General features: G+C 42.5%; 5 long non-coding RNA genes across 7 annotated transcripts; 2 read left to right on the top strand and 3 right to left on the bottom strand.

The window, feature by feature from the left end:
• Positions 1–14795: 14795 nt before the first annotated feature.
• Positions 14796–29673, bottom strand: LOC118164667. Its single transcript, XR_004749597.1, has 5 exons — positions 29623–29673; positions 28847–28975; positions 26818–26894; positions 26012–26100; positions 14796–14947 (listed from the first exon to the last, which is right to left on the bottom strand). It is a non-coding gene; the product is annotated as an uncharacterized LOC118164667 (long non-coding RNA).
• A 6521-nt stretch (positions 29674–36194) lies between these two features.
• LOC118164556 lies at positions 36195–50849 on the bottom strand. Its single transcript, XR_004749544.1, has 4 exons — positions 49141–50849; positions 43702–45446; positions 37974–38084; positions 36195–36539 (listed from the first exon to the last, which is right to left on the bottom strand). It is a non-coding gene; the product is annotated as an uncharacterized LOC118164556 (long non-coding RNA).
• Positions 50850–61814: 10965 nt separating this feature from the next.
• LOC118164553 lies at positions 61815–76830 on the bottom strand. 3 transcript variants are annotated; one of them, XR_004749539.1, is made up of 6 exons: positions 73401–76830; positions 70235–71839; positions 68026–69300; positions 67077–67307; positions 62834–62989; positions 61815–62170 (listed from the first exon to the last, which is right to left on the bottom strand). It is a non-coding gene; the product is annotated as an uncharacterized LOC118164553 (long non-coding RNA). The 3 variants fall into 3 exon arrangements; XR_004749540.1 differs by having other exon boundaries at positions 67087–67307; XR_004749541.1 differs by lacking the exon at positions 67077–67307 and having other exon boundaries at positions 69192–69300; positions 73401–76807.
• LOC118164554 lies at positions 68977–82381 on the top strand. Its single transcript, XR_004749542.1, has 3 exons — positions 68977–69122; positions 69778–69919; positions 82251–82381. It is a non-coding gene; the product is annotated as an uncharacterized LOC118164554 (long non-coding RNA).
• Positions 82382–82388: 7 nt separating this feature from the next.
• Positions 82389–82914, top strand: LOC118164555. The gene is made up of 2 exons (XR_004749543.1): positions 82389–82530; positions 82792–82914. It is a non-coding gene; the product is annotated as an uncharacterized LOC118164555 (long non-coding RNA).
• The last annotated feature ends 49866 nt before the right edge of the window (positions 82915–132780 follow it).

Below are 132780 nucleotides of genomic sequence, written 5' to 3'. Positions count from 1 at the left end.
TCCATGCAGGGGCTGGTATTTGCTGCCACAAACAGTGCTGTTTTTTTGTGCAAGGCTGAGCTATCAGGGAAGGTATCGGTGCAGGCTGTTGCTACTGATACCGTAAAAGAAGACGGGAACAGTGGATCTTTTGTTTATCAGCTCCCCACAGTGTACAGCCCCTTTGTGAATAATAAGCCACCTTTCCGCAGCTCTTGTATAGTGCAGTGCAATGTTTTCAGCTCAGCTCAGCTAAACTGAACCTGCAATCACCTGGTATCAGTCAGTTAAAACAGTGCTGATAAGAAAATGTCAGGACAAGAAAATTCTAAGGAGCACGGTGCAAGAATAAGTTAAACCAGAGAGGACATGTTCCTTCTAATAAATGCAACTGACTTTTGGCAGGTCTTTGCATCTCAGATTTACCGCTCGTACTATGGGAACCACTGTATTGCCTCATCACAGGGCTCATGTGGAGCTGTGCTTACTCATGCTTGCAAAGCTCTTCAAGATCAGAGACGGCAGGGTCGGTAAAACCATAAAGGATGATTCGTTACCATTATTACTTGACCACAGCAATGGGAAAATATCCTTTTAAAATGCTTCAGTTTATGACTACCTTTTAGCAGCTACAAATTTAGCTGAGAACCTTAAAGTAAAAACCAGCAAGATGCAAGGTAGCAGGTTCAGACTTCATACACCTCAATACAGGCCTATTTTTTTTGCCTTGCTGTAGCTGCTGCTTACTTTTAATACTATCTTTAATCCAAAGGTAACACGTAGATGCAGAGGTAAAGTAAATGCAAATGAATTCTGGACTCACCCTAAAACATCTGTCTCAAAATGTTACCCTCTGGCCCATATCCCAAGTTGTTATTCTTCTCCCTGCATAAACTTTTGGGGTCTCATTAACACACCGGGCAAGTCTACACAGCAAAGGGCTGTTAGAGATCCCGAGGTAGCTTTGAGGAAACTGGCTTGCCTACACGGCACATTGCAATGCCATGCACTGATGCTAGCTTAGATCCCAGAGGCAATATAGCTGTGTCTGTATAGCAAAGCACCCACGCTAATTAGCCCAGCCCCTGAGGATGCTGCAGAAATGGGGCTAATTAGGTATGCTGAGAGGCACCCCTGTTAATTATCCCAGGGAGAACACAACAACATTTACAGAGCTTCCGATCGCGGTGTTAGTGCTGTAGTGTGCACGGCTGTGTAGCATAGCTGAGCCCACACGCCTTTTTTGAACATCGTCCTAAGAACTTAACGATCTCCTCTCAGTCCAGTCTCACTATCTGACTCTGCTTTTGCAAGTATTCATATTCTTCACAGTAGGAAAAATGCGTAAATAAATAGATTCAAAAGAATGAAGAAAAAATTCAGCGTAAACCGCACTGCAATAATCTAGTAATATACATATTATTAAATACAGCTACAGGTAGCAACACGCCTGTAGGGAAGCACTGGATATTCCTAACCCATCTTGATAAAAGGCATGCTTTGGCTAGTGGGGAGCATTTTGCAAGCAGTGTATCTCTACAGGTACTGTTAACTCAAGCCAACTCAGCCATAAATACAGATCGTGGTATATTAAATTGTAATCTTGCAAGATTTTCCATTACGAGCTCAGGGCTGAATGTAATCACTTAAGCACAGGCCGGCACCTAGGAAGGATGGAGCTCCCGAGAGAGCAGCGTTGTCCCATTCCTTCTCCTCCTGTTGCTCCATGGAAGAGAGCGCGGCCACTCTGGCTGCTCCTTCTGCCCCCACAAAGGTCTCTTGCCCATAGCTTTGCACAGAATACAGGAGGCTCTCCTCGCCGCTGCCATTATCTGGCCTGGAGAAGCTGCCAACACAAAGCAATGTAGGCAGTTGTGCCTCTAACTTCCCTGGCTGCTGCAGGAGGACACGTGGGCAAATAGCAACCTGCCTCCACTGCAGTGGGCACAGGCACGAGGATGGCGATGGGCCTGCTGCTGAGCAGCATTTCCAAATTCCACCCCAACCACCAGATCTCAGATACACGTAAAAACACAGAGCTAATGCCTTTCAAATGGAAAATGTGTATGCTTCGTGTCATTCCAGGACTTTTTTTTTTTTAAAAAAAAAAAAAAAAAAAAAAAAAAGGAGCACAGTGATTTCAAATTATCTCCCAGTCATGTGCCGAAGAGCACCCAGTTCTTTCCCATATGATTCAGAAAAAATGTTTTTACACGTGGGTAACCTCTGAATAGGACCTAAGCCCTTAAGTCCAGGCTTCAGTTCTCTGCTAAAATACACAGTGAATTTTTAAATCAGCCTTAAGAGCTTATAACATGGAACTGCTGGAACGTTTGAGATAATCAAAAATTTTAGAGTGGATATATGAAATTATAAATATCAGAGGAGACAGATTTCTTCTGGAATTAATGTAGTTCCAGTAGATATAATACTTCTTGTTCAAGATGTCTATATTTTAGGTTTATAAAAGCAAAAATAAAATCAGGCTCCATTATCTTTTAGGTACCCAAGAATTTACTATGTAGAATATGGAGGCTGGGGAAGGGGGAAGAGGTAATATATCTGAAAAATCAAAGTCCACTATTTAATCTTTACTTCGTATCTTTTAGGAAAAAAAAAAAATCTTAAAAGCATGGTTTCTGTTTATGTAGTTTTATGACACTTGTCAAAATAAAATAGTGTGCTATAGCAGTTATTAATGCAAACTGGGATATCTCACACAATTTTGACTTTACAACATGGGTTCTGGATGTATACCAGATGCACAAAATAGTCATTAACCTGATATGATATGAGAAAGGTGTTGAAGTGAATAACTTATATAGTAGTAATAGTGGTTCTGCCTATGGACATTTTATCTTGCTCTTGAACTAGGAAAAGAAAAAAGAAAAAAGAAAAAAGAAAAAGAAAAAAAGAAAAAAGAAAAAAAACTTTAACAGGCCTTGTCTCCAAGCAAGTTTAGAGCGACCTAAAGACTTTTCAGTTTCAGTTTGACATATGCCTCTTCAGTTACACTTGGCCAGTGCTCAGACCAAATCTGCAATACATCATGTCATCTCACAGAGACCTAAAAAATAGGAGACAAATTCTAGGCAGGAGCATCTCCTGGCTCTATAAATGTCAATACTGTGCGCCAAAGTAATGAAAATGCCCCAACTCTCTTTCCAACTGTATAAATAGCTCAGATTTTCAGCTTTACAGCTTTACTTGGCTAACGCTCTTTACTTTGTCCATCGACTTTCACATCTACCAATAACTCTTTTCCCCTCTTCTGTCTATACAGAACGAAACCTGACGCACAAAGGTTATCAACTACCAGAACCTCTTCAGCACAGGCCGGCCCATAAGGTCCCCGTCAGTGAACAGCAGCTCATCGTTCATTCTCGTTATACTGGCACATAAATCTTCTGAGTGACCAGGGAAACGGGAAGCTTGCTACCCTCATAACATTCCTCGCGTGCCTGCTGAAGGCACAGTGTCTATACATTGCCCACGATTCCCAGAAACAGAGTTAAGAATAATTCAGGATATGGAACAAGGAACGGGAGGGAAAGATGAGCTGGATGTAAACCCCAGCAAAAAGTCTTCAGAACCAAGTGCTTGAGGTGACTAGGAAGATAAGACTGACAACCATGGCAATATTTTTTCCCAATTCTCAAAGACTGATTGGGCTTAGAATAGTTTTGCACACCTTCTGCAGAAAAAAAAAATGTGGTTAACAGTAGAACAGAGGCTTACAGCTTGTTTCAATTTGGAAGCCCTTAAAATTTTTCTGTAGAGGTGCTACATGGAAAACTGAAGTCTATGGACAACACCTTTACATTTCTTGAGTCACCCTGGACAGACCTCTTCCAAGAACCCACAGAAAACAGCAGTCCAGTGTGCAACAGGCTGAAAACCATTAAGCTACAAAGTCATTTGTGGGACAAGGAGGTTAACGGGGCGAGCAGCAGTGCAGCTACAGTGAAAATATGGCATTTCCTGAAAACAGCGTCCTTAAAATCTCCCTGGCACATCCATACAGAGATAGCCTTTTTTTTTTTTTTTGTACAAAGGAAGAGCTGGTATTTCATATAAAAAAAAATAAACATATGTCTGCCCTCCAAACTCCTAGAATTATAAATAGTTTGAGTGACAAATATTTCTGTCACAGTACTCGGGATACCTTCAGAAGATATCCCTAGCACTGTATGCGATTAACCATAGCATGGCAGAGTTCATTCTTATAAATAAATTCTAGATAAGCTTGCTGATTTGAACACAAATTGTGTCTGTTTGTCTCTCTCTGCAGCAGGCAGGTAGGTTCTGGCAGCCACTTGCACACTTTTCAAGCTGACTGGTATAGTTTGATATCTGTGCTTTGACATTAATAAGAGCATTAAATTCCTAAATGTTGTGTACTACGTTGCTCAACAGGTTTTATCACAGAAAAACTGAGTAGTCTTGATGAATGAAGTTTCACATAGGAAAATGTTAAAAAAAAAAAAAAACTTAGACATTATTTGCATAGATTGCACCAAGTCACTTGTTTCCCACCCCTCCCAAGCACCTGAGTACCTTCGAAATAAATTATAGTCAGAAGGTTATTAAAATCTAAAAAAAAAAAAAGTCAATCTCAAACCACAAAACAAAGCAAACACTGTTGTAGCCTTTTTTTCAGAGCTCCCCAAAGGTATTCATACTTCAGTTGTCAGACAAACTACCATATACCTCCCAGCCATCTTCTATCCTGAAATATTGCTATGGTGTGCTCCACAGACACATTATTTTCTCTTCAATATGTTCAGAAAAAGTCAAATGTGTTTCTCTTTAAGAAACAGTTCAAATAAATAAGGAGAATATTCCTTCATTAACAAAGTCATGCTGCAATTTCAGAACTACCTATCTTGGGAAAGCAGTAGTATTGGTAGCAATGTCACTGTTACAGAAGGTAGAAATAGTATTTCTAACCCTTTTTTAATCCTAGACTTCCTGGGACAGTGTCTCAACCTATATATAAAGCAGTTTTTTTGCTAAATTCATAACTGCATTCAGAAACATGTCACTTCAGGGAAGCAAAAAAAAGCTGTTCAAATGCTCCTTCAAAAATATTTATTGTCATTCTGACCCAACTGGAAGAAAAAGGGAGATGAAAAGTTTGCAACAGCAGCTTGCCTCAGTTGGTAGAGGCTGAATGTGGGATTTTGCCTGGTTTATTTTAAGTCTGAGCAGCTAGCAGCTGGAGCATGTCCCACATGCTAACACTTGGAATTCCCCCAGGAGAAGGTTTGTTTCAAATGCAGCGTTGGCCCTCCAAATCTGGTCCTCTTTCAGCTTCGTTAAATTTACGTTCTCCATCATTGCTTCAAGTTTGGTTGATAACGCACCTATTCTGAGCAATCAAACCTCCTCACCTACTCAACATGAATTGGCTTTTGATTTGAACACAATCTATTAACAATATCTGCTTGCACACACATACACACCCCGGCCAGATACTGAACAGACGCAGACTTGCAGACTTGCATAGCAGCTGTGACAACAACTGATGTCACCTCCTTTGCAGAAATTTCCACAAACATCTTCCAAAGGCCAAGTTAAACGAGATAGAGCTTATCAGTTTCTTTAAAGTGCTCTGGATGAGCCCCAACCACGTGAGCCCCGGCGCGGCCGTGGGGGTGTGGTATGTCACAGCTCCCGTATCAGCTGGCACATGTCGCGGGAGATATGAGACAGCAGAAAAGTCGTAGTAACAACATCACCCTGACCGCCGAAGACGAAACGAATACGCTGAGTAACTTCAGGCTGCGCGCACGCACTTTCCGAAAACAGGTGGAGGGCTTTTCAGCCCTGGCTTCTGCCTGCACATCCCACTCAGCACAGATGGGTGCTAGCACTGCCAGCTACTCCTTAGAAAGGCCACTGCTCAGTAGTATCGTGTTTACGCCTTTACAGCGAGACACAGTTCTGCTGTTTGTTTCCACACACACACAGAGTTTCCCCTCTTCTGGGTATTCCTTGAATAAAAAAGGAAATGAGTAGCAAAGATGTTTTTCCAAAAGCAATTTCTTAAAATAAAAGCCCTTGCCTCAATTCTTGCATCAGAAAGAGTTTCAGTAGATAGCTTCTTCAGCTTTTCGGGTGAAACTACCAAATGTTTCAGGTTTCCTTTGCTGCCTTTTCATTATGATTAAATTATCAGTTGCAAAGAGTTAAGTTTTAAAGCTTTCACAGTGATTAATTTTATTCAAAATATTAACTGGCCAATAATATATTAACAAAAGCACATGTTTAAACATTTGCAAAGGATATCATTTAATGCTTTATCCTTGCTAGGACAAAAAGGCATCTTTCTTATGGTACTTTAAAAACATAGCCGTAGTATTAAGCACCGCATTCAGGCAGCTTGCAATTTCACCCCAGGGCTCTCCCAGTTTCCCCACATGGGCCTGTTAGCACAGAGGACAGCCTTAAACTCTTACCTCCAACTCGTTACCATATTTCAGTTAACAGATGTTGGTAATGCACCTTTCTTCCTAGTGAATATGCCTGTTCAATTCCTGAATTTATATGCACTTACCCCTCCTGTCACCATTCCACTGGGCTTCATTAATAGTTTCCCATAGTAAACATTCCTGATTTTCAAATGCTGGAAAAATGTTGGGGAACCAAAAAAAAAAAATCCTCTGAGCAAAGACAGGCACCTTTCAGACCTTGTTATATTTCAGAAGCTAGTGGATTGCCTTCCTCACTGCAGAACAGCCATTTGCTTTTTGCTGCACTGTACCTCTGGATATATTACCTCAATTTATTCTTTTTTTTTTTTTTTTTTTTTTCCTTCTCTTCAGGTCGTGATGACAACCTGCTCCTACAGATCCATACTCTGCATGACTCAGAACTCACCTTACACGGGGACTTCTTGCACCAGCACAGTACAGTTACTCTATTACACTTGTGCTTGTCCCTTGTCAATTGTGCTACCAGTGCAAGATTTACAGATTCTGGCACGCAGAAGCACAACATGTAAATTCTGGCTCTAACACAGCAGAGAAAGGTTTTGTATATTGGTACACAAGAATTTGGTGGCAAAGATAGTAAGAAAAACTGAAATTCAGTCTTACCCTTTGTTCCTGAGGTCCTTCTCTTAGCCCAGCTACTGAGTGTGAATTGACAACACTTTTTTTTTTTTTTTTAATCAAATTTTCCTTTTTAATCATATTTTCCTGTAGCTCTGCCAGACTCTTCCAATCTTATTTCAATCTCACACCTGTTAAGGATATCGCTGGTCTAGCCGGCTCATGTGGGATGAAAAATGCTAGATTACCTTTACCCATTTCCTCTTTCAAAGTTAAGTATCTGCAGACAGAAAAAAAGCTTTCTAGGATGTGGGCTCTCATCTCCACTGTAGCGTTCCCTGCAAAAAACAGTGGCTGGAGCCTAGCTGCTAATGGCATCTTAAATAGTATTTCTTCAGGTGCTGCACAGTGTTTTAAGAGATAGTTCCAGCAATGAACATATTTTGGAGTAGCCACGACACGGCTGCTCAAACCAGTGGCATACAGCAGTTACATATGCAATGAAAAAAGACCTTATTCAAGAAGATTACTGAGGATAACTGCAGACCAGTCCTCTTCGGGTTTCATTAGCTTTTTTTCATCTTTCTGCAAGCCAACCCTGGCTAAATCTTTAGAAAATTATTAGACCAGAGATCTGTGTGTCACTATACCCTCTCCAACTCTAGCTGCAACTTTTTATCCATGAAAGCCCAAGGATTCATAATCCAGGATAGAAGCCTTCCTATCTCTGATATTTCTTTGGCATGCTGGTTATAACCACTTCTCCCACCATCACCAATTTCTGAACCACCTTAGGGTTCATAATCCTTGCTGGAACAGAATAAACAGCAGCATGGATCACCAGACCTAAAATCACTTGTGAGCCCTAGGCTATGGCAGACAAAAAGCCTTTCAATATTCTTGCCAACAAGTCTTCCTCTCTTCCACAGAGGCATAATAAGTTCTGTGCCCAAGTTCACTTTACCTTTATGCCCTAGTGATGCTCTAAATGGTCCTGTTATGTACAGGTCATCTGTACTTATATGTAATCCTTCCCTTACAGACCGCAAGATGCCAGCTATGAATCAACAGAATTTGTAAAGCTTTGCCATAGCTGTGAGTTGCACACATGGGTGCTTTAAATACTAAAAAGGGCTCTGCTTTCTTCACACCTGAAATACAGGCTCCTGTAGCCCCTGCACCTACAGAATCTGCAGGCCAGTGCTTGATATCCCACGCAAAGTGAATTTTAAATGCAGACACATGACTTCAGACTCCACTCATAAAGGGCAATCTGTACTGCAATGTTTGAGACTTACAAGTGCAAACACAGCAGAGGCACTACAGGGCTTATGTGAAAAAATAATTATTCCATGTAGAAAGGAAGTTGGCTTGCTTTGAGCAGAGGTGTTAATAGACTAACCTTTTTCCCCAACACCAGCCAGCTTACCTGAAAATATGAAAACATCTCCTGACGCAGCGTTGAATGTATTTGAGATGGGTATCATATCCCACACATGTTAAATGTCTTGCTGCATTTCAGGCTAAGATGGTAGTTAATCTGAATGCCAGTTATAAGAGTCATTTACTGAAAAATAAACCTCGGACAACTGCGCTGCAATTTTACTAATTTGGGGGCAGAGAGACGTGCACATCATAGCATACAAATAGGGCTGAATTTTAAAAAGAGCAACTTCAGAACAGATACCTTCCCCCCTCCACCAGGTTCAGGATAGTTAATGAGAGCTGGATCCCGAATGACAGCAACAAGATGGGGTAGGCAGAGAGCAGAGCTGCTACACCACAAAGATCCACCAGAGTGAGGCTAAAACCTGCAGCAACTGGAGCGAGGCAAAAGGAGGAAAGACCACAAAGACCTACAGAAGAAAAGGTATTCGGGTCCCTCTCAAAGGCAGCATATTTTTTCCCTGAACAAGCTTTGGTCTCCTCCCACTGTCTGCAAGATGTTTCAATTGCACTTTATGGTAATTCCCTAGCAGTGGCAAAAGTGAGAGCAGTTATGTAGACATAGCGTTAGCAATTTAAGCACTGGGCTATCGGCTGATCTGGCTGTACCTGAGCAATGTCCTCCTAGCCTCTTGTCTTCCTCTATCAGCAGCAAATTAGTTTCTTCTGCCAGCATAAGCACACATGAAGTAGGCCTCTAAGCCTATCAAAATGAGTCAGGCCCGAAAATGAGGAATAAAAGAACCCATGGAAAGTGTTTAGCCTAAGCCCTACTGAGAGATCCAAGCACTTGTGCAGCCATGCCAGCAGGCTGGGTGGGATCCCAGTGACATGAGGGCATGGGACAACCTCTCCACCTGGTTTCTTTCCAGCCTGAACTGCAACAGGCATGAGCCAGAGCACAGTCGAAAAGTATACATAAGCTGCTAGGCCATTCAGTGGAAACTGGAAGATGCTGCTGGTCAGCTGCTAATCTGTGAGGCAAGGGTTTCCTGGGCATCCACACTTCAGAGGAAGTCCTCCCATAACTGCTTCCTCTGTAGGAGGAAGTTTGTGTCAGCATCTCTGCAATAACTCTGTGACACAAGATCTAGAAAAGAAAAGCAGAAAAATAAATGGAGGATTTACATCACATACTCCTGTCTAAGTAACTCTTACATCTGCTTTGATAAATTGGTCCATCTCCTTTGCTCCTCCCAGAACTGAAACTGTCCATACCTGAGGGAGACTTTGCTTTTGCTCTGGCTGTAGAAATAAGTGTGGGTATTTGGGTGTGTTTGTTTTTTTATTATTGGTTTTATGCACTCTAAAATAAGCAAGTTGCAAGTCTGCTTGCTTTATGAAAATATGTAACATAAAGAATAATTTCTCATCAATAGCCCAAGGCAGATCATGCGAGGCCATTTACTAAGATGTTAGACTGCTAATATAAAGTATGCATGGGCACCTTTTACATGTATCACACACACCTACTTGCCTGGAAGCAAATCAATAACTCCCTACACCAAAGCTTGCATTTATCTGCTCTTATTAGACATGGGATGGTGCCCTGGGGAGGGCCACAGGCATTCCATTACCGAGGATCAGTGCCTGAGCAAAATGGAAAGGCTGCTAAAAATAAGCAACATTTGCTCATTGGTATAAATAACAAAAGTGAGAGAGAAAGAAAAACAGAAAGAGAACAAGACGAAAATGAAAACTGGCCCCAGACCAGGGCTCGCAGAATGACTAGTCACCTCCTCATTGCCAATTCTGTCACTATCTCCAGTATGGGCAAGGTACTTTCCACTGCCAAGTGCCCCCAGCTTCTCTGCCGGGAGGACCATTACTTGCAGATTTGCAGTGGGCCTGAGCACAGGATGGAGCTCCCACAGCACACGTGATTGTCCCTAGGAGTTTCAGGGCTTGGGTGCATTGAAACAAGGATGCGGCATTTCACATGTCAGCACATGACACGAAAGGGATCCCTGCAGTAACTTTTGAAGCGAGTATTTGGTTTATCTCTGTTTTGTTTATAAAGGGAGCTATGGGGGAGGAGGGAGGAAAGGAAGGGTCTCCGTTTCCATGAACCTATAATCATTAAAAACTTTATCCTCTCTTTATTAAAGTAAAACTGTCTTCTGGATTCCCATTTTTCTAACAGACTTCCCCAGCAAATAGCTTCCAGGGCACACTTGGCTGCCTCTTCTCAAGAACTAAAGCTGAGAAGTGCCTATCTATATTTGGAGGAAAATAAGAAGACTAAGCTAATAAAAAACTCACCCTTGCCCTGTATTCCTAAAAGCACTGTGCACCCCTGTGGCACCAGACCTTTCAGGGTGGGCTGCCTTGTTACAGAACTGCAAAATTTGAAGCCAAATATGCTTCTGGTTACTTTTCATTGTAGGGTCTGGTTAACAAAGAGGAATAATAATTGAGAACCAGCTCCCAAGTAGCACACTCAATTTTACCTCTGTTTCCACTTCATGCATTTTATTGTAATAAAACACACAAAAATTCTATCAGCCCTACAATTAAACAAATAGTGGTATTAACAACTCCCACTCACCGCCTTAAGCAGGTTTAGCTAGGAGAGCTGAAGCAGCTGTCTCTGTCCTGTGTCTCTGCCAGAGGTCACCATCCTGTAGCAGGATCAGCTGATCCTGCTGGATAAACTCCTGAGCAAGTGCAGTCTGCAGGCTGCAGCATTAACATAAACCACCTCCAATTTCAGTTTACTCTGGCAGTAACCTCCTAGAAAAATAAAAGGGAGGAAACCTAAGGCTGGTAACTGTTTCATCTCCTAGTATCAGATAAATCCACCTCTGATTACATTTCAAAGCCCTAAAAAACGGAACAGTCAAGAGGTTTATAATAATGTTCTGGCTTGCCATGAATTAACATGAATTCTTGTAATGGAAAAGGTCACTAGCATAACCATTGAAACACACAGCTCAAATAAGGGCTAAAAAAGGTCCTCTAAAGTTTATCCAGGTACATGCAGACTTTAAACATTTTCAAAAATAGCTACAGCTGCTAAGTCTACGAAATTAAGCCCCTTCCAGACCTAGAACTAGGACAAATTTGGGTATCTATCTCTACCAACAACGGTGTGATTTACAAACTGTCATAGCTACAATATGAATTCTTGATACAGTAGAAAGACAAGAGGGCAGGGTTCCTACATCAATGCGGCTTTTTTCATGCTAGAATAGCAGAGGATTGGCTCAGAAAGGATCAATGTCTCCTTGGCACCCAAAGCAGAGATACAAATACTTGTAATGGGTTTGCTTACACGTAACTATGGAGAAAATGGCAGGTGGTTACAGTTAGGTTTCTGGGGCACACATTTCACACTTTGTCAAATTCACACGAAATAGAGAAAGATGCAGTTTTCGAGTAACTATATGAATGAGGGGAGTGCTAAACAGCGGCCACACCTTGAAACCAGGAAAATGGTACAAAAGGAGTGCCACAGCCTCTGTAGCATGGGACGTGTGCAATAAGAGTAAAAATGAGGGCAAGATTTATCGTGCTTATTCTCAAGTTTGATGCTAAGGAGTTTGAGGCTCGGAGGTGGGGGAAGACTGAAGCGACGAACTTTTAAAAGGAGGATGATCTGTGATATCTGAAAGGGTTTTGCTTCACGATGCTTGAACCACACTTACGTAGCTGCAATACCACAAAGCCCTGGTATAGGTGCCTCATGTTGAGATGAGAGGGATCCTCTGTTGTGGCTTTCACCACACTTGTCCTAGCCTCCTACACACAGCTTGCGCTGACACAGCTCCAGCAAGCCCAAAGAGACCAAACCCTGACACAGCCACCTCCTGCACCCTTCTCATGCACCCGTCCCACCAGCACGGGTGAGTCCTTCGGGAGAGCAGTACCTGGCACCTGACCGCGCTACATTTTCAGGACTATCCCACCTAAATGACTCACAACTACGGCAAGCACAGGCGAGGAGGAGTGGCAGCTCCATGCATGCTGCAGCCCTGCTGGGCCAGCAGCTTTCTCAGGCCAGCACCACATGCTCAGAGATGACTGTGAATGGGCAGGGAGAGCATTTGTCTTATTTTCCCCTCTTCCGTCTGCAAAGCGAGGTGGAATGCACAATGATGATGGGAGAACTGCCTTTTTCTGCTCTTGAAAAGCAATCCAGGGACAGGGCGTCCACTGGTTTGTTACCATGCGACCATGTTTCTACCACAAAATACTCTGTGGGTGACCAAAGAGCAAATACGATGACATCACCACAAGAATCAAGAAAGAAAAAAAAAAAAAAAAAAAAAAAAAAAAAAAAAAAAAAAAAAAAAAAAAAAAAAAGATTTTTCGAAAGTAAATTTTTTAATCAAATGAAGGGGGAAAAATACATCTTGTTGATTGCATTCTGCTAAGAATTGAGGAAGATCTGAAAATACATTCAGAAACAAAGGTTGCCAAATCTGACCTTCTGTATTGTTCAGCCAGAGAAACTCCCTCCACTTACACTTTTGTGTATGGCTCTCACTTGCTGTAACATTTTTATTAAATATTTCAGCCAACAGAAGGAAATAGCAAAACCAGAAGGGAGACAAGACATTCTTTTTCAGGGAAGCTGGAAACTGATTCAGCAAAGTGGGACAAAGGAAATGCTGGGAAGTACAAATCCATCCTGAAGTTTACCTTAAGCCAGTAAGTACTAGTCTTCACACAGTTTTATAGCACTTAATAGATGGCTCAAATTTGGTTTAGAAATCAATAGACAGAAAGCAGAACGGTCACCTAATGTGGATAAATAGGCCAGCATTTAGGACTCAAGAAAAAGCTATGCTAATACAATAATATAGTGACAAACACTTCTATTTACCAAAGATCATAATAGGTCCGTTTCCAGCAAGAAAGACCTGTTTTGAGAAATGCAGGAGCCCCTTTTCTGTTTGTCCACTAAAGGTGCAGGTTAAAGAGAGGTGACTGACAGCATGCAGGGCGAGCTCAGGCTGGAGACTAGGAGAAGCTCTAAGCCACCTCCTTCCTTCAGATGATGCTGATGGTGGCTTTAGTTGCAGTACTAGGGAGCAAAGAAGTCCTCACACACAGCTGGATTAACAGATTGTAAGCAAGATGCAATCATGCATCTGTTTAGTGCTCAGACAGGAGGGAATAGCTAACCCAGGAGAAAATTAGAATAAAAGAGAGGTACCAGAAGCAAGCAGGGGACGGGTGTCTGCTGGCTCTGGCACCCCCACCACCCTGCAGTGTCTTTTCAGAGCCAAGCTCCCTTGGGGAGCACTGCGAGCAGCTGTAGGTGCATTAGACAGGTGGGGAGCTTTCATCACAGGACATTTTGTCGGACTTTGTGATGCTCCATGGCCACATCTTATGCCAGGTTTCTCCCTTACAGCAAATTTCAAGAGTTTACAGTAAGTAAAATCTTTGAAGGAAAAGCGCAAGTATCGAGAAGGATTGTTTGCAGCCATCAGACTTGTGTCCTTTTTTATGACTGTAAATGTAATGTAAATTAGAGGTGATTTGGCAATGGTGTGAAGAGCCTGTCTCTCTGAAACTCCAACCTTTCCCTCAGTTTCAGGCCATGCCATGCCTCCTATTTTACTTTTGAACAGCTAACTGGCAGAGAAACCCATGATGTAAGCTAGTAACTACACAAAATTAGCCCCTGCCAACTGTGAATTCATTTGTTCTTTTCTATCTGCAGTCTCTCCTTTGCTGAAACATAAAACTTTGTAGAGTCAGCATATTTCATCACATTTAAAATTATAACAACAAGGGCAAAAGCACAAAGAAAAATATCACTAATGCTAAAGATGAACAAAAATCCAGCCTAGGGACGATCACGGCAGCAGAGCAATTCAGTATGCCTGAACTACTTTACTGCCACCTTTCATTTTCTAGTTCCAGTGTAGCCTTTTTCCAAAAAGAAAATGAAAATAAATAAATAAATGTAATCTCTTCCAATGGATGATAACAACAACAACAAAAAAATGTAACCATGCTCATTTGCAGAAAAAAAGACTTTTTTTCTGTAAGCTTTAAGTACCTCTACATGATTAATAGCAAAATAAATAGCACTTTCTAAATAAATCTGCCCTAATCTAATCTAACAACACCTAACCACTCTCTGTTTCCCTATTGTTATACCCCCATTGAATGATTTTCCTAGCCCTCCCTTAAACCCATCACTTCCTGTACCTCCTGCATCTCAAAGGTATGCAAATGTATGCTTGACAGCTTTTCCCCCTTCTTTGACACACACTTTTTTTTTTTTTTTTTTTTTTTTTTAAGCAGGCTAGAAACAAACACACGTATTTATTTACATTGTGATAGTCTCCAAAGGCTCCATTCAGCGCTGTGGTTAAAGCAAACAACCAATGAGAAAGGCAAGTCCAGAGTTCAAGCGGCAGCAATCAATGTGCCGAGTTCATATGCCGGCGAACGTCGGTGTGTGGGTACCCACAAAACAGAGAAGTGCTCTCCGGACTCCAGCAGCACTGCGAGGTATAGTTGCTTCCTCCATTAATTTGCTTGGTATTTGACATATGGAAACGTATTTGCTCTTGAATAGGGTTTCTACCCTTTACATTGTCATTAAAACTTGCTTCTGTCACCTTTGTCAATGCATATGAGTTACAGCGATGACTAGGCACAACCCTTATGCCCAGTCAGTTAAATTACGTGGGCAGGTCAAGCGTTATTAGAACACAGCCGGAAAACGCACAGCCAAATGCAAGTATGGTTTCTGTACTTGGATAAGATAAAAAAGTAAAGGGCATCATTTTCAAACAAAAGGGCAAACAGGCCCCTAAATCTGTATTTGGACACACTAATTAAAGCCCAGTCTCTCATTAGGAATCTATTTCAGTTAGAAGGTCATTCTGGTTTCAGAAGATCTATTTTGCTTAAATCCCAGGAACATAACTATGAAGCAGTTCGCTAACCCCCAAGAGAAGAGCACACCACATAGTTACACCAGGACTGCGTACCGCAGTAAGCTACAGGGCTCTCACTGTTGGCTGAGCTATATAACTGGGTCCCATTGCAACACAGTCACCTTGTGAAAAGGGCTCATTCTTTGCCACTCTTGCCAGGGCTGCCTTTGGCAAATCTTACTGCAATAATCAGCCTACACTGCCTACTTGGCTGCGTAAATTGGACTTCTACATCTGTCTGAATAACCATGGAGTCACTTTTTCTTCCCATTTGTGTGATACAGCTTCTGAAAATACATCACTTCAGGACAGGAACAAAAAACAAAACAGAACAAAACAAAAATAAATAAATAAATAAAATGTTTTTAAAAATAATAAAAAAAAAAAAGCAGCAAGGCTGGCTCCAGCACAAACAAGAGAACTGCCCCTCCTAGTCTCCACACTATCACACTTTGCTGTAAAAGGTGATGATGGCCAAACAGCAATAGCTGTCAAGGGTTGTTTTTTCCGTGGGGTTTACCTAGTGGGAGTCTTTAAAAAAACAAATCCAGGCTTCATGTCAGGATGCCAAACTGTGTCAGTGGTGTTAGGCATAGGTCATCGAGATGCTCCTTCCATGCTCAGAAGAATTTAAGTTTGTATTTGCATTGGAGGAGGAAGAAGGCTCCCAGAAGGTAGTAATCTTACAGCTGAAAACAGATTGATCCTGAATTTTGAGGCCAGGAGATGTCTACCATCTGAAAACGAAAGACTTCTCCCCCCCTTCCTTAAACAATCAAATCAAGCATTCCAGGAAAAGTGGGCACCTCCAGATGTTCTCCTGAACAACCTGCAAATATCCTAGCATGTTTAGGCCGAGCTTTAACCACGTGGCTGGCAGAATCACCCTGCAAGCAATTCACTGTGTGGCCTTAAATAAATCACTTACATGTGATCAGCACTAGAGGGGAAAAGGGTTTTCTGTTCCTTTTCTTTTCATGTATAGAGGCATTATATGAAAACAGGCAGAAGTATTGGCTGCTAGCCAGGGGGAAGGAAAAAAGAAAAAGTTGGTATGTCTTTATTTATAGAGAATCTTCATTTTCCTACTTTTGAAAGAGAGAGTTTTAAATAAGATCACTGTATCACAGAAGGCCACTACAAGTAAATGTGAAAGGGGAATTTTCACTTGGACCTATAGTGACAGGTATTAGGGTGTTATACCAAAATAACACAAATAAAAATAAAAATATCAGAAAAAGCATTCATTACAGAATATAAGGGATTGCCATAGCTCAGAAAGAAGAGAAGCAGCCATCTAAGGGTTAGACAGAAGATATAATGTTCCTCCCTTCCCTTTGAAGGTCACCTTTCTATTTGGTGAGGTTCTCCCACTGCAGAAGGCACAAACGACGAAAAACACATCACATACATCTGTTGAACTCCTGTACGGAACTAACTCTTCCATACGGTTTCCCTGTTTTCCTCCCACCTATCAAACAGCTATTGGTACTTTTCTTCATGTCTGGAAGCCAACTGATTTGTATCAGTAGAGTGGGTCCATGTCAGTAACCTGGTCTAACTAGTAAAAGAGGGCTCTGTCTACCAAGGATAGATAAAAAGAGAAGGAGAGAAAAAACCTGGGTGAAGCACAAGGATAGCTGGATAAAGTGAAACTGCATTTTGTGTGGCCCCTTTCCCCTTACACCCAGGGCTGTGCCCCCCGGTTGCATCTGTAACTCATGCCCTATAGATCCTCTGGAGCTGCAGCACAAAGCACAGCTGGCAGCTAATTTGGACTTAACCATTTCACACTTGCAAGCCAGGGATTCAAAGACAAAACCCGGGCCCCCTCCTACTTTCCAACACAGAAACAATTTAAAACAGATCTAACACCTATGTAGTACTGATTTGGTTATCTTCAAAATCCCCATTGTTCTGTTTAAAGAGCATATCCTCCTAGAATAGCCTCCTTTTGATAAACAACTCCTTCTGCATGTCAGCTAAACAACAGTTTTGGTCTTTATCACAAGTGGACCAGCAGCAGAAACAGCGTGTGGTGAAGCAGGGGAGGAGGGGATTTTAGCTGAAAATAGAGTTCATTGTCAGCTGGACTTTGGGCTCAGGTTTTTAAATAGGTTTAGGAATGTGGATATGAAGCAGTTAAAAGAACCTCACCTCCAGCCCTTAAAGAAGAAATGTCTATTCATGCTTTTAACAGCATAGTAGTACCTCAGGTAGTGGGGCTGTTTGTGTGGTGTACACAAAAGTTCCTTGTATGGGAAGGGCAAAATACATAGGAACTGAAATATGAATTCCTCAGAAAATGAAAACTTTCTTAAAAAGAAATACAGAACTTTTTTTAAAAAAGTTTTGTTTTGTTTTGTTTAAAAAAAAGTTTGTGAAGTTTAATTGCGTATTTAAAATAAATAAATAAATAAGCATTTATACAATTTTTAAAAGTTGCCTAGGCCAGAAATTCCTGTAGCTTTTACACAGTTTGTGGGAAATGTATGGAGGTGCTACAAAAGATTCATATTTTTCACATTCCAGATGTGTGCTTGGTGGAACATGATCACTTTTGAAGTGTTTATTTCATGAAAAATAGTATTTATTTTCAGTAACATATCTTGGATGTGATTCTATAATGAGACTACAGAATGTGATTGTATACTTTATCTCAAATATTCCCTAAGCACGGCCGAAAAAGATATTACTTCCTCAGTTCTTTGGATCAGTGGGTATGGGTGTGTGCCATAGGCGCCAAAAAAGCTGTCACAAGAAAATGTTACTTACCGTGTTTCTCCAGTGCAAGCTACCCTAAAAAAAGCTGTGTACATTTCTCAGAAATTGACATACCCTCAAAAAGCTGACATGAGGGGTTTCAATAATTGTCAGCTTGTGTGTCAAACATTAAAAAGGAAAAAAAAAAAAGTATGCCAAAACACTAAGTGATGACCAAAGTAAAATACAGGCAAAATCCCATTTATATTCCAGCTCCTGGAAACCACGTTGCTCTTGTAATATCACTACAGTTTGCTGGTAACTGCATAAAACACTGCTGTAGTTTGAGGCAGTAGTCCTATTGCATTCTTACATTAAAAATTCTTAGGTACACAAGCCACCAGCAAAACCACATCACTTTGTTCTAAAACTCTTGATGAAAAGCCGTAAGTGGCCTAAACAAGAGGAACATCACCATCTCCAGCAGCGCTATCTGCCGTCGGGCTAACTGGCAGCACAGCCGGGCTGCGGGGTGACCCCGGCCTGCACAGGCAGGCTAGGCCTCGGATAAGACAGTTGAATTTGGAAAACACGGGCGGTCACTGATGCCTGGTCTCTGGGTTTCCCACAGATAGAGCATCTGGGCAACGTTAACTGTGGCATTCTGTAAACACTGGCTGGACGATAACGGAGTGTAACGCCAGCTACAAAGTGGCGGTGGAAGGCTGTTTTCCTCTGTTTTGGTGGTAATCAGATGGCATGGCCAAATGTTATGCCTGTGGAAGCAAGCTCTGGAAGTAGTTAAAGAAGTGTTTACAGTGCAGTCTGCCACAGATAAGGAGACAAGATGCTCTTCAAAAGTCAGAGAAACCCATCCAAGCATAAGTTTTCTCTCCTGTTCAACACCAAGAGCCTCAGATACCTCAAACACAACTTCAGCCAGGAAACAAGGCTGTCTTTTTGGAAGATTTGCAGTGCTAGGAGCTCGCGACACAAGACAAAGTCTCAGTCCATTAGCACCAATGGCAAAGCTCTCCACTGCGCAGAGAGGTGACAGCATTTCTCCAAAAATCTGACACATTGTGCCATCAACTCTTCAGGTTTCACCATTACAACGTACATAGGTCAAGCAGACTATATGCATGTACATATATTCAAATCATCAAAAGAGAAGGGAAAAACATCAATATAACTGTTTTGTAATTGACAGGAAGGAACCATCGGTGATTTTACTAACAAGTTTTGCTGCGGCTTGGTAGCAAATGTAAAATATTGCCCCAAATTTCTTTTCTGAAGAAATACAAGTGAATTCCATTCATGCAAGTCTCCACACTGAGAAATGATTGACAGCAAATATTCTCCGTTGCTGAATTTATCTTCTCCCCATTTGTGACCATATAACTTTCTTTGCAACAACTTCAGCAATTGCTCCTGCAGAGAAAAACTGTTTTGCATCCGTTTTGGCTAACCTTTGCCACAGTTCAGTGGCTGAATGGAGGAGGATGACTTCTTCATGTTACCAGACTCCAGACGCCCTACCTGGTCTGCCACTGAGCACTTGCCCACAGTACGACAGGCTGGTCTGTGCAGCTCATTAAATATTTCACAAATGAGAAAAAAATGTATCAAAGGAAAAATAAGTAACTCATACAAATAAAGCAACTGTTCGCGCCTGTAAAAACCTAGAAATCTGCTGTTATAATAAGAAGAGTTGGTATTTTATGCTCATCTCAGGTTGAACTGTATAAAAAGATACAAATGCTCTTGTGGAGACTTTGTTTTCAAGAGTTTGGTTTTGGGGCAGGGTTTTTTTTATTGTTATTGTTGTTGTTTTTACCAAAATAAGCTACATACAAATTAAGCACGTGATTGTTTTCCATGTAAAGAAAAAGAAATGCTTTCCATCTCTAAAAGTCAGCTAAAATGGAAAGGAGCTTAGAGACCAAAAAAGGAGAAAAGCAATGGATTTCTTTTTAAGGAAAAATAATGGCTTTACCTAGTAAATGAATGATTAAAATTTAAGGACTTCGAGCAGTTATTTCCAGAAAATAAAACATCCACCTGTTCAGTCCATCATACTACAGACAGATAAACAACATGCATGTAGCAGTTCTGTGCAGCTATGTCACTGAGAAAAACTGTTGTAGAATTAAACAGAGAAATGAAAATTAGCCACCAACCAAAGGGGGGGAGGAACTGAAGCCAGTTTTGTATGTAAAGCTCCGACAGCATGCTTTCAATACTCAGAATACAAACTCAGGATCATCAAGATTGCTGTGAAGGGAATCTAGGATTGCTTCAACAGCATGGAACAACTCTGTTAAGGAAGTGAAATCATATTGCAGAAACGTGGAGGCCCTTCAGATAGCAGTGAGAGTTACAGAAAAAACAGGGTCCCCTGTTTTAAATGCAGCTTCTACAAAATAAACATTTTCCTCCCACTTTCCTTTTCTTTTCTTTTAAACATATTTTCAAATGTTTATGAAAAGAAAACAGAGATGAGATTGCATCTGGCTTGTCTATGGCGCCATTTGTTGCTATAGGGAGACTACTTGGAAAAGGTGATGAGTGGTAAGTTGGTGAATGATATTAATAGAGAAACAATAGACAAATTGCCATCAATGTTGTGGTTAACCCTTCAGAGTTCACATTTTGGTTTCTCCCTCTTCTTTTTAAGCCCCAAGGAGAGGATAATGATTAATTACATTTCCCTCCCTGCACAAGCAGCTAATTGCTTTCCCAACCAAAATGTTAGTATTTTTCTCCATTTCATTTCCACAAGCACAGAGTATGTAAAAGTAGTTTTAGAAACAGGGGGGAAGCGATCCACTGAAATGTAATTTTTTCCTGATTCAGGTTCTCAGGCAGAACTGATCAACATTTCAGACTTCAATAAGGATGATTTATACCTAGAGCACAAGCCAAACACCACCTGTATTTTTCCTGAAAGTATGGAGAATGCAGAGAATTAAGAGTAAAGCACCACCTTTGATACCACTGAGCAGAAAGCTGAGGCATTCATATCACTAAGTACTTACTGTGAAGATACAACTTTGTTGAATGCAAAGAACATCTCTTCAAGAGCCTTAATAAAGAAAAAAAAAGGCCACATAAAAATGATTTGCAGTTTCCCAATGGGCACATCAATTTACTTAATTAAATATTACTTTCAAAGTTTCAGTCACAATAGCTCTTGTTCCTTGCCAGTTGCAGTGAGAAAGATACATTGAACAAGGATGTCAGCTGAATACTAGCATTGATGTTAATGCCAACTGTCCTCAGCCTTGCCAAGTCACTGACGTTTAGAGCGAGGACTCCCTCATTTTCAGCTCTTTTTAAGGCTTTGTCAAAGTAGTGAAATTCTGAGAGCCCATTTTTGTGCATTTTGCAGAGGCATATAAAAGCCTACCCTTCCAAACAAGAGAAGATCCATCTACTATGCTTAGATCTTTCAACAGAGGGTACTTGTGTCACAAATTGTTGCTCTTTCCATTGTTGACTACCAGATTTTGGTTCCCACATTTTGTTTCATTATATTTAAGATTACTTTGCAATATGAGTGTGCTTATATTGCAATTCAGGTTAAAAAATAATATAAAACCCCTCTTCCTTCCCCCAAAATGCCAGTCCTTCTCTGGAATCAATTTCCCGTATTCAAATCACTATAGCTTGACATCCACTTTTTTTTGTTTGTTTTTGTTTGTTTGGTTGGTTGGTTTCTCATTTCTGAATGGGACGTAGAAACTCAGATACATTCCATTAATTAGATTTCTGTTTTTCTGTTTTGCCTGCATCATCAATTAACTCCATCCTACTAAATTTTAGTGGAAGTTGTTTTCTTCTTCATCTGGAAGCTGTTTCCAAGTAGGGGAATAATCCAAGAAGAAAATCAGTTTGAGAAATGGTGTCTTAGTGTCTTTCTGGAGCTTTCTGAGCATCCGGATTGAAAGGTAATGTAGTACAAAGAGCAGTGAGACACAAAAAACGTTCCACAACCTCCACCCCACCCCCCACCTCCCCACCCCCCCACCCGTTTTCTTCTTTCAGTGCTAAACGCATAAAAAGGAGTAAAGAGGTGCCTCCAGTGACACTATTGTTCAGTTAGCACCAGGCTCACCTTCCATTCCTCTTTAAAAGAAATTGCATTAATGACGTGTCTTGTAAGAGGGTGCCTCAGACCAGACTCTTGGTGGGGCTATCTTGCTCCTTATGGACTTTTCAGGTGAGATGCATAAAGAATTGGCCACTGATACTGCCTAAGTGCTCTCTTTGTTGTCAACTTCATTCCAGAGCCAATTGCATTCTAATTTTAACATACTGAAGACACCCGACTAAGACTTGCATCTTCTCAAAATTAAGTGAACAGAATTTTAACATTTTCCTCTGAACATTCTCAAAATCTGCTCTTGCACTGTCACTTATCTAAAGTCCAATCTATAGAAATCATGCACAAGATATAAAACCTTGTCCCTCTGAAGTTATATTCAAGAACTTCTTTTTCTATTTTTTTTCCTTTTTTTTAAAGACACATGAAGTTAATCCTACATTAATGCCTAGTATTAGGCAAGTGAACTTCTTATTTGCTTGAGCAAAAACCAAAATATTTTATAACATAAAGTCTGATCCATACTTGGTAATTTATATTTTAGGACACATCATTTGTAACTTACTGAATAATGTTTTTCTTTAAAGAGGAGTGACCTCCTAAAAAGAATGATGTGTCAAAATTCATTTACAGTCCATTATATTTAAGTGTAACACAAAGACCGACCATGCCTAATAAACCCAGCAATAGAAAACTAGAGTTAAAAAAGCTCCAAATCTAGTCCTGATTCCCCGTGACACACATAAAGGTCTTTAAAACAACATATCCACTCATTTGAAGCACCAACTTATCCTCATACCCTTATTAACTTTCCTGGAGTTAGTCTTTTAAGCAGAGTTAGAGTCTTCAATCCCAAATGTTTAATCTAAATGCAACCTCAGGCTTGGAACAAATGTCACTGTGATATAAAGTCATGGGAGGGGAGGAAAAAAAATCTGAACTGCCATTCTTTAGACCTACTGCTGTCAGAAGGAGAAGAGGGTGCTGAACACCTCATAAGCCCCAGTTCTGCAGTCTAATTTAATTACAATCGTATTTTTACTCAGAAAACAAAAAACAATAACTGAATGTCTTCTTCATGATTCCCTAGTGCGTAAGTTGCATGTTGCATTTTCTCTCCATTGCTTTGTCCAGGCCTAAAGCCATAGAGAGGCTATTGCACCATTTCTTGGGGCATTTGTCCCAAAGTTTCAATGGCAAACTAAATGAGAGGCAGAGAATTAAAGGGACTATAACAGCAGAGGGTGATTCTTTCTGTTGTGAAACATCACAGCTTGAAATTATAATGAAGTTGTCATACAGCAAAAAGCAAACTTATAAATCATATTACATGCAAAAATGTTTTGTATTCTTAACAAACTCCTGATATCCTAATCAATTCATGAGGCAGTTTTAAGTGACTAACACCGCAAAACTTTGCCCACAGAACCAGAGGCTGTATGAACAGTGTGGGAAAGAAGGACTAAGTGATACGCTCTTGAATTTACAGATGTGAGCATGGTGCCTTTCACATTTTAAGCATCACCTGGTAGGTAGACTGTGGTCTCTTGTCTTCCCTACCACATTCTTGCCACTATTCTGCAATGCTGACTAACATCTGAGTGACTTCTGTTTCTGCTTGTAAAAGAATATAACATTTTCAACCTGATGGCCCAGCTAACATACACAGTGTTCAAATCATCCTACAGTTCCTTCTATTTGTTCTGCCAAAAACTATGAGACTATAAAACCATTTCTGTTTTTCTTTTATGAGCAAAAGTATTCACATAAATCAGAAATTCTGCTATTTCCTGAGATCTACCTACAACCCAAACAGATCCTAAAGTCTGGCATTTCAGGAATTGATTAAATGGTGCAAACTGACCCTTATTGAACCCTGAAACAGAGAAAGCCTCACAGCACTTATGCAATATAGTGCCAATGGTCACTGTTACTTAAAGAGTCTTTCATGTGCCCCGAACACTGTTCATATGCAGTGCAACTGTGCTGTGTAATGTGCTGGAAGGCAGCAGCTAACTCCACAGTTGTGGAGAAGGAAGAATGTAGTGACCCAGTGCAAAAACCCAGCTCATCCAGAAAATGCTATATGATCCTGAGTGTTTACATAGAGAGCAGGCAGATCTTTTCTATTTTTATTTTTGTTCTCAGGGACTCATCAGAATGCCCCATGCCACAGCAGAGCCCAGAACTTTGTTTCTCTTCTTCCAAAGAATAAAGGGCTGAATCAACCATTGCTACACAAGACCTGCAATCCCAAAGAGGTTTTCAAGTAACAGCAGTGTCTTTCCCCCTCAACACACTTTAAAAAAACAAAACAAAAAAAAGGTCTAAAGGTCTTCCAATATAAGCTGCTCTTGAGAGCACTACATTGTGCTATGCTTTTTCATTCATACTTCTTGTTTTTATCAAGCAAGGATGACTAATGTGCTATTGTAATGCACTTTTCGCAAAAATGTGTCCAACTGAGGCTGCTTCCACCGTAGTTGCATGGGTGTTTAACATTAAAAAAGAGCCCTCAGCTGAGCAATGAGCGACTCATTACCCTGTGCTTTAAAACAACAGGCATCATACATAAACCATGCTCTCATGCAAATTTGACCTACATAATGTTGAAATCTTCCAATGACAGGAAGATTTCACAATTAATCCCATGTGTCCCATAGCTGTAAAAGTGGTGTTACTTTAGCACCACAGGAAGCACCACATTTGCCACAAAGAGCTTATCATGGCATGTTTCTTGCAGTTTGGCCAGGAAATCTAGATGGCACTTCATCCCATGCCAAGAAATGCTTTTCCAGCTCAGTTTATAGACATTTTAACCACCCTGGAAAGAGTGTAGCAATTCTTTATGCCACCCATACATATGGATTGTATATATGATGTATAACCTTTGACTTCAGCTTGGCCAGGATTTTGCTCCTTACCCCTACAGAACCACTGAATATTCATTTTAGGTCCTATCATACATTTGGTGATACTGATAGGCAAAACCAAATGGCATCCCCAGAGCACAAGTGATAAGAAAGAGACTGGTGTTTGTTATGAGAATATTTCAAATGATTCAAATGAAACCTGGACTCTCAAGCATAACTATAACGCATTGCTGACCTCATACACAGTGGCCAGAGTTTTTTAGAGTGACTGCTTCAAAAACTTTTACTGAATTTAAATGCTTCAGTTTGAACGAGACCTTGATTTCTCTAGAATGAAACCTGCCAACTGCCTTGACAGGTTTCGCTAGTACTAGCACTGAGTAAATTCAATCTAATTTCACATTTTTATTTCACTTTTTAAACCATTTTTCAGCCCAGAACAATGGCTTCTCTGGAATACAAGGACATGAAAGTATACATTCTTAAGATGGGCATCTATCACAAATCCATCCAGACTTGTCAACTGAGCATGTAGGTCAGTAAATTTTGTTGTAACGCAAGCCTTTAATTCACATTTCACATTTAAAGAACTACACTTCTTCACTTCTCTGCCAAATAAACCCTTGTCTTCCCTTTCTTTTCCAGAAAATTTGCAGTTAAAACCTGGTTATAACAACAGGCACTTCTATGCAGAAAAGGACTCCTTACTTTTGACTGTGATATTCACATGGGCCTCAGGTCACCAGCACAAAAAGCTTATTAAAAGATCACTTTTGAACAGCAGTACTAGATATTAATAAGTAGTGTTCAGCCACAGTAAATACAATCACTTATTCATTTCATCATGGAAAACTTACACTTACTAATGCCTCATTAACCTAAAAATCCTACCAGCATACTTATCATCATTCACTGTGTTTGTGCTTTAAAGGAAAGTTTTCTTACCCTAATCAAAGTGATGAAATGCTCCTCTGAATCATTTTATTACATGATACATGCCTCCACCTTATAAGGATGCCTTAAAAGTCTTCTTCCTTATTAGAAGCAGAAAAAAATAATAATAATAATAAAACTCAAGTTGGATTGACTAGTCTCTTGGGCACAAATCAGCCTTATCTAAGACTTTAAAATGTTACTACTCTGTCACAAGATAAATGCCTTAGAAGTTGACACTCTTCGAAACATTTGGCAACTAGGCACGTTGCTCTGAAAATTACTATTGCTCTTGAAGCATCTTTTAAACTAAAACAGAAGCTTAGACTTGATTCCAAGCTCAGAGTTAATTATTTCATCCATATTAGGGATTTCCATGCAATATTTCACACTTGCCCTAAACAATACCTTCTATGCCCTCAGTGAAAATTCCTTGAATTGGAAAAAAGATTGTGAATAACAAAATCCACCAGACACATGAATGGAGAAACCTTTACAGCAGAGAGATCTTCATATCAACTATCCAGGCTTGAGGAAAACAAATTTAAGTAAGATTCTTCCTACTAGTATGCAACCATGTAATGCACTCCCCTGACATACATTCTGTACTAAATGTTGCAAATAAATATACCCAGAAATACTCAGATTTTCTTTTTTCCTTGCTCAGATTTTCACCTGAGAATCTCAATATGAAATATAAAATATGCTGAGGCAATGAGAAACTAGCTACTTACCTGGTTCTAAATTTGACTGTATTTCACTGACACATAAATAATCATCTTAGCCAATGGGACTAAAAGGTTTGAAAAAGTCCTTACCCTGCTTACTGAGCAAGCAAGCATACAACTGCTCCCTTCATCATTGGCTTACACTGGTCTGAAAGATAATGTCATTGCTGAGAAAAAAAAAAAAAAAAAATCTAAACGTGTTTGCTTTATTTCACCATATAATTCCATTGAAGATAATGAAATGACCCTTCTCATGAAGATTATTTGACATAATTCATATCACAAATACTCCTATTTACAGCAGGGGAAAAGGTATGTATTGCATTCAGCTATGAAAAAAAAGCAAATCGTCTCACTTTTTCTCCTTTATGACTGACTTGCTGCACGGCAATTTTCTAATGTTCTTGCTAACAATAGCAGGCAGGAAGAATGCAGTTCAACCTAGTTTATGTTTAGGAAGAGGAGCACTGATTTCCTACAATTACTCCTTGAATACAGCATCACGCCAAAGGAGCAGCAGGGGAAACAATGGAAGTCTTCCATGTGCGTAAGAAATTGTGTCTCTCCTTTGAAGAGCTTGTCATTAGACAATCCCACAACATAAAGGAGACTTCAGGAGACAAGTAAAACAGTGATCTGTATCTAGTGAATAGCAGCAACATTATAAAACATTTGTGCCATGTTTATCACCATGGAATGATTTCTCACAAACTGTTCCTGGTTGTTTCCAGAGACAAATTTAGGCAGCAAATCAGAAAAGTGGATCAGAAAGGAAATTCCCTAGGCTTGTCTTGGCACTTGTAAACCCCATCATCTTAATGGTTTGGGTCAGTAATCTGCCAAAGAAAAGTGCAGGACTCATCTTCTGCAATACCAGTTAACTGAATGGCTGTAAGACAGTGTCCTGTGTACACCAGAGCCAGCAGCAGGGAAAGGGAGGGATGGGACCAGTTTCTCAAAGGTAGATCCACTCAGCTGCACTCCTGAGCCAAAGTCCCCAGCAGCTTCTGCCCCTCTGCCACCATACAGACTGCTGGCAGAACAAGAACAAGAGTTTACATTTTCTCACCAGATATTCCACATATTAACTTGATGCCATGCATTTCTGGGGGGACTATCACAATAAAGCTTATATCCAAGAAGAGGAAGAGCCAGAGAGATGGAAGAACAGAGGAAAGATGTTCTTTAATTAAAATACTGATTGGTATTTGGGAGATCTGGGCTATTCTCTGTGTTTCTTACATCCTGCATGACTGCAGATCACATGTGATCCAGTATTTTATTTCTTTTCTACATAATTGGCTTGTCTAGGGAGAATATGAGCTCTTGTACATTAACATAAGCTTTTTTTTTGGCCAGAGTTTGCTTATCAGTAGAAGTATATGGGGAGTGGGCTCATCTGTAGTGCATAAAAATAATAATAGTTGGGCTAGGAGGAAACATCAGAATGGAAGAAGAGGAAAGTATGTTTTAACTCCATCGCTTTATGTGGAGCCATACTTCTAAAATAGTTCTCCCATGTTTTACACATGAAATCAGATCTTATTTTAGCAAAAAAAAAAAAAACAAAAAAGGCATGCAGTCCAATATACACCTATGTTAAATTATACCTATCCACAAAATAAAAACATTGTCCCTCTAAAGCAACACATCTGTTCTTTTGATATATTTCCCATCCAAAGAAAGAATTAATTTCATGGAACCACAGCACTAACAAAAACCAATATATTGACTTGTAAGATGCAAGCCCAAACAAATTGCACAACACACATATTAGAGTTAAGCAGCGATGACGCACAGACTGTACTACACAAAAGGGAAGGGTCATAGCATACAAATATACAAAGGGGCTGGAAATTAATTGTCAGACATTTAGATATTTGTTCCTTCTTTACATCATTCTTGGACCTTGGACCTAAGACTTTGATGTTTATTAGTTTATTGTTTTTATCAGTTACAAAATTAACTAATCTGTCTGCAACAGTGAGTATCTGTTATTTTAAGCAATCCTCATGAGAAGTGCAGAACAGAAAATTCAAACTCCAAAGTCAAAGTATAATGACATTGCATATAAATAAACACCGAGACTCATCCATGCCACAAAACACAATGTTCATACCAAAGAATGCCCGTAGGCCAAGTTGTCCATCCTTACAGCACATAACAACTGGGGACTACTGAGATTCCTCCCAGCTTCATAATTCTCCAGCAGCATGACTGAGTGAACACATTTGAAGGAGAAGGGATCCTGATGGAGAGATAGGCACGTGTAAGTTGATCAATGGTGAATAACCAATATGGTTGATACACTCCAGACTCTCTGGCCTTTTGATGTTGATTGTAAGAATGAAGGCATCTATTTGTGTGTTTAAAATTGCAATAAAAGCCCTAATTTAGAGTTGCTTCTTTCAACACTTTTAACAGCAGAAGGCTGAAAGGTTCAAAGTAACGAGCTTCTCTCCCAGAGATCCAAGGTTAAGCAAATAAAGTTCCTTAAGTCTCAATAAGCTATTATCAGCAATAAAAAACAACCATGTAATGATAGATATGGCCACATAAAAGCAACCAGAGTGAAGAAACTCGAACAGCTTATCAAAGTGAGGGGACGAAAGCAATTCCTGGTCAATATCAGCCCTAATCCAGGACAGAAACCTTCATCCGTTGCTTTTATTTGTTGTTCTTCAGCCTATGAAAGGTAAAAATAACCATTAGGTAACTGGTATACAGAGAGCCCCAGTGATAATATTAGAAGTGATTCCACTTCTGAGGTTCAGAAAACTTAAAAGGCTTGTGTTTAGATAATGGAAGATTCAGACATGATTATAATATCACACCATTATAATATCATCACCACCAATAGCACCTTACTTTCTAAAGACACTCTCCTCCAAGTACCTCAAAAGCTGTTGTGAACACCAACACATGTACCAGTGAGGCAGCCAAATGTTATCACTCAAAAGGAATACTACTTAGGTCTCCTGAATCCCAAGGCCTTCACTGTCCTTCCCCAGTAATGAAGATCTGAATCTGAGAGGAAAAGTGTTGAGACCTACCCATAATAGGCTGTGCTGAGGGAAGCAGCTGAAGCAGAATGGGAAAATTGCCCAGGAGATGCCAGCGTAAACAGAGCTGGCAAGGCCCCTGCCTTACGTGATGGAGAGGAAGAGCTGCACCACGCTTCAGACCCACGACTCTCCCGGCAGAGCAAGGCTGGCTGGGCAGCTCAGCAGACCTGAGCCACTTCTGCAGAAATGCACAGCGCCCAAAACGCTGACAGAGCGAGAGACACGACTGCTGCACAGCTCATCTGTGTGAGCGTGGGTAGCAACTGCCTCAGATGACCCTGCCGCAGCCAGGGAAGGAAAAGAAAAAAACAAACAAACAAAAAAATACACACACAACTCAACTCATCTTTTTTGTGTTGGGAGGACTTTGCAAGTAACGCAGGGCTTCAGCAAAGTGAGGTTCATTCTCAGGCCTAATCTCACTGTATTTTGGAGACCACTCTCATAGATGGTTTTATCCTTTTAAGTTATTACTTAATTTGGAGAATAATCATTTTTAGGCATCTCTAAAAACCATATCTGTAATTTACTCAGTCTTGCAGACATTTCCTGTGGGGAGTTGCATGCAGACCTCTATCCACTGAGGATTTTAGGATTCTCTAATTGCCAAGGGAGTTGCAAACAGCAAAGAGGAATCTATAACCCTTAATATTGACTGAAACGTAAAACAAATCACATTATCCAGTTACAAAACATGTCATTCTGCAAACTTCCAGAGGCTTCTTTCTTTCAGGAGCTGGCAGAATTCAGTATATTGGGGTGATGGCATACACTCGCTTCCCCATTGCTCCAAGAGTTAATCATTAGACCATTACCAGGAATGGTCAAAATACCAAGAAGAGAGCTAGTATTTTCTGTCAAAGGTCTGGGAAAATAACATAGATGCAAAGTCCAAGCCCCATTAACAGAGGGAGATGAAAAATGCTAGTTCATTCCTACTGAGATGGCCTCAAAACATACAAAGCAGTTTCTAATTTGTTTGAGAATGCACTTTAGGTTTCATTTTAATAGGTGCTAAGTACATGCAAACAGATATACCATAATTAAGGTGATCAATCTGCAAGAAGGAAAGCACATAAAAAGAACATCATACTTAAAAGAGTTAAGTAATCATAACAGTAATTATTAATTGCATTATAATTAATAATTATAATGTAATAGATTCCTGGCTGTTCTTTTGCAAGGAGCTTAAAATCATTGCCAGGTACTACATTAAGTTGTGCAACTGAAAGGCATGCTTGAAACAGCTTTTCAGCAGCAAATCCCATTTCAGCAAAACCTTTTTTTTTTTTTTTATTTCATAGAATGGCAAAAGCCCAAATGAAGCATTTTACATAATGCATAAGATGTGTTATGACTGATCTTTAACAGATCTGTAGAAGAGGAAATATTCTGTTATGAAAATTTTAATTATTTGGGTTTTCATTATGATTAAATTGGAGGCTAAAATTACATATTTACATACATCTGTAATGTTATGTTCTATATTAAATAATTATATTCACATATGTATAACATTTTAATCTCTACAGGTTTTATGGGACAAAAATCGTTTTTCCCACCAGTTCTACTCTCAGACACTCCCAGAGACAGGCACTGCAGTTGTTAATTTACGGATGGGTAAACCGAGACCCAGATTTAAGCACTTGTCCGAGAGTCAGTGACAGCACAGACAGCAAAGCCTGACTGGCTCTCCAGCTTGCTTTGCTTCAAAAGGGCAGGAACTCATAACGAGGTCTGCTGCGAAGTGTCAGAGGTGGTGCATTCATGTCATGCTGACCTGGCATTGTGCAGAGCCGCCTGCATGCACAGGCTGTTTGAGCAAACACTGCTGCTTCGTCCCCCGTGGCTGGCAGACGTGGATTTGTGCAGGAGTAGTAAGAAGGGGGGAGACGTGTGGACTGGCTCTCACAGACAGCACCCTAACATGGATTTTATAAGATGAATGCAAGTATAAGATGAAGGCAAGTACCTTATCGTGCTTATTTGTCCCAATTAAAATCTATCATGCCAGAAAGTTGTGCATCCATTCTTTTTAAATGACCAAACAAAACATGATTTTGGAAAGTATAGAAGAAAAAAGTACCTTTACTAGCATGGGCCTCATATTTTGCATTTACCCACTGCCAAACAGTGAAACCCCTCTGTACAGTTTGTTTAATTAGCATTTGAGCCTGCTCATGTTTGAATCCACTGTAAAATAGCATCAGTAGCTCAAGGACATGGGCAGTTTCTTTGCTGGGACCCTGGGGCAGTCCCCTGAGAACACACCAACTACACCCAGGAGAAACAGCTTCAGAAGTATTCTCTCCATCTTGTGTATTAGAGAATTAAAAAGGAAAATGACACTTTTACATATTCATCTGCAACTCCATTTTTTTTCTCTCATGAAGTCATACAACCACATAACACACTTCCATCACTGCCAAAATTCAAAATCTATAAATAGGGCTATAACCTTTTGGTTTAAATTGAAATATGGGATTCTTTTGAAAAGACAGAGAGGAAAATGGAAAATTTATTACTCAAAAAAATAAACAATGTCTCTTCTATACAGGCATTGTAGCACATATGTTAAACAGTAACCAAATGTGATGTTAAAAACAAAACAAAAAAAGAAAAGAAACAAGAGAATTATGATTTTTGGGTGAGAATATAAACGGCAGGAACAGACGAGCAGTTAAAAATAAAGAGCCCATTATATTCAAATGAAACAAAGAATGAGGAGAGAAAATAATAGGCTATAAAAATATATCTGTCAGCGAAGCTGTTTTGGGACTGAACGTTTCCCCTGTGAGATTCTCAGGAAGCACCAGGCACCCTCCAGGTTTAAAGCTTTCATCCCTGGGCTCCCAGCTATATTGGTTTCCTGTATAAAAGGAATTGAGACGAGAAGAAAACATTTGAGCGACTGCCCCAGCAATGTTTTATACTTTGTGGAGCCCTGCCTAACACAACAAAACTGAGTATTGTTACAGAGGACTCAAAGAGTCCAACCAATTATGTCCCTTCATGGGTTCGGCTATACTAGCCTTTGATCACCAGCTCTAACTACCAGCAGTAAAGCAAACACAAATCTGCAGACAGCATCAATAAACCTTGCAGTGGGAGGGAACAGAGATACTCTGTGCCCTGTTGGCTTTTTTATTTTTTTTTCCTAAATCCCCAACAAAAATATCTACCATTTGTCTTTTCTAATTCACAGGCAGATTCAAAGTGAGGGAAGGATAACTGCTCACTTTTTAAAGCCAATCACGTGGCAATGAGCAGAAAATTTAGCACATACCTTCAGAAGAATTCTCTAACCCTGGCAAAATCTGGTCTGCTAGTTACCTAGAATTCATCCTTGCCCTTATTAAACTCTGATTTTACACACACACACAATATATGCATATGTAATACATACACGTATTCATGATGGAACACTTTGTAGAAACACTTCTCTCTTTACTTCAGTGTTTGTTTAATGTGTCAGTCCTTTCCTGAAGATCTTCCTGCTAAACACCTCCTGAAAATGCCACGTTTGCTGGGTATTTGTGCTATTGACACGGTGATCCCACAGCGCAGTATTTAGGCGGTGAAGTGGCTTGGGGTTGCTGTGTGCTGAATATTGCTCACCTAGCACTGTAACTCAGGCTTCACGTTCCCACAAGGCAGAAGTTCAACAAGGCAGACCTCCCGTACCCAAGGAGCACTGAGTCTTTTCAAGCTTGGAGGCACTGCTTCAGCGTAAAACCACAGTGGTTTTCATCCTGTGGAACAGACAGGTTGGAAGCAGAGATCTGAACAAAAGATTAGGAAAGGCAGCCTGGTCCAGCGGTTACTCCACCAGCCTGGGCCCAGCAATCCCTGCACTGCCTGTGACAGTCTACACAGCCGGTGTCAACGCACAAGCTCACCTCGGCCTTGAGCCGCAGAAATATGCTGGGCCTGCATGACCTTGAAACCATTTAGAGTCAGGCATCAAAGTACCTTGGAGGCTTTGGCGCTTGTTTACTCTGTGCTGCAATAACTGTCTATAAAATGCAAGATAATAACATTTGCCTATCTCACCAAGTGCACCAAACCCGCTGTGACAAGGACACCCTGCACACCTGCTAAAGCTAGGTGCTGTACTGCTTTGGAGAGGCACAAAAACAGAGCTGAGGCTTCCCATCAGCCTCGTGCCACTCGTCTAGCCTGAGCAGGGCATGGTCTAAGTAAGAGCAGGCAGCTGCAACCTCACAGACCTGGAAAGAATGAAATGAAACCCAACTCTGACCCCCTCGTATCTGCGGGCAGATATTTCTTAATAACCAGTGGGTGCTAACTGCGTTCTGCGCCTGCTGTCTGCTTTGCCTGGCACGATTCAAGTCCCGCCACAGCACAAAGCACTCAGTTTATTTAGCCGCCTCTCCCTGACTGGCAGAGCCAGTCCTCCCTGCCTTCTCTCCCAGCTCTGCTGCTTCACACACCTCACTGGGCACTGCGTTGCGAGAAGCGCTGCTCCCATGGCGGGCTGGCAGGAGCCCTGTCTCCCATGTGTAAATAAAGGCAAGACAATGCTTTTCTAACCACATTGCCCAGAAAATAAGGATCTATTTCAAATTTTCCACGATCTCTTCAGGTAAAAATTAACATGCTATTATTTAAAGTAGTCTGCAGCAACCCTGCCAATACAAAATGGAGGGTGGGGGAACCTGAAGGAACATACCTGCCATGGCAATGGGAGGTAATTCTGACTTGTAATGCGCTGAAACGGGAACGAGGTGACTTGGGTTCAGTTTCCAACTCACTATAAACTTTACACATGTTATCACCTCATCTTCCCAATACCCATGCTCCCCTTGCACATGATCCAGATCATCTTTACTCTCATAATTTGTCTTATCTACTCTGAATATAATCTGGAAAATAATAGTTTCTTTTTGCTGAGAGGATCTACAGCCCCTACCGCAAGAATTTAATGAGTGAACACCTGAAGCATTACTATTAACACGCAGCCACAGCCTTTTCACTTCAGTAGTGCTGCTTACATCTGAATGAAAAAGTAGTGCATGCCAAACAGGTAGTAAAAGCCAAAACACATGGGTGATAGCCAAAAAGGCAACTCAAGCTTTGTAATTTACAATCTGATAAATTCATGTCTTTACATTGTTTAAGAGTCTGCATAACTTCTAAGCAAACCCCCATGAGAAAAAAAGAAACAAAGCACCAAGGAGAGAAAAGTTAAAGAAAAATCAAGCATAGAATGAGGACAGAGCAGAAATGAAAACCAAGCCAAACCCTTATGTAGAAATGGGATAGGTAATACAGTATCTATAGCAAGCAAAGATGTTTTTAAATAATTACAGCTCTATAATAAATTGGAAACACAGTAGATTCATGAGTGAGTAACAAGGTGAAATTACATCTAATCTGGTGATTCATACTAACTCAGAAAACCTGGTTGTTACAATACTAGTTGATGCCAGGCTGCATTTTATTCAAACCAATAAAATCTTTTGTGTGGTCTCTTGACCTCACTAATTAACTAATTTACATTTAAGACAATAATGCTGATTAGTAATTTAAAAAGGAAGTGTTCCCACCCCGGCCGTGTTATCCCTGCATCTCCTCTGAAGAAATTTTAGGCTGGAGAATGCTGCAAGTGAATAGGATTTCACTATAACCCAGTTTGTAATTATTGCTCTTAATTGGTTGAGCTCCAGAGTGTTTAAGGTTTTACATATCAATTCTAACCAGCATGCTCAAAAGAGACAAAATCTGGAGTTATCCTGAGTTACGTGATCCTGTTGAGCTTAGAAGAAAAGTAAAAGTCTCTCCAAGCAGGCCCAGGGTACCAGGATGCAAACCAGCAATGTGCAGACACTTGGCATCTTTTCATGGCCTTGCATTTAAAACCCCAAACCCACCTCGACAGTCTGGTGGTCAAATGTCGGTACAGAATTCAAACAGAGGCTGGGACCAGTGTGCAGTGTTACAGCTTCTCATCTTCAGCCAAACCTTACTGTACTGGACACAGAAACCACACAGCCTGGGAGAAAAAGCATTATGTCTTTACAATCATTCCATCTTTCCTATACTAGTAAGCAAAAGGCAGGAAAACACTTCAGAAGAAGCTGCCTCTATCTTATAATAGTATTCCATATCATGTGGTGTCTTTTACCTGCAGAGCCTATAGTCCTTTCCCAAATCTAAATTGGCATTACTACTGTGGCACAAGTGGATAACTCAGTCAACTAGATACAAAGAAATGGAGCTGAAGTCAGTAGCCTATTTTTAACTTCACATTTCCCTTCCAGTCACTGTAAAGTGTTGCACTGCATATATATATATATATATATTTTAATGTATAATACAATTGCTTCCATTTTAAAAGTCTGTGAGAGACTACAAATGTTTTTTTGCTAAATATAAAACAGGTATAAAAACATCTCAAAATGACGTTGATCTCATAAATGCCATGTTTGGTGAGCGTTACCATACTGACAGGTAGTCGTTCAACAGCTAAGGCCACTTCGATGTGGAGTCACTGTGGGTGTATATGAACTAAAAGCAGAAGCTGGCTCAGGGCACAGAGTGCATCAGGAATTACCAGTATCACTGGTTAACACACTTCTTCTGTTCAGTCTCCTGTTCTGCCACTCAGTTTCCCCAGGTGCAAGGCCACCCACCTCTACTCCGTGCCATGGTCCAGTGCTGCCTCTCTTATATCAGTGCATCTTCATGTGTATCAATAAAACAGATTGGATTTGCAGATCTCAGCTGATAAGAAAACAAAAGTTTTGCTGCTGGATTTTCTGTGCTTGATGTTTAACCTGGATCATTTCAGCACAGCCCCGCAAATGGCTGCATCAGCACAACCAGAGTAGTGCAGGAACAGCACCAAGCATCAGGGATGGAAAGTGGGAACTTCTTAGAATTTGTCTCACGTCAGATCCAGTTTATTTAATGTCTCATTACATCCTCAAAGTTACTAAAGAATGGGGGAAGGAAATAATAATTAGTCTTCAAGAAAAGATTTAAGGTAAATTATTCTATATTGCTCATACTTACACAGGAAACATGACCTGGACATACATAAACTTTCTAATTCTGCTCTGTACAGAAATAAAGGAATTGTTCCTTAAACGATTCCTGGGAGCCAGCTGATCATAAGAGATTAAACCTTCTCAAACTTGCCAGTTCCTGAAACACTTCCTGTTTTTTTCTCACGTGATGCTGCATTCCTCCACAGTCATACAGCTAAACCAACAGCACCATGCAGAGGAATGCTTCCTTCAGCTTGAAGTGTACAACTGCAAACATAACTCTCAGAGCTGCTAAAAGCAGCTCATACCACAGGAGTGAAGAGGACTCAGCCCTTTTATAAAGGAGGGTATGCAGTTCCCACTCCTACAGCTGCAGTCTTCCCCTACTAACAGCCCAGGCTGGGTCCTCTCTCACTTGAAAAATTTAATATGGCTAAGCACTGGTTCACAAACTTATAAAGGCTACAGAGAAGATGAATGAGAAGCAACTGTTCACTTTATCTTCGATACAAGGAATAAGGTACACCTAATGAACTTTTAAAAGAGCACATTTAGAATAACACTAGATAAGACCAAAACCCTGTTGCAGAGACATTCAAGATGGGACTTTGTCAGTTCAGATAATCCCCTTGTAGGATAAGTCCCCTGGTAACCACTACCATCTGGATGCAACCCACAGCACAGAAGTCCTGTTTTCCTGCAGCTATGAGGGTCTACCGCATAAGAGCAGCACTGAGCACACAACTTCTGCACCCTCACCAAAGCTGTTGCCCCCATTAAGAAAAAATACAGGGTAAGAGCAGTGAGATGGACTTTTGGTCAGGAATAGCATGACTTTTCTGACTGAAGCACATTTCTGTTGTCGTTGGTTGTGTTTGGCTGTCACATCTATGGAGACTGCAAACACTGGGCAATTTTCCTCCGGTGTGTACACAGAGGTAGGCACAGCAGTGCTCCTATCATTATTGCAGCCTCCTGATATTACTGCAGGGCAAACATGGTAATATTAACAATTAGTCAGTGACTCAGATAAAGCTCTCACAGATATAAATTCCCCATCCAAATCACTGAGGTTGTGTGGTAGTATAATTCTTCCGGCGGAAAACTATAGCACTCTTCCTCACTCTGGCATGTGTGTTCTCACCCTCTCCCACGGGCCAGCACTAACACTTATGTGATCCTAGGGAACAGGTTCACAGAGCTCAGCAATTCTTTTTCAGGTTACTTTTTGGCTGGATCATCTCCCTGAAACAGTGCAATAGTCACAAGAGCATTGGTGCTGGTGCAAAAGAAGTGATAATCGTGAATTACTGCAGAGGGGAAGTAAAGAAAGGATGAGACCTGACATGAAGCATGTCCTAAATCTTGATTAAAAGAGAAGGCTGTGGTCATTGTGAATCAAAGGGGGTTTTCTAAGCCATAGAATTGCACACACCAGCCTCAGAGACTCCCATACTGAATTCTCTGCAAAAATTCACAGAAAAAAAATGCAGAACCAGGCTGTAGAGAGACAAGCAGATCAGAGACCTCCAGTGGGCATATTCTTGGCAGACTGTGACAACCCCCGGCAATTACAAAACAACAAAACTGACAGAAATTAACTGCTATGCACAAGAGGAGTCCTTCCTAACACCCATGTTTGGCCTCTAAAAACAAAATATAGTTGAGAGGTCTCTGACAACCCCTCCATCTTCAGACGTTCCCGTTGCATACAAAACTGATCAGCAAGAAACCAAGGGAAACAGATTTATCTCAGACATCTTCAGCCACTCATTTTGCTGCTACTCCAGGCTCCAAGTACAACTCTCTTGTCTGCAAAGCCTTCACATGGCCCAAGCACACCAGCTGCTCAGAAAGAAAATTGCATATAATCTTACTGGTAGGCTTCTCTGCTCAGAGAAGCTTTTCACTTTTCAGATATACCTAAAACCCTTTTGTTCTCAAAATGTACCTCTCAACAGAAATGGCCATCAAGAGTAGACAGTAATTAAAAGCCGTAAGTAATACCAGGCTACAATTTATATTCACCAAAGCACTTGGAGCTATTTAAGGAAAAGCTCAAGCACAAGTAATTCCTCCTCTGCACAGAGCTGGGCCTAACTAGCACTTCAAGAGATTAGAAAATTTGCCCAAAACGTTTCCAAAGTCCCACAGCCAGAACAAGAGGGAATAAGTCTCTCTGGACAAGTGGCTTGTCTCCTTGCTCCAGGTATTCTGAGCACCTTCCATCAATGCAAGGCAGAAAGCCCAAGGTTCAACAGGAACGCTCTGGAGATAGAGAACCAACTCAAGTCTGTGCCAAAGGACTGTGATGGCTTTCTCCCGGGTGCCTCTGGAACTACCTTAAACCTTAACCTAGCTTTCTATTTAAACTGATTTACATTTTTTCTACTTGATAATGAACTTAGCCAAAGCTGTTTATAAACCCTGGGAGGATTCCCCAGCTGGCTTTGGCTCAGATCCTTTTCTGAGCACAGGGATATGAGGCCCGGAGTCTGGCCGCCAGTCATATTTGAACAGCTATCGATCACATGATTTTTGTATTACAGAGACTGTTCCAAATAGTTAAAAAATTCCCCCTCTAACCCCTCAAGTTTAATTTCTCCCATAAAAAAAAAAAAAAAAATAGAATCAAAGAAACACTGACATGTTTCTTCAAATCAAAACATTGTCAGATCAGACACTGGCACAAGTTCAGACCTCACATTTGTGGGGCTGGATCAAAGCAGAGCCCCAGACCTAAAACCCAAGGAATGAACAAGTCTGCATCTCTGTGCTGTGTTTTTTTGGAAACCACCGTCTTTCCTACCATGTACATTTCTTGAAGGTAAGGGCTTAGGCATTTCCTAACGTAGCAGGATGATGCAGCAGCACAGGGCTGACACAGAACAACAAACAGCAGGACTTGGGGGAACCGGGAAGGCAAAGAAAGAAGAAGCCTAAAGAACCAGAGAGGGCAGATAGCTGGAGGGAGAACTGCTTGTATGGGGATTGCAATGCATCAAAGGGGTGTTGGGAGCCTTCGGCAGGTGGCTACTTTATCGGCCAGTAAGCAACAAACACCCTCTTTAACCACTTAAAATGATGATATGAAGGGAGCTCCTGCTCCTGTGGCCCCGAGGCCCTGCTCAATACCTGCTCTGAAAGTCGCCCTTCTCCACACCCTGCCTCCTGTGTATAACACCAGTAAAGCACTGCGAAATGCGGCACAGGGACAGCGCTTGTGGAGACCTGCCCAGGCATTTTTAATCACAGCGCTGTCTGAAGCTGCTCAGAGCAGATTACGTACACAGATGCAAAAGTGCCCGGGGTGAAATCGCGGCTCTGTCACATTAACAGCACCCATGCTCAAAGGCCTGCCAGGGCTTTTCACAAAAACAGGACTGTGCACACAATTTTGGCTCTATAAAGAGAAGCAGGGAAAACTATTTCAGCCTGGCCTAGACTAACATAAATAATACCCAGTAAAATGCAACAAGGCTGAGACATTTAGGTCTATAGGCTCTGCAAGGGCCTGCACCTCGTCGGACTCTGCAAAAGGTTGACAACTGATGATACTGTTGACACTTAGCTCTTGTCAAGAATTTACTTCTTGTATCAGGAAAAGCAGTGAAAGATCTCTTATTCTTTGTGGACTGTTAACACACATGCACATATATGGTTTTCTTTCTTGTGCTTCAGTCAGTCACAATTTGCTCTCCTCCTGTAGAAACCCAAGGGTGACAGCCTAGACAGTGTCACAGAAAGCATACAGGACCAGGGGAAGGTGACTCTAAGTAACTAAAATGCTCTCTATTTAGTTTCCCTGAGCTCAAATGAAACAAAAAATGGGAAGAAACATGTAAAACAGAAAAGGAGAACAGATCATTTTGGCATCTGCAAAGAGGGAAATGCTAAACAGTCCCCATCTAGACTGTCACACTGAAGTCCGCTCTAGCAAAGCTGAGGAAAAACATCATCAGGGCATTTGGCAAAGAGTATCAGCCTACACCATACATTTTATAGCAATTCTTGGTTAAAACTGATCAGCTAGACTTAGTCCCACTGGGCTCCAAGTTCAGATTTTGTGGATATTTCCAATTTAATACAGATTTACCTAATTTCCAGTTTTAGAGCACACCCATCTTTTGGGAGGGCTTAATTGCAGAGACCAGGTGGCCTATGCCTGTGTATTTTAGCTAGGCTAGTCATCAATCCCTTTGCAAAGATGCAAACATACCACAATTCTGCAGCACATTTGCCTTACCCTGTAACATTAGCAAACAAGGATGACCACAGAAAACATGCCACACATTTCCATTCAGCTGCTAAATCTGAAACATTTCGCTTATAAAAATCTGCCAGTTATAAAAATAACTTCATTCCAGGTGGTTAGCGGTGGGTTGGGGGCGGTCAACAGGACATCGGTAGTGCTGTCCACACACAAACATCGTATTTTTGCCAAGAACATTAAAAAAAAATCTGGATGACATATGAGGAACACCTACAATTTTCTGTGCATGACCCACTGAATGTATAGCTCCAGCTGATCTGAATTATATACTACATTTGCAGATTTATTTCAAAGGGCATTTATAACTAAAAGAGGAAAAACCTGAAATAAGAGTCTTACAATTTCCATAGATTCCTCCTTCTGTGAGTAGAGGGTATTGCTTCTTTTGAAGACAGAAGAGATCAAAATGCTAATACCAACAACATGTGAAAACTAACATCCAGCTCAGGTCAGAGCAGAATACTTTCTAAGGCTTGATGAACTTTTAAAATGCTTGGCAAAGCTTTTCAACTTTAGCAAAGCCAAAGGTTTCCTAAAGCCGCAGCAGTATCTGATGAGACACTTAAATCCTGAAGTTGCCACAAATGACTATATCAGGACAACTGTATGGTATCTGGCTCTTTCTGATGTCTTTACCCTAATTGCTCCTGTTACTCAGTCTAACAATAAAAGTTACAACCAAATCGAAAGAGTAATGAAGATGGGCTGGGTTATTACAATGAACAAAAGTGCACATTTAATTTTTGAAGTTTAAGGGCTATCCCTTGTCATGTGACCAATGTAAAGATGTGGGGTTCATACCTTTCCTGATCCATCCCAGGCTGAGAGTCCTTTGTGTGATGTCCCTTTCAGCTGCTTGAAGTGTGACACTGCAACTTGTATTGTCTTCATCTGCCATTTCACAGTCTTAGATGGCAAGTTCGTGCAAGGCACAGTTTATCCAGCTAGAGCTTTCCCCAGCCCACAGACTATCCCATCATATTCATGTCTTGTGGTACCAGAACCTTTTCAAGGCAGGGTAGCATGAGTACTGCACTTCTCTGTGCAGCGAGCCCAGAATTGAAGCACTTGTATCTGGTCTGCCAAAGACCAGAGTTGTAAATGACGCATCTGAATTTGCACAATTCACAATCTACAGAGTTTACTACTTGGAAAATGGTTTACTACTTTATGTTGCAAGCAAAGAAAACCTTCTATCATTCATTCTCTGATAATTTTACCTACATCTTTTGAACAAAAGAGGACATCAAGAAAAAAGCATGCAAGATGGGGATGAAAAGACATGAGAAAAAGATGCAGAAAGGTCCGAAAAATTAATGGTGAAAACCTCTGACCTTTTTTTCTTTCCTTTACTACTGGTATTAATCAGAGATTGTTCATACTCACTGAAGCTGTGAACACACCATGAAATGCAAACTTTCCCCTTCGCACTTTAAAGAAATTAGAACTGAATTCTCTGCCCAGATTCCTGGGAGACACCAAGGCAAAGGTCTCAGTCCTGACCTCCAGCACAACACAACTAAATTGAACTTGGCTAGCTGACGTGAAACAGAGCTTCCAAAATGTTTGTCACATGAGCTTTAATAAAGCCAGGATAAATGCTTCACAGAACTGAAACAAATGAGAATCCTGGAGTACCCTGAACGTCCAGCCTAAGGAAATTAATCTATCATTGACACATTTTCATCATACTCTACAGGCACAAAGTTTCTTCTTTGTGAGGATGGTGCCTTCATAATGTTTTTTGGGAGACTGGGAATAAATCTCCCTTCATCTCGATTACTTATTGCCCCCTCACCCAGTAAGTTCCGATATGCCCTTCACCATTACAGTGCCAGAGTGACTTGCAGCAGTGCATTGTGGCGTGGTCAAACTCTACCATGTGTGCTTTGCTCTTCCTGTGAATGAATTTGGAGTCCTGTGTGTGTACTGTAAGCTCTTGTTTTACATATGACTGGTTATTTATGATAATGACAGGCAATGGTGCAGCTTGTGCTAAAAGCAGTTCCTGTTTCATGGTGCAGCATTAAGACCCTTCTGGGGAAGCTGCATGTCAGGGTTGAATCACTCTCGCAGTTTATCACCGCCAAAAGTAGCGTGTCCTGCACTCCAGCCCTGCCCTTTCCTCTCCGCCCCAGTCATGCTAACGCACCCTTTCTCTTACATCAGACTTTAGTGTTCATCAGAGCCTTCAATGAGCTGATTCAGTTCATTAACTCAGGAGCAAACAATTCACTTTTTTTGTCACGTTAGTTTTCTTCCAGGCCAGTGAGTTGAATCCGTCTTGCTCAGGGCTTGACAGGCACTAGACTTGCAGCAGGCCAGGGGGAGCTGGCAGCCAGGAACAGAGAAGAGGAGCAATGAGGATGGGGTGCAGGATGTCCCCAGTGCAGATAGGACCAGCTGTTACACGTTGCTTTACCTTCAGCAATCTGACCCTGTCTGAAGAAGGTTTCCTGGCAGCTGAGGAGCGAAACCACCAGCTGCTCCTCCTCCAGCTCTCAGCAGCCTTCCACAAGCCCTTGCTCCAGGCAGTTATGGACTCTGACAACCAATAGGGAGACTTTGAACCTAATTTAATATCCTGTGGAAAGCCAGGGCAAGGTAAAGTTGATGCACTCACAACAGACACAGTTGATCATGAAATGCACATCACAGCTTTCTGACTGTTTCCTAATGGCTAACAGTTTAAAGCCATTTCATCACCTGCAACCAACTTGGGAAAAACAAACAAACAAACAAACAAAAAACAGGTCTGTGCAAAGTGATGGACAAAGGAGATACCAGAAGGGCACAAAGTTTGCCGTATTCTTAATCCTAAAGGTCTTCCCCTTTTTATGCCTATTGCAGATTGCCTGCCCCTCCATAACTACTCCTGCTCCTTGCCAGCCTTCTACACAACTTCTTCCTATCTGCCTACCTCCTCATCCCTAAATATCTCTACAGCTGCTACAGCCTATTCTTTTAATAAAGCCTCCAAGAGCATTCTTCTGCCATGCATGTTTACAAGAAATCAACTACTAATTAATGGCGGAGAAGCAAAAAGCTAACACATATAATTATGTTTGTATTTGCACATGAACATGTATCAAATGCATACTTACTTAAATATGTATAGTATATTCAATATCACTGTTTTATTCCTCCCCCATTCATTGCATGCCAGGGCATCAATCTAAACTGCACTGGAGCTTAATTCCTTTGAATTGTTTGGAAATCTCATTTTAAGGTGCAATGCTTTAATACACTGGAGGTTTGCCTAACTCCATCCAGTTTATTCACATATAAAATAACACACATCACTTAACCTGACTTTGTGTGAGCCAACACTCCCTTCCAACAATGAAAGCGATTTGTTACTTTTTCTCCAACAATAGCTAAGAGGGAAAGGTTCCTTTTCCACAGCTGTTTCTTGAAAACCTACCGGTATACTACAATGACTGACAGAGCTTTCAATAGAGTAGGTTGGACGCTTATTCATCATGAATTGATCCAAACCCTTGATAACCTGATAAAAGATGCAGTCGACTGCTTTGTAAAACAGCCAGGATTTCAAAGACTGTGTAAAACAGTGGATAGCATAGTATTTAACCAATTTTCTCAAAGGCAGAGTTAATCTGCATAACTCATTTGTTCAGTGATACTCATCTACATATTAGCCTTACACACAAAATCTGACCTCCATTACACGTAAGGTTTCAGTTTAATTTTTGGCTTCTCTTCTTACTGTGTTTTGCCTCCGAAACGCATTGCTTGTGAATTCCTAGCTGAAGTAAATGGGTTCAGTTCAGATATAGCATTTAAAGCTTGTGCACGACTCCCTTTAAACCTTTCTCTGCCACCACCACAGGATCTGTGATACCATCAGGCCTGGGTAGAGTTACCATCCATAGCAGAAACGTTTCCAAAAGCCACTCTTGCCGCCTTTCAACTCTGCAATGAATTGAAGCACCGCTGCTACGCAGGGAAAACCCCTGCTGGAAAAGCAGCTCTGAAGTTACAGAGGAGGAAAGCAGACAGGTCCCTTTAGGTGGTAAAAGAGGTTACAGTTTCCTTCCAATAACAGTTACCGTAGCCTTTGATATTCTATATACTTTATCATTTTCCCCCGCTTTTGTGGAATAGCAGCTGTGATAACACAGAGCTCATCTTCGGCACTGCCCATTGCTGCATGGAGGGAAACCGGTGAGGATGGGGAGAACACTTGTTGGGAACCCTCAGCTTGCTTCAGTCAGGAGGCACGAGATGAGTCGCCATCTGACCCGGGAGTCAGAGGTCACCCCACCGGGGAGCCACCAAGTTGTTCGGTCCACTCACAGCTAATCCCCGGTGAGTGCCGCTCGCTAAAGGATTTCTTTATTCTGCTGGCTGAAAAAAAATAACAACAGAGTTAACAAGCCCAGTAAAAATCCATGACTCAGGCAAATCCTTAAGGATCAAGTGGGGAGGGGGAGGGAACATAAACTAATCCGAGAGTCCAAAACATCTTTTGCCAAAGCCTTTTAAAACACAAAAACTTCACTGGGGTCTCCTCGTTAGTGGCGATTACAGAGGAGGCATTTCTTTCTTTCTGAACTAAGAATCTCTCCTCAAGAACACAAACAAGGGTGCCCATTGACGTGGTGCAGTGCTTTCTAATCCATCTGACCAGCTGGCTTTGTATATCCTTTATGCATACTGTGGGAGGAGAAAGAAAGGCTTCTCGGGGAGGAGAGCCTCCGTCTCCACGGCGGAAATACTGGTTTTGCTGCTAGATGGCCTGCAGTGCTCCAGGGGAACAGATATAAACTTTTCTTAAATAGAAACACTTACAGGACATGGTTTAGAATATCATCAGTGACTCACCTCAGTTATAAATGATCTTTTCCTTTTTTTCCCCACCCTAGAGAAAATTACAAATGTCTGCCCCTAGTTTCCAAATCTCAAAACACCAGCCATTAGCTGGCACCATGGACTCGCTGTAACACTGAGCTTCCCTGGGGTTAAAGTAAAAACATTAGAAGTCACTAAATTCTGGCAGATGCCTCACAAGCGAGCATGAGGACAAGACAGGACAGAGCGTACACTGCAGAGAGAAGCAGAGGTACATGGCAGAGGCCTGGATGACCTGTGACCACCAGTTCCCAGACCTTGTATTCTGGATCCATTTCTGCAGCTGGATGTGGGAGAAGTGCAACCCCAGCTGCTGTCACCTCTTCTGGTGGTTTCTAGCTTGGGGCAGCACCAAAGTAAGAGCTCAGTGCTGCAGAAAGCACACGCCGACCTCCATCCCGTCCCAGCCATGGGCCACGGCCCCTTCCCCAGGGCACCATCTCCAGCATTTACTCCTCCTTTCACAGAGCCAATTTCATTTATTGCAGTAGCAATATTGCACCTGGTTTATGTCACTTTAGTGAGCTGAACCTTGGCACAGAGCAATCCAACACGTGCAGAAACCAGTACAAGGTGACTGCCAGCACCACAACAGCTGGGAACGAACACGGGTGTGGGGGCAGGATCTTCCCCTTTTTGTAGCACCAATATTCAGCTTTGGCTGATTCTGCCTTATGACACTATGCCCCAGGATATATCTTTACCTTCCCACTTCAAGTCCCTAGTCCAAGATCTTCAAAGCAGTGTCTCTAGAAAGCACTTTGACTGTTGACTTTCCTGTCCTACCACCCACGCACGTTCTCTCTTTTTTCCTTTTTTTTCAAATACCAACAACAAACTATAGCAAGTGTTGCACCCAGCACAGCTCTTTTCACTGAAAATTAATTCTTGCAGGAACAAAATTCAGATTTGTTTTCCAAGGTTTATTTATGGATTCGTAAGTCATGAGTTTGCATGAAACACATTTCCAATTCAGGAGCATTCACTGAAGGCTTGTACAGAACCCTGAGCACTCCTGAAGCAAAATACTCTGAAATTTTGCACTGGGACACATAGCTTTTTCCCAAATACCTTCTCCCCATATAGCCTCTACTCAGTCAGCTCCAATTGCCCGATTTTATTCTGGACATCAGTATTCTTGTTTTTGTGTATCATTCACATCAAATAACACGGCTGTTGTCTCCCTTGCTGTCTCACACCTCATTCTATTTCACAGCTCATGTCTTTAACCAAAGAAGTCATCTCCATTTTGCTTCACATCTGGGAGCAGAAAATTGGCAAAACCATTGTTTCCCTAGCCAAACTCTGACCCCTAACCCTACTATGAGGGGCACAGGTGTAAGTGCTGTTGGGGGCAGCATCAGGAGGTGCTGCAGCAGCACTGAGCTGGGTCAGAGCAGGTGCAGGATGAGGCTTGGAGTCAACAGTTCAGTGTTTTTTTGAAAGCAGTTAGAACTCACAGCTGTGTTTTGACCACCTTCCATAACGTGATGCCTACGTGGGAGCCCTTCACAGGCACCACTGCCACTGAGCCCCCAGCAGAACCAGAAGCACAGCAAAGCCTTCGACAGTACACACTTGGCAGGGATAATGCAAACACAGCCTTTACGAGCTCTGGAGATGTGAGTCAGAGCTCACCTCTTTCTGCAACCTCTTTTCCCCTCCCTTCACATCAGAATTATTTCCATCTGCCTGCTGGTGAAAGATGTCTTCTTAAGCAATGTACATTCAGATGCTTGGGTTATATCTGTAAGGACTATCCTTCCCTAACATTAAAAACAGTGCAGAAAGGTTCTTTTGAATGGTGCCAGCAGAGGAAATTCTGCTCATGAGCAATTAACAGCTCATGTGGTTACTCCATTCTGTGTTTCCAAAGAACAAATGTGCATTATCTATAATAAAACAATCGGAAGGCATGACTGAGAACTTGTTTTTAATTCTAGAAATGTTAAAGAACAATTTAATCATTACTATGATGGTCCCAATCCTGTCCAGAGTTGACAGCTCTAAGGATAAAGTCATTTAACCTTGTGCAATTCAGGAGTGAAACAACACAGGGAAGTACTGCATGAGACAGCCTGGGTGAAGATACGCATCTACAAGGAGCAGCCTAGCTATTCTTTTCCTCTTAAGCCAGTTTCCCCTCAAAGCTGTGAGTAAAAGAAACAAAAGGCTGGATACTTAAGACTTTTTAAACATAACTAGTCTGCTTCATTTTTCATGTCTTTCATTTGCTGGGGCTTTGCAATTTGCCTCCAACCTCCCCTCTGTGAAGTCCTCAGTCAAGTCAAACCTGTTTGCCATTTGTGTGTGTGAGTGCCCTTAGACCCAAACCCAGCCAAGAGTTTAGAGTAAACAGACCTACCCAGGGAGGAGCTGGAATTTGAACAGCAAATCATGTATGTCCCAAACAATTACTCCCTCTCCAGGTGAGGGAATGCAGCAGCATTTCTGGTGCTTAAGCAAATTTCTCTGCAGCAGTTGGAAAGATGGGAGATTGGTCTTTTTTCATCACGGGTAGGGCAGTGCCTTAGGGAGACTCATCAACAACAACAAAAAAAATGCTTAGATAACTAGCCTGCTCCTTTTGCTTGCCTACTGCTGATTTGTTGAGCTAATATTTTAAGAACAGTGGTTATGTAGGTACATCCTGGAACCACCCTCTTACCTCTTACCTCAACAGTCGTGTCCAAATTGTTCTGCTGAGTATCTTACACAAGACGTGCATAAGTAATGCATTCTGCTTCTGGTGAGTTTGGTTGCTCTAGCTAACGAGGAGCACCACATGGTGAGCTTCCCATACTGCAGAGTGCCTCAAACTGCAGTGCTCAACATAGGGCTCATCCTTCTTTTGCACAAAACTGACCTTTCAAAGAAGATTAAACCTAAGCAAGCAATTGAAAAGTCTGAGCAAGCTGAGACCTGGCAACAAAGCCAAACACTAGCACAAAGGAATCACAAAGGGGAAAGAAAAGGGTAGGAATAAATAGAGAAGAGCAGTAAACACTCTCCATCTGAGAGAGCAGGGACCAGAGAGAGCCTTCAGTGTGGATAGGTGACAATATGGAGCACTAAAATCACCCCTCTCCATTTCCCTTTCCCACCACCACCACCAGTTTAGGGATGTTCTGCTATATATGCATGTGCTGCTACATATGCATGATGTAATTACACTGGGTAGTCCACTCACCTTTTGATCATTTGAAATGTAAATGACAAGTCTACCTCTGCGGGTAGGGTACGTCCCATGCAAGACCTGCACATCCCACTCCCCACAGGAAAACATGTCCCTTCTAGATTGTCACAGAAGATTTCTCTGAAGACAGGTCAAGGTGAGCCACAGAATCAGTATGGAGGGGTATCAATGCCAGGCTGTAAACCAGAAGAGTAACTTCAAAGAGATCTGTTGAAACACTGAGTATTGCTCATGATATTATCTTTTCTGTCTCTTTTCCCAAAGCCCAAGGATTCAGGATTTGTATGCACAGAAATGGAAGAAGATACCAAGATAACATGCACAAACTACATGGCCCACATTTGTCACACACATCCTGTTACTCACAAACACGAACCCATCACAAATTAAGACAGATACAATATTGATACTAGCCAACAATACTTTGATAATCATATAGATAATATGTATGGTTTTCTGTTTTAGAGAGTAAGTAAAGTATTAGCTGAAAACTTACATGAAAGATGTAAGGAAAGATGGAAGATGTCCAATGGGACTACAAGTTAAAAAAACACACCCAACACCCAACACAAAACTCACAGAGGTTGGGAAATACACTAATGAAGGTGGATGGTGCAACCATCATTTGCCTCCCTTGTCATTATGAAGCCGTCCTTATTACATGATCACACATTGTTTTTGCCTGGGCTCCTGCCTCATTCTGTGCATAATTGTAATGAAAATGAAGGTAAATGTTTTAATGCTAAATGTCTTGGAAGCTTAATGTAGGTGTCACTACAGCTTTGCTTATGAGACATGTAGCATATGTTTCTGCCTACACTGAAACACAGTTAAAGCTGAAAAGCATATGTTAAGCACCAAGAATTTTATTCAGTGTGATCGGTCTGGTTATATAATCTCAATCTAGCCTGAGTGACGAGCGAACTTTGGATCTCCGATTAGCTTTGTTGTCAGCAGGTGTTACGCTCTGTTGTGACCTGTTTTAACCACACCTATAATCACACAGTGAGCTAAAGGTAACTCCTGAGATTGTCTTTTATCTTTAATCACTTCCTGTTCACACTTCATTCTGCCAACACCTCCTGTCAGGATTATTGCTGTTTACTTCCCATGAATATCTAAGAATATCATTCATCCTGGCAATAAAGGTTTCCATGCAGTGAGGTATGCTACAGAAGTGACCTGTAGTATTTCCTAAAAGGTTACTTGACTGACTTGTTAGTTGGGAAAATAAACAGGAAGACCTACATTGTCTGTCTTAAAAAGCAATAGTATTAGGCGGTCGGAGATCATTGAGACAGTCGTTCTCTAGAAATGAGAAGGTCTCGTACATAGATTTAATCATCTACTAGTAGCACCAGTATTATGGGTCTGATCTTGAAAGTTCTTACTCATGTTGAGTTGTTTCCTCTTGCAAATACTCAGATGAGCCCCAGTTGCAGATTTTAGATAAACTGTGTTGGTCATTTACTACTCAGATCCAAGATTTCTACGAGGTGCTGGTTTTATCTAGTCTACAGGTCCTAACTGCACATACAACAACTGAGTCATACCACCACAGCCTCTTGGAAGTCCACGTCTTCCTCCCTCAGGTACACATAATGATACCTAACCTAAAAATACTTAAGTGGTCAGCCTAACCGCTTTAAAGACAGACCTGAGGAGCCTAGTAAGTAAATTTTCTATCATGAGGACCTGCAGATGTCAGCTACATCTTACAACACAACTGATGGAACTCACTTCCTAGAATCTCTTACAGAGGCCACATGGCAATCCCACATTAGGTTATTTATCTGAAAGCAATCTGTTTTTTATTGCAGAGAGAAATAATACAAAAATGAGGGCACACTATAAAAATTATCAGAAGGTTGGTCTGAAACAGAGAAAAGGACCATTTCTTGCACTATTTGCTATTGAGCATGGAGACCATTGTCAAAGGATCCTGCAAACATCAGTACTGAAACAATCCAAAAGCAATTGCACAAAGCCATGTAAAGGGCTACTAACCTTAAGGATACCACCTCTGGCTCAGGAGTGCAACAGGCTACAGACAACTGGGAAAAGATACTAAAAAAGCATCACTGTAAGTCTGTCCCGATCTTTTAGCTCACTACTATCCACTATCATGACAACAGGAGCTGTTTTTGGATTGGTATTATCAGGCACAGATTTCCATGCAAAGCTCAGCTTTCCACCTTTTTTCATATGTCTCCTGTCTCTGTTGGGGCAGATACAGCTGTGACAGCCCCAATTCAGATGTGCTGTCCCTGTGAAGGACTGCTAACAAGCAGCAGCAAAATGATGGCCACTGAATGCACTAGAGTTTGCAAGTCTCCACCTTCCGCTCCTGCTCAACATCTCTGTTGGCTCCACAGTCTGACCACTGAGAATTATTCCGCACCTTCCACTTCATGCACCGTTTCTCTCTCATTCTCTCTCTCATGTCAGTCTTGCCTTTGACCAGACTCATCTGCTCCCTAGGGTAACAAAAGTAACACTTCAGCCTTCCAGTGGTCTTCAGCACTTCCCAGTGTTGTTTTTTCTTTTTCTATTTTTTTTTCCCTTCTGTTTAAAAACATCCTACATTATGTCCATTGTTAGCTGGAGTGTTATTCACTGCTGTATGGAGCCTCCCATACTGCCGTTACACACTTTCATAATTAAAGACTTCTCTGCCTGAGTCAACCAAAAACTACTGAAAATGACAAGTATTTCAAAACTACTGCCAGAAATAGTCACACTACTTTCAGACAATCTTACCTCTGGCAAGCGCCTCTTGAATGCAGAAGGTAAAGCTTGTTTGAAATCTCCATCTATCTTACATGCTCCTTAGTATTTGATAACACTGGTTTCTGCATAACTCCATAATCAGTTGCAATTACACTGTTCAGAGGCTCATAAAGAGCCAGCCCTCTCTCCCTATGACAATTTTGTATATACTACATTCTGCCTTATCCATTGCAAAAATGTACTCAGCATTTACTTTCTCAATGACTCTGTCTTTCTTGCACCCTTACATTATGCACACTAACCCATGCGTTTGTCTAAGAGGTTCCCACACTGGCCTTACAAAACAGGAAAAAATCTCATCATCAAGGAGAAGGAGCTTGCCCCTGCTTGAGCAGAGAGTTGGATCCTCCAGAGGTTCATTCTGTGATTCTGAGAAGTTTCTTGGGGGCTTGTAGGGAATGACAGATAGCGAACAACAGATACACCAACAGGTCAGAGCCTCTGTAACTCCGTGGGTACAATCTCATGCACAGATAGCACTTCAGCCATGACAGAAATGCACATGGACAGAAAACAATGTTGTTTGGAAGGACCAAAGCGATACTATGCCATAGTTCAAAGGAAAAAAAAAAAAAAAAAAAAAAAAAAGTTTCCAGTTTTAGCATGCTGGGAGATCTACTGGGCTAGAATCTGAGACTCTTTAACCCACCCAGTTCACTCTGCATTGACCAGACAGAAAAGCAAACCCCACCAAATCAAAAACCCTGAATCTGTTAAGCATAGCAGAAAACATTTGACAATTATTATCCATATACTTTTTGATCAACAGCTACGGGTGGAATTACAGATATTCTGGGTATGTGTTTATTAAGTTCATGTGAAAAACGAAAACCAGAACCCCTTATGTTCCTTCCACTTCGACATTCCATATATGCAAGAAATAAGAAGAGCCACATGAAAGGATGAAATGAAAGTCCTGTTCTGTTAGTTGAATGGATTCACCACAGGCCTCAGGGACCTTCAGGCTCCACTCTACCCAATTTATTATGTCTTCTGTGCTTAGCACTATTGATCTTCCTACCTTTGCACCTAAAAATTATGACAACTTTCCTTGCAGATGAACAATCAAGTGTTCTCAGCCTCTCCTTCTTAAGAGAAATCTTAGACAACAGTTAATGGCTGAAAGTAAAAAAAAAAAAAATAATAATAATAATAAAAAAAATTATAACAAGTTAAACCACAGTCTAAAGATAGCACATTCCTTGTTTACCCTTATTTCACTCATGTCACATGAGTGACATGTTAGCATTTTCATTATCACTACACCATGAACCAAAGACACAAAGTTTTCAATATCCTGTAAATTATGAAACCTTGTTCTGCACTCAAACCATTTATCTAGTTGAGGAGCTGCTTCCTACAGCTGCTTTGCTTTGTATAAGACAGAGATATCAGACCTTGCTAGAACTTGGAGAAGCATCAGAAAAAAGAAGACCAACTACTTTAGAAAAGCAACACTGGTTAATCAGTGAGTGTTTCGTCTTCTTCTGCACTGCTACTGAAGTTATCTGCAGACCAAATATGGAGAACCTGGATGATTCACAGTAAAACAATCAGTTATTCTTGGTCAGCCAGCCAACAGGACTCTGAAATTAAGGTTTTTTTTTTTTTTTTTTTCCCCTTAAACTACCCTCAAAGGAAGATCTTACAAAATGGTGGGAACTCAGTAAGGCTTGTACATTTCTCTAACATCTCATGGTGCAAGACACCTACAGAGTTTTTAAAGATCACAAGTATTTGAACCTCTAGGGGAAAAAAATACTGTCAGCAGTAATACTGTCAGCTTCTACCAGGATGGTTGGTCCAATATTTCAATAGACTTTCAATAGAGTGTATTCCCTACCTTGCCTCTTGCAATGGGAGCATGAAAACCCAAATGGTTTAATGGTTTCTTTTATCTTCTATCACCAAGGTACACAAATACATCTTTTAAACACTGCCCTGGGAACAGAACAAAATTAATCCTTTCCTTTGGGACACTTGATTCTTTAGATCCTCCTTTCAAGCAGTGTAGTTCTTGTATCTGCTGCTACAAGACACAGAAGGAAACAACCCAAACCAGAGGCAATGTTGCCAAGCATGTTTCCTCTAGCTTTGGGTGAATCCTTCTGGCAGGCTTTTATATGCTCTGGGAAATGTATGCTGTTATAACTTTGCAGTTACTGTTGTCTGCAGCAGTCCTGCCTGAATCTGGTCCAGTGCAGTTCACCAAGAGTCAGTGTGTGAGTAAGCACGCCTTAGCTGTTAGCTATTGTATCATCACATCATTTCCCAGCATAGTATCTTATCACTGATCATCTGGGGAAGCGGGACAGAGCTTTTTTGTTAATTTGCCAGAAGGAACCTCGTAGGGCAAGTTCTGTCTGAAATACGTGCAGGAGAGAAAAGCTGTGTGGCCTTCGTTCTCATTTTTATTTTTACTGAAAAGTAAAGCAATCAGTGCTAGCTTTGCAAGAAGATCCTCAGGGTTATCCACAAAACCAGAGAACCCCAAGTAAATGCCTAAAATAAAATGAAAACCAGTAACAAATGTATTGTTTTCCCTTGCTTCTAACACAATACATCCCACTACGCCCCTAAAACCAATACTGAATGTATTTAATTGTGATCATGCTGAACACAAGATTACCAGAGCCAGAAAATGTCTTGGATTTGAATCAACAATTGTTTTCCATTTTGAAAACTTCACAATGAACATGGCTGGAGACTTGGCTTCCACTCCCTGAATGAAAACCAACATCAGCTTTGGGTCCCCTGAGTCCCAAAACTGAAGTGACCCAGAGGCCGCAAAGGTCAGTGCAACCAAGAACCACCACTGAATTTGCTATTTTTGCTATCATAATGCTCAAAGCCTTCAGGCCTGAGCCAGGGCCCCCACTGAATTAAGCAATGTGCAGACAATCTTGAAAAAGCAGTCCCTGCACCAAAGACCTTATGGTACAAGTTTCAACAGGCTCCATCAGCTGCATAAAACAAGCGAGGGGGGCTGGAAGGGGACCTGGTAGCCCAAAAGCAAGCACATAGTGGCACAATGAGCATTAGTCATGGCTTACCACCAACTAATCTCAAAACAACATTTTCCAGTAACAGTTCTCACTTTTACCAACAAACGACATAACAGAGCTTTTTTTTTTTTGTCTCTGGGCTCTCAGTACTGAACCACCTACAGACTGAAAATCCCTCTTCTTTTTCACTAGCACTACTCCATTTTGCTGCATTTTGTGCACTGTGGGGAAAAAAAAAAAAAAAAAAAAAAAAACACAGCATCAGCAAAAAAAGTAAACCATAGCTAGCCAGTCAATTAGATGCAGGCTGGCCTTTCTTTTTACAGTGAAAGGGATTTTTTTCCCCCCTAAGAGTAAGAGACTCCAAAACTTGGTCTTATAAGGGGGTATCAAAGAGGTCCTTTATGTAAAAGTTGCATTTAAGAAGGAAAACTCATGGTTCTCAAAAGCACATTGCTTTTTCCTCCTGCATGCTTTGTTCTGAGCCTGCTGCTAAATGTGTATTCGCTAGACCAGCTTTTATTAATAAGACTTGTGGTACTCTGCATGGTAGCTCTGAGTCAGTGGGTGATCTTCTATGCAGTGTTTATTATTTTACTAAATTTGAAGGGCCCTAAGCTCACATGCTTATGCTCTCAAGTGTCCTGCTCAGTTGGAAAGGCAAACCACTGATGGTGGTACGAGGTGCAGCTTGGCTCCAGAGCTGGGGGCTGCGAATTCTCCACAAACACTTTCTTCTGGTGGGATGTGAGCCTGGGAACTGAGCTATGTCTGCCAGGGATTATCCCATGTTGCCAAGAGGCTCTACAACTACGTGCTTCAGTCCATCACTTTTTATTTTCACCCTGTGCCGTGAACCGTAGAAAGGGGCTGCCCTTTAGCTCCAGCAGCACAGGGATGGGTTCAGACCCCTGCAATCCTTGGATCCTGAAGGAGACTTCAAAAATGCAGAAGGGGAGGCTGGACTCACCTTGCAAAGTAGCTCTACCACAATGCACATGACCTTATATGCTATATTAAATTAGGAAGTGCTCCATTTCTCCCTAAGCTGAGCAATGCTAGGCGAGCCAAGCAAAGTAAGTGGATTCATGTGCTCTGAAAGCACACTGTCTAAGCAGATATGAATCCTTTTTCCACCCAGAGTAAGGCATTATTTATGAGTTAACAGTCATTCACTCCTTGACATGATACTATAGTTCTCCAAGCTTCCTCAATATAGTGGGTTCAGGCTAAATTCCCCATTTGTCCTGCCTTTACAATTCCCAGCAAATGAGTCCTAGAATGACAGAACACCATTTTATTGAACTAACTAGCTGCTTTTGGCTTTCTTCTTATTTCTCCCCTATAACACTGAGGCTTTTATCTTGGGGCTGTCTCCTCCTGGGCATGCCTCCAGCTAGCTTTAGTGCCTGCTGCACATTAGCACTGTCTACGCAATATCATCATTGCTTTAAAAACGTACAAAATGCAGGAAAACAGTTTCTCTCTCTCTCCCCCTCTCCCTTCCCACCCCCCTCTTTTTAATAAGAATTTTTTCCATGTGGTTAGAGAAATAACATCTGGAATTACTGAAGGCTGCCAAAAAGAGAGAATGAAAACAATGAGTTGAGTCACACTTGAACCTGCCAACTTCATTTAATTTAGACCTTCTTGGGGCGGTTTGAAAAGAAAAAAAAATATGGAAAATGTTTTAGCTTGCTTTTTATAATGCAATTTTTTTTGTAATCTGCTGATGTAAGTTGCAGAGTCAGCCTAGAGACAGCACCATAGCATAGGCATTCATCCTTGCAGCACACTGGTATTAAAATCTCTGTAATTCATCTACACACATGCAGCATCATACCCAGGTATCACTTTCTGAGCGGAGTCCCACCGAGCTAATGAAATTGCTCCCAGGTGTAGGCATGGAGCTGCACTAGACCTTTTAACTCTATCTCACAATGCAGTGCAGAACAACATGGAAACTTCCTAAATGCCCCTTTCTTTTCCTTACCAGTGAACAACACTGCTGAGTAAGTGCTGAAGAAGCGCAGAACACCCTGGTAAAATTTAAGATTACGAGCTGTAGCTATGCAATCCTCTTTCCACAGTAAAAATATCACCTCCTGCATGATTGCCCCAGCCCCAGTAAAGGACACTACACTCCTCTGCATAGTGTGGCAAAGGCCTGTAAGTGTTCCCATGTTCTGAATTTTTCATGTCTTTTTGCCTTCAACAGTTATGCTAGGGCATGGTTGGTATGTCCACTGAAGCTGGCAACTACAATGCCGTACAGATACACAGAGCAGGTTTTTTAGCTCACAGAGCAGAACTTTTAATGAAATAGGGTACTCGGACAATAGGAACTACCAGCAAAATATTCCACGAAGAAGTCACAAATAGGAACCAAGCCAAGCCGTCTGAGCAGTTTTCCATGGGATTTATATGCAAACATATGTGCGTCAGGTAGAGGAAGAAAAGAGCAAAGCTGGAGGCTGCATGCTGTCTGCTGGAGCCTTGCACATGTGAGGAAAGACCAGCAAAGCACGGTAATCAATAGACAACCGAACGGGAAGGACTTGTGGCAATCTCTGACAGAGACCTCTGCAGAACAGGCTCAGCTAGAAAGAACGGCGAGCCAGGAAACTTTCTCCTGCTGATGGGAATGCAATATATTCAGGGATTTGTAGGTGCTGTTTGTAAACTGCCTGAACCCGAGATATATCCAACTACATCCTCGATCATTTCTCCTTAAAGAAACCACTCAAAAGGCTTTTAACTCTCTCAAACTGCTAGGTCAAGCAGGGTTACGTGGTTTGTATCCTTAACAAATATGTGCAATTATGATCACTCCGTTACAGTATATCTGTATCATCTGACAATGGGGAAAAGGTGATGGAGAGTCAAAGCTGTATGACCACAGGAGATGCTACATTCTCCTCATAACGGTAACTGTAGTAGAAACTCCTTCACAGTTTTACAAGGGTACTTTTACAGGCATTTCAAAAGGCCCTTAGGAACAGCCATACCAGCATTCATCCTGCCATCACCCCTTTCTGACATTACCTTACTACCATTGTTACCACTACTCTCGCAGGAGGAGCGCACGATGCCTGCAATAGCTTTCATAGCAGTGTCCCAGCGAGATAATTCCACCCTGGCTTTGGCAGCCCGTTACTGGCTCAGGCAGAAGGTGTCTGCTCTCCTCCCTTCACTTCACAAAAGTTGCTATTTCATCAGGCTATGACAAACCGCCTTCCACACGGCTATCGGAGCTCCTTTCCCCCAGTGCCAACCTCCTGGAAATTCTTATCGAGCTTGCCCACTTCATTGTCCCACGCTATCATGGGTTATCAGAGGAGTCACTTCACATTTAGCACACGCGGACTTTTTTTCTTTTCACTAAGTCACTTGGCAACGGTTCCAGCCGCTCTCCTTGCCTCAAAGGCTTTGAACAATCCTACCGAGATGGCTGGGCAGCGAGAGATGTATTAACGCGACTCCCTCACGTGGGTATACCTTTGTTCCAGGATAAGGCTCGCTGTTTAGTTTAAAAGCCTTCATAAATAGTAAGCTAAAATAACCCCAGCTTAATACCAAAACAGGAGTGTCTACAAGATGTGGCTACACTGATTTAATTTTACTGTTTTAAACTTGCTCCTTATCTTATACCAAGAGCTTTCCCATTTAGACAAAGTGTTGGCCTGCTAAATGGTAGTTAACCACCCACTATTTTGTACTTATTAACTTGCTGTCATTTAACATAAAATGTTTAGGCAAACCATGAGAGAGATTAGAATTCTGATCCTCATATTAAAAATAAAAGGGCTCCAGGCATTAGATTGTGAAATATGATTTCCCAGGATAGATTAAATTCTGGTTTAATGCTCTTTTTGATATCACAGAAAGTCAAACCTCGTTTCATAAGGGGGCACTTCAACATGCTTTGCATTCAGCGTGCTTTCCCTTGATAAAGGCTCTGAGCTGCGGCAAACTTGGAATTTGATCAGAACCTCTGGCGCAGCCAGCGGTGGGAGAGGAGGAGAGCGAAATCCACACCACGAACCTCATCTCACAGGAGTTCCTTGCATAGTTTTTCAGCAAACACAAACAAGAGGAATGAGCCAAGGGGCTCAGCAGAAAGCATCACAGACTTGAATTGTGCTGCAGGACAAACAGACTGCAGATGCAGAGTCTGGCTCAGGCAGCAATGCCAAGTACAGCACACCCTATGTTTGTATCCGCATGTTGACTACGTTTCTGCAAGAGTCAAGGCAGAATGACAGAGAGAAGCATGCATTTAGGACCATCTGTAACCAAGAGGGTACTGAGGCCTGAACTTCGTCACGTGGTACTTTGAGAGTCTAACTATAGAAGAACGGTTGAGAAACTTACGACCTAAGCCAGGCTGCTATATATCTGCCATGCCTCAGAGCTTCTCACAGCAGTGCAGTTTCAGAGGGAAGTTCTCCTCTTTCCTCATGAGCTTGCATAATTCCTTCATACTTTCCCTTACCTTTTGCATACTTTAATAAGAACCAGTGAGTTGAAACATGAAAGCACCGTTGTTTACAAGAAAACCTACTGTCATTGATGGCATTACAGGAAATCAGCAGGAGGCTGCAGAGTAGGGAAGTTTGGAATGAAATGGAAGGAGTACCCTGGAAATCTGGGGATGGCCCATTTACCACAACATACCACCTACCACTCTCAAGTTCTCTTCCTTCCCTGCTTGGGTACGCAATTCCCTGGAAGTAGAAGATCTCTGCAACTGACAGGTGATATTCTGGATCCAGCAGAGTAGGTTTCAACCCTGCAACTTTAAAGTGAAGGTTCACCACTGCCTTTTAAATTTATTATTTCCATTGTGCCACATTCTGGACCTACTCCCTTTTATACATGGTTGCCAAATGTGCAGTCCAACGCAGGCATGTGTAACACATTATACTCCCTTGGGGCCACCCTCATCTGATTGCAATTGGTGAATAACAGAATTTCTAAGCCCTGTGGGCAGCTAAGCTAAGAGCAAGATAGTAAAGAGCATTTAACCATTCTCCAGCTTGCCTCAAGTTCCACCATCCTCTTCAGTACACAATGCCATGCTTCACATGTGCAGATTAGTGAGATGCTGCTGGCAAAACACAGTATGGTGCTGTCCTGCCGATATCTGCTATCCTTTTGTGGAAAACTTTACCATTAAGCAACTAGGTCTTGATCTAATGTGATGAGTGTGGCTGAATAGTTTTTGTGCTGCTTCCAGACAGTACGCTCTCAGCAGGCAAAAGTGAATTTTCAGGACAATCTTAATAGCAGATCATGACCCATACGGTAAAGGAAGGTTTCCATAGCAGAGCATATGAACAAATAACTGATAATGCCAGGGTACGGCTTGGCCAGAGGCAAGTAATAGTAATAGTTTACTGCACAGCACTCCAGAAGTTGTCCATGTGTCATTTGGAGCCACAAGCAGTGGCTTTGGGTAATTAATTAGCCAAAGATCCCTGTATCTCATAGATCAGTTTATATGCTGGTTTAAAAAAAAAAAAAAAAAAAAAAAACTCTCACAGGCAATATAGATAAAAAGCAATAGTAAGTGATTAATTATAGTAGATTCATGTCAATTGTTATTTAATGAATTCATTATGTTTTATAACTGATTAAGACTCTTCCATATAAATTCTTGCAAAATAAATTGCAAGCCAACTCCAACAGAGTTTTTTTTCTGTCTCATTCCTGCACCCTCCCATACAGTAGGTACTTTTAAAATTTTGATGATCTTTTATCACACTTGTTTAATTTGTTATAACTCATTTTGACGGATGTCTTGTCGATGTGTTATGCAGTACTTCTTTAAAAAAAATAGAAAAGACAAATTAAAGAAAAAAAGAAAAGACAAACACATGCAGTGTCAGAAAGTCACTTACATGCAGGCACTGTTCACTTGCTTCTTCCCATATTCCATGCTTCCCCATTGCCCTTCCCCAAGACAATTTACCCTCTCTAATTAGGGGCAGGGGAGTGAAGGAAAGTAGGTGTAATATTTATGAATATCTGTCAGATTCACTATTCTCTGCAAGCCTATGTTTAGTCTGAAGAAATACATTAGACAGTTCGAATATCTGTCTCCCTCTCTTCCTTTTAGCAGTCCCCACCATTGAAAAATGAGAGCATTTTCCAGGGAAAAATCATCATCACCAATTAGAAAAGGACCGCAGCCTTGTCAGCTGGGCAAACTACTCTGACATTATACTGATCTAGGAAATCACAACCTACATGAAGGTCTTTGTTAGTGGAGCTACAAAAGCAGCCCATGTTCCCATGTAAAGAAGAAGGGTAAATTATCTATAGCAATCATTCCTGGGTTTAAGAATCTTTTTTTTTTTTTTTTTAGTCAATATATCTGCCAAGTCTTTCAATCCACTAAACACTTAGATCATGGAAAAAAAATCTTTATGCAACATTTGGTAGTGGGTAGCAATATTTACTATTTTGTTGATAAGTCTTCAATCTTTTTTTTTAAAAAAAAAAAAGGAATAAAAGAATGACTTTTTCTGTATAGACAGGTGTGGCTTTGGCATAATCCTATTATGTTCCTTTCTTAAATAATAATGCAACAGCATAGAGAGATCTAAAACTGATAATACATCTTCATAATTTCCTTTAGCACAATGTACTGATATTTGAATATCTAACTCAATTCTTTCTGTGGCAAATGAGTGGACTTTTATCAAGGAATGTAATGCTCTTATATGTTAGAAGCAAAAAAAAAAAAAAAAAAAAAGTGGCTTATTTCATAAAATATCTGAGGTCACATTGCAATACATTCCAAAGACACTGGTGCTGAAGAAGATAAAATAGAGCTATAAAATTGAAAAACTTTAGGGAATGCATAGCTCCAATCCACTGACATTTTATTTATTCATTTGAATAATTGATTTACTATACACATTGCCCAAACACACAAGCCATTACGAAAAGTTAAAACTTAAATGTATCTTTGGGTTTATGACTACAGCAGAAGAGTTAGAGGAAGGATATCCCAATTTTTACTTTTACATGTTCTTGAGGGTATTTTTTTCTTTTACGCACAATTACTCTGCTGAGCACAGTAATTCTTACTCAGAAAATAAACATGAGGAAAAAATTAGGCCTCTTTAGAAATAAACAATGAATAGGCATATAATGCACTTGCTCTATTTATACACGTCCTCCTGAGTGCATTAGTGAAGGACACCAAATTACAAGAGAACCTAAAAAAAAACAAATGACTATTTAACAAAGAGTTAAGTGAGACATTGGAACAAACCACAAAGCTTTTAGTTCAGTTTTGTGCACAATAGCTACTCAGAGACAGTAATAATGCAATGCAAGATAAAAAAAGTTTGAAAAATATTCCTGCTTCTACCTAATTTCATGTAAAAACACTTTTAAAACAGCTTGAAGGTTTTACAAGCCACCGACATTATTGCTTGTCAAGACCTTCACACTAAAGAAGAGGTATTCTGTCATGAGCTTGAGCATAAATCTCATTTTGGTTACCCTGTTTTAGTGATTTTCCTGTCATTGCAGGAGTTTCTTAAAACCTTCCATCCAGATGACGGGGTAAGCCACCCAGCTTTCATCTGGGGGATGCGGGAGATTGTTTCAAAACAAATACATGTCTAGCCTTTGAGGTTTTGGCAAATAACTGAAAAACATGAGCAAAAGTGCACCCCCATGAACCTTAAACATAAAAAAAGAAAAAGGACTTTTTTTTTCTCCTATTTAATTATTTGTGTGGGCTTGAAAATACAAGGACATAGGGGGAAGAAATATGAGAAATATGAGTAATGTGAGAGAATTTTCCGTGTGTATAACACAGCTATAAAACAGAACCCTTCAAGCCCCATGAAGTGAAGCAAACTGAAGCTTACCTCACCCTCAGCCTGATGCTGCCTGGAGATATAACAGACAGCAGCATCCTACATCAGCCTGGCACTGCTTCATGATTAAGCAATCCAGCCTTTTTTTTTCATTCTTTTGCCTAAATTCTTTTCACTCTCTCCAGCAGGCAGCTCAGCTACAAGACACTAAAACAAAAGAACAAGGTTTATGGTATTAATCCTCAGCAAATAGCCTCTAAAGCTACACATGACTTCACGTTGAAGACATACTACAACCTGCAATAGCTTCTTCTCCATCAACCAGTACATCACTTCCAGTTACATGGAGGACAGAAGATGCTGTAATTGAAATAAATAAATAGATAAATAAATAAATAAATAAATGGTTGGGGGGGATCTCTTTGTATAAGGTCCTTTCTTGTTTTAGATAAACACGTCTGTTGAATCTTGGACAATTATAGAGCTTTTCCCAAGATATTCAAAATGTTTCAGCAATTATCTGTATTTCACAGTTAGTGTTGAATAATTGTTACTAACAGGCAACTTTACATCACCAGGGGTGACAACATACAACAGTTTCTTCCTGTGAACTGTCAGATGTCTAATGTGCAGTGTCAGGAGCTGCTTTCATAACAAGAGAAATAAGAATTGCTGTCATTATTCACTGAAATTGAAGCTCGCAAACAACTTATATGCATGCCAGTTTAAGATTCGGATCGGATGTTCCTGGACCCCAGCTTCCTCCCATATCCAGTGGGCAGCAAAGCCGTCCTGGCTGACAAGAACTTGGAAATGTTTTGTAAAACTAGTGAAAAAGTGTCTGTGAGGGTTGAAACAGATTAGCAAGGAACTTCTAGGTGATGAATGGAGCCTGTCCCTGCAAGCATTCCAAGTTATCTTCATCTTCATGCCCACTGGGAATTGACTCACAGGTGTTTTAGGAAGAAGCAGCTGCCTACTTTGTGACATTTCGGCTTTTGCCTCCAGGTTGAGAAGGGATAAGATACACAACAGAGAGGAGACAGTCTGCTAGAGATATCAAACTGCATTTGCTCCATCCAAGGTAGAGCTCGTCTGGCAAGTGAGCAGGAAGGTTTCCACATTTCAAATTCAAAAGGAGGCAGGTCCTGTCCCATTGACAAAGGGCTGAGAGTCTGAAAAGGCAAAAAGTATTTAAAGCAAATTAATGTCATTAGTTAACTTAGAGCTGCTGAAAGCTGCTTGACGTGGGCTGACATTTCTAGAGACTGACGTCCTCTGGTTGCAGAGCAGACAAAGCAGAAAGAGGCATGGCTGGAGCCCTGGAAGGGGCCAAGGGTGGGAACATGCACCCTCCAAATTCCTGCCCTGCATCACATCCCGCCTGCCTCGCTCCGCACCATGCTCCTCAGCCCTTCCTCCTGCAGTGGAGGCACTTGAGGAAATTGCACACCAATTGATAACACTTATCTTCTCAGTGCAATTTGAATCAATGAATTTAAATTTACATGCATTTGCAGCAATGGATCAAGAAATCAATGCAATGTAAACCCAACTTTACAGGTTGTGTGGGTTTCTAATAAACAACAGTCTGTAGCCAGCAGAGTCGTGGCAGCATGTGTGTAAGCAATATCACACTTTTGGTTGGAGTTTTCCTTTTCATGAGCATAAAACAAACAAACAGGCTCGCAGAGTATTTATTAGTTAGCAGATAAGCCCCAAAGATAATGATCTCTGACGCTTTATCTCACCTTGCCCTGATTTTTGCCCCCGAACAAATTAATATAGTGTCACTCCCTCTTCTAAGAATCACTGATGATTTATAAAGTAAGAATTGTCATTATTCCTATCTGACACACAGCGAAACTAAGGTATGTGGAAGTTAACTGGGAAGAAAGAAAACCAGAAAATGAATTTTTAAGACAGCGCTGAGCTATTGATACCCACACCCATTGTTTATGTACTGAATCCACAGTTTGCTAGTTAGATGGTTTTGCTGTTTTACTGGAACCTTTATCCTAGGAACATTGTAAGTAATGCAAGTCAATAACAACACAAATCTCAAATTTTTATGAAGTGGGAGACAAAATCCACACAAACATTTCCTCCCTGCTTTCTTTTTTTTTACATACAACTTCAAACTCCAACCTCACTTAAGTCCAGAACCGCAGTAACACCCCCTGAGGAGCATACAAGTGGAGAAGAACAAGCTGAATGAGTGGCAAAGGGGCCCAGCCCGACTCAGAGAGTGACCGCATCCATTTACGGAGGCAGCTGAGGTCGGAGTGGGCTCCGTGCCGACGTCCAGAATTACCCCCACTAGAAACAGAGGCTGCATCGCTTCACAGCGTGCAGACCTTGTTCTATCAGTGAAACTATAGTAACTACATGACCACTGGGGATTAGCCTGACCCCGGGTCATAAAACTTGATCACAGCAGATTAGCAAGCGACCAGGCCAGCGCGGGATGGGAGGCCTTTTTTTCTTTCTTTCAAAGACCAAGCATCACATATGAAATGCTAATTCTGTTTCAAGTCAGACGTAAAACACACACATGACAAAACAAATGTGTGCTTACAAATATTTTGTCATATTAGATTAAATTATAGCACACAGACTAAACAGAGAAATCTGAAATCCAGGGCCTTGTGTTTGGGATAGCCTTGGAGCTTTTATACAAAGAGAGAGAGAAGTTTATACTTTGGCATTGCATGGCGCACAGTCATCTCATACCTGCCTCATAACACAAACACGGTTTGCTGTACAGCAGCGATGTATCTGCCAGTGCATGAACACGCTGGCTAAACTGTCAAAATCCCGCTCCTTTCCTACTGATTTGCCTCCGCCACCCTTCTGCGGTGTTTCTTGCCATTTCCTGATAAATGACAGCCCAGCCTCTCTTCCTCGAGGCTTACTCTTGCATCCAACTATGCCTCCATCATTGTTCTCCCTGTTTGCACTCTGGTTTTCTATTCCTTTCTTTTCCTTTTTATTTTTATTTTTTGTCACTCCCTGCACATCCTGTCCGGGCCCTGTCTAATAGGTAAAGCCGCCTCCCATTCCCACGTTCCAGTACCTCAGTCTCCTGCGAACACCACTCCTTTTGTGAAGCTCTCTTCTGCCAACCTCCTTACCAAAAGCATTTCCACACCTTCCTACGTGCCTATTGTTACCCTGCGCACTGAGCTGCTCTGAGTCAAGTGGCAGCTTGTCGGGGCAGACAGCCGGCGAATGCAGAGGTAGCAGAGCGAGCTGTAAATTCATTAGGTCAGGGAGGGAGCCAGCTCGGCCTGGTGGCAGGCACAGGGTGCAGGGGGCAAGGGCCACTCGAGCACTGGGTTCAGCTGGGCATGGCTGAGGAGTTCCTGGTGAAGACTGAAAGGCAGCGGGGCTACCTCTGCCAGGCAGAAAGTATGGGACAATGCTGATGTTTGAGGTCAGCTGGATGGGCTTTTTAGGCTACAAGTTATATGGAAGGTGCTAGTCACTAGGTGTAGGGTTCTGGCTCCAAAAAAATAACCCATACTGGGCTCTTAGAAGGGACCTAATAAATTTAAGAAAAGGATCATGCAACATGCTTGCCAAGGCAGGAGTGCCTAGACTCATTAACCCACAAGCTCCTTCCCAGTTCGGTGCCTTTATTTTCCAGGAAGTAAAGGGTGAGTGGTGAAGGAGCTTGTTGGACTGGTATAATTTTCACAAGGTGGAAGGAGGAGGAGAGAGCAAAGCAGCTCCTGAGCTTCAGGGCTTTTTGGAGAAGGAAGTTTCAATCTTTTATTCTCCCTTTTTGAAATCGTGATGGCCTGGGGCTTTCTGTCCCCTAATATCCTGGAAACAGTACGCACCAAACTCTGAACAAGTCCTCTGCTGCCAGATCTCTTCTGTTTCTAGGACTGCCGAAGGATGATGAGGAGCACAGAGGAGGTCCGTGGGGCAGTGTATCCAAGGAGATATACTGGGCAGCCGCCCAGGCTGGTGGAACTGGAGGGGCAGCATTTCTGGGATGCTTTCTGCAGAGCTGCTGACTGGTCAGCACAGCTTACTATGCAAATGTGGGGGGAATAGCAACAAAATTGATTTTGCCAGAACCGCAAAATAATTAGGACAATTCCTGCCCTGCAGAAAAGGTATATAGGAGATGTTAATTGGATCAGCGGAGGGCTGAAAACCTGCACGCTAACTGTACTCAGAACAGCGTGAGCAAGAAGAGGAGAGCTACGCCAGCCATGGGTGTCCTGAAAGAGCCCCTCTTATCTCTGCCACCCACCACCCAGAACACCCATTTCTACCTCACCTCCACCCACTGAGAGCCCCAGGATGCTTTCTTGGGAAGAGGATCCTCTCTCGGGGACATCCATGGGTAGCTGTGAGGCCTCTCGGACTGCAGCACTGAAGAGGCTCCCGACAAGAAGAAATAACCCAGAACACATGGGTTTAACAGCTTCTCATGGAAGGCCCTGGTGGAGTCTCAACATCCCTCAATAGGACCCAGCAAGAACAGGTGACTCCAGCTTATGTTTCTAACCTTAACAAAAAAATCCCACAGAGCAGTTATATCAAAAAATTGTGTCACGTCATCATACATCTTCCTCCTTGCCCACCCTGGTGGCCCCTCCTTCAGTCCTAACATCCTCTCCAGTCCCATGCTGCTGCCACCCATGCCCAACCAGGTGCCTCAGTGGCAGCAGCAGTCTCAAGGGACAAGGCCCTGGGCAAGTCGGGGTGACAACAGCACCGAGCGCGGGCTCTGGCACCTCTTGTAGCTCTGCCCTCATGGCCCAAAGCACAGTGTCCCAGCTGGAGCAGGCAGTTACTATGTCACAAGTGATTTTAATCCTCTACCTGTCAGCAGCACCCGACACTGCTACCATAACCATGTCTGGGTCCTAAGGACGCTGCTACTACCCCCTTTGCTCCTGTTCACAGCAACATATGTACAAAACATCATTAAATCTGCTGCTCTCCTGCCTTGTCCTAAGCTGCCTGGATGGCTTTGAATTTCACAGTAGCAAGGACCAAGGTGCAGGGGCAGGCACCCCCCAACACCAAGACCCTCCCCAGCAGAGCCAGCTGGAAACACCTTCACGAGAGAGGGTTTCACTTTCATTGCACCAGTTTCAGAACCAATCCCTGAAATACTGCAAGAGTTAATGAGCTAATATGCAGACTTTTTTTTTTTTTCTTTTTTTCTTTTTTTTCTTTAAGGGAAACATCCTCGAATTCTTCTAAAGTCCATTAATTACCTGAAATGCTGCTGATGGAGGAGCTGCACTCATGAAAACGGGAGAGAAAAACTGATGTAACGTCATGCCTTGGACAGGTGGGATAGCTCAGTGCGGAGCGGGGGATAAAGGGAAAGGCTTTTCCAGCAGGGGGGTCTGCACTGCTGGCTGCATCACACCGCCCCACTGGGGTCCCCATGCCCTGCTGGCAGAACCCAGCCCAAATGTCCTCCAGAAACCTGCATCCACCAGCAGAGCTGCACCCACGTGAGCATCTGCAAGCAGCTCTTCTTCTCCTAGCCTCTGCTATAGGTGCTGAATAAGCATTCGCCATGCGGGGCATCAATCCAGCTGGGTTCTCACCTCTGGGGTCCCATACCCACGTATGCACCCCTTGAGAAATGGTTAGTGTTCAGCTGACTATGCAGTCTTTGGTGCCTGATAACAATTTAAGATAAATAAATACATAACAGATTCTCTTCCTGATGTCTGTGGTTGAGAAATGTTTGTGACAAGTGCCGTTTGTCTGGTAGTTATAGCTACAAATATATTTATATTTGACTTGCACTTGACTTAATACCACATGAACTGGTGAGAGTAAAAGGACATTGATCTTTGCTTTACTGCTTTGCTTCACAACAAAGGAGTAGGCTCAAGAGGTGGGTTCACCACAGAGTCTTCATGGATTGCAGTTTGGGCAGGAACAGTTTGTAAACATCAGAAGAAATAGCAAAAAAAAAAAAAAAAAAAGTATTGCGAAACAGTAACATATGTCATTAAAAGAGAGTTTACTTTTCAGACACATACAGTGCTCCACATTGTTCCCAAGCTTTTCAAAAGGAAATGATTAGTGTTATTAGCACAGCAGTCCTCTTTTTCAAAAGTAGCTCTAGCCAAGGTTAATGTTTAAGAAGAAATTAAATATTAACTCAAGGGAAAGCACAGAAGTCGTAATGGTTTCAGACCATACATCAGACGCACAGAGAAATTTTGCTGTGAAAGCAAAAAAGGGCAAGTTTGGCTCCCAAACCTAAAATCCGTGGTTCTCCTGCCTCATCACCATCACGTTCCCAGGACGGAAGGACAGCGCTGCCTCTCTGCCTTTCACCCCAGGACAGGTAATTTTCCTCCTGCCTTTGGTTTAGCAATGACTCCTTAACAATAGAAGGTGGATCACAGTGACTTACCCTGCTGAGGAGGGCTGCAATTTGATTCCCAGCCTGAGATTTGCAGGTAAGATAAAGTGCAAAGGTGACTAAACACCACAACAAGCAAGGTCTAGCCCTGTGGCTTTGCCTGGAAGGGAAAACGGATTATTATTATAGCAGCAGATCTTGCAAGATCTGTTCCTTTTCTCCTGTTCCAGCTCCAGTACATGAAAATCTTTGTAGCTGTCTGAAGATGGTTTTATGGTGGCAAAATGACTTATTGGATTAGTCCACAACATGCATTCTGCCCTGTTCTACAACAATCCCTTATTCTCCCTCCTGTCTTCATGTTCTTGCTGCAAACTTATGAGCAGAGAACAAAGCCATGAATATTAACTAACTGCACCACTATAAATACACTTTTTTTTTTTTACTGCATGTTGTGCTGAACTTCCAAAATCGTACTCTCATTAATATGAATGCTTGGTCCTAGATTCTCAGCAGGGCTATATCAACACTACACTTTTCATCTTCAAAGCATTTTAAAGATATTAACTAATTAATTCACTCAACCCCTTTGGGGGAATCCAATTATCATCATCACGCTGTTCTTACATTTTTACAGATAGAGAAACTGAGGCAGAGAAGTAACTTATTCAGTGCCCCAGAGGAAAGGAGTGTGAGAAAGTTGTCAGGACTTGCTGACCCCCTGTCCTAAACCCAAGTAACTAGTGGAGCTAATCTGCACCTCATCACTTGTCACTGCAGTGAGCATGCCCTCCTTCCATGCTCACGTAATTTTAAGGCAACTCTTCAGTTCTCTAGTCACAATAAGAAAGAAAAGAAGGGGGAAGAAAGGGAGAAAAAAGGGTGGGGGAAAGGGAGAAACAATGGAAAGAAAAAGAGACAAAAGAAAGAATGAAAATAGAAAGAAAAAAGAGAAAGAGAAGGAGAGAGGGAGAGAAAGGGAGAGAGAAAGAAAGAGAGACCAAAATATATTCATGAGGAAAGTGACAACTCACTGAGGTCAACTCAGCGTCACGGGCTGCTTATTACACCCTGAAAAAAAGACTTGCACTTACTGGCTGTTACGTGAGCAAGCGAAGGAAAATTCCTCTTCTCCACGGGAGCAAAGCAGTACAAAAAGAAATCTCAATTCTGCAAGTATTTATTCCTGGGAACAGTGAAATATGTGGGCTGGTTGTGGTACTCCAAATGACTAGTAACATGTACAAATAGAAATCCTACACATGTCGGTTTGGAGGATGAAACTTCCATGGTGTTTGGTTGCTTGCTAAATAAATGCCTCTATGAAACCCATAATTCTTGAAAATCTCCTCTCAAAGGCCTGTCCCTCTTTCACCAGTGGATCCACATCACATTTTTCAAGTCTCTTTTATCCCTCCTAAGTGAAATCAGCAAAATTCTATGGAACAGTTTCTGGCCTGCACTTCGTCTTCTGGAAGCCAGTACAAACTGTCCTGAGAGATGTAAAACTAACCTGGGCCTTAAAAAGCTACTCTTTTAAGAGCGAAAGACTAAATAAGAGATGTTCATAAGGAACAACCCACACATAGCCTGGAAAGATGAGTCTATGGACACCACATTACCTGGAAGCATCATTGCTCTGTCCACAACTATCACAATAAAAATATCTAACAATTCAATTGAATTCTCAAAATCCAAACAGTAATTTACAACAATGAGGTATTTAGTATGGCTTCAGGTGAAGAGGTCTCCAAGACCTTTTAGAAATGTTGTATATTTCTTAATCTTCTTCTCTTGGCTTCATTTTGTGATGTTTTACAGCTGCTCATCAGGTATTGGTTAACCTGGGTTCTTATGACAAGAATATGATACTGCTAGCATTTTAATCCATTGCATCACTGTATCTTTTAAAAAACTTTCTGCTCTCAGTAAACTGATCCATCTGCCTTCAGATGATGTTATCGTGGACTTTTTGCTCATTCAATAACGTTGAGCAAAAAGCACAACTCCCCCCCTGCATCCGTCCCTTCTCACACATCCATGCGTGCTGAGCAGCTCGGCTCCCCAGCTCCTTCCAACCCCTGCCCACACAGTGGCCGTATCTGGCTTGATTTATCCTCTCTATCATGTGGAGGATCTCATCTTCTTGTTCAGTTGCACAATTTCTTGCTGCAAGCTCTTTTTTACAGAAGGTGTCAGACATGCACACATCAGCCCCTTTTTCAGTACTGTAGATTTTATTTGAAACACTTTAGGGTTTACTATCAGAAGTTTCCACAATACCTTCTCTTCTGGCTGATGGCTATTTTATGCTCACATGGCTTCACTCCTTTTCTGTGACCAGGCAGATCTGCAGCTAGGCTCACCAACAGAGGAGCCCACAGGCCCCTGCAGCAGTACCGAGGGCAGCAGGGCCATCCCGACTGCCGCAGCTGAGCGTACGGACAGGCTCCCCGGGCTGCTGCTCCAGGACCTGCCCTCTTCCAAGGGAAGCGCCGGGCTGAGGGAGGGGCAGATAGTCCCCCATCAACACTCTTCAGCAGCTTTTTACAGAAAGTACAAAGTTGCCCAGTTCAGAGGCAGCATTTCCATTACGAACATCCATAGGGCTTAATTTTATAATTGCCTTGGGTGCTTCCATCTCTGGTAGCCACTATGTTTATGTTAGGCCAGCATAACAGCATAGTGGGCAGAGACAGCTGTCAAAATAGAAACATATAAATATTTAGTAGTCTCAGGAATCAAATGGTTCAACATCCCTGTACCCAAAGTTTAGATTTCATACAAAATATCCTTACCACTAAATATCCCTTTTCAATGTGGTTGACTCTCAGCCCTGTTAACCAGAATGCTGTGACATAGAAGCCACCAGCTGCCCTTTTTAAAGGACATCTCAAGAGACCTCTCAGTAGCATCATGACCGATACAACTTCCAGGGAGAAGAGCTGGGTCTTCAGCACATTCACCCAAGTGATGGCTGTGCTACTGTCTCTGGGTGGCACGAGTAAGAGCATCAGGTGCACCACGTCCAGCAAACAGCCCATGGGTACATTTGTACCCAGATCTCCAGGTGACAGCTAAGAGGCTGGGAATAAAGATGGTCAGGGAGAATCTGAGAGCTGGTAAGAGCTTAAATTGCTCAGAGAAGTAACTGGTAATTCACTGTGGGCACTGACTGCAGAACTCGTGCTGACATTATAAGGCAGAAATGGTGTCATGACATTATAAGGCAGAAATGGTGTCCCACACACAGTATTGCAAACAGTCACAGCTCTGTCTCTGGTTCTGCTCAACAGTTACTTCCCTGACCTTCCCAACAGGCTGATGAGCCTGAGGCCTCGATTTGAGACAGCTTCCACTCTTCTGTCTATGTGAGAATACCATCAGTAGCACACCCCATATGTTACTAGATCTTATTGGCAGTACTGATACTCTTCACTTCAACTTTGATCTCAGATGCCATCCTCAGCCATCTCTGTTTACTTGCTGATGCCCAGAATGTGGCAAGGTAGGTGTTTTCCTCATCAACTTGCCCGTACCCTCAACACTCAGCGCCAAAGATAACTGCTTTTCATTTTTTCCACTCAGAGACTGGTCCCTCAATTGCACACACTCCATAGCAAGCTCCGAGGTGCTCAGCTTTGCACATCACAGCTTGGCTGGCTTCTCCATTATGACCATATGCCGATTTCCTGCACAGACCTTTCTACTGGCAGCAGTACCTTTTCTTCTCTCTATTTCTCTTTAGTTCACGTTTTTCCCCTCTTTAAGCAGCAATTACTCAGTGGGGTAAGTGCTATAGCAGCCAAATTCTTTAATCTTTTTCCAGGTGCAGGGTGCCTGGAAGAAATCTCAGACCTTCAAAAACATTTTGATAATCTTTCAGCAGTTTTGCTGTAGGGATAACACAATATATGTCTGTTCAGGCTGGATTTCTGGAGTACCTAGTGTCTCTATAACATGAAACACTTGTCCGTCCCATTCTGAATATCACTAGGTTTCTGCATGTACTCGTACTGACTGCAAGCAGTGACTTTGTCAGTACTAATTTTGTCAGTGACTAATTTTTGTCAGTGACTTAGTCAGTACTAATTCCACTTTCATCTGGTAAAAGCTCCTCTCGATGCTTTCCCTGTATTTTAAGCTGGCATAGTGGAATGAGGGCAATCCATTAGAAATATTTTAATATCTGCAGTGCTTGATTACATTTTCACATTCTTCCCTCTAATAGTGAGTGCAATGCCTTTACTGATAACTCACCATCTACATGGCATACAGTTTCCTGCTTGCATGCAGCTGCCCTGGGCTGGTGTTGGACTGAGGTTTACAACCGTTTCATGCTGTTATTCCGGAGTTAGAGCACTGTTTTGTATGTACATTAACATTTCCTTTTTCGTTTTCTTGCACATGCTAACAAACCTTCCAGTAATGATACTGTCTGCCACAATCGATGTAGGTCGCAGTGTACTCAGAGCATTATTCAGTACTTGCAGCATTGGTCCAAGTGGTCGTGTAGGCTACAGAAAGCTACCTTAGCAGTTCTCCAAGCACCAAACTACCTAACCTGGTACACTTCAGAGGCGGTCTGATGAAGAAATAATTCTAATGCTGGGACTGCTAAATGCTTTTTTCCCCAAAAAAAATCTGCTTTGACAAGGCTCTCTGTATAATCTCTTACTGTACCAACCCATATTGGAGCAACAGAAAGAGATGGAAGACAAAAAGACATAACCCACTGGAAAAAAATATTAATAGGTCCTTCTGGTGGTAATACAGAATGCCTTCTCCGCCATGGGTAAGTTGGTGGTTCTATGTGCAAAGGCCATTATCTTGCTGTGAAATACTATTTAACTTCCTGCATGCATGCACAGGACCATGTGAGAGAGGCAGCTGTGCATGTATATCCTGAGCCTGGTCTGGAAAACCAATAGCATCTTCACGGAGCCATCCTCAGAACCGCAGCATCTCTATATTGCTGTTTCAATTAATCTAACGGCAGATCTGTTTATCTGCCTTGAGTAGATAAGGAAGTGAAACCATTTGAGTAGAAAATGACCATAAACCACAAGAGAACATATTGTAAGAGTTATTGATAGCAACCCCAAAACTCCTTTCAGAGTATATTACAGAAGCTATATACATACATACAAGGCCACACATTGGAGTTCAACGGGACTTCTACCTGTGCTAGTAGAAGTAACAGACAAAAAGGAAGAGACATGCAAAGTTCAAAGTCTACGCTATCTGATAAGGCCTGTCAGAACTACAACCAGGAGGCACTGCCAGAATTAAATTATTTCCTCAGGACAAATCATGCATTCGGAATCAAGCAACATGGGTTGAACAGATAAAGCCCATTTGTGTAGCATAATAGTGGATGGGCATACAGTTCACCAAAATAGTAAATATATACACTCTACAAACACGGGGCAAAACCACAGACACAGCAGACAACATAACATCCTCTCTGCTGAGACTTGAACAGCAACAAAGAAAAAAGCTGAAAAGCAACTGGCTGATAGATATGCATATATCCTCTGAAAAGTCTACACCTCTAAAAGAAAGGAGTTAAAGCTGTCTACCTCTCTTGCAAAGAGGGATTACGCTTGCTCCAACATGAAACCACCTTCAAAGACTACCCAAGAATTTCTGTAATACCAAGGCATGAAAAAATAACATATAGCCCTCCTTAACTAGAAAAAGATTTTTCTACAGGTAAACGAGAGTTAGTCAAAGCAAACAATTCAAGCAGAGACAGAATAAGTGTCATATGTGTGAAGAGACAAATTTTAAGGGACTATCATATTTTATATGCAAACAGGCTTCACTAATTACACTGAATTTTCCTATCTTGATAGAGACAAAAGGGGTGTTGTAATAGACATCCCTGCAGGAGGGCTTTATGAACAAACAGGGCTGCATGTAGGAACTTGGAGCTCTCTCATTTCAGAAAATCCATGATAAGAACAGGAGCCTTCCTGGGTGAACCGTCTCAGTTCTTGCCCCCTTATTCAGGAGCATGGAGCAGTTACAAGGATAGTGCTACCAGCCCTACAACCCGACCAAACGGCTCTCATAGACAGTTGCAATTATTAACTTAATCAGACTAACACATATTTTCCAGTGATAGGTGATGAATCTCTTATTTTTTTCAAGCATATAGCTACTGCCTTTCCCAGCTACATGCTTATTGAAGAAAACAGTACAACAAGCGGAAAGGAGAAGGATTTACAGGTATTTGTCCAAAAATAACCCTGCAAATTCTTGGTGTTCAAGGTTCCTTTTAATGAGCTTACTGCAAACATTCACAGCAATTTAGTTCCATCTTCAAGAAGGTTCCGCAAACACGGATAAAACTGCAGGTTCTTGTGCAAACATATATCCATTAATGAAGATATGCTAAAAGACTGGCACAAGTATTTGCATTGAGAGCATTTGCAGAGCTAATGTAAAAGCTTCTTGTGGTTTGGGAATTCCCAAGGCAGGCACCAAAAAATGAAAAATATATAACAACAACAACAACAAAAATACAGCACAGTGTGCGCAACCAATGGAGCTAAAGCAAATAGCAAATATTCAAATCATGTGCAAGAACACTCCAGACTCAGCTATGCTCCCTTTAACCGTTCACTGAACAAGATGAAAAGTTGGTTAGAAAAAAATATATATATATCAAAGAATGTTTGCATGGTATTTGTAAACAGAAAGGATACATCTGCCAAATGCATTTTTTCTGCAGTTAGCTCACTACTCCTCAGATTCCTCACACTTCTACCTACAAGAGCCTCTGCTTGCTCTTTGCTCGGTTCCGCAGTGGAAAAGAGCACCAGACTCAGGGACTGAGGCTGGTACATGGAGACAAACCTGTGCGGAAGGGCGCTGCAGACATGGCCTTCAGCACCTCACGGTACACAAATACTGGAGCGCTTTTGTTGACTTTTCTCAAAATGCCCCTGTAAAATACACAACCAACAGGAAAAAAAAAAAAAAAAAAAAAGAATGAAGGACAGGCTGCAGAGATCATCGCTGCCCGCAGAGACCTTGGTAAGCATACTGCAAGACCAGGCACCCCTTTGTCCTCAGCAATGGGAAGCCACACATGCTGTCAGCAGAGCAGTCAGCTTTGCAAACGCTCACCCCAGGCCCACCGTGGTGGCTAGTTCCCCTCCTGACTGCAGCTTCAGCCTTGCTCTCTTCTTCCCCCTCCTCCTCCCAAACCAGGGGACCTGGGATGATTTAATGCAGGGCATTCCTGGTCAGCCAGAGAGGAGAGTAGAGGACGGAACAGTTTCTACCGAGGCCTACCGCTGAAGCCAACACATTGTGCAGCCTCATCCTGCAAGGTTAAGGCAGCTCAGGATTCCTGGAAAAGTCATCTTTCACTGCCAAGACATGCTTGTAGGAGGGACAGGGAATGAACGTCTGTCCTGCATCTTGTGGACACATGAGGCTTGCTAAAACTGTCACCTGCTTATGACCTGCTGTCAGTAGTAGCTTCTGTAACAGAAGCAGCCACTTTTACTAACTGTTCAAAAGTAAAGTCAGGGCCAAAACAATCATAATATAACTTGAAATATTTTTTTGTTTAAAGTTATTTAAAAAGAAAAAAAAAAAAAGAACCAACTAACGACTCTGTTTTTATTTGCCTTTAGATTAAACCAAAAGCAAGCCACATTTGTTTAACCTCAGGCTTTGGTGGACTGACATGCCTGAACAGCCCTTAACAGTGTCAAGGCTGCAGATGCTGAGGTAACGGGAGAAGAGCATAAAGTTGTAGCCTATTGCTAAGAAAAGGCAGTCTCCGAGTCCCAGCCATGATCACTGCAGATATCCAATGTGAAGGAGAAGCTCCAATGAAGGAGGGGACAGCTGGGCTTATGCTGGGATCTTCAACAGCATTTCTAAATGCAAGGAGAAAAAGGGGGTTGGGGAGAGACAGAGATGAAGGGGTTATCATCACAGGGGAAATTTCAGGGTATGCTTTAGCTGGCAAAGCAACAAACATACATGTACTACTATACACATACAGTGACCTACCCACTCACACATGCAGAGTAGGTTACAAATTGCAAGAATTTAAAACAGTGATCAAAAAAAACAATTTGCTCATAATCCTTAGTGACAATTACGTCCCCTTCCCTAAGTATCCAATAGTGGAATATTTGCAATAGTCAAGCACGACACTGATACCAAGCACAGAGCCATGACACAAGAATAACGGGCTTGGGATGGAGCTGTGTGTCCTGCAGCAGTTACCATCCTGGGTCCCTCTCTGTTCTTCAAAACTTCTGGCTTATGCCCAGCCGGCAAGGTCAGTCCAGAGGCAGTCAAGCAGGACAAGGTTAATGACACTGATAGCTGGTGATGAAACAGCACCAGCAGAAACTATTTTAGCAGAAAATGCAGGTGGGAGAGAAAAGGAGTTCATTTGAAGGAGCCCCTGGTCCCGTGGAAATGAATACACATGCCCTTCCTGGTTGGGTCAGTTGAACTCAGATATTCTGCTCCTACTCAACTAAAACTTGTAAATATTTAAGCCAGATGGGACACCATACATATATATATATGTTTGTTTTTTTCTTTCCTCCCCAGCCCTCTGACCATGTGTGTTCATGCACCCCTGCCCCAGTTGCACAGACAGCAGGTAACGCTCTCCTAGAGATCTGCCAAAACGGGAACCAGCACTGTTTACTGTTACCTGAGCTTGGGATTTCTCAACTAAACAGACAACTGGCTGCCCTGCTTCCCTTCATGTTTTAACCGTATTTGATTTCACCACTTACAAAAATGTTTACATTCTGGAGGGGGAGGGAAGAGAAGAAAATCAAAACTCATTAGACACATTTAAGTAGCAACATCTGTCCCCAGCAAGCGCAGCCCATCCACTTGGAAAGCACACGGGAGGGCAGCCCGGCTGTAGTGGAGCAGGAGGCTGAAGGATCGCGCCCAAAGAGCTGTACACAAACTACAAACAACTCTAGTGTGCCGGGCTCCCGGGGCTGCAGCTGCGTTTGCTGCCCCAGCTCGCGCATGCTCCGCGCCCTGCCAGCAGCTCCCCCACGCTCAGCAGTCATCGCCAGCACCCAGGGATGCGCGCTGACGATGATTCACTTATAAAGCCAAAAGCATCGCACAATTAAACAAACAAGCCCATTTAACTAGTCATTAAAATGCATGCTTGTGAAACAGGACTCGGGCAGAATTAGCACCAACCTGAACGAACGCTCAGCCCGGCCATGCTGCGCTGTCCTGATTCCTCTCACACGCCGCCTTCTTGCCTCGGGTTTTGGCTCTCTGGAAGATGCCCATGCTGGTTACGAGCAAGCTCAGCAAGCCAGCCACGTCCTGTCTGCATCACAAAACCAAACCAGACCTGAAAAGGGTTAAGGGGACAAGTAAATTCTTCTGCCACTATTAAAATACCAGCAATCTTTATACAGCTTCAGGCCACAGCTACAATGGGAAAAGAGCTTTATTCTTACCAGACTGTGTTTTATAAGCAGCACAATTTTGAATACATATTACACCTTTTTATCAGAAGGGACAAATCATATTCAAAGAAGCTTTTAAAAACGCCTATGTATACCCCCATTGTTTTAAATATTGTTTTAGATAGGCCGAACTTTTTAAACCCACATTAATTAAAGCATGCCAGCTGACATATTTAAAAAATGGTCTGTTTTCATGGTCTAAACATAACCCGAAGCAGAACATGTCTTTAATATGCTTTCTGATGGTGGTTAAGCCCTGGCTGAGATCAAATCTGTAAGAGACAAAAGATTGTTCCAGGAACTTGGGGAAACTTCTGTCCTATGACCAAAGCTGTTCATCGCAGCAGAGTAGGTGGGTCGCCGCGTTTGGGGTTTGCTCTTTCTTTCTCTTATAACAATGCTGCAGTTACAAAGGTGGCTCAGCAGGTTCTCCTAATATCACAACCCATTCCCACTACCCACCCACTTTTTTAGCAAGCTTTTCATATGCTAAGTGATAGCAAAACAGATACAATCATCCTATCGGTGTTTCTCTGCATCTTTGTATATGACAGGCAGCCTCATAAAATATTGTCCTTGTGAGTGGCACGAATGCTTGGCTCAGCAGACTGTGCTACCAGACTCCTCTTTTTTTTTATTATTTCTAAAATACTTTTGCCTCCCTTCCAGAGATCTCAGTCTGTGACAGACCGATGTGCATTTTTCACGCTCATTTTCATGCTAATTTGCAGACAGGTCAGCAGCAGCTGCTCATACAAAGGTCACTTCCCCGCCTGTGGCCCAGTCTCCTGGGCAATGAAGACGTGTTTGTGTCTCCAGGTAGCTGCTAAACCTGCGTCTCTTCGTGTGTGCTCTGATTCATACAGGGAAAGGGCTTACCCTGCAACTTCTGCAGTAGCTCCCCAGGTTTCCCTCCCACACCTAGACCAGAGATTTTTGCCCTTCCTGCCAGGACAGCCCAGCTGCTCACCAAGAGCAGCTCATCTGCCACAGCTGACAGCCCAGTACATGACAGCAAAACAGTGTGTGCAAGGGTGCAGTGTCAGTCCTCACCCTGAGCTAACCTGTCCCCATTTCTGCACCGAATGCCTCCAGTGGGTGCTGCTTCTTCCAGGAGGGTGGCTACAAAGGGTTACTGCAGCTAAAAGCTGACTTGGAAGATACAAATACCACACTTGCAAAACACCATACCTACGTTATTTTGAGTAAGGAGTCAGGACACAAATAATCTCCCTTGAATCAGGTCACCTGGACATTTAGACCTCTGTAGGCTGAAGGTTTTATGTGCCATGGAAGTGATACAACAGCGTATGAATACTCAGTCTTTGCTGACCCCAGGCAGTTAGCCAAAATTGTTTCCATTAAGTGGAAAAATTGATGACAGCCTGTTCTCTCATTGATGCAATGTTTCTGTACCAAAAAAAAAAAAAAAGAAAAAAAAAAAAGATCATAATTCAAAGTCCTACTTTTTTTCAAACAGAGAAAGACTCAACGAGAGATTGTTGCTTCGCCAAGCTTCAAGCCCTGTGCAGTGAGAACTTAACCCCCAAACCTCTCTCATTCTCTGCTGCTCTGTTTAAACAGGCTTCGGTAGCTATGTCTGGCTGGCATTTGTTGTTTCCCACTGGCTCAGTTTCCCCAAGCAAAGCCCCATACAGTGTCTCCCCCTTTCTGCTCAGTGAATGGTGTCTGTTACTCCTGTTGGTTTCAACTGGGCGAGAGCCCTGCCTGCAATGGCACGCTGCTTTTCATGCTGCTTTCCCTTTCTGGCCTGCAGGATCTGCCCGTCCCCTGTGTCCAGCTGTAAGGAAGCACAGCGTTTTCTAGCAATGCTCTGGGATGGTCACTGCTGCCTGGAAGTCACACAGTGATGTTAAAACAATATGGGTGGATCATCCCTTTGAGTTCCTTTCAAGCTTTGAAGAGCCCAAGCGTGGAGCAGAAAAAAGAGCTTGCTGCCCTATGCCATGGGAAGGGGCTGTGGCCAGCAGATACCTTCTTCCTCTCCATTTTCAAAGGGCAACCCGAGATCAAGAAAGTCACGAGAAAAGAGCAGCTCACATTTTTCCTGCTGTAACCAGTGACGAACCTAGCTGGCCACCACACTGGGCTGAGCTCTCACCGACACGGCCCGACGATGGGGTTACGTCCTCCCAGTGCAGGGCTCGCGGCAGATCTTGCCCAAATGCTCGGCGTGCTGCGGGTACGGCGCTGCAGGATTTTCTTGCCTTTCTTCCTAGGCTTTTCCTGTCAGGTTACTCTTGCTCAACTACCTTCTCCTTGTAGCTGACTTGCACAACCTAACTATATTTTTTCCCTGTGAGGGAAAAGGCAACTTTTCTGTTTAAAAAAGAAGCCAAACTACACAAACTAACAAAGGCATTCTGAAAAAGAGCAAAAGCGAAGCAAAATTTGAAATTCCCAGCCAATCAAAATTTCAAAACAGAGTGAATATCAAAGACAGAACTGAAGTAATTTCAGACCTTCAAAGGTTGACTGTAATGGTATGGAAATGGTTTTCAATCTCTCGTTCCAAATAAGGTTTATTTGAAATTAACACCTTTTTGCCAAGCACTCGATGAATCAGCATTTTCCCCTGGAAAACCTTCCATCCGAAGATTTCCAACTCGTCCTACGGCTTTCACTGAGCTTGACTTTCTTGCCTTTCCTGTACTATGTTTATTTTACCATCCTTACATCATGGTTTTGTCTCATTCTCGCAGTCATCCTTTCTGTTTCTTCCCAGCTTGACAGGCCCAATATTTAATTAGCGCTAATAAGACTCGATATAAAAGCAAAAGGCTACTAGAAGAAGTGAACAGCTAGGCACAGGGCTCAGCACATTCCCCCGTCACATGGGTGTAAATCCCATAAGACAGGAATGGCTACAGCTGTCCCACTTAAGCGATTGGCACTCTGCTGCTGAATGAAGATGCATTTTGATTACTTTTACAAAAGAGTCCTTCCACTCAAGTAATTTTCTATATCGATCACAGGAACTGAACAGTACTTTTATTTATATTAGAATGAGAACCAGCTAGAATGCTGCTTGATAGTATATAGCTGTTGTACAAGTCACACTGTAGGCAGACTGAGGCACTCCTGTATGCTCAGGGAAGGAGGAGAAAGGGGAAAAGTGATGCAGAAAGGGATGAAAGAGGAGCAATGGTAATCTAGAGAAAGAACTAAGTCTTGCGTACGGCAGGCCAGTACCTTCTTCACGTGATTATGAATGTTCCTGTTCATCTGCCTGCATACAAATGAGCTTCTGCTTCTTTCTAGGATCCCACTGAGACCTGGAGGTGCCTGACTCCTTGTGGCAGTAAGATCCCCAGCATCATTACCTGTTGTAACTTGCAATCAATGGTAGCCAGCCCTGAGCAAGCTCAGGTCAAATTCAGCTCTGCCAAATGCAGTAAGTGAGCAGTATTACGCACAAGCCAGGGAGAATGACAACCCTGGAATGACAACCCTTTCTTCAAAAGCACTGCCACTGAGGCTGTAAAAGGAATTTCTGTGGCAGACAGAATATAGCAATTGCCCGTATAACAATCACACTGCAAGATTTTTGGCCTGATACGTAAAATGAGGCACTGGCAATCTGATCTCTGTCTTAGAGAAATTCTGATCTAGATGCATGATTTCACAAGCTGCTTTATGGTGGCAGTTCCCTGAGCTTTACAGAGTCCCACCAAAGACAACAGATCTTCGTAATTTGCCTGGAGCCCACAGAGGGAAGCACAGCCCAGCAGTATGGTGGCCTTCGGCCAAAGGATGCATTTCTAGTAAAAGCCTGCGGCCATCCATCTTCCACCCAGTCTGATACCCGGATTAGCCATCCAAAGGAACACGTGCGTACAAAATAACTGCCAGGAACAACTGAAAGTGGCAAAAACATGGTAAGTAGTAACCAAGACCCTTCTGGCTTGTTCTCTAATGACTTCCACATTAAATTAATTTGAGTAACATGCTGCTAAAGCAGTCTTACCTTTAGGAACGCTGTAAAAAGCGAGTTCCCTTGTGTATCCAGACCTAATGGGACCATTATTGGCCAAGTCTGGAGATCTGGAGAGGCTTGACGTTGATAGATGTAAGAGGATCAGCACAGTACATCAACATGAAAGTTAAATATGTTTTACAGCTTTTTGTTTTCTAACCAGCAGGGAATGTGAATTCTCACAGAGATCATATAGATCTGTAACTCGTCAGCAAAAGACAGCCTCTGGAAGCTGAAAGAAGAGTACGCAGACCAGAAGAGATCAACAAGTTCTTGACCAGAGGGGTAAAAAAGTATCAGTAGAATAACAGCTTGGATTGGCACAGCACTCCATCACCTGAGCTTCCTTACCATGGCTGATGTCTTTATAATCACCAAAAGCATCACCCTTCTCTCATAGAAACAGCCAAGTTCCTCCAGCCCACGTAAGGGAGCAGCTCACAGCAGGACGTGGCTACGGCCCATCATACCCCTGCTTATGACACAAGTGACAAATGTTCCAAGCAGGAATCCATCAGGATATCCATGCTAGCATTCCTACTGGTCTGGTCCTTGCCAGAGGCTCTTTAATGAATGCTAGTTTTCACTATTTAAATCTGATGTTTCAGTCAAAAAGAAAAAAAAAAAAAAGCCAAAACCCAGCATTTTTCAAAAGCATGAAAGTGAAAAACACCAGCTGATGAGTATTAAATATGGTCAGAACAGCTTTCCAAAAGTCTGTTTTGATAAAACCACAATTTCTTCTTAAAATTCAATTAATGCTAGGGAAAGTCCCACAGGAAAAAGTATTTAAAATTTAATTGAGGAAACTTAAGAAATGTCATTTAAAATCCCATTATATGACCTTTTATATTTCTCACTATTATACCATGGCCTACAATATGAGCACAGAATAGCTGAGTTACTCTTTTTTTCTGCCCCAGAAATCCAGTTATGGTTTCAATTCATCTATTGATTGAAATAACATTCCTTTCCTAATTCACGATGCCACACACGTTTGCAACTGGAACACCTTGACAATATCTTATACATCTAATAGACAAAATCTTAGAAATTAAAGCTTTAGGAAAATGAAGGTGAATGAGGAAGTCACAAAAGAACTAATTTAAAACTCAACTTCAGACCAGCAGCAAACTTCAAAGCAGCAAGATTCTTCACAAAACATCTCATAGGTTTGACAGGTTCCACATGGCAGTACGTTTATTGTTTTTAAATTTTTTAGGAAAAGCTGCCTGTTGCCAAGCAAAACAACCTTATTTCCTACGTGATTTGGCTTGAAGAAAGATTTGCTTCAGTGATGGCCATTCCCCGCCCACTTAGCCTCAGGAAGACTGGTCAGATTCTATGGAAAAGTTACCTGCATCTGTGTGCATCCTTTTAGCTCCTACCTCTGTGAATCAGCAGACGAAACAGTGCCTGGCTAAAGGACCCCCTTCTTATCTTGCATCCTGTGACCTGAACAAAGATTTTTTATTGAAATGATGTTGAGCCAACTGGTGGACTCAGAAAATCTAGACGCATCTCTGTGTATGCCCAGGAATGCACAGCTGGTTACAGTACAACCATAACCACAACCATATAAACACAACTTTCCATCTGAGGGTACGATTGTGCTCAGCACACCCTTTGCACCTTACTGGGCATGTTGGTAGGATGCTGGGGAGACATGGTTGCTGACAGAAGCACCAGCCTCACTATTAAAAAGGGCATTGGTGCAAGGAAATATTGCTGGTTTCCTAGAGGAGGGAAGTGAGCAAAGACTGATCCTGAGAGATGAAAAAATCCAGCTGTAGGTTAGCAAGGAGGGAACAGAAAGAAAGGTGGGTCACCCTCATAAATATTTAATTTCATGTTCTGCACCCCCAAACTTACTGAAGGTCATGAAGTAAGTTTCTTTAATCTGTACTAACCCACAAAATGGTCTTCCCAGCATGTGGATTTCCACAGAGATGGTAAGAAGGTATATTGCATATATATTATGTCTGATTACACACAAAAATGGGGTGGGCTAACAAGGAAAACACTTTTTTTTTCTTTTTTGTGTAACATCCTGGAGTATTAAAACATAGACATTTTGTTAATTATGGCTATGTAAGGGGGCTTTTTTTCTGTGTGTATGCACGCCTTGCCCTAAATCTCCTACAGACATGTTTATAGAAGGAAGGATAAATATTTTTCCATAGCTTCATGGAAAATTACTATGAGAAACCTTGGAGGAACACAGCTGTGGGGTCCTTCATTACCTCAGCACGAGCAGAGCCTTCTTATTCACTGACATTTCATTGTGCTTTGCTGGGTACGTGCTCCCAGGTGTATGCTCAACCCTTCTGAAACACCACACCAAAAGGATCAATATTTTTCCTTCCAGATAGTATTTTTGAGAGAGCCATCAAGGACACCATTACTTTCTCACCCAACAGACCACATACTGATTCCCAGACTTATGCCCGATTTTATAATAAAGAGAAAAGGGGCCAAGGGAGATGCCACCTCTTAGGTAAGCCCTAAACTAGTACCCAGACACACACAGCCCTTCTACATCCTCATTTTACTCCAGAAACCTAACAACATCCTAGTATTTCACCTCCCTGTGCTCCACGTTCTGAGTTCAGGCAGATATTTTTGTCTTACACCTTGTCCCAAACTGCAAAAATAACACCTTACTCCTCAGAGGTGGCTGCATTTTTGCAGCATGTTAAAAACTGCTCTGCTGCTTCTCAGTAAATCCGCTAAAGATGCTGGGGATTCTCTGCAATGAAAGGCTCTTTATAGATGTAAAATATAGTGTAAACAAAAACCATGCATTTAAAAAAAAAAAAAAAAAAAAAGGGCAACCAAAAACACACATACAGAAACTGGGCATTTCTCACTGCCCCCCAGTTCATTGCCTCTGATCCCTCAGATGAGACTGACCAAGACTGGCATGAAGCTGATGGCCAAGCTGTAGAAATAAGGAAACAGGAAAAAATAAAACAAAATCAGGATAAGAAAATATTTATTATTAAGGGTTCACTGCCTACTAAACAGTTGCTAACAGATAAAAACACCCTTCACTCTAAAAGACACTCAGCCCACTGTTTCTTCATACCAGCTTTGTCAGTGCACATGTCAAAACAGCTGGCTGAATAATTAGAAGGACAGTGGGGTTTATATATTAAATTTTTATAGTGTGAATATTTTCATTCTGTATAAATATTGGTTTAAAGAGAGAACCGGAAGCTTTAATATACAAGACAGGCCAGCGATTCTAGGAGTGAATAAGACTTTGATACCCGGGTCTTAATACCAGAAGCCTTCTTTAGCATCTTTGTATGTGTTTGCTGATACATCAGCCCACCTCACAAAAATTCTGCACATTAATCATATTTCCTCAGTAATCGTCCAGTTCTGAGTTGTCCTGTTGACAGTGACATGCTGAATTTGAGAGACTGATGCTAATAAATAGAAAACTTTTTTCACAGATTTCATACTAAGTGGATAACTGGCCTTTTTCTCTTCCAAGATGACTGCATTAAATTCCTATGAACTCTATCCAAGTTAAAGGTGCTTAAGGTCAGAGGGAAGAAGTTGGTGACACTATACAAAGTGATATTTTTTTTCTTTGGGACTTTGAGGATGCTTAGTTTCAAATGGCTCTTCTTGAAAAAGAAATTTAGAATTACTCCTGTTATTCCTGCCCTTTTTAGCTTCTAAGATAAATCAGGAATGTAAAACCAAGAAAAACTGATTTGTATTGTTTTCAATGTAATTATTAAAAGCTTTCTGAAAAAGTAAGCATTGTTTTGCTCTCCTCTCTCACCCCTCCAAAAAAGAAAAAAGTTTTAGTTTTAAAAAATGTGATTTCTGGAAAGAACAAAACTTCCACTGACCAAAGTTAATTGCAAGGAAAGGAAGCAGGGCTGGCCAATTGCCTTCCCACCCATTGCCCAAATTCTAAGGTATTTGTAGAGGAAATAACTTGGCCCTAGAAGGCACAATCCATTAAGTCAATAATGTTGCGCTGACTTTACTGGAGTTTAGACTAGCTCCTACATGAGAAAAGGACAGCAGTTAAACACCCAGCTGGTCAGACGTGTCGCTCCAAACGTAGCCAAAGCTCAGGGATTTGGTTTACCCACTCGAAAACAACACACTTGATGTATCTGCTGAAATGTAGTTTTGTGCAAATTGCTGCCATTCCATGGCCTCCTGAGATCCCTCCATCGCAGGGTTCCCCCAGGGCACACACAGGGACCAGGCCTCCACCTCCCCACACCACCCGTCTGTTCTCCAACACCTCCCATGCCACAGGCACCCCGTGCTCTCCCCTACTGCCCAGTGGGTGCTGGGCAAACTTTCCTTCTCCTCCTTCCCCCCCAAGCCCCACGGAGAACAACTCTCTCACTGTGCTTCATGCTGGAAAGGCAACGTGTGAAGGAGGCTGCAGAAGCCCCTGGCACCCGTCTGAGAGAAACCACGGCCTGACCTAGCGAAGGCACTCAAGGCTGCGGCCGTACTGCACGGGTGCTGGGCATCCCGCCTGGCTCCGGGTTTTCCCCTCGTTGACAGCTCTTCTGACTCTGCCCCAGATCAGAAGTGCACTAGAAGCTATCAAAACTTCAGTGCTGGTCAGAAACCACCGTCAGATGTAACCACCAAGCACACATGTGTAGGCACACCACCAGCAAAGGAGGCCCTGGCTTGCGCCGAGCCAGCAGACGTAGCTAGGACCTTCTGCTTCCTCCTCCTCCTCCTCCTCCTCACCCGCATGCAGCAGCCGGCGACTGCAGCCTGCTGCTGAGTTTCCTCAGCTGGGCCGCAGCGCTTCACGCTATCGCTCCTGCTTCTCTCATCCTATATAAATAGCAGGCAGCATTAAAATGATAAGATTGTCAGGGAGAAGGAAAAAAATATTTTCTCTAGAGCCTCCCATTTCAGGCCTGTAATTGAGAAAAGCAAACACATATTACATTACTGTGATTAGTATTGAGTGAAACAAGCTCCCATCTTGTGTTTCATCTAAGTCTCTTCACGGAAGGCTGAAGATAAGCTGTTTTCTGCCTACAGAATAGGCTCGGGCAGGTTTTTTCTACAAGCAGCTAGTCAGTCCACACCCTCACTAGAGGTCAAATTAATACATTAAAAGCAAGAAGAGAAAAAAAAGAGGGAGGGAAAAAAAGCTTTCTACATATGCTGTCAGTACTTATCTTTGCAGCAGAGCTGTGCTGAGTGCTCCTAAGCCCTTCTGCTAATAGCGCTGTGAGGCAGAGATGGAAAGCCTGCCCCTTCCCCTCGCCGAGCTCTCCCGCCGCCGGCAGCCTGTAGCCTCCAGCACTTTGATGGTCTGGAGCTCCAGCTACGGGAGGGAAGCGAGCGTTTAAGGCCTGGACTCTGCTAACGAGCTCGCTGCCATAATTTATTACCAGCGCAGTGCTATTATAGCCATCCATGGCGAAAGCTGTTGCTTTATTTGAGGCCCTGGTGCCTCTTCGTGAAATGGCGCAATTGCAAAATCCCCTCAGATGATCCCAGGGCCTTCCCTTCTCCACAGGCTTTCGTCCACCTTCACGCACTGAGCGCTGCCCACGTCCCACCCCTGCCTTCCTCGCCCCCTGGGTGCCAGTGCTGCTCCCGAGCCCAGCAGCTCACCACTAACCTTGAAGTCTTCACAGGGAGTTTGCTGACTATCTGGCCAGACATTTTACAGCCCCGGGTGTGCACCAAGGCATGGCCAGCCCCTGCCAAGACCCTCCTAAGCCCCTGCAAGCAGATCCCCCGCTTCTCCTCGCGAGACAGGGAGTTATTTCCACGAGCATCTTGCAGTTCAAGGGATGGCTTTCCATCTCCTTGGCCTGCGGCATCTCAAGTGGCTCAAAATTACCTACATGACTTTATTTATTTACTGGCAAAAATAGCCTTCTGAACTGGAAACATCTGCCAACTTTTTTTTTTTTTTTTTAAATCTTTGAAAGACTTGTTTTCCTAACCAAACAAAGAAATACCCAAAGAATTCAGCTGCATTAGTCACTACACATAACAGTTTTGTCTGTTAGGAACTTTCTTTTTTAATGATATTTTCTTGTCTTCTCCATGGCTAAGAAAAATATGAGAAAAAAAAAATAGGTAAAACAGCAAGGAGAATATAAAAGGTATTCATTACATTAGTTTTAATTTGTGCATAGCAGATTTCTTCCTGGCATTGTACATGTGCAGCTCCGTCTACGCTGTGTGGCATTCAGAGGAGTGGAAGACGCTGAGCACGCCGCAGACCGGGCTGTTTAATTAGGCTGTGGTTGCCGCCGCAGCTGAGCTTGGTCTAACAGCTACTGTTGACTAAAGGGGCAATCCTCCCTGCTCGCCACTCCTCCCGCCTCTCTGCACCGGCTCCCCTGCTTGCAAGCAAACTTCCCGGAGCCAGCTCAGCTCACTAAAACAGGGGAAAAGAATAAATTCAGCCTGTCAAAAATATATATATATATTTTTCTTAAGTGAACTGAACCACCTGATCAGCCAGGTGCTGCTGCCTGTGCAAGGAAGGGGCAGGGGCAGAGCTGTAGGGTGAGAGGGAAGAGAGAACACGTCCCTTGCAGTGGCAAGAAGCTGCTCGATTGACACAGCTGCAGCATGGCTGAGAAACCCTTGACAATCCGCTGGTGAAGGCTGGCTGAGCCACCGCTGCTTGCCCAGAAGCAGCTGAGATGCACGCACGCATTCCATTCCACCTCCAGCTTTACCAGCCTGCAGTCTCCAGTGGAAAAGAAGCAAGAAACAGCTGGGAAAGCAATGTCTCCAACTCTCCCACTCTGATTCTTAGCCTACTCCATGTCCCAGCAGTGCCGGGGTGCTCAAAGCTTCCTAAATCCAGCACGTCAACAGAGAGATCTCAAGCTGCAGACATGCACTGTGATTTATTGTTTCTGTGCAACTTAATTAGAGGTATTTGGAGAAAGTCTTCAGAGGAAAGAAAAAAAGACCACAGTTGGCTCTTTGCAATATTTTTAACACTGTTTGCCAGAGGAAGAGGTTACGGTTGTGTGGTGTACCCGCCGCATGGGGCCAAGCGGCAGCGTGGAGCAGCGAGCAGCACTCCCAGCTCAAGGAGGGCTTGGCAAGGGGAAGCCCTCGGATGGGATGTCCCTCGGACTGGGACAAATGGCTGCAAGAAGCCCCAGGTCAGAAGCAAAGACACTGCCAGCACCTCCACTGGGCAGAGCTTCTCCTGCTTTCCTCCTACTTTCTGTGTGGGAAAAAAAAAAAAAAAAAAAAAAAAAAAAAAAAAAAAAAAAAAAACAGCCTTGTTGCCTGCCAGGGAAAATTAAAGTCGCCAGCAACACAACCACCAGTGAGGGTGGCCCTACTCAAGTAGGACCCGCAGAGGGCAGGTGGGCATTTTCAATGGGCCATTTCACTCGGGGTGCAAAGTATCTCCCAGAGATGCCTGCCTACTCCCTTTCCTTCATCTTTTCTGGCAATATATAACCAATGATACCTTCCCTGATCCATGACACAAACAAGCAGTTGAAGCACTGTACAGCACAATGTGAATGGCAAGGTTGAAGGTCTCTGTCCTCTGTCTCCCACCCCTAAGGGACGTGCCCCAGTGCCCTGGCTGGAGGCTCTCCAAAGGCAGAGGGGAGGTTTCTGCACTTCCTTCCTAATTAAGCCACTGTACCTTACACAGAACAACATTCACTGGGCTAGGGAAAGAGCAACACCGAGCCACACCGTCTGCCCTTGTGGCAGAGATACGCAGGAGAAGGGCTTCTGTTCCCTGCCTAAGCACTCCTGCCAAAGCATCCTCTGGACTGGAAGCAGGAACCCAGATCCTTCCCTTTATAAATCAGAATGGATGAGAAACTGGGGCAAGCTCCCCGGCCATCAAGCAGCCTCATAAAGGGGACACTGCCACTTTTCCCTCCGGCTGCGTTTCCCAGAGCAGCAGCCACTGAATCGCCAGGAGCAGAGCGCAGCGCTGGCAGCACGCTGCGAGCAGGGCCACGGGGCCAGGCCGGGCTGGTTCACCCTGCCGAGACCAAGAAATATCTGGGCAGAAATGCACGTGCAGAAAAGAGCTCCTGGTGCCTGGGGAGCCATGGAGTCAAGGCTCCAGGCAAGCAGAAATATTCATAATTACAATTTTAGACTGCCATCCAGAGCTTCTCCTAGCTTCTGGCCCTGTCTCCCTAGAGCTGCCTAGACAGTGACTTTTTTTCCCCCAGGTATCTTTTGCACATCCAGGAAAGAGATTGTGTTATCTATCAGCAAAACATAACATATTCTAATATCCTAGCAGCTGGCCTTGGGACATAATCTGTAGGACTCTTGTCTCTTATGGCCTAGTTTACGGTCAGCTTCCCAGAAACATTTGCATGCTTGGGTAAAGTTGACTACAACAATTAATTTCCAATTTAAACTAATCAGAAACATTTAGTCCGAGGCAAATTTAATGAAAGACAAAACAGGCTCCAGGACAGTCAGCAAAAACAGCATGAACTTCTGAAATATCATGTAGTTAATATTGTCCACGACGATTTATTTAAAGATGTAAAACAAGAAATAGCATATTCATTATCAGGAAAAAAAAACTTCTCATTTAACTGTAGCCAATACTTCAGAGCACAGAAGCGCCTTCAGGATTGTCGTTATCTGGTTAGAAAATATTTCCTAACTACAGCTTATTTCCCATTTCACTGAAGTCCTTTGCTTTCTAAATAACCTTTCTGGATTTCAGAAGGGAAAAGGAGGGATGAGTGACCAAGATTAAAGGTCTCAATCTTTTTACTCCTTAAAATATTCCTCTCATTTTCCTAGGAATAAGTGAACTCAGAGTTAAATTTCCAAAGACCAGTCCTTTCTGCCAGTAAAAAGAAGTTGTTTGCCAGGCTCTCTTTGGAACATCAGCAACACCACCATGATCAAACATTTGGGAAGGAAATTGGCCCATCTATAAAGGATTTGGCCAGGACACAGAGAGCTCAGCTCTGCAAGCGGCTGTTCTCTTCTTCTTTACGATAGCAGCAAGGTGTGAAGCAGATACAGGAGAGATCACAGCTCCGCGAAGTGTGATGGTTCTCACATCTACCAGGCCTGATGCTAACACTGCATACATCTGTTACCAGATTTTAGACCACATAATAGTGTCATAGAAGGCATAACTGTAAGAACGGGGAAAAACTGTCCTTAAATTCTCTGAAGCTGTTTGGAATTTAAGCCCTGTCATGCTGTTACAGTAAAATACCATAGTGAATAACTTCACCACACTGTGGCGAAAATTGCATTCTCTAGTGCAGTATTAAGCCAAATGTCTTTTATCAGAGTAGCAATTAGGAAACTTTTATACTGGTTTAACAGTAGTAGCAAGCCTGGGGCTCCCATGATGCAAAAGATGTGACTTTTTAAATTACAGTTGTTGAATTTTTTCCTGAAAGACATAAAAGGACAGATTTTCATCTGCCATAAGAGTATAGCTCCTGTGCACAGCTAGGCTAAATTTATACTAAGAATATATCGCAATGTCTCCAAATCTGTCCAAATTAGCAAGATGCACCATTTTCATTAAATGATTTTACCATAAAAGTGATTGTCTAATAATGCAACAAACTGCCCTAGCAATTAAAACAGTACAAGGTTGCTCCTTTGCTCCTTTCCAAACTAAAAATATCACATGATGTTTTTGCGGTGACCAACATCTTCCTTTAGATGTGTTTTACTGTCTATTTACTGCCTTTCTCTTTGAAGGGGTGAGCCCTGTTCCTGTTGAAACCCACGGTCAGATTGCTATAGGCTGCAGTGGAATTTAGACCAGATCTTTCTCAGCCTACATTACCTGCTAGCTTATTGGGAGACCTCAGATCATCTACCAAATTCACATAAATGGCAAGAAATTGCAGATGGTTTATGTAAATATGAGGGCAGGTTATGTGGAGAATACATACGTGTGAATGTAAGCAGGGGTGATGATTAAAAATAGAATACATAAAAACTTTAAAACAAGACTATAGTGATGCTAGCACATATCCAGCATACCATGAATTCTGGTTTGGCCCTCCCTATCTGCTGGTCTTCCACAGGCCCTTCAGTGAAGCGGTCACTGGCTATGTCTGTGAAGCTGGAGGGTGCAATAACCGCCTCCCATTCAGAATCAGCATAAGAAAAGCACTGAGCCTACTTTATGAGATAGATAACCAAAACTGTAGAAGCTGCCACCCAAAACACAGGCCATGTGCAGGGCTGGAGTGGGAGCCGGGCTGTGCTGTGGTGGCTCTGGGGGTTTCTGGAGGGTTTGAGAATTACTGCTTGGAACTGCGTGCGTGTAGGAGATAAGCAGCAAAAAGTACCACACAGGAGCAGAAAGAAGGCAGCAAGGCCACATCAGATACAAAGAGGCACTTGCCCAGGAATACTGAGAGGGAAATGACATTTCCACAAGAAAGCAGGCAGGAACCGTGAGAAAGTCACTTTCCATGAGCACAGTGGGGCTCACACAGCAGGAGAAAGTGGATTTTATGTGCATCCTCTACAAAAATAATCAGAACTCAAAGATATTTGACTATATCATCAACAAAGAGGCAATCCATGAAAGCTTCAATACTGGCTAGCCAGAAAGTAAAACAACTTTAATAATAGTCATACATAAATAAATAAAGAGCTCTGTTGCTCCAATAACCCTGAACCTTTACTGAGAAAAAGCAGAGTCCAGGCCAGCAAGGACAGTTGGGTTAGATCTTGGTTGGCAGCCTCACAGCTATCTTTGTTCTCCAGACCCTTGAAAAGCACTTGCAAAAGTCTCCGTGGGCTACATTTGTCGGTCACCACAGCCACAGACCAGCCTGGCAGACACAGGGCTGGGTACCAGTGCCCAATTCCTCTGTAGATCAAGTTTAGAAGAAACCTTCCACATGGAAAGGATTTTTAATGAGGTTCCCTAGTGTAAGTCAGCGCCTACAGGGAAACAGGAGCCAAAGCACAACAAATAGGACCATCATCCAGAAAGAGATTTCACTAAGAGTCTTTGTCTAGGCACTGGGGTAAAGATGACAGGCCAGAAAGAGTTGCCAGAATTAGGGCAAAGTTGTTCTTGCCAGGAACTGGGGTTTCTGTGAGTTGTACTTCCTTTCAGCAACACCCAGAATAGCAATCTGCACGTTCAGGGCAGCTCCTTTGTCAGGAGGACCCAGGGAAAATGAGAAGCCGCAGGAAGGAGACAGGTTTACCCAGCTCTATATGTGGGCTCTGGTGTGTCCCGGGCCCTCCTGCATCCCCGTGAGCTGCTTTTCAGCTCCTTCCTGTTCTCCTCATGTCCTGCTGCTTCAGGCCCCATTTTATGAAACGGAAAACTTGGCTTTACTATTTGGGCTTCCTATGACCAATCATAACCACAGCCTACCTTTGTTCCAAGGCCTGTTCTCCCCTTGCTGTCAAATGGATCCTACCTGAAGCAACAAGGCAAGTTATTTTGGAGACAGAAAACTGATTGTCCTGCTGCTGTGCAACACCAGGAGTGAACTCCGGTAACTCCAGTCAGCCCGTGCTAGAGTCAAAGTTGGTAACAAAGCAAAGCTCAGATCATCAGACTCCCTCAGCACATTTATTAAGCATGCGTTTAAGTATTCAGCTAAATCGGGGACAAAGGTGCCATAGTATCATCTAAGGAAGCTGCTTTTTTCTCGTTTTGTCCATTTGGAAAAAAAGCACGATTGGAGCTAGATTTCATATGTTGCACAATAATTGAAATTTTCATAGAGAATTCCAGAGTAAATTGTTAGCAGACTCTACTGCCACAAGCTTGTCAGCATTTTTGTTTGTTTAAATTCAGTTCAAAATCGCGTTCCATCTTGGTGTTGTTTTGTAATTTTTGCGTCATATAGTCTGGTCATCTTGTGAGCCTCTCATCTGAGATTTTTTTTAATTTATTTTTTTATTTTTTTGAAAGTTGATAGGATTTTCCCTCTTCACTATTCCAGGAAGCAGAAAAATTTCCCAAACCCATAATTAAGGAAAAGTCAGAAAGAGTTCAGATTTTATGAGGGAAGTAAGTAAGCTGTTAAGTATTAAAAACACTGAAATTCAGCTTATGAAGTTCTAGATCTTTTTCTAGAAGAAAAAACACAGCCTGATAGTATTTCATTTTCATGAAAATATATTATATTTCAGTTAAAGAATTTCAAGTAGCTTTTAAGCAGATTTACAATTAAAGATATAGAATATAAAATTTTGTGCTTGATTTTACTCCTCCTCCCTTCTATCTGCAATCATCATATCTGAGGGTAGAGGACTTTGACTTGAAGCTTTGGGTTCCAGTCCATTTGAAGTGGAGATGAAGTCTCCCCCCTCTGGGCTGTGCCGACCCTTCACATTATCATGCCTCGTTTGTTTTCCTCTTTGTGCATCAATGCCCAAGCGAGGTCTTCTAAGGAAAATGTGGAGGCAGATTGAGAGCCAGCAGAAGGAGCATCACAATAGCTCCCATGTGGGATCATTTCTTGCAGAAGAATCCAGAGACTTCAGTTAGTCTCAGGACCCTATTGTGTTAAGCAACATACGTGCCTACAGTAAGCACGCTTACATTGTTTTAGTACATTTTCCATGTTAGCAATGGATTTTCTGTAAAGGTCATTGGATCCAAGCCAGTCACCACTGGGAATATAAATTGTGTATCCTTAATATTGAATCATAAAGACAGGAGAAAAAAAAAAAAAAAGTGTGAGAGATTTGAAGCTTTATTCCCTTTCCAACCGATCTTGCTATTTCTCTTTATAACATCAATATTCCAGCCTCCTCTGTAATGCTTGCCATGCAGCAATCTCAGAATATATTAGATGTGTTCCTCAACTACTGTCCTTTTTTTAGACAGAAGAAATCAAAGCCCAGAAAAGCTAAATGATGTGCATAAACCCATTTACATATACCAGGAGGCAGAAAAGTAATTTAAGAATAAGTGCTTGATATGCCCCCAAAACATATGAAAAAGAGCTTTTGCCCTCTGATACAACTCAAGACGTGCCAGGAGAAATCCTGACCACTGGGAACAGGACTTCTGTAGAGTTGCCATTTCATAACCAATACGGACTGCCTCAGTAGCAAGAATTTTCTCAGTGATTCCATCTATTTCTTGAACATCACCTACCCACAGAGGTTTGCAGGCACTAACTCCCTTTCAGTTCTCCTCCTCCTGGTGAAAATCAGCATTTAGGCAAAGGCTAAAGACCTTTAGGTCTTTTAAAGGCTAAGACCAAGTGTGCCACTGGGAGGAATGTGTCCCCAGCAAGCACTGCCGTGGAGGAGCCCAGCCCGCAGTGGGACACAGCACGGCGATTCCACCGCCCATTCTAAAAGCTGAAAGTCCAGCTCTTATACATCCATCAAAGTCCATTTTAATTGGGAGCCTAAAGCTATTTTACTCATCAGCAATAAAGGAGCAATTAAGCTTGCAGCTGAAAATGAATTAATGAGATACTGCAAACAAGCTAATTAACTCCTTCATGGGTATTCAGATAGAAACCACACAAAAAACCCACAGGGTGTGCTAATTACTTCAGGGGTCTGGCTAAAATGAATCAAAAAAAAAAAAAAAAAAAAAAAAAAAAACAGAAAACCACAACATTTGGAGCAAAGGCTAGAAGTCTGTCATTAAGCTGTCTTCTCACATGTACAGCAAGTATAGGAAGCCATGTATGATACTGCACATGGAAATGCCCACAGTCCTTGAGTACAATGGATCAAGAACCACGTCAAGTTTGGTAAGGCGAAAACGGGACCTATTTGCTCTGTTTCCATTGGCAGGTGCTCTGGGTGGCACTCTGCTCGCCATAAGCAGAAGGGATTGGCAAAAGAGCTGGTCTCTGTAAACACGTTGCTGTTCTTTGGGCAACTGCACAGGAAAGCAGAGGTTTGGATCTGCGGGCAGATAACCAGCAAAAGGCAGCGTGAGGTATGTGATGCTGCGCAGTGCCTGGCCTAGGCTGCCTGACACGGCACAGTCTGAGGAAAAACAAGAGGATTTCTGTGTATATGTTAAGGAGTTGAAGTACATGTTAAGTCATCCTTGACAGTTCACATTAACTATTGGATATTTCATTGCTACTAGCTCAGGAGTTTGTAAAATCATTGGCCCTAGTTTGCTCGTCCTCTTGCTTTGCCTTTGGTCATTTATGGCCATGCAACACACCAGCAAAATCCTGCTGTTCTGGCAGAGGAGAGTTTCACTGAGCCCTTTTTGCTCTAGTACAAACATTATGACTGAAATACAGAGAAGCAGAAAAACAAGCCCTTTCCACTAAGTCCATGTGGTGGCAAAAGACAGCTGCTTTTCAAATCTCAAAACCTTGGCTATTTTTAAGGAAAAAGCCAGAAGTTCCCAACGTTCAGAGTGGAGTCTGAGCCTGCAGGATTCAATAACCAATCCAGGAAACCAATTTCAACATCAAGTTTCAAAGAGGTTATTGTAAACAAAGAGCAAGCCCACAGAACAATATGATTCTTGATCCCCATTTAAGTAGCAGGAGCACAGAAAAGCCTCAGAAGTGGAGACATCTGTATTTATGTAGAGTGTTTTCCCTGTCTCTTTGTACTCAATTAAATTGCAAATGGTCAAATGGAATTTCTTTTTTGTGTAGATTAGCCCTTGCATCTTAAACCACCCTGGCTACAACAATACTGCCACTAAAATATGAGAATGACACTTTCAGAATGCTGTAGAAGCATTACAGTATTTGTTTATAATTACTATTATGGTAATTAAGCCTGACCCGAGCCTTATGGCAACTCGCAGCAGCCACTACCAGTGTTACTGGAGTTCCTCTGAAGTTACAGAGGAACGAGATCAGAATCAGGCCCCGAGGACAGCGTTTATATACAACAGCTTGTCCAGAACCCAACCTCATGAGTCCTTCTCTTCACTGGGATTCAGTCTGCAGCGAGGCTTTTGCTTCTCATCCACATACGCACACAATTTTTACTCTTCCCTGTTAAGGCAAGCCAGGGCTAGAAAGCCATCACACAAAGCCAGGTGTAATATGCAACTGGACAATGAGTTCTTATTGACAGGATAAGAAAAACATCTTCGCCTTTTTTCTCTCTGTGCTCGCTTAGATAAACAAAGTTTGCCAAGCCTATAAAAGATTATTTTGCAAGAAAAAGAGCTCAGAACTTCCTTCACCTTGTCAAGATGACAGGTAGGTCTTCTCTCTGCCTGTCAGCACAAGTATTACCCACAGACTAACAGAAAGTGTTTGTCAACTAACCTGTTTCAGAACAAACTATTGCATGCAACATGCTTTTCTACAGGAAATACGTTAATGCTCATTGTGGTCACTTAACCAATCTATCTAATGCTAAATAGGTTGCACTTAGGAACACAGATACGTGGTTTTTCATGCTATAAATCACCTTCATTCCTAGCTCAAAATTATTCTGCTCACATGTATTTATTTTTCTTTCAAGTTTATTTTGGTTGATTTAAGAGGGAGGCTCATGAAGTCACCAGCACACCCAAAGCTCATATATGTTTTGAATACCGGACTGTGACCCCACTGTTTGCACTTGTGCGTTACAGCTATAACTCTGCACTGTCCCAGTGAGGAGCGAGCTGCAGTTTGCCCTGGGGAAGATAAGCCAGAGCATAATCTATGCATCCTGCAGCTCTTGAGGCTGTTAAAATGCATATGCTATCTCTTGAAAAAAAACAGGGCTCCAAACTGATCCTCAGCTATACTGAAGTGTGAAGTAAGCAAGCGAGGCAAAATAACTACTGGGTTCTGGTTTTATTTTTCTCATAAAGTTTCTTACTCAGTCTAACAAGGAGGAAAAAAAAAAAGAAAAAAAGAAAAAAAAAAAAAGGAGTTTTTGTGGCTCATGTGAAAAGAATGTGTGGTTATTACTTGTTTAGTTATCAAGTCTCAAGCCCATCTATTGGCAGTGTCAAACTTGTGACTACTCCCTTTGGAAGTCCAGGAGGGGAGAAGGACTTCTTCCCTTGTGCAGAGAGAAACATCCGTGTGACTGCCATCTCTGCCACTCGAGGAGGTGCAGTTACAAAAATATAACATCATAGTCATGCTAAATACAGCTTCGTGGAAAAACTGGAAGTGGAAGAACTAGGTTCAGGGGCACCTGGATTTTATTCCGGTTTGGTCACTGACTTCAACAGGATGAAGTGACTGCCTCTTTGTCTGCTTCCCTCCTCCTCCCTCCAGTAAATAAATTATAGTCACAGCTTATTATAAATAACATTCACACTGCAGGAATATTACACTAACCTGCAAACACACTGTCAGGTCTGACTAACATTTAAAGAGCACACTGAGCAGGGCAAAGTACTGTTAACAGTCATAAAGTGCTGGGTTTTGAGCTGTACTGATAGGGCAGTGCTTTGGTCTCAATTTTATATTTTACAGCCACACTCTTCTGCTCTTATCAAAGCGCGGTGTATAACCGCCAGCTTCGCTGAGTTCCTGCGTGCGAGCTCCAGCCGAGCTTGTGCCACATTCCCTGCACACTGTTTGTTCCTAGGCTTCTGCTCTGCACGCCTTAGCTGGCGTTGGCTTTGACAAGCAAAGTGTGAGGATTATTAAAAGCCTGAAGAAAGTCTTGCTTTCCTTGCAGCTCCTTCAGCTGGAATATTATTTGCTTTCCTTGAAAGTGGAAAAGATGTTCTTAGGAAATTAGTTCCTCCTACTTTTCCAGTTAATAAATACATATATTTCAGATTAGGTTTTTTTGTTTGTTTTTGTTTGTTAAGAAAAATAAAGTCTACACAGAAACTACAGAGTATGCTTACCAGCAGCTAGGGAGAACAGGCGTGCTTTTCTCTTCAAGATGTATTTCAGTAGTAATTCAACAAAGCTAATAGAAAAGATCTAATCATAGCCTAACAGCTGTAAGAGACCTCCCCAGCATACGTAGGAAAAAAAAATAATAATAAAAAAAAATAATAAAAATTACTAACAAAGACAAAAACACAAGAATGTTAGATTTTTTCTATTTTCTACAGAAATGCCACATAATTCTACATTTTGCCTCGCTGTGGAAGAACAGAAAAGTTTTAATCAAAATGATTATTTGAAATAGGTCAACGTTAAATATTCTCTCAATTTTTGTCACTGTATGTGCTGACTGTAGGCCACACCAGCATGCACTCCAGTTGTTTCTAGGAGCAAACCTGTGAAGAGGGACACCACATTTGCAACCAGTTATCATGTCAAAACTTTGTTAGTCTTACTTAGTCAGCATTTTCTCTTCCTGCATTCTCATTTTTATCTTCCATCAAAAAAAAAATAAATTTCAGCGCCGTCAGAGAGAGATCAGCGACTTGTCACAAAGCGGGGCTTTCGGTCCTGCCCGCTCCTCGCGGCATTTGTCGCTGCTCGCAGCGCAGGACTGCAAACCAGCGGTCCCGCTCCGTGCCCCCTCAGCTCTCTCCTGCTTACAGCAGCCAAGGCGAGGAAAGTCTCTCCCCCACAATAAACGTTTATTTACACTGACTGACACAATTTAGACTGGGTTAACTGGGTTTAGACTGGGAACCACATCTCTCAAGTTGACTAAAATCCCTATATGTTCCCCTTCCCTCCATTGCTGGCAGAGTCACCTCAAGCAGCCTCGCGGGCCCTGAGGTCCTTCTCCAAAAGAAAACGGGCAGCTTTTGGCCGAGGCCAGTGCCATGGGCAGTGCTGGGCAAGAGGGAAGGAGCAGCTGGGGAAGAGCAGCTTCATTGAGCTAGTGACCTACCTGTGGCTCTGCCCCTTCACTGAGGCGGCCCGCCTGGGCCCTTAGCCCACCGGAGTGCCAGGCACCCAGCTCAGCCCTGAGGTCAAGGCTGCACGGGTCTAACCCACTCATCCTTGTGAATCAACTGCAGCCACCTCGCGTTTGTTAATGGCGTGCAGACAGACCAGCTGGCCTGGTGGCCTGCCACACAACTGCATAGTCCACCTCAGATTTGAGGAATGCTTTGCTCTGTTGTTAGGTCTCGGGCTAAGAGACCGAGACCCATCCCTCGGAGCCTTCCTAAGGGGTCTGCAGAGCAGAGAGACTGCACTGCTCTAACAGGAGCAGGTCTTCAAATGATAAACTTCTTTTATTTATTTATTTAAAGTTGAACTTTAAAAGTTCAGAAACTTACTGAGAATTATTCCCTATAAAATATATATATATATACACAGAGAGAGAGAGAGAAGAGAGGGGGAGAGAGAGAGAGCCATTTCAAGCAATGCCCTATGGAAAATATATAAAAGCTTAATCCAAATATTCCCAAACAGACCATTATAAGCAAGAGCTGTACTATTTTAATCATTGTAAGCAGCAATAGAAAAAGTAGCAGAGGAATAACAGGTTTCACTTGTCATTCCAGAATGAGCTTCTCTGCAGTTTATTAAAATAAAACTTAAATACATTTTTCAAAACTATCTTGTGATCTCACTGAAGAAACAGACAGTTGCAGTTCAACATGCCACTATAAAAACAGACATACCATCCATGTGATCTATCAGGGTATCATGTTAAATTCCCTTATATCCTCCAGAGAATAAAAGAAAAAGCCTATTAGGATTATACAAACTAGTATGTTGCACCACCCTATAATTTTCAAGACTTTAAAGAAACCCATCCATACTTAAGCTCAAGGTGTCAGAGCTGCTGTTTGCAACAGTTTCCTCACTGTGCTTTACAGCAAAAAAAAAAGAAAAGAAAGAAAGAAAAGGAAAAGAAAGAAAAAGAAAAGAGAGAAAAGAGAGAAAAGAGAGAAAAGAAAAAGAGAAAAAAGAGAAAAGAGAGGCAACAAAAAAATCCCTATAGCAGCCAACAGAGCAGGGGGAGAAGGAGAGGGAGACATGGAAAAAAAAAAAAAAAAAGAAAAAAAACATAGCCCAGAGAGCATTACATCAGTTCTCCTCCCAGTTTTATTTAAAACACACGTGCCATCACTCACAGTTCTGTGGTTAGTGGAAAATATGACTGCAACTTCGATGGTGTGTGGGTTGCATTAAAAAAAAAAAAAAAAAAAAAAAAAAAAAACTTTCTTTGGCACAGCAGAATTTGGCTACTGATGGAAGGAAAAAGGGTGGCATATTTGTACAAAACCCTGTGTTTTGGCATGGAGAATAGTCCTGGGTGAGCCACCTAGCTATTTTTTGTTCTTTGGCAGGAGACACTCCATTTCAATTCAGTAAAAAGGATGATACAGCAAGAGCATAGCATAATGCATAACATAGTATGCTTCCACCCTGTGCAAGCAATTATATTAGGTTATTAATCAAAAAGCACTCCTTATAAAATAAATTATTTAGGTCAAAATAAAATTCAGCTTTGACTACCAGAGCAAGGATAGGTAGCATAGAACATTCAACACGAAACAAAAATACTGCCTGGGTTTATGCTTTAAAGATGAGTCAGCAAACATCCGTCACGTTTTCAATATACACAGAAGTTGTTCATCAAAATCAGAACCAAAAAAAAAAAAGAAAAAATAAAAAAAAAAAGCAGCGGCATTCAAAACTGCAGAAAAGCCCATATTTTACTAGTTCAGAAACAATTGGGTTTTCCAAGTATGTGTGCTAGAGAAAGAAAGATACAGGATGAAAGGTATCTTGATGATTTTCTGCATCACAGAAAAACAGAATGGCTCCATACCATCTGACAGTCTGCTTTTAGTCCCCGTGTCACCTGCACTTTGGCTTCTGAGAATTTTCAGAAGGTTCAGAAGGGCTCAAAGCTCCCATTCAAAAGTTTTCAGTCAGCTGTTTGGAGAAGAGCTTGGAAAATGGTAAGCTTTAAACAGTAAGTCACAGCGATTTTCTTCTGTTTGTCTTGTAGAGGTTTAGGTCTCCACATTTCCAACTTCTTCTCCAAAGCTGTTGTTTCTAAGCAAAAGGTGAAACATCCCTGGTTTCTGGGAGATTTTTTAAAAAAGCACCAAATGGCAAGAAAAAGCAGCAATCCTGGCACCTGTGGGACTCCCCCAGTTGCAGCACTGTGCACTTTTGCCACCCTCACAGGCCCCCAGAAATATGGCCAGGCCAAGAGCTCTGTCACAAGACGCGTCGGTGAAGTCACACCCGTGCTTTCAGCCTTTACTCACCAGAGGAGAAGTTAAGCCCATGGAACTTCTTGTGGTCCTAGCATGTGGCCATCACAGCCCCACCATGGAGGAGGGCAGAGAACATCCAGCTTCCACAGAGGGCACCGGTCCCACAGAGGGCCCTTCCATAGTACCTGCCAGCCTTGCTACCTGCACCACTGGAGAGGACCAGGGACTGGGCCCACCTGGCCTTCTTTCAGCAGCAGCCCTCCATCTCTGCGGCCCTGTTTCATTCTCATTGTTCTTTTATCCAGGCCACAGATAAGGTGATGGAAGCATGCAGCAGGAGCTGCAGCCTGTGATTATCATTTTTCCTCGGCAAATAGGCATCAACTAGGTCTAGTTTAAAAGAACAGTAACACCAATGAAATGTGAGGCACAGTAAAGACCCTCAACCTCCAACCTCATAACAAACCTTGTGCTCAAAAACCGTGATGAAGAGATCATGCCAAAGCAACACTTGCAGAAGGTTTCTAAAGACAAGTCAACATTTGTGATGGTGTAAGCTAGGTACAAGCACCATCTTTGGTCCAAGGCAACTCGTAAATAACTCACTTTACCTAGATACCAGTTGGATGAGAAAATGATCCTGTACATTAAATCTGCAAGCACCATGTTAAACACCAGCAAAACATCAGTAATAAAATGCTGCAGCTGTGTACAAACCATCCATCTACACTGGCGGTGGTAAAAAACATTTAAAGTTATTAGACGTATGACTGATGTTGTCCCAGTGATGAGTTCTGGATCCAAAAAAAAAAAGAAAAACAGTGAAACAGTGGTGAAAAAAAAAAAAAAAAAAAAAAAAAAAGACTGTTTTGTGTAAATCTAGGACATCAATCTATTTCACACAACTCTGTTGATGTCTCTTTTATTATCATCCCAGCACATCATACAACAGCAGGCATGAGAGAAATGCACATTTAAAAAACAAAAACAAAAACCACACAACTTGAAAAAATGCAGTTGTAGAAACTCCCCAAAAATTACCAAATGTCAAAACATATGCCAGATCACACACAGCTTTTCTGTTGTATATTAGTATCTGCAAATATGATCGGAGTCTGAGGTTTACAATAACAAATTAACCACTGAAAGATAAAAATATTCTAACACAAGGTCTTTTTTTTTTAATCTTGAAAAAAAAAAAAAAAAAAAAAAGGCCTGTTCACTCGAGGCATTCACCATGAGCGTCAAGAGGGCAATTATCTGTGAAATAAAGACTTTTGTATATCATGGGTCCCGCATTCTAAATTCAGTCTGAGAAGCAGGAGGAAAAAACGATTCAGACGTCAACAGTGAATTCTCCAAAGGTCTCTGCGTTACAGATATACCACTGTTACATTTTACATGGCATTAGGAAGCGTGGCAGTCATTTGACCCACCAAACAGCAAGCACTTTTGATGCAAAGCCTAATTGTCACTTATACTTTGTCATGCCATTTAGTTTCAATGATTTCCTGAACTCTTCAAGGAACTATGCTAATGTTCCGATTTTACTTTTGTCAGTATCAATGTGATCCTCATTAAAACGAGGCTGTCAAAATTGTTTTGGTGCCATTTTCCATGACAACATCTGCTCAGTTTCCCTGTTGTCACCTTGACTGTGGGAAATAAGATTAAAAAATCCCCCAAAATCTCATGACTACATTTTATCTGTAAGAGACATTATGCAGTGATGGGAATGGAGGCTTAAAGCCTGTTCCTCAAGGGTGCAATACTTAAGTGAGGATGGATAGTATGTTATTCCATAAACAGTCCTACTAGCTCTCATCCAGGTTTTGTCTTTCTTAGTGATGACTGCAAGAATGGATATCAGCAGTTATTCTTTATAAATCATATTCTTATCCACCTAGTTTTAGGGACCCAGGCTATTTTAGTTTACATTCTAAACTTAATTCCCGAATCAACTTTGGGAAATGGAAAATTGACCTCACAGACTGCTGTCAAATTCAGTAGAGGTTAACCTCTACTATACACGGATGCAAATTGTTGAGGAGCAAAAGCACTCTTCATTCAGTTAGTGTTCTAGGAGCACAGCAATCTCAATGATAAGCACACAGCCCATTGGGAGGGACAGCAGCTCCAGCTGCTCCAACAAAGCCACTAGCAAACACGCGTTGGGCTCCTAAGGATGGGCAACTGGCAGAATAAGGCTTCAGGGATGGTTAGCTTTTCTAGTGATGACATCCACTGCCATTTATAAATTTCTATGATGTCCTAACGTGCCTTGAATCCTTGAACTGTGTAAAATTAAGAATGATAATAGAATTCTCTAGAGCTCTTAAGTGAACTCAGATTTAGTTTGTTTTTCACAATACCTGATTAATCTAATCAAAAACGTAGTCCATAAAACTCATAACATCTGTGAACTCTAGCCTGGAGATGGGGAGATTAAGCAATTTAGGATCCTATATGCTCAGTCCTTAGTCTCTGCATTAACCATCAAAGATGGAAGTCTGTACTAAATAAATAAATAACGACAATAAAAGCCAAGTGAACAAACATTTACTGCTCAGCTAGCAGAATTGTAAGCATGGTTCAGTTGCTCATGGTTTCAGTTTGAAGTCCCTTGTTGTGAAGTCACAGTTGTCTAACTGTGAAACAATACCTGCTTTGAAACAACACCCTGTTCTGTAAGCATTTGGCAGATGTTAAGTTTACAGTGAAAGGGAGTCTAAATAGTGCTGCTCTACTGAATTCAGCAGAAAGTTGGGATTAAATGGTTGTCACCTAAAAAAGTGTCAAGTAAATCAATAAACTTTCAATTTCAAAGGAAACTAATTGCAATTGCCTTTTGTCAAAGTCTAGTTGAGCAAGTGTTGCCTGACAGATTTTCTGTTTTTCAATGGCCTTCTCCAAAGCCAAGTATGCCAGTATCCAGCCTGATACATTGGCCAATTTTTATTTTTAAAATTTTTAAAGAGGCCTGAAAGCGGTGCGTCTTTTCTGTTTGAGTCCCAGGTTCTGTATTTTTGTTATTGAGAATTTCAGCTTTCATTTAATATGCAGGCAACATTAATATTTTCATTTATTTAATAATTCCAAAAGAAAATAGAAAATTCCAAAGGTGTGAACAGGAAAGGCTCAAAAGCCAGACAAAAACATCCACATTTCAAACTACCAAGTTCTGTAATGCAACTTCATGACTCCTGAATGGATAAAATCAGTAATAATTGGTAATACCAACTGGTCCAATCAGAATTCAACCCTAATCCCTTCCATGGTCTCCATGCAGCACCACACATTTGTGAATCATAACCCAGCACTCAGCAGAAATATTTTCTCCACATTCTTAAGAATTCATTTATAACATACAGGATTGCAATATGGCTCTGATTTTACTGCTTTCTACAATACTTCTTTCCAAGCAAAATATTTATGCAAGATGAACAAAATACCTTAAACATCATTTTTGAATAAAACTAATGAGGATTCTCATAATGCCTACGTGTGGATACATTCTGTTATGTACTGGAGTACACCTTAAGTGACCTCACCAGTGCCAAGATGTAGCACAGATATGGTCCAGGGAGAGGAGTGCCCTGCTCACAGGAGATGGAAGAGGTCAGCTGTAAAATATGGCAGCTTCCGCACCTTCTGACTTGGGCTCACCCAACAACGTGGGTTTTGCCCTGAGACTCAGAGCAATGCAAGTGGTGACGATACCAGTTCAGACAAGTCTTACAGAGAGCAACACAGGGCTACTAGTGACAATGCCAGTACAACGCTTACGCCGTGAAAACCTGCCTGGTTGTGGGGTTTTTATGGTCCCAGCGTGCTGTTGCATTGGTACGTGGATTGCACCAGAGGAGTATTTCATCCTGCTGAATGCAAACAAACTATCATTACCACTGAAACCTTAGTGTTTTGCTACCTACCTATGCAGAGTCCCAAGTGAAATCATTCTGCTTTCAGATGGCCTCAAGGGTGAATGCTTTAAGAACAGACTATTATTAAAATAAAAAGGGAGATGAATATGTAGCTACATGTCACCCAGTCACACAAACATTTCACACACATTACAGATAGCATTGGCCTATAACTAAGGGCACTCAAGGCTTGGCATTGTAAAATTCTATCAGTTAACAACTTTACTAAATACTTGTTGATGGTGCAGAAACGTTTCATACTAGCCATCTGCTTCTGGTTGATATTTCTGTTTTTAAGAGAAAACTTCAACTGTAACAGCTTTGCATTTTCTGAAAATGTGATTAACAAAACAGTCATAATCTCTTTCCTCCTCTCCTCACCCTATCATAATTTTTGTAATCTTTTCCTTCAAATAGTCCTAGGTATCTACCGACTCCAAAGTAAAGAAATGAAACATCTTCTCTGGTAGTTCAATCACCTAACAAAACAGAACAAAAGTTGAAAGAAAACAAACAGAGCTGCACGGTCATTAAAAGCATACTCTGATCTCCCACATGAACCATTTGACGCTATGATGCACTTTGCAAAACTGCTCAACATTCACATTAACTAACATCAACATGTAACCTGCTTGGACAATATCCTAGATTTACAAAACACCACCAACGCAACTTTGGATCTACACAACAAGGACAATACATCCTTCTCTTTGCTTATCATCTTGAGGGAAAGAGTAAGTAGGCAAGTATTTAAAGATACCTACCTATTCAATCTACCATCTGCTAGAGATTATTGCCCCTGTCACACAAGCAAAGATGACCTTACTTCCACCTCTCCGATTCAGAGTTGACTTTACTTGCCCTGGAAGGACTCTCTGCCTCCAGCTACCTGCACCACCTTGCCACACAGCATAGCTACACAGCAGCAGACACAGCAGAAAGGGGAGCATATGCACCTTCCACCATCACAGGTCACAGATTAGCATACTTATTTAAACTGCTGGGAGCAGCTAACATTTGGCCATGTGCCTCCTTGCCACCTCTACTGGAGAGCAGCAAACCACAGCAGAGGAACAGTTCAGACAGCCAACAGCAATCCTGGCGGTGCCCCCTTCTTATCTAGGCAGCAATTTTGTACCTGCCTAGGGCAGTGGAAAAACCTTGCTCTGGCCCTGCAGATATGCTGTGTAACAAGGTGATATATTGTAGTGGTGACATGAATTATTTTAGCTGCTCTGAGCAAAAGCATAAGCTCCTGCAATGGCTCGTGGTGACAGAGACTGTTTTGCTACAAAAGCAATGGCGGCAAGAAGGAACTCCGCTAAAATGAACCATGCTACTCCCCAAGAAAGGAAATGTGCCACTGAAAGTGTATGTATAATGCATATATATACACATGTTCCTTTACATCTGATCTAAACTACTCCAACTCTGCACAAACATGATTATCACAAAGCACTGGAAGATGCATGCTTTAGACTCCTTAGACGCCCTCCACCCGCTATGCTGCCTGCAAAACTTCCCACTGGTACTGTTAAGATGCCATCCTGTCACATCTTACCAATTGCCCACCTTGGCTAAGATCCATATGCTTTTGAGTACGTGGCTCAGCCTTTCAGCTTAATTAACATACAAGAGAGGAGTACTAAACAAGACTTCTCACTGTTCATTTTCACAAATTCTCTCGCACCCCTTTCCCTAGTCACTCTCTGCATTTACTCTACTTTGACCATTTCTGACGCACAGAAGTAAACGAGTCCTAGATCTGCACAGCAACACATTTATCACCCGTTCCGCATACACACACCGTCCTTTCACTGAGCCTACAAAATTCTCCTTCTTGACAGTGAGCAGCAGCCACCCGCAGACCACACTGCTCCGTTCACACATCAGCACCCAAAGGTACAAGTGTGACACCCAGCAGGAATGCAGCCAAGGAGCATTTGTGTTCAAGTCATGCTTATGGCAGGACTTCAAGTGTGCCTGGACCAGCTGCACTGGGGCAAGGTGAAGTCACCACACGTAACTATGTGCAGACTCAGAATACAGGCGGCAGAAGAGCTGCACAGAAGTATGTTTGCTTTGCAGATTTCACTGGTGATGAGACATTTGTGATTGAAGGGACATGCAAGTCTCCTTACTGGTCTGCAGTTTGAGACAGAGAAGGAAGCCTTGGGGAGAAATAAAATCAGTATAGAGATAAAATCTATCCTATCTGACACAGTCAATGTCTTTGATACAAATTGCTTTGTGATGGATGAGGCATAGCAATTCAGTAGATAAGGAAACAGTTGGAAAAGCTTAGGCACCTAAAACGCAAATGCCTCGTCCATGAAATGGGCGCAGAAAGCCTTGCCTTCTGTTTCCTTGTGTACTTTGAGATTTACAGTGAAGGGTGCTCTATATATGTAGTATTTTGCAAACTTCAGCTGTTAGTGACTTAATGCCAGTCTTCACTCCCATATGAAATGCAACCGTGTTCTACTGCTAGGGGATTTAGACTTTTCAAACATGTCTCATTGGATAGTTCAGGTAGGAAGGGAACTTAAGGTTTCTCGTTCAATCTCCCTGCTCAAAGCAGGCTTAGCTGTGGTCAGAGCAGGTTGCTCAGGGTTTTATTTAGTCTGGTCCCTGCAGCCTCCAAGGTCAGACTGCACAACCTCCCTCAGCCCCTGCTCCACTGCCAGACTCACAACCCCAGGGCCTTTCCTGCACAGCTGCTGCCCTCAGCCCCTCTGTCCCCAACCTGCAGCTCTGCCTTCTAACAAGCAGGACTTGGCATTTGTCCTTGCTGAGCTTCACGAGGTTCCTGCTGGTCCAGCCCACCAGCCTGCCCAGGTCCCTCTGGATGGCAGCCCAGCCCCCAATTGTATTGTCTGTCCATCCAGCCTGGTACCACGCATAAACTGGATGAGTTGCGCTCGTCACCAGCTCACTGATGGAGGTGTCAAAGAGGGCAGGTCCCAGAGCAGACTCTCACTGTGTCACACTAGCATCCTGGTGGAGCACAACCCATTAGACACTACCCTCTGAGCCCGTTCATCCAACCAGACAGTCACCCATCTAGATGCCCACCCTAGTTTATGTACAAGAACGCTTCAAGACAGTGTCATAAAGCTTGCTGAAGCAGACAGTAATGACAACTCTTCCCTTATCCACACACACACAGTCATTTCATCAGAGAAAACAGTTGGGCTGATCATCACGATTTACCACTGGTATATCCAGCCCAGCTGTTCCCAGTCACCTTCTTCCCCACATGCCCAGAAGTTTGCTCTGAGAGCTGGAAGGCCACGTCCCCCTCTGCAGCCCCATCTGAGTCAAGGCCTCAGTGTCACTGGCTGGGGACAGTGCTGCTGCCCACACCAGGCCCTGCTCTCCCCGGGGCAGAGGACATGTACTGAGGGGAACAGCTTTGTGCCACACCAGCTGAGCGGGTGGGGACATGCCAGGCATTGCTGCAACCTCCGGCTGCCCAAAGCAAGCCCAAACCTTCCCCTCCCAGCCTCCAGTCCCCTGGTGTAAGCGTTACAGGACCTGGCTGAAACCAAGACCCCAAGGGGAGGGACTGCTGGTTTTCTTTGTAGAACGCCTCCGGCAGCACGCCGGTCCAGGACAGGGTGCCAGCACCCCACAGTAATGCAGACAGCCGGGATTTAGTGAGAAGAAGTCTGTCAGATGCGGCCCATTCAAGCAGCGAGACAGAAATACACAGTGAAAAGGGAGAGGGGAAAAGGGTTCGTCACCTGGCTGTGCTGAATAAAAACAATAAAAGGGAAAAAAATGCTTTAATTGCCTTGGGACTTAGCAAACAAACAGTTGATTTTGAGTCTGGGAGTTAATGCCAACACAACAGCTGGCCTTCAGAAGGGATTTACTAATATAGCAACTTGTAATTAACACAAGGTCATCACTAAAAATTACCAGGCCAATTTGCTGTTAAATAGCTTCCTCCAGGGGATGTGGCCCTGCTGGAGTAGGCACTGCTGTGTTGCCTGTGAAGACAGCCTGGGCAAGAGCCGCGTTCCCCTGAGGAGACACCACGTGGGGCTCCACGTCCCCCCACACCTACTCACACCAGGCCCCTCTCTCCCCTCGCTGCCCCACAGATCCAAGCAGCCTTCTGCTCCCTTGCAGAGGGATGTGCTGTGATGTACACACAGAAGAAAGCTGTGTGACAGCCTTGGGGCTTGTTCCACCCACACTCCCTTCACCTTCACTCATCCAGGCACTACAGCTGCATAAGGAAATGGAGACCGTAACAGCAACATCCCTCACACAGCTCCCTCTATGAGGCACTGCAGATTGGGGCTTTCCCAAGCAACCTGGTCCATAAATCACTTTGGCATGGAAACCTTCTACTGGAGTGAAGTCCCTGTAAATGTAAGTTCCAAGTAACCAATGGAAAGGAATATTTCATTTCTTTGGCTGCAGAGTTTCTCCACTTCCTTCAGCTATACAAGTTTCTGTGCTTAATTTTAGGCAGGGGGCTGGATGGCACATCCACATTAGTGCTACCGCTTCCACACGCGTCCTTCTGCTCTTCTTGTGTTGGTTGACAAGAAGCTCAACACAAGCCAGCAATGCAAGCTTGCAGCCCAGAAAGCCAATCATATCCTGGGCTGCACCAGGCTGGATGGGGCTTTGGGCAACCTGGTCTGGTGGGAGGTGTCCCTGCACATGGCAGGGGGTTGGAACTGGATGGGCTTTAAGGTCCCTTCCAACCCAACCCGTTCTGTAATTCTTTTGCTTGGGAAAACAAACCTAGCCCTCCACATCCCAGCTGTTTGCCTAAACTTCCCAGATGTCACTCACAGTTTCAGCACACAGACCTTGATGTTAGAAAGTTTCTTTCCCACAGTGGTGGTCAAACACTGGAACAGGCTTCCTATAAGAGGTGGTTGATGCCCCCGTGCCTTTCAGTGTTCAGGATGCATTTGGATGCCTTCAGTAATATGCTTTAACTTTTGGTTAGCCCTGAAGTGGTCAGGCAGTTGGGCTAGATGGTCTTTGAAGGTCCTTCCAACTGAACTATTCTAAAACACCCAAATTATCTCTTCTTTCCCAGAATTCAGAGAAACCTTCCTGTGAAGCCAGCAAAAACTCCCCTTTATCTGCCCCAAGGCTGGAGGCAGCCTGTGTTGATAAGTGTCTTTTGTCTTACAGCATCATGCTTCAATGTTTGATGAGGTTTCCAGCTCTCTGCAGTCATATGCTGCCTTCACAAGAGGGCAATTGCAGAGGCCATTCCTACTACCAGGAGGCAGATGAACACTGAGCTATTCAATCACCATCCTCAGGTTCTCCAGTCAGTACAGAGGCAGTATAAAAGCTTCCGCAGGTGGTTGCTACATGACTTCTGCTCCTACTGGATGATGTTGCAGGACTGGTACCTGCTGCTCAGCCCAGCCCTACCCACACAGTCTCCCCGATGGCAGGCTGGGAGCAGAGGGAACGCAGACAGACCGGCACTCTGGAGGCAACTGGAGGAGTTGTGGGGGTAACTCCTACCTCCAGGCTCCTACCAGGACTTTTGCAACAGGAAGGATCAAGTAGGTACAGCTGTAAAGCGAAGCAAAAAAAGAGAGGGAAAGTAAGAGAAGAAATCCAGAGTCCATCCATTACTGCCATATGCCAGCAGCAATTGGCGCAGTAATCTCATCAGCCTTGCCCCAGCATCTACCAGTACCCCAGCATATCAAGGTACAGGCTCATTACCTCTGTACAGCCTTATGCACAACAGAACAAACAACAGATAACTTGAATATCAATTTCAGGCGTGTTTCCTTTGACTGCCTCCCCTGTGCTTCATTTAAAAGTATTCAAAAAGGAATAGTGCTAGCAGTTCAGATGTTAAAAAAAAAAAAAAAAAAAAAAAAAAGGTCTTTCTAGTAAAATAATTACTGTTCAAGTTGGGTTAGGCATGAGGAACTGGGTTGCTCAAGACCAAACCCTACCCTGTGCATTTCCTTAAGTCAGTGGACTTGCTAAGGCCCTTGACTCCAGGGCAGCATTTCAAGTTGTATGTTTTCCAGTTCTGCAACACACTTGACTTTAGGGGTAAATAAGCTCCTTTTCAGTCCTCATTCAACATGCAAAACACCTCACAGCAATCTTGCTAAACCGTTCATCACAGGGCAAGCAAATAAGTGATTCTTTTTATCCTTGCTGAAAATTTCATATTCTTGAATCTCTTACAAGTCTGGGAAGGTGAAACTTGTTCGTAAATAAGGTCCTGGGAAACACACATTGCCACAGCTTGGCAGGACCACAGCCTTCAATGGGTTCTTTCATTTTCAGGGTGTTTGGTAAGGTGGGTTGAAGTGCAAATGGTGGTTTTGATAGAATATTTCAAACACAGAGCAACTAGACTGCTACAGTTACCTTTACCTAAAAGAGACTTGTATAATAACAATAAGTGATTTTTCAAAGCTCTTCATACCTCCTAAAATAAGCAAAAGTGCTTCCAAAACTCTAGGTGCAGTGGTATAATTTAGTCTGGGTAAGTACAAAGTTGAAAAAAGTTAAAAATAAAAAAAAAAAGAGAGATAGAGGACTTGAAAAGGGTTTGTAGCAGATTAAGCACAACAGAACTCACACGTGAAGTTGCAATTGGAAAGGTGTATTCATTTTCCAATTTCTTTCTGTAAGTTACCCTGTAGCACAGTTGGTTTGCCAAAAACTGATGCAGCTACTTCTGATCTCCCCCAAGCCTACAAAAAATTGTAGTCTTACAGCATTTATGAAGAATCTTTGTACCCTCACAGAGATTATCAGGCTGCTCTTGGTGGTTTGGCCACAAGAATTCAGTTGTAGCACTGGTGTCTGTATTTGGAAAAAAACCTGTAAAACTTATAAGCAAGAACCAAAGTGATAAAATAGCTCAGACTGTTAATAAAGCTGTCTGATCTCCTCATGTGAGCATGCTGACAGTAAAACCACAGAAGGAAGTGACAGATTCAAGAGGATTAGGGGCATAACATACAGCAACAACCACTTGTCTCTCCATGGTGCCAAACACCCACTAAAAGACAACATAACCCTTCGCGATTTTGCCCTTCAAGGAAGATCTTGGAGCATCCTGGGGAGAACACAGTCTCATTAATTTAACACCGGACTACACGCAATCTGACCTGAAAGAACCTGGAAGTGAAGCTCACACAAAGCTACAAGTCAACCCCATGCCCCACACTGCACAGAGAGAAACTGTTTCCCAAAAATTAATAAAATAGCCCAGTGCCTCAAGTTGCTAAAATATCAGCTTCAAGTTAACGGTTGGTTGAGTCTGTTCCTCACAGGATCAGGTTATAGACTCGTCTTCAGGGAATGTTTTTATCCTACCGTGAACTGTATTTCTGCAATATTTTTTTTGAAAGAATTATTATTGCATGGCATATTCCAGGTCAGCTGTTTAAACTGTCAGATATCTAACTGAAGCTCAAACAGGAAGGAAAAAAAAAAAAAAAAAAAAAAAGATTTTTGAACTTCTCCTGCCTATCTCAGGTAATTTTTCCCAGAATGTCAAAGCTAGAGAAGACATTAATAAATATAGCACTGATATCCTGTCATAACTGTTTATTCTGGCCAGATAAAACCACATTTGGTGGAAAAACATTGATTTCCTTTCAGCACCATAGCCTGGAACAGCAAAAGCTTTGTTTATAAAAATCCAAATAGCTTTTTTTCTCCAACCTGTCCAGTTGGCTTATACATGGCTCTTGCTGTAGGAGGACAGAATGACCATTTACACTCTGAATTGCAGACCATCCAATTCCTGCAACTGAACTATATGCCACAATGCTGGACTTATTCTAGCTATAGATTAGCAGCATCCTTCTTACATGAACGTGGTAGGTTACTAACTTTTAAAAATTATTTACTGTATGTATGGGAAGATGCTTTCACGAGATAGCTCAAGAAAGTTGCTGTTGTTGTTCAAAAGGCAATCTATGTTCAAGAGAGCCACTGGAGTTGGGGCAAGACCAGCTGCCAGGCATCTGGCAGGTTTGTTGGTATTGGCACACGTGCTGGATATCTGGCAGTTAGCTTTTGCATCTGTTAGTTTCAGCAAGAGCCATAGCTACATCAAAGGCCACAAAGACATGTCCTAGTTATTTTTCATGGTGTCTGCATTGATCTAACACATTCTAGGTTCATTGCCCAGGTTTGGCATTTGTTTTGTTTTTCTCCTAAAAAAGAAAGCGTGAAATAAGAAGGCAAGTGCCCCAGCTTGTCTGGGATGTCTGGGTGATAACTGGAAGAGACCCACCACTTACACACCAGGACTTTGCATTTTGATGCAAATGTGAAGGTCCTCCTCTGCGGCAGCAATGGCCATCTCAGAGACAATGCTGCACATCACCTTCTCATGCTGCACTGACCATGAACAATGAGTAATCCAGATTAAAAGATAAAAGAAAGTTTCTTTTAACATAACTCCATGTGTTTTTAATTGATTTGGGGCAACATTATCCTCTATTGGTGCTTAATAAATCTGTAGGCTCGGTGCTGTGCTGAACATTGCTGGCCAGGCTACAGCCACTCCTGCTCTTCCCTGAATACGGAAGAAGAAAAGCGAACACTTCACTAAAAAACAGGAAACCACATTTTAGCAAATCTAGAGCCTAGTTTCATGAGCATCTCGAGGGTAGCAATAAGGCCATATTGATCCTGAGCACACAGCCTGGTCCCATCCAGCTGCTCACCCCACATCAAGACCAGCACAAACAACCGGGAGGCCACACAGCAAAAAGGAGCAGGGGAGCCAACCTCAACAAAAGCTCAGTATTCGGGCTGTATTTGCTGAGCTGGTTTCCTTTGGATCTGTTTCCCAAGGCATCTTCCAGGTACATCAGTGCAGGCACAGGCTGGTGATGCACATGGGGCAGGGAGATGTTGGGACTGCTTTTGGCAGAGGGTGCAGCCCTGGGGTTTGAGGGGACACCCAGCAGGAGTGCCACGAGCCCATACCACAGGGGACATTTAGCCCTGCAGAGATGCCAGGAACCCCAGCCCTGCCTGTGCTCTGAGACACCCACTGTTGGCTTTAAACTGTGCAGTTCCAACAGGAAAGCATTGCACGGCTCAAGTCACACCAGTCATACTTCTGAGCATCTGATGGCTAAGCATTTTCAATGCTGAAGATCCCAGGTTTGTGCCTCTCACAAGCCCTGTGTGCACAGCTGTCCTCATACCTGCTCCAGGGGTTTCCAGCACACACAGATTTTACCTTCCCAGTTAGAGGCTGCTCTCAGAAGTATAAGCCCTGTTAGCAATACTGCCTCAGCATCTCCCCTCTGTAGAAGTGGGGTGTTTGCTATTTCCACATCATTATCAATATATCCCTGCCACCCATCTTAACAACTCTATAGTGTTTTACATTTACCCACTGATGACATGCAGCTCTATCTGGTGTCTAAGGTGATTTTGCTATCATGATACTGCATTGCTTGTTGTCACTACACAGCAGGTAAGTATTTGTGGTCACATCTGTGCTAAGAGAAGTGAAGGAGATTTTCTTTGGAGTTGGACCATTAGGAAAAAAAATAAGTTTTCATATTTGGAAAATATCTGTTAGAAGAAAGCAGAAGAATACCATCCCTAGTAACATTATAGGACAAATACAGTCAAAAAAAAAAAAAAAAAGCTATGCAGCTCAAACTCACTGCAAAGTCAAGACTTCCATAGGTACAGCAGATACTCTGTACACCTCTGATCTGCCATGTCTTCTTTGTAACACACTCTGTATTGCTCCCTGTTCGGTCACTTCAGTGCCACTTAATTTTTGATGCCCTTGATGGGACAGCAGGAAACCTTTTCATCCTAGTTGTCTCTCCTGGGAAACAGGTTCTTCAGAAAATGGGTACATCTCCAATGTAGCCTCCTTACACCCCAAAAGCAAGAGTTCAGGCAATTCCCCCTCCAGCAACCTCTTTCACTTGCATGCCTGAGCAAGAAGGGACGTTTTGGCCTCGCTCTGGTGGTTCCACCATACACCTTCCACAGCCTTCTTGCCAGCTTGGGAACTGGGGAAATTAAGCTCAAACCTTAAGTCAGACAACAGGCACCATTCAGGGATGGCTGTTTACACTAGCTAAAGCCTTACAGCTGCAAGCGAATGAATCTCGGGCAAGCAAAACAAGGCTTTTAACACTAAGGCACGGTAAGACCACACTCCACAGCTCAGGTTTCAAAAACGGCTCCTGCGAAGTTGTGCGCACAGGCATCCACTGCAGGTGCCCCACCACGTAATGCCTAAAGGGGCACCGCTGCTATCGCCCCAAAAATAGCCACCGCACTCACTCTGTGCCCCAGCCTGGGGGGAATTTCTGTGTTGCTAAAGGTGCATCTCCAAAATCATAGGTATGTCCTCGGAGTTCACTGATAACAGTTACACAATACAAGTTTGCAAGAAACTGTTTTTGGTGTCATGGGCCATTAGCCACAGGGGATGGCAAACAATCAGACTCACTGGGAGAGAGTTCATTTACATTCTGCCACTTTTCATGTCCTTTCAGAGGCCTACAGTTAATCAAACCAACACCGCTGCTTTCTGTGTCACAAATGCAAGAGGGTAGCCACTGTACATCCTTCCCGCTATTCTCTTGCAAATGGAGCCACAGCAGAATTCAAAAGTGGTGCACAGAGGCTGAGTGAATTATGCATTTGGCTCCTCTCAAAAGCCATGAAAAAGCTCAAATGCCAGATTTTCTTAAAAGCAAAGCATCCCATCAGCAAAATGACACTGACTGTCTGTATCAGGGGTAGTGGGCTTTTTTTCCTTTCAGAAATAGCATCCATTCATCTGTTGTTGTTTTTTAATTAGAAAAACTGATAAATATAAAACCAATGCGTGAAAATAATAATAATAATAAAATAACAAAGACACATTTATCTGCTAAAGGGAAGTGGCAAAGAGCAGCTGTCCTTTAATGATCACCAGGCATGTGAAATTAATCCACATCTTCACTACAAATTTAAACCAACAAAATAAATTAAAACTCAAGTCAGAGCAGGAGCCCAGGTGGGGAAGGAAGAAGCAGAGCTCCCTTCACCCCCAGCCTGGCCCATCATCTCTGCAAAAATAAGTACCTTTGTCTGGTGCTGTTGCAATTACTCTCTCATCACCATTTCTGAAGACGAGATAGGAAAGCCACTGCCCCGTCATGAACAACGGGCGCTTTGCACCACTGCAGTAAATCAATAGCTCCAATTATGCTTACGGGCTATGGAGACATGTGGTCTACAAGTTGAATTTTTAAATTTCCATGAAATGCATGCATTTAAATATAGCATAGGGAACAATAGCGCATTGATCTGCTCCTTCCCCCCACGTAAGCCTTTCCATTGCTGGGATCCAGTCTTGCACTGGCAAAGCTCCCACTGAGTGCAGGGAGCTGTGCCCAAGGGAGCATTGCAGCGTTCAGCTGCTCATCTCGCCGCTCGGTCCCACAGAGACAAGCAAGGGACAAGGCATTGCACAGGGTTCAAAGCAAGCAAGTTGGTGCTGGGATAGGATGAAGGAAGGGATGAGCCTGCCCCCTGCTCCTGGTAGCCCCATCCCACAGACGGATATCCCCCAGAAGTGCTGTGGGAGGGGATTAAGGGGCTCTGGGGCGAGAGCTGCTCCCACATCGCATGCCCCTATGGTCCAGCCTCCCCACCTGGCTCTGCAACCACTCAGGTGTCGAGGGGCAGCACATTTTCCCCCGACTGAAGGAATCTGTTTCCAGCTTCACAAAAGTGTATGGGCCCTCTGGGCACCATCCAGCCAAGGCTCCCACACAACTTCAGTGTTTACAAGTTATTCAGTTTTCAAACATTGGCAGAAGCAGCTTACCTGAGTTTTAAATCACAGATTCCACATGTGCAAGAAAGGTAGTTGGGCATTTTAAATAGCTCTGTACATCTCATTTCAAAAACAGCTGCAGTGGGGAAAGGAATATGATTAGATTTACTTTGTGAAAAAAGCTCTAAAGATCCATGCACCCAGATGTTTTCTTTCTTTGAAAAAAATAATAGGGTCTTTTTTCTTTTTTTTTTTTTTTCTCCTGTGAAAAGGTCTCTTAAAATACAGACCATACCACACACAAGGATCAGTTGTATAGGTCAGTGATTTTAACATGCTTCTCTTAAAAAGCAAACAGTAGAAAACTCCTGAAGGGTTGTGGTGTTTTTTGTTTGTTTGTTTAAGTTTCCTAAAATTTAAGAATTAGGCCAAAGAATTTGTATTCCTTTACACAAAGCCTTGACTTCGATTATAGTATGAGTGGCATTTGTAACCCTCCTCTCATGTTTTTTGAATAAGCAGAGTTCAAGGCAGAAGGACAAGTTTGCGTACGTAGACCAGGTGATGCAATGAGAGGTAGCAATTAGTGTCACGTGGATCATGTGCCTTTCTGTTTCCCACAGTTTTCCTTGAGCTGAAATATATCCATCGCCACCCCCTCCACACACACTTTCTGTGCAGCAGTTCCCCCAGCTCCTCATCAAAATCTGGGCATTTTACGAGCAGCATGGCAGAAGCACACAAGTGCAAAACAACAACAGTCAGAAGCTAATCCCTGTTATGGTGGAGTTGCAACCTAACCAGGGAGGAGAAGATAACACTGTTAGCCCATTTTATAAAAGTGGAGCTGAAGAACAGACAGATTAAGGATTTGTATACACTAAGGCATTTCACAGTTTTGCTTTCTTCCATGCTTTGTGTAGCTTGTTTATTTAGATTGCAACTCATCAAAACAGGATTATCTCTCATTTGTGTTTATACGCTGCCTAACACAAAGAAGCCATGAATAACTCCCCAAGAATTGCTTTTCAGACAGTAATAGCTACAGGTGATTAATAATGATGCAACTACAAGCATGTAGCTGGCAATACTGTGTTTTCTTTTCTGGGTTACAGAGATTAATACCTACAGTCATGATCCAGTGATACTTATATAAACAACCTGCACAGAGAGGGAACACAAACAGTAAGCGTCTGCTCCTGGGAGCAGTGGGAGGACCAAATACCTGATGTCTCTATTTTTGAGAAGAGAAAAGAATAGGTAGGATGAAACGCCTCTCCAGAAGTGCATGTCCACCAACCATTGCCTTGAGAGCAGGAAACGGGAGGAGTGGAAAGGAAACTAGTATTAACCAGCACAGATCTGCTGAGAAGCAAAGATGACTGTTGAAACCCCTTTCTTACAAAGCATAGTTGTTATTGTTACTCAGCCTTTGCCCTACTTGAAATGCAGAAAACTAACTCTTAGAATAGCAGAGATCCCTTCTGTAAAGCTCCTGGAATATAAGGAAAGTAGAGTTTAATGGGAAAGTTGTATGAAATGCAAATAGTTAATGAGATTTAAATACAGTGACTACTCAGGGCATGAAAACACCCACTATGCTATTATATAACTGGACCTGAAAATACTATAGCATCGTTTCTGTTAAGAATCATGGTTCAAACTCCCAGTCTTCCCACACAGAAAGCTTTGAAAGGAGTGACCTATGACAACTGAGATTATAAACAAAGGCAATACATTAAAACAAAAACAAAACAAAAAACTATTTCTTATTTATGACCCGGAGATCATTTGCTTTGAAATCAGAACCTCAGGCAGATACTCCACCATGAGCACAGCCCTGAGGAATGCTGAGATCAGCCATCAATAACTCTTTTCACAAGACAAGTTCCCTGAGGGCAGAAGGATAATACCAAGCTGGGTGGTAGTTTTTAAGCAGCTGGACACAAATTGGGACTTGTCGGTTGTTGTTCCCAGGCGCTGCATGTCAAATTGGAATAACCTGTTGTGCTCTCCCTTATTTTTTTCATGACTGGCTGCAGAATCCACAAGAGGCACCTGTTGACTCCTGGATTAGTTTTCCTGTGATGAACAGCTCTTATCAATCATCACCCAAAGAGAGGTTTCAAAATAATAGTTCTCCTCACTTTCCCCACAGTGAGAGACATTCAGCACAAATGGCAACTGAACTGCAACCTGCTTTTCTGACATCTGAGCTCTGCTGAGAAAATTTCTTTGCCAACTGGATTTGGAGGCTTCTTGCTGTTTCCAGTACAAGCTACAAAAGCCATTCCAAGAATCAAGTTCAAGAAGCTGCCCAGACAGAGCAGAGCACCCCAGGGCACATCAATGCTGGAAGTGCCCGTGGCACATCTAGTCTCCCAGATGCATCAGGCCTGCACTGGGGTTTTCTGTGATTCCCATCGTGAAATGCATACAGCTGTCCCGTCACGATCAACAAGCAAGTCAAACCCATCTATTCACATAACCTTGAGAAATGCCCCGTTTCATCTGGCAGCCCGTGGCACAGAAGGTGCAGCTGCCTGGAAGTGCTCTGTGGAAAGCACCGTGCCCCACGTGGTGTGACAGAGCACAGCCAACAGCTCGTCTCCTCATCAACACCAGCTCGATGTCACCTTTGATTTAGGCCTTTCCATAGCCAAAGGCTCCCTGGGACAGATGAAGGCCGCAGGACACCTCAAGCTTCAGTGCTGGCAAGGAGAGCAACCTCAAGCTACCTTATGCATGCGGCAGCAGTCACGTTGCTAGTTGTTCCACACACATCAGCAACACAACCACTGAAACATGGTGGAAACCAAGTCCAGCATCTTCTACACCACCTGCTTGAGGAGCATTTATACAGCAATGAAAAATGGCCTTTCCCTTCTCCCTCTGCAATGCAGGCCCACCTTGGAGTCAGTCCTTCTTTCATTAGAGCCTCTGAAGCCCCTTCAGTGAGGAGCAGGCTCACCATCGTCATCTGCTGTTTCTCTACAGCTGCCTATGTGGAGATCTAAGAGGGCTCCATAGGCAGCTTGTTGCTGCTAAGATGTTCTCATGTCCACTGTTTGCAATTTCTCACTGGTGTGTCATGTGTTTGACAGAGATAAAGGCATTAAGAAATCCTACAGAACACCATGAATTTCCCCAATAACTTGCTAGGCTGCTCTTAACAACAGCCTTACAAGTGACGGGGCTGTTGCAGGGGACAACCCTTCTCAGGCCACAAGCGTGAAGTCATGGAGGACACTAGAAGTTGGGCTTTCACCTTCAAAAACCATTTGTTTTTTCAGCCCCAGTTGTTGACTACAAAATAATATCAATTGTAGACAGGTTTCATAGGGGGTAAGTCAAATTAGCACTTGGTCTTCTGAGTTTATAAGACAGCTAAACTACTGTCAATAGAGCAAGAAATGGTTCTTTAATAAAATGTTAAAGACCACTTTAGCTTTTTTTTTTCTTTAAAAAAAAAATAACATGAAAACTTGAAGCATAATACATATCAGACCTCTGAAAAGCCAGAAAAGCTCTTCATTGTGAGTGAAATTGCTCTAAAGTTAGGTATTCAAACCAGGCAATGAAATTGAAAAAGAATAAATCACATGTATACTGACAGAAAAATATCCTTTTTGTATAAGGAGTCCACATTCTAAACAGATATTTCTTTTAAGCTGAAAAACCCTCTTCTGACAAATTAGAAAGGTCTGCACAATTAAGTACCTCTAGCTAGAAGACAGTGAAATTGCTGTGAGTGGAGCCAACCCGCGGCCCAGTGGATATTTTTGTGGTGCCAGTGTAAGCAGCCTTGTCTTGCACACCCACCCGCACCGCTGCCCCCTCAGGCACAGCAAGTGTGCTCTCTGTAGAGCTGAGCACACATCACTAACTCCCGACAGGCTGTTTCAATTCACTTGGGTATTTTTTTTTTTTTTTTTTTTTGGTCTTCTCCAGAGCAAGGGGAGCACCCTAGTACTGCAAAGCCGTTGCCAAAAGGGCATGGGAAACTGCGATATTTCTCAAGCATCTCTCTCTTGTATCTCAGCAGCTCTGAAGAGCAGAACCGTGCTGAGGACATCTGGCTGCTGAGCAGGGGTCTCCGGAAGGGTGTGCTCCTGCTCCAGGCTCAGCCAGGACCAACTGCCCCTCACCTCTACTTCTCCAAGGTGCAGCCGTGGCAACTTATTGCAGTATTACATGCTTTAGAACTGGACCTACATTCTTTTGAACCTGAGGCTTCAGGGACCCTTGGAGAACTCAGAGCAAAGGAAGAGTTTTACAACAGAAACAACCCAGAGAGATGTCAAACGGCTGGCTGGGTTGGATGGGGCTTTGGGCAGCCTGGTCTGGTGGGAGGTGTCCTTGCCCATGACAGGGGGTTGGAACTGGGTGGGCTTTAAGGTCCCTTCCAGCCCAAACCAGTCTGGGATTCTGAGGCAGGACAGGGAGCAGGCATCAGTCCCTTAGCATGGACAAATACATCTATTAGTCCCTAGATGCAGCTTATACCTGCTCAGCACTACAGCGAGCTCTGTCAGACAAACATGAGCTCAAACGAGCTCAGGCTAAATACTCCCTCTGGGTTTAGTAAATAGAAGGAGGAGAGCAGCCACTCCCTTCCTTAATCCCCCAAGATCTCATGTATAAAATAAAAGCTTTAATTAAAAAAATATATATTTTTTCTGATTCTTTAAAAAAATAAATGCGCAGTCACTCAATGTGGCCTGCAGCTCAAGTACAGTTGTTCTGGGTGGTCCACAAAGTGCTCAGCTTGCTGTGCAAAAAGGAGTATTTTAAGAACAAATCAGTGGGGTACTGGAGTGTTAAAAAAGATGAATTAATGTTAAAAAAGTCCACTTTATGAAGCCATACACAGAATGCAAGTGTTGAAAAGATAAATAATAGCTTCCCCTACCTATTTATTTTCATTTGTTATGCCAGGGTCATAATTCCTTTTTATGTATTTTGAGGATAAATACTAATCTTAATATATCATCAACATTACAAGGCTTATTCTCTGGGACACAAGGTCACTGGGAAGCAAAGACCTACAGTCACTAAACACGGTGGTAATAAAAACCAAGAACTCAACAAGTCTCTTTTGTTTCAGACAATCAAAATGGTTTTGCATCCCAAATGTGCAAAACAGAGCTTAATCTCCACCTTAAGTCCTGAGAGAATTGCAAGATTCTTACCAAGGCTTTGGAGACTGTGCTTGCTTGCTGTATCTGTGCGTGCATATGTACACCAAATTAACAATGCTGAGTGGGGAAATAAAATAAATCTGTTCAAATGAATTTTTCTACCTCCTTGCCATCAGAGTGTAGTAACTGCTGCTCTAGGTATAAGGCTTCCTATCCTAGAACGATGCTACACTGCTTTTCTCCTATTCACTAGAATTGTGGCACAGTCTGAAGTAACAGCGGTTGGCTACTCTCACCTGAAAGTACAGTTCACATGATTTAGCCCCCAAAAGGTGTGCACCTCCAGTATCTTAACAGCTGTAGAAGTGAATATGCCCATATAAGAAGGAAAAAAAAAATCATTTTTTCCTGTAGTTTTCAAAATGCTTTGCAGAAGCAGGTATGCAGTGGGCTGTCTACACTAAATGGAAATAAACAAAAGGAAGGGCAAGTCTGGGCAAGATGACAAAAAAAAATAAAAAAAAATAAAAAAAAATCCAGCAGCCTAAAACCCATGTCCCAATTCTCACACCACTATCTTCTATACTAGACACTGGCTATAAGTTTTGAGAAAGTGCAGATTCCCCCGGAAGTAGCATTAGAAATACTGAGGCGGCAAATGAAAAGAGTGAGCCATTGTTTTCCCACTCTCACATTAAATGACATCCACTGCTTTTTCAAAGGGTGCCTGCTTCTAACAGGCCACATCTCAGGTGGTCTTCCTTGTAGCCACGCGCTGAGAACCACTCCAGGGTGCAATTCCAATGCAGGGATGCACCTCCTCCATGTTAAGGCCCAATTTGTACCTACAAGAGCCCAAAACACCCTGCATATGCTAACTGCAGTTGAAAACTTCCAGAGAGATACAAGTGCCAGGAATAAAACAGTATTTTTCTTCAGGTCACTGGAATAGACAGAATCCTGGAGGCCAGCACAAGTCACCCAGCCCATATCAGTGCACTGGCACACAGGCTACAGATGTGCTTGAATCAAAAAGTTAGGCTCTCTCTTACCAGCAAGATCTCAAGAGTTCCCGATAGCTGTGAAGTAGAGGCAGGCATGATGACCTCTTCTTGGTTTCCAGCATCTTTAAATCCTGCAAAAGGACTACTCTCCCAAAATCTATGATAACTGAATAACCCCTTCTTAGAGGTGCCACCAATAACAACATGTGTAAGTGCTGAAAGTCCACAGCCAAGCTGATAACCATTGACGCGCCAATTAAAACCACCAAATCTATGTATAGGGGACACCAACATTCCTCAGGTCCCAAGGATGAGTCACTTTTGGTGGAAGGAAGGGGAGGGAGAGAGGGGAAACAGCATAATCTCTTCTTAAACTGACCTGGTTTCCAATGTAGTGCTGCAGACTGACAGGGGAATATTGTAATCCTGCCAGCAGATGCAAATCTATCACATCCACCTAGGAAATGGCTTATGATGTGGTCACCTCATCCCAATAATGACACAACAATGATCGAGTATTCACCATGGCAACCACCACAGTTTGTCCAAAAGCAAATGCACCTAGATCTAAGGCAACACCTAATCTCTCCGCTTATTTCAATATCAGACAGTAGAAAAATAGGGATACAGTCTGCCTGATGTCTAACAGGAAGAAAAAACCTGCTGTGAAAACTGTCCCAACATAGACTGACATTTGAAGGAGCCTTCTTACTCATACAGGAGTAGTTCTCAGTTTCCTGCACTGACAGGGGTACGAAAGTCACAACCAAACCTCTCTGAATGTGCAGACACAAGCCAGAACAGCGATTCCTTAAGAGCTGTGCAATGCCAAGCAAAATCCAGCACCGCAAGTTAAGTAATTGGGAGACTGGCAAGTTAATCATTTTGGGGCACGGCCTGTACACAGTAGACTAGAACTTTGAACTAGACTAGAAATAAATTGTATCAAGAATGGTAAAGCTGCCACTCCAAGTGAAATGCCATGGAGCAGAATCAGATGCCTGGCAATTACCAAGTGATTAACAGATGTTAATGTATAAAAATCCAGGAAACACAAGGCAGATACACACTAACATTTTTCAGATGCAGGAAGTTTGCCTCAGAACTGCAGATTTTTTTTCCTAGCCCTTTACAAATGATACAAAAGCTAACCTTGAACAGCACATCAGCATCCGCTGGGAATTCTACAGGCAGAAAATAATGCAGTAGTCAAGTGCTGAACATCACCTGTTATATTGACAATGACTTTAAAGAGGGTGCAGTCATAACTGTCTCATTCATAGGCCTGCAATAAGTGGTACATATTACCTGTCAGCAAAATACACAGCACGATGAGAGATCATCACGTAGCACACGGGAAACACTATCAGAAAAACGATGATTTTACATGGGACTCTTCAGGAAACAGAGCTGATGACTGAGATAACGAAGCAGCTTTCCACAAGTCATTGGCTTGTGCAATGAATAGATGGTGTCAAGAGTGACCAATCAATCTACCCTGACACAAGGAGCGTTACCTCTATGAGCATCTTGTATGTCATAATCTGCCAGGTTGTATGTCCAGATTGAAGCCAAACGAACAGCAGGGTTCTCATGTTGCTATACTGAGTATGTGTCTATTTATTTAATGTGTATTTATAATATATAATCTATATATAAACTATAAATACATAAATATATGTGTGAATGTATACAGCCACATATAAACCAGCCCAGATAAAACACAGGCAACTCTTTCATTTCTACAATCATGAGATCAATAAACTTCTCCGCACAACTTGGAGCAGGGTACATCTTGCCCACTACCAAAATCCAGCATTCCTGTGAATAACACTGGGCCACATATTTTCCATAATGGAATATACAGAAAGATGAGGTTAATGCTCAGATTAACACATTGCAAAGAAATACAGCAAATAGGTCTTGATGTACTTAGGCATATCTTAGGTCAAATAAAGCAGAAAAAAATATGTACCTGCCTTACCCCTTCATTCATCAGATCTTTTGTAATTCAAGCAGAACATACACAACAGAGATGTAAGGCCTATGCGTTATAGATATACCACTGTCATTAGCCAACTCAAAACTATTAATAGAGTTTCACTGTAACATAACAGGTTTTAAAATGTCCATCAAAGACTACATATTCAGAAACATGATGATCACAGTTTAGCATATTCAGTGATGGAACAGAAATGACCACTGAAGCTACTGAACATCCACTTGAAGATACAATTATCCCCAACAGTTTTTCCTATAAGCATGCCTGATTCAGAGTTGGCAAGACCAGAGTGTGACACCAAAGCCAGGCATAGTGGCTGATGTGAATGAAGGTAACCAGCCAGCACAGGATACCCTTAGGGTGTGGGGTCCAAGGACACTGGCAGGCTGTGCACTTGGTTGGAGGAAAGCCACATAGCAGTGGTGATGGTGGCTGGGCATGAGACGTAGCAGACAGAGGCTTTACTACTCATTTGGAGATGGACATTTCTCCATATTACCTTCTGCTTTTGTGACAGCCCTGCAGAACTAAGGCAGAAAGAAATGGGGAGAAGAGCTTCACCCACATCTAAATCCCTGGTGCACCTGAAAGAAGCGAGCACTTCTTCCACAGCCTAGCCAAAGTTACAGCTTTCGGAGTGAGCACCAGCAGGGCCTGGGATGATTCAAGGGAACATATCCTGTTTAATTATGAATTATCTCTTTCTCTCTCTTTCATGTTCAGAAAGAAAAATTCTTTAAAAAGTCCAGAAACACTAAAGAAATAAGAGCTTCAATATGTGTTCATAAGAAGGTACCTCAACAGGGCAGTATCTAATGTAACAGATATACACAAACAGTATCACCAGTAAGGTGGACAGCACAGAAAGCATCACAGCCCTAAACATGCAGAAAGAAGATAAACCATAAATAATCCGAGGTTCATCTCAGTCAAATGCCCCAAAGTTTAATCATTATCCAGACTTGCCCGTTTTCCTCAGTATGGTTAAAAAACAAAAGACAAAACAAAAACAAAAAAAACAACACACCACCGCACCTCAGGCAGATCGGATTTCTCCAAGATTTCCAGAATCTTCTAATTCCAGAAATACCACAGCCCACACAGGCCGCTCCAACCCAGGCACAGAGCAAACTAGAAAGTTGTTTCATTTTAGAAAAAGTTAAGCAGATTTGGGGAAAAAAGAAAAAAAAATACATATATATATATTAAAAAGCAATGAATGCAGTACGAGAGCTGAACTTGGGCCCAGGCTTGCCCTGGGCTCTGTCAGGGCTGGGTGCAGGTCCCCATCAGCCCTCTGAGGGAAAAGCCGGCAGCAGGTTTGGGGCCTCAACACAGCTCTGCCCTGCAGAGCTCCCTGTTTGAAAGCAGCTCCTTGTCACCTCACAGAAGCAGTTTTATTTATTGGATGTCACCACATTTACCAAACAAGCTGGGACCACTCTTTCTTACTTTTCTAAGCCATCTCCCAGCACCAGCTGCATAGCTGTCACGCTGAGTACAGCCGAGCACCATATTCAGGAGTGGCCAAAGCCGAAGGCCTTCCCTCCCTCCATCGCTCCCTCTCCTTCTCCCAAACCAGATTCCAAACACACGCTCGAGGCCAGATGCACTGCTAATGTTATGAAACGCCGACAGCGGGAGGAGAGAGCTCCATCATCACAGACACCAGTGTTCCCCTAGCTTCTCCACCCTTCCTAATTGCCACTAAGAACTGTTCAAAAGTCATAATTTCCATTCTTCAGAAAGCATAAAATTCCTTAGAAGTGAGCTATTAAGAAATCATGTACTTACACATTTTGAGGAGAGGAAGCTGGAGGGCAGTAAAACCAACATTTCCAGCCCAGTGCCTCCAGAAGCTTCCCCTGGAGAAGGTGGGGCAGCCAAAAGGCCACAGGAGCTGCAGCAAAGGCACGACCTGGTGGATAGGCACCTGCTCTTCAGGGCTCATGCCTGGAGCCAAAGTCCAGGCTCCTGACTTCCCAGCCTCCTTGCCACGAAGCTGAAAGCCACAGCATGGCAGCACCCAGGGCTTACAGATGCATGGCTCTGTGCAAACCTAGAATTCAGGCAGTACACCCTGCAGCGGATAGCAAGGCAGGTTTCATGAGCTTTACCTTCACTTTCCCCACAGCTCACCTGGACTGCTACATTCTCTGCAAACCGTTTTGAAGAATATGTGTTTCCACCTGGGCTTGACTGGGCTCAATTAAACAAGATTGGGATCTACTAGAACACTCCAGTCCCTGGGCCCTGTCCACTCTGTAGAGTGATGGGCTGCTTACCTAAAAAGCTAAATATACCAAGAGGCTGTGGGATATTGAACGCTGTTGTGGATTACTCATTTTATGTTCATGTGGCAGAAGGGGAAGGGAAACTTGCATACAACAGTATTTACAGTTTCCTCCACTTCTCTCCATGCAGCCAAGGCAACAAGGCCATGCTGTGGTTTCTAACTTACAAGATGCTGTCCTTTGCTTGCATAATACTGGCACAATCATGAAATATTAAGTTCTGTCTATTTTAATGTTTTTGTAATCCTAACTGGCTGATTTCTCCCTACCTCTTTTTTCTTTTCTACTACTAGTTCTGGAGTTACAGAAAGTGCACTTCCTGTAATTTCAAGGAAACTTTTTTGAGACACTCAGTGCTTGCTTTTCCATCTTGTTAATGCTATCCACTTGACCTCAATGAACTCCCCGCTGTCTGAACAATTGTTCTTTCCAACCAGTTTTTGGAGTTGTAAGGTGAAAACACTCGATATTACAAAATGCAATTTAACCAAAAAAAAAGGGGGGGGGGGGGAGCATTTCTCAGGTCCGTTTCTCCCTCATGTCTCCTGCATTAGCAGAAGACCATGAATTTTATTTTGCCAATGTTTTTTCTTGTTTTCTCAGTATGCCTATCCCTGCTTAAGTACCAAATTCCAAACACTGTGTCAATAGCTTGAGGTGAGGGAGCATCACACCTGGAACCAATGTTCCCTTGTTTTAAAGCAAAGGAATAAACAGAATAGCAACCTGCACCTGGCTGATTACTGCCTTCTCAAGACTCAAGGTGCTCATTTGGGTCTCCTGCTACACATCTTGGTAAAAACCATGGCCAGCTGAGCTCATAGAGGCCCTAACAGACATCTAGGGAACTTGTAATAGAACTTTGAGTATTGGATTAAGATCCCCATGTCAAAGACTGCAGGAGCAGTCTCTGCAAAGGTAAATGGTATTTCTGAATAAGACAATTAAAATCAGTGAAACTCAGAGCAGATATGTCTCTGATAGGGTCGAGTAACACTTGCAAGTGTCCTGCCAGGATCTGAGTAGGATTCTGCCCCTCTTGGCCTTACTGTCTCAAAAGGGTCTCCTCCAGATTAAATCCTAACTCTACTTTGACTCAAACTCTCCCAAGTTCAGGTGATTGAAGCAAGCTGGAAGCACAGACCCATCCTGCTGCCTACCACCACTCTTCTGTAAGGGCTACAGTCCCTCTGATAACAGGCTGTACTTCTGTGAGAGCAAGAGCTTCTCAAGGAAACACCTCAGTACGGTTTTTCAGGATGTAAAACATGTGCAGATAATTCAGTGTTCTGGGATGTTTCAATAGCATGCATTTTAAGAAGTAAATCTACAGATCTCATTTAGACTAACTATCCTTATATCTTTTATTTGCACTATGTCCCTTAAAAAAAATATCATATTTTATTTGTTCACATCAAAGTAACAGCACCTATTCTGCATTAAACCACAAGTGAACTGCTCCCTGGAGCAGCAGTTTAGTACTGACTCATTGTATTTTGGTATTCCTGCTACCTCTTTGAAAGCTGGCATTTACCAGTGCTTTGAACGAATCCCTTTCTAAGCAACTCACCATTGGTCTTGCAACAGTAGCTCTAGCTCAGCAGCCAGGTTGCATTCCTGTAATTACTTAAAGAATAAGAAAAAATTAAGAATTTACTTAAGAATTCCCACCAAATCCTACTAACTCTGCAAGTCAGTACTTTCAGGACGTACTTCTTTTAGTCATACTGCTCCACAGGTGTCCCCTCATCATGTACCCATATCCACTGTTGGATGGGAAAATGGGGAGAGAAACTCTTTAATGAGCTGCTGTCATCTTCCTCAGTAGAGCTGGAGGTTTTGAGTGTATCAGCCCTTCAGCTTTGGATTGTTCATTTGTGAAAGCTGAAGGGTTGTATTATGGGAAATATTTACCAGCCCTATGCTTTGTTCACCATCACCAAAAAACATGTGTTGCAAGCATGACACCAATGAAATTCCTACCTTACGTTTTGGCTTGCACTGTATTTGCAGATGGAAATGTTCACCATAAACTGAGATGCTTATTTCTTGCTGTATAATGTTCTTGCAGCAAACAGTTTTAGTTGCAAATCATGTGCTATGAATTCTAAAACCCATATTGAATTCCAGTTTAAGATGTGGGTTACCATAGGAGACATTTTGAGTAGCCAGGGCAGGCCATGACTTGGTGTGCATGTTGATGCTAGCCAAGGGCTGCATGCCACTTCCAGGGGAGGTGGCTTTTCCAAGCTTCCAGGCTGGCCCTTCTTCAGCACCATTTCCACAATCTTCCAAGCCACACTTCCCCAGATGCAAAATGGCCAAACTGAAGCAAAATGTTCAGCTTTAGCTCTAGAAAGCTCAGCACGGTTTACTGCATGAGACTTTGCCTCTGCCTGTCTTATGGGCATTATTTGGTACATCCTGGGATTTCAACTGTGTATGCAGAAAAAAAAAAAAAAAAAAAAAGAAAGAAAAGAAAACACAGAACATAACTTAGGATGTGGTTTCACAGGCAGTTCAAATCAATATAAAATTGCACTGATGCTGAAAGTGGAGGTCCTAGCCTTGCATTGCTCACATACTCCTGCCCTCTCTCACGCTTTTGTTCTGAAACCACGAGGCCATGGGATGAGTCCAGATCAGAGCACTAATCTAGCAGAAAACAAATTCTTGTCTTTTTAGAGTTGGCGTTCATTTGGATTGGCAAATGGCTGCATTCCTCCTCTAATCTGACCTTTTAAAAAAGTATTTGTTAACACTGAATTCATCTAAGATTTACAGCATGCTATCCGTCCCTATTACCACAACAGCACACGCTCTGTGTCAAACCCTCTCTGTTTATGTGCCACATCTCCAAGTTGCATCCAACGTGGAGAAACAACTTGCCCTCATACAGGTACAGGCGCCTGATAGGCACACGCTGACCCAAGGCTCTGCTGCCCCAGAAAGAGGTGTCATGGCCTTCCCTTTGACGTACTTCTACCATCCTGAGAAAGTGCTTTGGGCATACCTAAGAGGACAGAGACACTGCTCGTTTGTAACACAACACGAGCTTTTATAAGTAGAAGTTGTATTAAAGGTTTCCATTTTGCCATCAGAAAGGTTGGCTTCTCAACCATGTGGAAATTGCTCGCTGTAGCCATACTCCAAGGAAACAACATAACGCCAAACTGGGACAGGAGAAACCATCACTGGGGCATGCTCATTAAACTACAAAATCTGTTTTCAGGGTCTGGTGATCCAAGGAGAGTTTCCAAAGCCTGCTGGGGCTATTGCTTCCCTTTTCTGGTGGCTGAACAGGGACAGGCAGAGCCCCACAGACACGTTTGGCACACACATCTCCCTTTGATGGTTTCCATGTGCAGCAAAATCTGTTATTCTGCGAGAGTATCCAAAGGTGGTATAAAGCTTTCTGGTGGAAGCAAAGGCTGTGAGTAAATACAGACAGAAATAGTCTGTCAAATCCTTTCAGAGCCAAAGTAATGTATGACTGCATGCAGGTCCCTTATTCCTTCTCCGTGCTAATTTACCCGTGGGAAGAGCAAACCACCACCCAGTGTCATCAGCTGGATTACAGCCTTCACTGAAACACAGAAGTCCACTTTCAGGATTGACAGTATTTAGGAGATTCAGAGCTCCACATGCACCACCCCAGCCAGCAAGAGCTCTGAGACCACTGCAGGGGCCAGAGCTACTTGACATCCACAGGCCAGCAAGGATTTATTTTTAAAGCAAATAAAAATGAAGGTGAAAAATGGTCATTCATGGAAGAGTCAGAAGCATCTCATATACATGGCTTAAGAAAGCCATTCTTAACCAGAAAAGCCAGTGCTTCTCTGCAATGCAGGAATGCTTTCCATACTGCCGCCCAGCTTCCTTCGCATACAGTATAGGGAACCCTATCCCAACATTTATGCGCATTGAAGGCTAATCAAGATCTTGTAAGTTACCAGGCCTCTTACTGTTATTGAATTTCCCTCCATTTCTTATCTGGA

Source organism: Oxyura jamaicensis, chromosome 3 (assembly GCF_011077185.1).
Source record: "Oxyura jamaicensis isolate SHBP4307 breed ruddy duck chromosome 3, BPBGC_Ojam_1.0, whole genome shotgun sequence".
NCBI classification, from domain to species: domain Eukaryota; kingdom Metazoa; phylum Chordata; class Aves; order Anseriformes; family Anatidae; genus Oxyura; species Oxyura jamaicensis.
This window is presented reverse-complemented; position numbering and strand designations above follow the sequence as displayed.